The 144179-nt window shown below is 40.2% G+C and overlaps 2 protein-coding genes across 3 annotated transcripts; one reads left to right on the forward strand and one right to left on the reverse strand.

Moving 5' to 3' along the window:
* Positions 1-55849: 55849 nt before the first annotated feature.
* On the reverse strand, positions 55850-56959 carry LOC119144139 (proline-rich protein 2-like). The gene has a single exon (XM_037379074.1). It carries the CDS (start codon positions 56957-56959, stop codon positions 55850-55852), a length of 1110 nt encoding a protein of 369 aa, XP_037234971.1.
* TRIQK (triple QxxK/R motif containing) lies at positions 56312-117331 on the forward strand. 2 transcript variants are annotated; one of them, XM_037380686.1, is made up of 5 exons: positions 56312-56403; positions 73593-73696; positions 74177-74257; positions 105838-105923; positions 115591-117331. In XM_037380686.1, the coding sequence occupies exons 3-5, from the start codon at positions 74197-74199 to the stop codon at positions 115702-115704; spliced, it is 261 nt and encodes an 86-aa protein (XP_037236583.1). In that variant the 5' UTR covers positions 56312-56403; positions 73593-73696; positions 74177-74196; the 3' UTR covers positions 115705-117331. The 2 variants fall into 2 exon arrangements, with proteins under 2 accessions (XP_037236583.1, XP_037236584.1); XM_037380687.1 differs by lacking the exon at positions 73593-73696 and having other exon boundaries at positions 56324-56403.
* The last annotated feature ends 26848 nt before the right edge of the window (positions 117332-144179 follow it).

The raw sequence follows: 144179 nt of genomic DNA on the forward strand, positions 1-144179 counted from the left end.
TACAGGCATTACAGCTTGTTGGTACCACCTGTGCTATGGATTTTGCCCCAGTTTGAGTCTAACTTTGCCACCTAATCCACCTACCGTGAATGTAATCAAGCTCCTAAGGCCAGGCTGCGCACCCTGAAGTCCAAAGTGTGCAGCCTTTTGTGAAAGGAGAGTCTGAGGAGATGCGGTTCACCACCAAGCTGATTTGCTTGAATGGGATATCGAGTCACAACTGACTGATGCTTATGAGGTTTGTTGCAATTCCCTGTTGGCTACTTTTGCCTGTTCTAGAGAGCAGCCAAGGAAAGAGGAATGGGTGCCTCCCACCTCTCAGGAATAAAGGTAAGGCAGAGCACACAAGGCCACCTCCCAGTTTAGACCGGCACTGGCTGTGGAGAGCATTTCTTCCACTCTGCCTGTATCTGTTGTCAAAGAGGTTACCTTAGTGCCCTGGAAGAACTGAGCAATATCAGAGGAGCTCATCTTGCCCAGATCTGCCTGAACAAAGGCAGTCACTGCCTCTCACCTTTACTACATCTTGCCTGTGTGAATCATTCTCCATTTAAAGATAAACTGACTGATCGCAGCAGTTTTGGTGGAGATCTGGTGACTGCTAGAGCATGATGCCTCTCAGAGGAGACTAGTGGGGCGTATCAGGACTTCTCACACATAGAGATCTTGAGCTTGGTTGAGAAGCTGCCGTTTTGAGCAGCTCCTACTCTGGTGAGACCCATGTTTGAAAATTTGTAGAGTTTCAAATTTTTACAGACTGAGAACTGCGGTGCAGCATATGCAGAGGACATGAACTCCTCCTGCTGTGGCCATAAACTTGCAGAGCATGGCTTAAGTTTTGCCAGTCTCACACTTACAGACTCAAATTAAAGACTGATTCCTTCAGTCTTCTGTCAGTCCTGCTTCCTGACACAGCACATAGAATAAACTACCCCCATGCTCTGTGGCTTGTTCATGATCTCAGCCTTTCTCCCACCTGAGACGAGTTTCTGGAATCCCTTTCAGCAGTGTATCACATTATAATGGAATGGATTTTTTTTGTTCAAACTTTTTTTTTTTAATTGCACATACTGTGAAGTAGATTTGTATTTTTTTTTGAATCATGGATTTCTCAAGCCTAAATATATGAGAAATTAAAAAATTGCTTAACAAAAAAGGAATAATTTCAATGCAATGTAAATACTCTGAATTCATCTGCAACAGAATTGTGCAGCCAGAAAATTTGGGTAAGATTCTTTCAGGCCTATAACCCTGGCCATAGGCACAAGGTGACAGAAAAATTTACTTATCAGCTGCACAGTGAAGCAAGTCCTCTGCAGTGTTTCCATGTGCCTGCTAGCACATAGCTGGGCCAAATGAGATGGGTTACAGCAAGACTTACTGGATGCTCAGTGAGTCAGTGTACCTCTTGGGAATGCTCTCTTTGAGATACACAGGGCTGAAAAGCCATTTGCACTTGTGCAGTTGCCCTGGAGTGATAGGAGGATACACATGATAACTCAGTTTGCCAACTTGTTACTGGGCAAAGCTTCAAGCTGCTCTTGGTTCTTGCCTTCCCTTCAGTTTTGGTTACTCTGACATCTATGGGAAGTGTCACAGCTGACATCTGGAAGTGCTGAGTTAACAAATTGGGCAGAAGCAGCAGCAAAACGGGAGCAGCAGGAGGAGTCTCTGTGCTGAACCATTCTTCTAAGATCTTCCTTCAAGCTCATCAGGTGTACAGCCTGAAGGGGCATTAGATCATCTCACTGGATCTCCCATATAACCTGGTTGATTGACACTTACCCAGTTGCCTTTATACTGAGGGCTGAGTAACATTTATGAAAGGATGGCTAATCAGGCAACTTCCAGACATCGTGTTGACTAAGCTTCCAAGAGACAGAGGTTTTACCTTGATAGTTTGATCATTCACAGTGTTAAATGTTAGTTAACGTATATTATCAGTATGTGTGATTTCAGCCATTATTTTCTGTTAGATTAAATGGGGACTTTAAGGTTCTTTGGGATTCACCATCCAATCGTATCTCTACTCTTCCTGCCATTCCTCAGTCTATGTCTTATTGAAGGATCTGAATGAGTCACGTTTCTTTGTAAAACATCTCTAGCTTTCACATGAAGTTTAAGACTTTTCTCAAACTCTAAATTTCCAGTTTAAAAATGTGTGACCAGGACCTGAATACATTGTGCCTTCATTAATCTTTTCAGTGTGCTGAGAGATACTGCCTCTTTGGCCCATCTAGCTACAAAGCTGGAACGAGTTTCATGACATTGCATTGGAAGCTCTTGTTGGATTTCTTATCCTTTCCTACCACTGAGTCCTCTTCTTGAGTCCCCAGTTTCCAAGCTGTCGTCTCTTATCCTGTAGGTGTATCCTTCCTGCTTCTTAAATGTAAAGAGGCTGTAAAGCATTGGATCCAAGTAAGCAGTCCGGATCAATTTGAGTGACTTATTCTCATCATCAAATGAACAACATAAGAAATGCCTACTTTGGAGCATCAGAGAAGAGAAAAATTTTCATTGCATAAGTGCACGTGGGATAGAAACGGTGAAAGACAACTGTTTGTAGATATTTGTACAGGGACCACATCCTCAGCTGGCATCTTATCTCTGGATTTCCATAGAGATGTGGAGGTGGTCCATAGTATGTGAAACATTGCAAAGCCTGAATAATTAGAAATTGAAAGGACTCTTTGTCTAAAAGCATAACATCTTTTGTATTTATTGCATAGTTTATGGATGAAAAATAGATAAGATTTTGTTGATTTTCAAGCTATACATTTTCTTCCCACTTCTTCCCCTCTCTGATTTGATCAAATTTACTGAAGTGACACATGAACATTTCCCCATTGTGACAGACATGGTTGAAGCATGCAAATCCAAGGAGTTGTTGCAGAGAAAGAGAAATGGAACATTACTTTAAAAAAAATCCCAGACATCCCAGAAAGCAGTCAAATATTTATGCAAAATTAGTGTATCTTTATACACTGGCACTGAACAACACAATGCTCTGTCTCACACAATACTGTCATTCATGTGCGTGCATACTGCCACAGGCAAGTCCCACACAATGTATTTTTATACAATTGCTAGCATATTTCATTACAAGTTGTTTTTTTTTTAATTCCCTTATGCAGGGATTCTCTTGATAGAGACATTCTGTCTCCCCAGAGTTTCCTAAAAGGAAGAAGAGTTGCAATATAGAATCTAGAGAAAATTATGGAATAAAACATTAAATTTCAGTTGTAAATAGCACTAGCAAAGAATATTGTTATAGCAATAACAAAGGAGATGGAAGGAAACTTTTTCTTCCCTTAAGAGAATTCAGAGTACACTGAGTTACATTTTGTGTCCTCACAGCTATTGTGTAAGCAATTAGAAATACAATATAAAGTAGATAGAATTACTAGTATTAAATTTATGATACACAGCACATTAGGACCTTGAAATCTGTTGGTGTAAATAAGAACTGGAGTAAACCTGTGCAACTGAATCATGGAGCAGAATAACCATCAACCTCTCTACTTCAAGAAGCAAATAGCTGATATTGCCCCACTTACCCAAGTAGCAAGTGATAGGACGAGAGGAAACAGCCTCAAGCTGCACCAGGGAAGGTTTAGATTTGGTATTAGGAAGAAATTCTTCCCTCAAGGGATTTGCAAGCACTGGAACAGGCTGTCCAGGGAAGTAGTTGAGTCACAATCCCTGAAGGCATTTAAAAGACATGTAGACATGGTACTTAGGGACATGGTTTCATGGTGGACTTGGCAGTGCTTCATTAACAGTTGGACTTGATAATCTGAAGTGTCTTTTCCAACCTACATGATTTTATGATTCTACTTCAAAAGAATATCAAATACAAATTTCCAAAACCTGAAAATTTGGGGAAGGCTAAAGAAAGGAATATGAGATGCCTGACTTTAGTTATCTTGCATGTAGTTGTGATGCAGAAGCCATGGCTGAACACGTAGTAATATACAAGAGTTGAATCCTGGACTGTGGACCTTCTGTTAAACTGAAGCCCTGTGCACACCATGGGCAGCCTTTCCAGGGCAGTGGCAGTGCCTGGCCTCACTGCTCCTCACTCCAGCACTTGAGAGGCCTGTGAGTGAGGAAGGACTCAGACAGACCAGAAAATGATGTGGCTTTTACCATTCTGCTCTCCCAAACTGGACTGATCCTGTTCACTCAGCGCAGATAAGAAATGGCAAATATGGAAGCATTGCCTGGTTCTTTTCTGTACAAATAGGCTGGTCTTTTCCTGTGGGAAAAAAAGAAAAAAGAGGGGAAAAAAAGAAGAAAAAAACCCAAAACCTCCATGGAAGCATCTAGTGAGGACCCAGCTGTTTGTTCTTCTTTGAGATACCAGAGACAATGAAATTATGAAATCCACACACAAGACAGAATCTGTATCATAAATGAATAAAACATTTTTTAAATTCCTCTGTGGTGGCTTTTCTATGAAATCCAGGTGTCCTTTCCATTGAAAGTCTCAGAAGAGGAAAAAATTATACTATTCATTATCCCAGGCACAGCATTTGCATAGAACGCTCTTCACACAGTGGCTCCTGTCAAAATATCCATCACTGCAATGTCAGCTCTCTGGCCACCATGCACCACTCGTGACACTTTGACATGCGTTTCCTACGTCCAGTACACTGCAGCATGCTAAACATCCTATACCACGCATCCCATTCCCCTTTGCAGGACGGTTAAGATTTTCCTTCTTTCCTCTCCCCGGCAGAGTAGTCATCTCCTCCTGCTTAAACCCCATAAATCTTTATGAAAACTTCAGGCCCTTATTAGAAGGAACACTGAACGATTTGAAAGTGGGCTCACTTTATAGAGTGTTTCTGTCAGATCATTTTTCTGTGACATTTTTCCCAGTGGTTCACAGGAACTTGTTTTTTGGGAAGCCAGTTTGTTTTGTTAAATTACAGGGGTTTCACACAGATTTCTGTTTCATTATGAAGCATGGAGTAGGTAGTGTTTAAACAAGCCTGCTCCTGTGACTTCATGCCATTTAAATGCACTCCTCCACTTTAATATCCTCTTAAATCATTTATGTACACATCACTATTGAACATACCATACTTTACATTCCACATGTATCGACACAGGACAATTACAACAATGCAAGCTAATTAAAGCTACAGGGTAAAACCCTGACCCTGTTGAAGTCAAAGGGAGTTTTGCATCTTACTTCAATAGAGTAAGCATTTCACCCCGAGGCGCCTTCTGTCCCCCTAAGTTTCCCTGGCTGTTTGTGCAAAAAGTCCTGGAGAATATCAGGTCTCAGAGAGCCAATTAGCCAGAGGCAGCACTAGAACAAAGCTTTCCCCCCTCCCGCTGATGCGATGTGGAGTGGGCAGCCCTTTGCCTTCAGGAAACAGGTCCGAGCTGGGGTGGGGCTGTGGTTCCAAGTGGCAGCCCCCATGGGCATAAGGTAAAGGCGGAGGAGCTGGTCTGCGGATGCAGGGACCCAAAGGGGGCTAAGCTACATGAAAGTAATTGAAGCTGAGGGGAAAGGGCCTGAAGCTGTGTTGCAAGGGCAAGTGATCTGAGCGCTTGAAAGCCAAATGTTTCCCTAATTGCTATTTAAAATGACTGCTCCTGACTAGGGGTGCCCAACCTTCCCCACTGGGTGGGCCATACAGCTCCCTCCAGTTGCTGCCAAAGGGTGGTATGTGGTGGCACATCCCCTGGGAAGGACCAGATGTCTTGCACATGCAGAGCACGCGTGACCTTTTGCCTTTATATTCTACTTTCCCAGGGGTTCAGAGAGTAGGTTTTCAACTGGTGGAATTACTCCAGCAGTGGCAACCCATTCCTAGTCGCTCTGTGTCCCACGGGGTCCCTTGGCCTCTCCCATGACATTTGAACAGATGTGTACTTTCCACGTACCAGGAAAGAGGGTCCCAGGCAGGGCTGGAGCTCTGGGCTAACTTATCTCCACCCCTGCCTGCCAAAAATGAGACTCCACATGAGAACTCTAACCGCCAATGCCACTGGCACACAGTCCGTGAATTTTTAAAAAGTGACCTGAAGAGAGAGGTGATCATATGTTCAAAATGTCCAAGCTGATTGCTTTTCAGAGGATTGTGGAATAGTCTCAGTATCCCAGTGAGGCTAGTTTTTCCAAGTGTAAAATTAGTTTTTGAAGAATGGAAGTCCGTTCTTGACCTGAAATACTGAATGAAGATTAGATTTTTCCTTGACACATTCTGTTTCAGTGGAAAACAGATTTTGGCTTGATCTGGCCTTAATATTGGATAGTAGTTTACAGATCATAGAGACACTGACAAAATGGAAGGATCATAAGATAATGATAAGCTATTGAAAAGTACTTTCTGGGTGAAGGTATTTGCACTCATAGAATAGTACACCGTAACTACTGTTCTCGGACCAAGGTAACACTGTGAAACTGAACCTAGAGAAGAAAAAGGATCCTTGAGTCTGTATTAGATCAAGGCTTTTTGGAGGTTTTTGAGGTTCTTAAGCCTTATGGAAACCTGAATCAGACATTGTTCACCTTCCAAATGACAATGCCATTGCCTGAAGGCCTCCTTGGTGCCTGAAGTTTCTTGCTATGTTCATACTTCACTTTTCATTGTGGGAATTGAATGTGAACAAACAATGCTAATTTTAGGGTTCTTGTGTTGCACAAGGTCAGGTCCAATTCTATAATTCTATGTATTCATCTTTACAAAGAAGTGTTTTGTTTAATCTGGGCACAAAAAGATAATGAAAGCTCTTTAAACTGGTTAAAGGCAGACACTGATTCATTTATCCTGTCAGTTTTGGGTTTTTTTGAAGAATAGTGAAGCACTGCTTTTTTTAAATCTTTGCTGATTTGCCTTGAGGAATCTTAGTGAAATCAAACTCAATACACTTGTGAATACTGAAAAGAGCTGCCCATGCCATGGTTTTTTTGTCTCCATACTGCAGTCACTGAAGAGTATGACAGAGAAAAGGAACTCCACTGTATTCTTATCTAATGTCTTGGTTTTGTGGGTTTTTTTTTTCTGAAATGCTTTAGTGACATAGGTATATGTTAGTTAGAAAGAAGTTCAGATTCAGAAAAATAAATTTATCAAAATTAATGACCATAAGCTTATCTATCCCTGACAGTGTTATTGATGAAATGCCGGAGCGTGCAGGAGTGTTGGATAAACCAGAAAGAAAGAACTGTATTCTAATCCATACCAACTGTGGAACAGTGGTCTAATGATCCCCTTACAAGTACAGACCAAATCATGAGCTTACATAAACATAGCTTCTACTAATTTCCTTTCTACTGATTTACTAGCTAGAAACAGTAATATCTTTTCTTTTTTTTTTTTTTTTTTTTTCTTTTGGTGATCTGTTTTGGCACACAGTAACCAACTATGAGGAGTAAGAATTAGTTTTTCATCTAGACAAGCACAACTGGGACATCATCAGGAGACCGTGACAGATGGGCAGAGGTCTCTCCCAGGTATCATAACCACAGCCTTCACTCCTGGTTTGTACTGGGAATAAGGCTTTTTGAAAGGGATTTCAGGTGCCTGCTGGTGAAGAGATTTTTAGTCAATAAGGAGGAATATGTCATTGTTTTTCCTGTCAAAGTCACGATTTAGCTCTTGATGTTCTCAGGCATCTGAGGCGTAGGGCTCAGTGAACTTGCAATCATCATCAGCAGCCATGGATTCAACTGAGCATAACTGTAGGCAGAAACTGTTAGGCTAGACTCAGTCACCTTCCACAAAATATCAGGGCCATGTGATACACCTCATGGAATGGTCTTTTACAATAACAAAGCATGATGCATTGAACTGCATGATTCCTTGCCAATCTTAATTTCTGTTGTGTGGGTGCTCTGCTTTATGGGTGATAGAACCAAGCATCAAGAGACAGCAGTTTCCACAAGTCCACAAGTCCACGGACCTGCTGGGCACAGGCTTGGTCAAACTCAGTATCTTCTGAGCTGCTGAGACCACAGCAGTCAATAAAGCCCACACCATTCAGTGTAAATGTAGACCATGCTTTACAGCAGCTCCACCTAAGAAGAGTGTGGAGGTGTTCATGGATTCAGCACGGCCACCAACAAGAGGCATTTTGGAAGAGAACCTTTGACTGAAATGCTCATGCTGGGAGTGTGACTTTCCTAAAGCCCCTCCCTGTGGGGTATGTATCAGTTTTTTGTTCACTGTATTTTGGAGAGTTGAAAGAAAAAAATTGTGTTACTCCCCATGCTGTAAGCAGTATTGCCTCCACTCTCAGTGGCGTGGCAGGCATTTTCAATCTGGAGCTGTTCTGTGATCATCTATCTTGTGGCAAATAAGTGGAAATAGGTACAAGGAGGTGTACACACTAACCAGGAAGAGACGAGCTTGAGGACAGCAGCACGGACTGTGCCTAACAGGTACCCATTACTGTCTGCTGTACATTTGTAAGTCCTCAAGGTAGGATGGATGGATGTGCTGTATTATGGGGACTGATAAGGAAAATGTAGTGCGTTATGCAAAACCCAAGTCCTTTTATAGAGTCATTCGAAGTCAGTGAGTCAGTCCACTAGAAGCACATGGCAAATGTACAGTGCAAACATTCACTGTTCATAGCCTGTAATCACTCTGTCATCAGTTTCCATGTGCAATCTCACTACTATCACTTGTGTTCTACCCTTTCAAAAATTACCTTCAAAATAAGAGTTATTATACCACATTGCATTAAGGAATTCACTTGTTAAATGGAATGCCACATTTCTGTATTCCTTGACTGCTGTGAAGTATTGATCTCTTAAGTTTAATTATGACCACACTTCCTCATCTGTTCTGACATAAGCATGGAAACAACTGTTGTGGGAAGGTTGTAAAGTCTTCAAACGTGTGACTATGTTTCATCCTTGTAACATGACAGTTATACCACTATGTTTTTTTGATTAAGCAATGCTAGCAGCATCTGATTTGCACACTTTGTTGGTGGCTTTTTTATTGAAAGGCTGAAATATGACAGATAGAGGTATGTCCTTGGAAATGTAAAGCAGTATTTCCTTTCTCACATATTTTACTCTTTTCTGATGAACCACCCAAATGTTGGTCTCCTTGGCTGCTGAAAGCATTGATTTGCATCATTGGCTAAGGATGGTTCTGATGCCCAGACAGCCAACTCCAAAAGGCTTGTTCTTCCCACTCTTTCTAGGTATTACAATGAAGTGCTCTGGAGTAATTTAAATTATGTAAATACTTTTCCCTATCAACAATACTTCTCATATATCCCCTTAGAGCAAGATTAAAACAGTGTAGGAAGTGTGCTTGATATTCCCTCTAAAATGCTATCCACTTAAACCGTACTTTTTCATGGCTTTTCTGCTGGAATGAATTAGGCAAAGCAGAATTAACCTTGTCAGTCACCAAGCCAGCTTCCATGACACAGAGCGCTGTAACTAAGAATACAGATATAACAAGAGCCCCAGTGTAGTCACCCTCCACTGATTCTTGCATAGAGTATGTAAAGTGCTTTGGGGTGCCCTGAGAAGATAGACCCAATATAAATGTAAAGTAATAGTCAGTAAAGAAAAGCTTTTTTTTTGTCCTGGAAGTAAAGGGCAAAGGAAAGTGTTCTCAGGCAAACAAAAGGTTTTATGTCCAAAATCATGGATGGTGGGGGAAGCTCAGCACAGACCTCAGACATAGAAGCAAAGCACTGAGCTGCTAACTGAAGTGTGCAGCCTGAGGAGGAATCTGGGGGAAGGAAACAGGCTGCTTTAGCACAAGGCAGGGAAAAAGGTGATCAGAAAAAAGGAGTGAATTAGAAGACAGATAGCATGTGCAAAAAATGAAGCCATGTGGTGCTAAACCGGCATGAACCCCAGGGAACAGTCACCAGATCTTCCTATTCTGGCTAATTCGGTCTGGTAAAGGCAGATGATAAATGGGAGCAAGGCAGTCATGTGTTTCTGAAAATATGATGTCTGCCCTTCTGCTGATGTAAGGCCCTAGGAACATCCTCTGGGGTAGAAAAGAAAATAATTCTAATTTTATATGTACCTTACCTCTCTCTCCCAGATGTCCCAAAATCCTAAGCATTTACCCGCCTCCCAAGCCACAGTCATTATTCCAATGGACTGTTCCCAGGCAGAGGGCAGGATGGATGCAGAACATAGCACCTGGGCTGCTTCTGCTGATGCTCTTGGAGCAGGGGCAAGTGGGGGAGGTCTTACTTCTTCTCAGATTGAGGAAATTGGAAAAAGGGGGAAGAATAAGTACAAGCATCAGGTGTGAATTGCTGAAAATTACTGTTAGATATGAGCATGTCACAGAGTTCAAGGGACACTGTGTTAGAGACACCCTAGAAGCCTGGTCCATGCTGCTGTTAACCAGTCTGCACAAGATGCTGGCTGAGGTAACAAATCAGAAATGCCATCCCATGGCTGGCTGGGGCACACTGACATTGTGCCAGCCCTACCATTGCTTCTGGCACTAGTTCAGGAGCCTCTGCATCACAGCCTGTGGCATGGTGAAGACAGGACCATGGACCACTGGTTACCAGTAGCTCTACCAGAAGCTCCACCACTACTATTCCAGTTTCACACTTAAAAGCGAAGACAGATTTTTTCTGAAACAAGAGCTGAAGTTTTCACGTCTTTTAAAAGCAAGCAAACAACAGGGGGTTTTAAAACCATCAAACTTTCTTCTCAGCCCTACATTCTCTGTTTTCAATTGACTGTGCCTCTGCTTGGTAACTCTAAAAAAATGATGCCCCTTAGGCTTTGCAAAATTAATAGACTCTTGTCACCTACTATAGAGCTCTGTTGTGACAGGATGTTCCCCAAATTGGAGATAAAGTGAGACGTTATGTCCATTAAGTTATCATTAGTAACTAGCCATTTCAGTTTTGTGGTGTTGTTTCGTTGCCACATCTGGTTAATGGAGAAAGGAAGTCCAGAACACTTTAAATGGGAGCTATGGGGGCAATATCCTTTTTTTTTAGGAGCTTCTTCTTGTGAGCATTGCAGCGCAACTCAAACAAACACCTAATTGTGAATGCACAGAGCTTACTGGCATAAACAGCAGTGCCTATAGTCAGACGGAGAGTCCAACATGTGTAATTGCTTCCAAAGAAGTAACAGATGACCAGATGATCTGTCCTACAAAGTTTACAAATTTAGTAGATAAAATTTTCTATTAGAAACCAAGTACTCCCCATTAAAACGAAACACATGATGAATCCAAATGTTTCTGGCCAGCTTTTCTTAATTCTGTCTTTCTAATAATGACTAAAGCAATGAATGACTTGTTTGTGTGGCAGGAAAAGGGATAAACATGAGCAAAGAAGACGTTTCAAGAAAAACACGTAATTTCAAAAGGGCTTTGTCTACCTGAGCTTTAACAGAATAGTCTAATTTTCATGATACAATGTTGCTAAATAAGAAGAAAAACATATATTAAAATGCTCTTTGTTCTGTGAATACCTGTTTGTGTTAACAGCAGCAGCATTGTTATTCTGTGTCATCCCTTGTTGACAAGCCTGTTTGAGTTCCAATAATGGAAAACTATCATGTTGATTTGTTTCAGATTAACCTCATCTTCTTGTCATACTACAGGTATTTTCCATTAAAAGAAACAAATATATGGTGATAGGTAAATGATTTTGATAAAGTCTGACAAAGATTTCAAAACAGCTGCATAGCTGCTTATTTTACTTTAGAAAAAACAATAGCAACACAAAGATGGCATCTGTCAGATGTCTTTGGTAATTTTATCATTAGGTGTTGTCATGACTTTCTACATCTGTCTATAAGCAACAAACTTTTTTTACTGTGTTATAAATATTATTTTGAATAACTTAGAACTTCAAACCCAATCGGTAAGAAGAGCTGAAAATAATGAAATCACCAGCAAAATTAACATTAAGGACTGTAAATAATTGCTCTAACCAATTCTGATATGTTAGCTTCAGACTACAATAATTTTGTATCCCAAGCACAGAGTTGCTGATTGCTTCTTTTGTATTTTCCCCTTCAGCTGCAGGACTTGGGAAAAGTGAATTGTTCTGATCCTATAATGACAGCACTAGAGTCACAATGCAGAAAGCAGCAAAGCACACTGACGTATACACTTGTTCCTTGCTCAGTCCGGAGAATGGTGTTTACTTTGTAGTTAGCAATTGCCAGAAGTGACCCAGAGTCAGAACCATTTCTAGCTATAACAAGAATTACCACTTCAGTCCCTTCCAACACAACAATAACTTGTCAATTGAGACTTTAAAATTCTGTTCTGGTTCCAAAGGAAAGCTCTGTGCTTACTTAAAATGCATAGAAGTTGCAAACCTCTATTTAGCCATGTACAGGTACTGTGGTGTGCACAGTAACTGCCTGTTAGGCAAACAAAATGCAAACACACTTGCTTTAAAAACTGCCAACGCAGGACTGTGACATGTAGGCAGTTGCTGCTCTTTTTCTAAAAATTTAGCTTTTTAAGCCCTTTTGTTTATCAAAGGATGGAGAACGCTTGATTGGTAACAAACTCTTGCGCTTCCACCTCTTTGGACTGCAGTGTGTAGCAGAACGTTGCCCTGTGTTTGTCTATCTTGGAGTCAAGTCACTGAGGAAAGACCTTGGACAAAAATGGGACCATGTGTAAAGCCTTGAGATGGCCTCTACACTCTAAAATAATGCTGACTTCAGAGATGATTTTGGAATTACCAGGAAAACGTATCAGGGAACCTGAAGATCTTAGTCTGGTTTGAAAAAAAAGTGCCCAAATGACGAAGCACATCTCCATTACTGACTTAGAAGGAACTGGTGGTTCTGTATGGTGGTTTAATGCAGAGCCTTTTAGAGCTGAACTCCATTGCTATCCGATGCCTATTTGGTCCATGTGAAATCATTTGCCAGTTCCTCTTCAGCTATGATGAGAGAAAAGTTACAAACACCAGCATCATGATTAGCCCTAATGGGCCAACCTGAGAAGACAGAGCTGAGACCTCTGATGTGATACTTCTGAATTAGGATCTCCCTTCCTTGACAGCCCACAGGAAGGAAATTTACCCTGCCCCTACCTTCTCCATAGGTATCATCATCTAGCAGTACCAAATGACCATGAGTGCCTAGCTCACGGGATGTATGGCTCTGTCACAGACCTATCACAAATGACATGACTGTAGCTGAGATTGGGACTCCCTCTCTTGTTCTCACTATGTCTGCAAGCCCTGGGCACTGGACTGAGGAGATGAAGACATGGACTCCTGGATCTGACCAGAAGACCTTTGATTAGTCCAAAACCCACGCTTATAGATCCTCATTCGCTGTTCATGCACACCATACTAAAATATCATTGGTTAATCAATACTCTTCACACGCTTCTTGGCTACATATAATTGGTTAATTAGTAAGCTACAAACACGCTGAACTTCTTGCATTTTTTTTCTCTCTTCCTTCTTATCTCTGTGAGTTTCATGTTCTCAGCCAGCCGCCGACGTGGCATCGTGCATCTGCTCCAGCCTTGCTTCATATCCTGTTTTTCTTCCAGGTGTTCAGCCAACATTATCTTACCTTCTATCTTTCTTCTTTAGCCTTCAAGGTCCTTCACGGGCATCATGGCCTCCAGCACTTGCCATAAAACTCTCTACACTGGACCAAGCTTGCTCCTTCAGCTCATGAGTGTCCGTCCACTCACACATCCATGATCCCACTCTGCCACCCAGTTTCTTTGTCCTACCTGTGTGAGGGAAGCACTTGGAACCAAATGAGGGTTCCTATTATCTCCTCCTAGGGAGATTTAGTGCATTTTTAGTGGCATTATCTGACAGTCCAGGCATGAAAGTAAGGTCAGATCTATTCCTAAGGCCCTGTTGGCATCTATAACTGCCTGAGTTGTACTCTAACCGTATGTGACACCCACCGAGCGAATTTATTGTAGCAATCACTTTGAGCATATCTCAAGGATTTCATCATGATATTTTGCTGCTTGTAATGCCAGAGAGAGAACAACAGCATGAAATAAAATGCACAGAACTTCCCCTCTTATGAAAGAGAAATGGAAAAGCAGAAAACAGGCTGAATTTCTCCAGGGTAATTTTATGTAAAGGAAAGACCAGCAACATCCTTTAAGGCCTGAAATGTCAAGCTTGTAAAAATAGTATTCTTGGGAGTTGTATTTGATCATTTGTTAAATACTGTGATATAAAATGTAGAAATCCATGTGTAATGCTTCAAATCCCTAATCTGGTTTAAAAGGTCAGTTGAAGCCTAAAAGGACTTGACATTTTCCCTTTAAAAATCTGACTTTTTGACTCAGAGCTAACAACATTTGAGCCTGAATGACCTGAAGGATAAATACAAAAGCTGATTTCAATTGAACTATTTAGAAAGCAGGGGATCTTCTAATTTGTAAGATAGCATTCAGGGAGGTTTTTCCATTAAGAACTCAATCGACTGAAAAATGATTTCCTTGGGTATTCCACAATCTTTCAATGCTTGTGTAAATTTTACACAGGAGGGGGCAGCGAGTGAGGCTGAAGATGTATAACACAATGCCAGGAGAGCAGAAAGCCCTTTGTGGAACAGAGGTGACTGGTATTTGCCTCAAAAAAATGTACCCTTTCCACCTCCTCCTTCACTACCTTGGAAGACTGGGTCTGCTTCAGAATCATTACTGTCTGGTGCAGATGAGGCTTGCTGGCTAGTACTGACGTCTTGATAAGCATGATGATGGTCCCCTCCAGTGGCACCCCTTCCCACCACTCCGACCTCATTTGGCTGTCAGTGAGTACTGCGTGGGGATTTGACGGCTGCTTTTGTGGAGGTGTGCACTAACTACCCGCCTGGCCGTACAGCTGTGTTGCAGGGGTGTGCTTCCCTGCAGAGCCTCAGGCTCTTCTCCTGCCCGGCTCCAGCTCCACCAGAGGGTCACTGCGGTAACTGAAGGCACGGCCCCTTTTTGCTCCCCAAGCCTCCACTGCTCCTTCATTGCCTCCTTATCTTGTGACCTCCAGCGCCAGACCTCCTCCGGGTTACTATGCACCTTCCCATTATTTTTTCCCCAATGCAATGATGTAGAGACTGGGTCAGCCTCACCCCTCAGTCCTCTCATGTGCATCAGTGTTGGCCTTGCTATGCACGATCACAAAGGGGGAGGCTTGAGGTGAACATGGGTCCACACCATTAGTGAGACACTGACGTCCCCATCCAACGCCATCTTTTGGAGGGCTGTGCCAAGCCCTCATCCATGGGTGTCCCCAGGGCAGGGGTGGGAGGCAGACGTGCAGCCCCCCAAGCCCCTCCACCACTGGGGTAACCTGTACTTGGTCCCCCCTGCCAGCTCTGGCAGTCAGACAAGCAGCAAAGCTAGAGACCAGAGGAGGCCAGAGGAGCAAGGCCAGGAGTGACGGAGGGGTGACACCAGCACCACCTCACAGAGCCCCCATGGAAGCTCCCTCTGACTGGGCACCCTGTGGGGCACCTGCTCTCCCGGCCAATCTCCATGCGGCTCCTTGCGGTGTGGCAGCGGGACCGTTGGGTCATACCCGCCAGCCTGAGCAGCTGCACACCCATCCGCCACTCACGGGAGCAGAAATACCGCCGGTTTAAGTGTTGTCCCAGGATCGACGTCTCCCAGCTTCCTCCAGTGTTTATTTTTGATAAATGCTTTGGTTTCGACTCACATCCACCCAGCAGCTGGGGACTATTATACCGTGACAACCTTCTATTCCATTGTCACAGTGTCAGATGCCTGAAAAGGATAATAGGTAGATATTTCTGCTCTTTGGATGTTAAGAAATATGTGGCATTCCTATTCCTTATTTAGTTACTTCTTAATTTTAATGAATAGCTTTAGTGATAATTACCAGATTCCTATATTGATAAAACCTGGCACATTCTGCATGTTAATAATAGCACAAATTTGATATTTATGAACTGCTGTTCTTTTGCAAATATAGACATTTGGTAATCATCATTATGATGATAAAATTCATTAAAATTTGAGAAACAACCTATTATTCCTTCTGCCCATCATCTTTTAATTAAGTAACACAGAGATATTTTATAAGACTTTTCTAGTCACACTGCAGAGTATTGTTTCTGTAAGGGAGTGTCTATGTATCAAAAATCCCTCCATTGCAGTTTTGATAGACTTAATGCAAAAGACTGAAACAAGATTGACAGTAGATTTATTGCAAAATGTATTTCAGACATATTAAAAATTTTAGCCACACTTAGTTCAGCATATACTTGAATCTTGTGTGGGTGTAGACTGGAGTTGGGGTATAGATGGAGGCTATAAGAATGTTAGAGTCGATATTAGAATTTGGTGGTTTGCAATAGGAGAAAACTTCCATGATAATTTGTTCTTCAGAAATTTCTATCACTGTGAATGCTGGAAAATTTGTGAGGTCAGTCTCTTATATGAAAATTTCAGTCGTATCTAAAATTATGTCCCTTTTTTAATTTGGATTTGGCCAAGAATCAAAAATATGTGGGGACAGGATAGATTCAGACACATGCAAAAAGTTCAGGCATTTGAAAAGGTTCAGTCAGAGATTTCAGTCCTCCCTCATTCACTCCTGGTCTGCATTATAATTAAAAATTATAAGCTGTATTTTGAATGACAAAAATATAAGCAGTATTAAAATCAGTTTTTACTTTGGATTTCTGTAATTTCTAGTAATATCTGGACAGAATAGTTTTCTCTAAGTAATAGAAGTGTTTTGTTATTACAACCATAACCTTTAGGACTACATCCACAACAGGCACAGTTTGTATTATTTGATAATATCCTAAACTCAAATCTCATCTTGTTGACACACACCTGGTGTTGTTTCATTCTTAATGCATTTATTTACCTGACTTAACCAAACATGTATACTAATTTCCTTCAATGCTACCTTTGTACTCAGTGGAATTGTCAACAGTACTGCTGAGAAATTATTTTAGGAGTTCTAATGTATTTCCTTTTTATTCCTGATTACTTTGATGCTGGAGATTACTCACATGGGTAGCACCTACAGCACCAGGAAATGTTTCAGGGAAAGATACAGCCTGTGCATATCCTGTCTTTGCCTTTCAGTCTTAACTGGGGCCTAATATACTAACAAATCTGGGCAGATTCTCAGGCATGCTGTGATATATCATCACTGTGTTCAGCCAAGAGTGAAGGAAGCAATTTTGTGAGGTCACAGGATGGTCAATGCTCTTCTATTTGAGTTTTTCTTGGGTTCATCCAGACAGTTTTAATCTCAAAAGGTTGTTCCCCTTCTTTACATAGTTAATTCCTTCCTCTACAAATCTGACATAATTCATTTGAGGAAAGCTACATAGGAGTTTCTTCTTCCAGACGCTGTCTGGTGTCATGCAGAGGCTATGATGACATGAGTACAGGGAAACTCATGAAAAAAACATCATGGATCAGAGGAACAAAATATTTTCTCTTAGTATAAACTTCACTCTCACGTTTTATTTGGAAATTACTGGAACTAGCCGAGGGAGTAAAATTCCCATTTAAAAAGCAAACAAAAACAACCCTAACCAACAAACACACACCATTAATTTAATAAAAAATAAGTAAAAACTCAAGAACTGAAATACTTTGTCCTAAATGCAAAGATTTAGAGTTCAATATGATACTGCACTGTTGCATGGGATTTCCTTCCCTTCTTTTCCCACCATTGTCTGAGGGTTGATTTTCTCTGGCAAACTGGAGTCTCCAATGATGCATGAGAACAGCTTTTGTTCTTGAAAAGCGATGGTATTTCCTGGAAAATACTGCCCTGTCCACCCACACACCAGAATGAGACAACTGGTCTACAACATCCAAGATGTACTACAACTGTCCTGGAGAACTGGCGGGAAAAAACAACGCAAAATGGTTTGATACCCGATTTCAAATCTCTTCTGGAACGTTTTCTTTAAGAATAAACACATCGAAGCACAGTCAGAGATTTCTCAGCCTTTCCCTAAAAATCATGTAGAATCACAAATTTTTGATTAATTCTGTGATAATCTGCAAATCAATATGAACCTGCTGGGGAGGGGAGAAGTGGTGAAAATATCCCCCTTTCTAAATTTCAGAGTCTAAATTAAGTTACCTGCAATAATGTTGAATTTCCTAGCAAACATTTTACACTATTCTTGGTAAATATACCATTTTGTTGCTTTGAAATGACAGACAAACCAAGCTATTTTAGCACAGCAGACTGCCAATCCTCTGCTCAAGTACTGCCTTTTACTACTAATAATAAAAAAGTGATGGAAATATGATTTATATCTCCAGAAATTTCCAGGGGACTGCCAAATGTTTTCTTGAAGCAGCCTACTCTTAGGCAGCCTCTACAGTGAAAACATTCCCAACATCTTTCCAATGCAGCAAGCAGGAATAATGTAATACTCTTCCTCCAGATGCATTACATTGTTAAGCACTTAATCTCAAGGACCTTTTTGAAGTTCAGATAGTCCTACTTTATTCATCATCTAGTGTTTAGTTTAAAGTAACAAATGATTGAGCTGAAAGTCTTTCAGGAACAAAATTCCTTTTTTCCCCATACATAAACAGAGTTGCAGCCTTTGCATTTTTCGCCATCTGGCCCACAGTGTGAAATGACATTAGTAGCATGTCAGGTTTATTCCCTTTTCAAAAAAGAAAAAAAAAAAAGAGAGAAAAAGAAAAAGAAAGAAAAACCATAATCCTAATCTATAGTACGAAGAGTATTAAAATGAAACATCTGCCTACTGAAATGAGTGGATGAACTCTGAAGTCTACAAGCTGCTGGAGTTTGTCAAGTACATGTTTACATTGCTGACTGTTGTACATTTGCAGGATGATGACAAGAAGCCTACAAACTAAAATATCTTATTCAAATGTTTTTAAACATCTGTTTGAAACAGAAAAGGCCAGAACAATGAAGTGGCATGGTGATCACAGACAGACTGGGGACACAGTAATATTATAGCTTGGGTTACCTATCACAAGATGATGGCAGCAGAGGTTTGTAACGGCAGTTACCAGCTTGTGGTCTGAAGTCAATAGACTGGAGTGCTGAAAGGGTTGTGTCTGCTGTCTGACTATGTGAGTCCATCCAGAGTAAGGACAAAATATGGTCAAATGCCCCTTAAAAAGTTTGCTTTTGCTACAGCACCTGCTGATTACAAAGCCAAATAAATTCTGTGCACTGGAGAACAGCTTTGAACACCTCCAGGAATGAAAGATGGTAGATTTCTCAAGAGCTTTGTACAACCAAGAAGCACTTGAGCAATGAGACTGTACTGTTTTGCAAACAGAGTTTATCCTCACTATCAAAGGATTGTGCTTGGCAGGACTTCAGATTCAAGTCCTAGGATATAGATCTTTTTTTAATCACCAACGTGAACTTGAGGTGTTGCCATGTACTAAATAGAAATCTTTATTCTCACCTTAAAAACAGTCCAGAGATGATTAATAAAAAGGTGGTAGATTTTTTTGCCTCTCATTTTTTTGAGAGGCAGCCCTGAATGAAACATAAAAACACAGCCTTGGTCAGTACTTTTTTAAAAAACATTTTAATAAAAAAGGTTAATTTATTATTACTTCTAAATGGACTTTGTGATATGATGTAACTTTCTTCTGAAAATCACTAAACTCTTTTGGAGTCTGCTGGGACCTAAGCACTTTCGCTATAAGGCAGGGAGAATCCTGGGATTTATTTAAGTCCCTAGCTCAAGGAAAACTAAAATATTCCACTGTCTTCAAAATGCCTTTGAGCTGATGAAGCACAGTGCCAAGAAGCTAAGCAGGGTGACCGTGGCAAAAATATGGCAGTGGTATAACTATGGCCAGGGCTGTCCATACTAATTATTGTTAGCACACTCTCCAGTCCAGTTTCAGCACATGCCAGTCAGTAGCTAATATGCAGGTGTGCTGAGGGAGTCTGAACAGGACTAGGACTACTCCAAGCAGGTATTATGTTGGACAAACCCATAGAAGGAGACACAAATTAAATTTAACAATATGAATATGAGATGCGCCACTTGCTTTGAAAGTCCTTGGCCCATTTCATTTTCGAGTATCTGTATGATAATTTATTTCAGCTAGCATTATCACAAGCAATAGAATTTTACTGTGTATTTGATTAATCTGAATGATGCAATAATATATTTGCACCACTGCTTCACCATGTTATCTTGGGAGGATTAATTCCCAGTGGCTTAACTTCATGTTTATGTACCCAGGGTAACAACGCTTCCTTGTGTTTGCAAATGAATGACACTATTACTGACTGCCTTGGACTGGAGCAGGATGAACCGTCTACCTGTAAGAGAAGTGCCTGTCCCAGGAGTATCGTCTGGCCTGCCCCGCCAGGAACGTCTGGGGTAGGTGCTAACGCACAGACATACATGAATTTTCTCAGGGCAGCCACACAGCAGCACAACCTAAATGAATGTTGGACCTTCAAGGAGAGGAAGTAAGAGCATGAAAGAGAAGAAGGGTGATTTATAAGCTAATGATAAAGGAATGAATAAGGCCCACATCATCCATCGCCCACTATAGGGCAGTAAAGGTCTTTGTTCTGGAGACATAACTCAAGATACAATTTATACTAAAGAATTCAGTTGAACTTCATAGTTGTGTTCATATTAATCTTTAGCATAGTTATCTGATGGGTTTAAGATAGCTTTTAGTATCATCTTTTTGGTATTAGTGCCTGATATATCTTGCATGTTATCTCAGCCTTGCTAAACTTGTAGTTAGTACCACTGACTACAAGTCTTATTCTTTATTTTCGTGGTGGTTGCCCCAGAATTCCTTTCAAGGGGAGAATCCCAGTAGCAAGCCTTCATCAGCCATATCTATGTCAAAGACATGATTTTCTCAGAGATTTTCATGACTTAAACAAGAACTTGGCTATCCCTTTAAAGTACATCTTCAGCTTCTTTCTGCTTCCTCATAGTCAGATCCAAGACTTAGGATTTCACTTCATCTTTTAGGGTCCCTACACAAACCTGGCTTATACCACATAAAGATAGCATATTAAAATAACAGTCCATACGGGAAAGAATACAAGTCTTACCAGAGTGGTTTAGATAAGGTATATTTAAAATAATTTAAATGAAGAGGTTACTTACCCAAATAATTGCTTCTGTAAAGCACCTTTTTGTCTAGAAGGTTCTTAAAGTCTTCATAGACTTTATACCTTTATATGTTCCCGTACATATTTTTTACTTTGAGGTTGAACAGAGCGGTGGTGGTCCTGCATTTTAATGGGAATTTTGGTCAAAAGCAAGCTGAGCTATGATGGAGATACTGGAACGTGTTGTTTATAAAGGTGTCATGGTCCAGCAGACAGTTAGGCAACTGGCTTAAAAGAGTGTCCAGCAGCACTAAGAACCACTGGTAGTTACTGAAATAAAGGAGTAACATTTTCAACACTTTTGGTTAGCTGCCCCAGGCTCAGGTCTGTTTCTGTTGTAACGTCTGGTGAGATCATTGCTCTTGAGCACACAGTCCCAAGTTAATGTGTAAATAAATTTTCTCCATCAAGGTGAAATTTTCTTCATCTCTTTTTTTTATTAACGTTTTTAATTTCACTTGGACGTAATACCCTCTTTTATCTAGTTTTTCATTTATGAGGAAAAAGGTGGCTATCGCAAACTTATGTACTGGATTTTCCGACTCCTTGGTTGTCAGTGAGTAGTGTTCCTAATTTAGCCTAGGGTCCAGTTCAGCTAAAAGCTCTGGAGCGAAATCTTTCAGTCTGAAAATTTAAGAGCTTAAGGGGTATGTGGAGGCCTCACTCACTTAGTAAATCTATTCCTACCAAACCCACAAAGCTCACACAATTACCAAATGTGCAGGCATGCCTAGTGATAGAAGCGTGCCTCAAAATTAGAAACAAATAATCACACTGCCGTTAATGCTTTAAATGCTATTTAGACGGGAAATAGAAGCTAAATACCCACAAAGAATTTTAATTTTCTAACACCTTCTCGTAGCTAATGCAGTCATATAAATATAAAGCAGCCTTTACGTGTGGAGTACAACTTTCTTTAACGTCTCTTTTGGGTTGCCAGCTCATCAGATTGAAGTTCAAACAGAAGGGCAGAACAATTCAGAAAGAGTTGTAAGTGTACAATCACAGAAACATCTTCTGTGGCCATAATTCCAATCAGCGGTAATGTACTGCCTCATTCCATATAGGGATATAATATGTATATGTAAATACATCTTGTGGAGATATGTGAATATGTCATGTGCAGAACGGGCTTAAGAAAAGGTCATTTTTGGGCTGTATTTATACTGCTGGGCAGATCCACAGGGGAAGAACAAACAATCCACTAAAAATATGCTTCCAGCACACTGCCTAGGAGAGGGTAGGAGAAGCCCCCACAACGCTGGTACACAAAACCACATTTTGTGGAAGAGCTTTCTGCAGAGCTGCGGTGATGCTAACAAATGGAGCGCAGATTTGTCATTCTGAGCACTCAGGAGCTGTGTCAGCTCCACGCAAATGCAAGCGCAGCACAAAGTCCAGTGGATCCTCTGTTGAAGTCAGTGGAGTTATACAAATATATAATTTATTAAAATCTTTACCTAGACACATGGTTTCTGTCACAGTGAGGATGCCAGAAGCATTGTTGCCTTCTCTACTTCACTCTCAGATGAAGTAAAAGGACCAATCAAATATATCACATGCATGGGTTCACAGACTATATTGCATGGTTACAAAAGAAAGAAAAAAACCCCACTCACGAGAAGATAATGTTGTTGGGAGAATTTGTTCTTCTTCCGTGGACAGAAAATTATTCCTCATCAGTGCTAAAATAATTAAACTGATACTAACGTTAAAGCTGTATTTTGTGTATGCGTACAATAATCTTTAAACCAACGTGAATCAATAGCAGCAAATACAAAAAAACCACTAATGTTTTTTGCTACAAATGGAAAAGAAAACTTTTGCACATGAACAAATAGTGGAAGAAATTGTGAACATCAAGATGAATTAAATGGAGAGATCTTTTTTTCCTATTTGTTGTTTTGGTTGGGAACAGGGAAGGCTGAGGAAGGTGTCTATGAAAACCAGACTCCAGACTACAATTTAAAATCCACAGACTTTTCATCTACTGAATTTTGACTGAAAGAAAGCAAGCTGGCGATAGGGCAGCCTTTCAAAAGCATGAGTATTTGCAAAGAATTGGAAAAGTTCAGGGTTACTAAAGCTCCTGTTAATTATACTTTTCTGAATGAACCAGAATTTCATACAATGGAAAAAAATATAACAAAATATTTATAGTAGGGTCAAAAAATCATAATTGACTTAGAGCTAAATATTTTGGCAAAGACTTCATTCTATATAAAAATATGGCAAAAGTTGAATAAAATAGTGTACCTCATTACCTACAGTGGTGGTGTTAAGGAAAATACCTAATTTGCCAAGCATCTTTTACTGATCATAGAATCCTGCAGCTTGACTGTAACTTGATAAAACTCCCTGAGTTATCCTACAGAGTGCTTAATACTTCCCCGGTGGATTCCTGAAGTCTTCTCAAATGTAAAAGATTTCATGAAAGGACAGGCTTTTCTAATCAGGCAACTTCTGCTTTACAGTTTATCTAAAAGACACATTACTGAAAACTTTTTCCTTTTGCAGGAATTTTGGCTATTGTTTATATAGGTATCACAGAGAGATATGTTTGATACAAATTGTTTCAGTTGAAAGGAGCTCTGCCAAAGAAAACAGACAGGCAGCTGTTTGCATTGCATATAAAAATTTTGTTAAATATGGCTGCACCTGTGTAAACACAAATTTATTTCCAAGAAGTACCCCTGCAGCTGCAAAAGCTTTCAGACATTGCCAGACAAGTTATTTTTATTAAACCATGTAACATACTAAATAGCTCTTTCGATGGTTGTCATGCCTTAAGAACACATAACGTAAAAAATCTTGTCCATTTTTAGGGAAGATTTTTTTATTACTATTATTTTTCAAAAGCTAACAAAGCAATGGGCCCACTTTATAATTCAACATTATGCTATATTAGTATAAAAATTTTAAGCAATGCATGGATATATATACTGTGTGAACACTGTGTGTATGTGTGCACACATATGCAGAGTTTTACATTTTTGCTAGTGCCTCAGTATCTGCCTGATCTGCCTGATCCAGAGTCTATCAGAGGTGACAGAGAGACTGCAGCAGACTATGAATCAGCATTAACTTGAAATGCCTGGATCTGGCGTAGTATTGTATTTACCGTGCTTCACCTCCAGAAAGCATAAACAAACAAGACTATTTAAAGACCGGGAGATGCTGGGAAAACATCAAGGGCAGTGCACTGCTTCTTTGCAAAGCAGGAGCTCTTTGTTTCCTTCTGGCCTACACGGATGCAGGGCAGGCGCCGCAGTGCCATCGCCATCCTCTTTCTTAGGTGGGCAGGGATGGAAGCTGGGGAAGGCACAGGGTCCCTCCTCCCTGGTGTCTTGCCAACGTGCTTATGCTCACACTGCAGTGAGAAGAGAGCAGAGGGGCGAAAAGTCTTCTGGGTGCACTGGAAACCTCCTCGGATTGTTAGAAATCTGTAACCAAATTACATGGCCAAAGAAAACAGCATGTCCATGCAGTTGAAAAGCAGGATGGACCCAAGTCAGTGCTTTCTGGCTGTAAGGCAGAATTTCTTACCCCACTCTGGTCACCCTTGAAGACACAAAAACGCCTTACCAAGGCTAGTGCAAACGGGTCTCCAGGGACCACCTGTGTGACAAGGGGATGCAGTCTACACTTATGAGCATGCATTCTCCAACCTTTAGGAGCCTCTGGGGTAGGATTAATCGATACAGCGTGCCTGGGCTCCAGGTTTCCCTATGCAGATGCACATTATGTAATTTGTCTGGTGTATTTGCACTCACTCTGAGGTCCATTCTGCTGCTGTGCCAGATTTGGACTGAAAATACACATATCATTATTTAAATCTATATGCATAGACATTCAGTCTATGTGCAACAAATCAAGAGGTCTACCTCTTCTTAATAAGTTCATGGATCTCCCACTGGCATTTATTTTAGTTATTTATATTAAATCATTTTCAAGGAGAATAGAAGCTCTTTTATACACTGTGGGCTGTATGAATGGCTTCTCTAGAAAGCTGAAATCAATAGTGCTTAGTGATTCAATCAGTGTTAGGTGCAGCGCGGATTCAAGGGTTAGGGAGCCTCATTGGATGGGGTAATATGGTGCCAGCGAGCCTACCTGAGCTCTCCTTCCAGTCTCTCCACGAGGGCACAGAGCGCAGGGTGCTAGGGGCACTGCTTGAATTATAACTATAACCTGAAGTAATAGCCTCTGTTTTAATTTGGAAAGTGATCTAGAGATGCATATTTATTTTTTAAGGCATATTTCTGGTGATTAATGTGTAAATGCAAACACACACAGACACATATATATAAATATACTTTAAAAAGACATTTTTCAGCCATGTCTCCCCTTAGCAAAATCTTTGTGCTCTAAATTGAAGCACAAAGGAATGGACCTTTAGTAAATGCCACCGTACCTTTTCTCAGCAGTCTCAGTCTCACTTCCCTGTGAAGGTCTCAAAGGCAAAACTAATTGGTAGTAAGATATCATGGAGCTGCTACAGCATTTCAGTGAGAAAATGTAAGCATCAGAGCAGGTTCTTACTCACTTTAACACAAATGCAACCTGAATCAGCAGCATTATTCTTCATCTTTGCAGGAGGAACAAGCCTGATATACTGAGAGAAACAGTCTAGGTATAGTTGGCATGTACCTGCTTGACATAGACCAGTCAGATTTCACATGCTGCTCCAGTTCTGACCTGCAACTCTGAAATGGTGGAGATGATAGTAAGCCCAGTTGGAAGAGGGGAAAAAATGAAGCCTACATATGTAGGAAAGAGAAAAAAGCAAAGCAAGTGTGATAAAAAGTGTTCATCAATGTTTGCTTGAATTCCAAAGGGATGCTGTTTCTGTTCTTCATAAGCAAGTTGGCTTTGGCTCCCACAAACCTTTGGAGAATGATTGCTTTGAATGTGTCTGCAGTGACAAGCATGTGGATCTGCTGTGCTAGATCAGACAACCACTGACAAGCACATTACTTGCACCAGATACATGAGAAAAATGTACATGGAGCCTACAGGAGGCAAAGTTAGAAAATATTTGACCTTCAGAAGATCTCAAGCAAGTCAAAAAGTAGGGATTCCCGTAATTTTGTAGGCTGAACTTTCAGGTGCCTGCAAGAATGAAATATTGAAGTACTGTGATTCTGGAGAATCTTGCTATTAAAGTGAGTGGCACATAGGCATAACAAGTGAAATTTGTTGTTCATTACTGAGGAATTTTTTATTGCTGTTTCATAATTACAATAGTGGGTCAAAGAGAAGAAACTGTACGAAACAATAAAACCAATAATTTTCAAATAAATAATTTTTAAATATGTTTATTAATTCAGCCACAATTCAGATGAATATATAAAAATGATGAATCACACAAGCAAAAAAATCAAAACACAGTAGGGGAGCAGGGAAGAGAGAAACAAGCCTTTATCCAGAGAAACACCCTTCCACATTCACATTTCTGCTAGTGGGGGAAAAATATGAACCTCAGATTGTATGTGCAGCTCTCCTACCTTGTAACAGATGAGTTCATGCAGTAAACATCCATCCCAGAATCAGATTATAAAAAACAAGCACAAGACCGAATTATACTGTATCCAGATCCCGTGACCATGGTGAGTGAAGAGTAACTGCTTTCTGTCATTTGTGTATGAGTGAAACTTTGACCCATGTTCTGGAAGTGGTTTACTCCATACCCATGCTGATTGCTATAATTTGTGATGTGTGGACCTGGCTTTTGTGAACAGCATATTCTTTATTAGTCTGTATGAGAGCTGGCTAGTTGGAAAAAACCCAACCCAAACCAAAAAAAAAACAAGAGAAAACCAAAAAGACAAGATCAGTATGTCTCCAGTATTCTTAGTAAGTAAGACTTCCATATTCGTAAGGAGGGAGGACTGTGTCCACTCAATGCCAAAGTATTCTCCTTCAGCAATAAGGGTGCAGTTCCATGTCAGGAGGCATCAATAGGGTACAACGCAGGGCGTACAGTTTCTGCAGTGGGGGCATGCTGGCATTTGCAATGGAAAAGATGGCCATTGGTCTTCCTGCTGAATGGGTAAGGAAACCGATGACAGCAATCAATTTGTGTTTTTTCCATTCAGACAAGAAAGATCATTTTCCAAACTGTCTGCCGTGTCCAGAATGCACAAGAATAATTTTGGGTTCCTTATTCCTGGGAGAAAGTGTAGCATGACTGCACACTCAGCACTGCGCAGAGCAATCATGAAATGCATTGTCCATGCGGTAATTCATATTTCATTGAAGCAATCCATAAAATATAAAGTGTTGGTTGGTTATGGATAACCAAATCATGTTAGATGTCCATAAGTAATTATAATAAAATAATAAAAGTTTTATAGTCTAGCAAAAAAAAAAAAAGATAAAAATATAAAGCCGCATGCTTTTGATTTAGTTGCTTCAATTTCCCTTTTCGTACATTAAAAATGTGTATAGGAGCTGCCACTTCAGTTGTATAGGACATGAAGTTGCTTTATTTTTTGAGAAACACCAGCCTAGTACAGTTATTTGCCAAGTCACAAAGATTTGCCCCCACTAAGCTGCATGTAACTGAGTCATGCTCATGATCCCTCCTTAAATAATAAATTTAGAATACTTATTAGAAAAAGTGTTGCTGTCTAGCACTTGGAGATAAACTATGTTGTAGAAGTCTCTCGAAAAAGATAGAAATAAGTTGCTTAATAAAGTCTAAATCATTCCTTAGGTTAGCTAATAGAAGCACCCATGGTTATAAAATTAATCAGTCTCTGCTATTACAGCAAATTGGTGAAGATTGTATTGACACATCTTCATCTGCATGTCTCATCAGAGGTGTCCGTGCCATTTAGCTACAAAACCCTGGAGGCTTTACTCTGCACAGAATCTTATAATACTTCAATTAAGGGACACCAAGCTGCCAGCCAGACAGCAGAGCATTTATTTCTTGATGACTCCTTAAGTTGTGCCACAGGCCTATCATTAAGAGAATATTTTTCACAGCATGTTGCAAAGATCCTCATGCCATTAAAAGGAATTGAAAAAGCATCAATTTGTTGTTTCCACCTAACACAGATATTTTTCATTGCTGGAACAGCCATTAAAAACAATCTGTTTTATTGCATTCTGAAAAGATCACAGGAAGTACACATTGTGATTTATTTTAAGTATGACATTAGTATTAAAAGCATAGTGAATCTGAAGTATTTGAAATAAATACTTAAGAAAACAAAGTATTAAATATGTTTTCTTAAAAATTTTGCTGAAAAATCCTTTGCCACATTTTCATGTGAGACCTTCAAACAGGGATTCATAAATGCCCTAGAGGGGTTCTTTGCTTTTTGAGAGAGAATAAGGCCCTTTTTGGCCATGCAATACACAGAACTAATAACCAACCCCATGTAATGCATACAAAGCTGAAAGGGGAATTTTTGTCCTCATATTCCTCCTATGGCTGTGACCTTTCCTCCAGGTGGGTTAATACAGTCTCTAGGCCAGGGCATAGGAAATTTTAGATGGAATATAATATAGATATTGAGTAAATGACACTTTCTCTAACAATTTAGGACTGATCTGTGAAGGAACTCTGGCATTGCTCAGCCGATTGAATAAGTAAACTTCAGTAGCAGGAGAAACTGAGGTCCTCAGAAGCAACTAAGTTCCCAAATGCCTACATTTCCTTAGACACCAAGGAATTGCCAATACGCTGGCAATGTGACAGTCCAAGCTAACCTTACTGATCTGCTGTGTGCCTGACCTCTGGGTAATCTGGAGATCAGCAAGCCCACAGTGATCACTCCTGCAAGCCCTCACCTAGGGAATTCCCAGACCTGCCCCCTCACTGGACATGACTCAAGATGTAAGAGTCTAGCTGAGTGGGCATGTACTGCATCCAGCTCTGGGTCCCTGAACGTAAGAAGGACATGGACCTTTTGGCGCGAGCCTAGAGCAGGGCTGTGAAGATGGTCAGAGGGCTGGAGCCCCTCTGCTATGAGGACAGGCTGAGAGAGCTAGTGGCCTTCCAGTATCTAAAGGTGCCTAAGGGAAGCTGGGGAGGGACTTTTTACAAGGGCAGGTAGTGACAGGGCAAGGGGCAATGGCTTTGAACTGAAAGAGGGTAGATTTAGATTAGATATCAGGAAGAAATTTTTCACTATAACAGTGGTGAGCCCCTGGAACAGGTTTCCCAGAGCAGCTGTGGATGCCCCATCCCTGAAAGTGTTCCAGGCCAGGCTGGATGGGGCTTTGAGCAGCCTGGTCTGGTGGAAGGTGTCCCTGCCCATGGCAGAGGGTTGGGACTAGATGATCTTTAAGGTCCCTTCCAACCCAAACCATTCTATGATCCTATGATTCTATCATTCTATATGCTCAGTTTTATCAAATTGGTTGGTGAATGGGGCTCTCCTCTTTTTTTCTCATCATCACTTTGCCTGCTTTAGAACAAAAATGTAAGCCCTGGTCTCACACATCCACAGGGGAGTCCCCCATCTGCTAGGGCATGCTCTCCTCTGGGGTAGGTGTCTTGTAATGTTCCTGTGAGAGGTCTTCTGCTTTGTATTGCAGTGTGAAGGCAAATAAGAAAATCAAGAGGCTGGCTCCCTAAGCCATTGTGCAGGCACCTCATATGAATCAGAAAAATGGGGTCAATGCTCCAAATCAGGCACTATGGGGATCTGAAGGGAGGTTTCTCACATTCCCAGTGACTCTTTCAACCATTGTGCTATTGTGGTGATTTGATCCTGGGCACCGCATGCTCACCAAAGCCATTCTAACACTCACCTCCTCAACTGGACAGGGGAGAGAAAATGTAATGAAAGGCTTGTGGATCATGATAAGGACAGGGAGACCACTCAGCAATTACCATCATGGGCAAAAGAGACTGAACATAGGGAAAATTAATTTAATTTATTATATTATCTATCAAATCAGAGTAGGATAATGAGAAATAAACCCCTAAATCTTAAAACATCTTCCCTCAACCCTTCCCTTCTTCTCAGGCACAATTTCACTCCCAATTTCCTCTACTTTGTGCCACTGAGCAGCGGAGCGGGATGGGGAATGGGGGTTGTGGTCAGTTCACGTTGTCTCTGCTGCTCCTTCATCTGCAGGAGGATATCTCCTCACACTCTTCTCCTGTTCCAGCATGGGGTCCCTCACAAGGGAGACAGTCCTCCATGAACTTCTCCAAAGCAAGTTCCTTATGAACTGCTACAACGTGGGTCCCCCATGGAGTCATGAGTCCTGCCAGCGAGTCTGCTCCTGCTTGGGCTCCTCTCTCCACAGGTCCTGCCAGGAGCCTGCTCTGGTGTGGGATTCCCACAGGTCACAGCCTCCTTTGGGCATCCACTTGCTCTGGCGTGGGGTCCTCCACAGGCTGCAGGTGGATATCTGCTCCAGCATGGACCTCCATGGGCTGCAGGAGCCAGCCTGCCTTACCATGGCTTCACCATGGGCTGCAGGGGAACCTCTGCTCCGATGCCTGGAGCACCCCCTGCACTGACCTGGGTGCCTGCAGGGCTGTTGCTCTCACGTGTTCTCACTCCTCTCTGGCTGCAACGGCTGTTGGACAGCTTTCCCCCCCACCCCCCTTCCTAAATACATTATCCCAGAGGCACTACCACCGCTGCTGATGGGCTCAGCCTTGGCCAGTGGCAGGTCTGTCCTGGAGCCAGCTGGCATTGGCTCTGTCAGACACAGGGGAAGCTTCTGGCAGTTCCTCACAGAAGCCACCCCAGTAGCCCCCTCCTACCAAAACCTTGCCAAGCAAACCAAATACAGGTATCAAGAACCATGTTGCATTTCTTTTTTGATCTTCCCACTTCAACAGTCTCTTAAAATTCTTTTTTTAATCTTGATTGGCCTATGTACAGAAGGGTGGATAAGAGCCTCTTAGAACCCACACAACCCTTACATTGCTGTTTCCCCCTTAATATCACCACTGCTACTTCTGTGTGCTGAGATATCTTTCCTAGGCACCTATTTCTGTTTTTGCCTATAGAAAAGGCAACTGCCACTGAGTGTTAAGCCTTTCCAATGCTCAGGTCCCTGGTGACCTCAGCCCTTGCACACTAATTCTGTAGTTTCATGGGCAATTTTGAAGGAAGTGGTTCCACCATTTTATGGTTTAAGGGGAGCATCATACTCTCCCTCGTGCTGGCACAGCTATTTGTGCAGTCATGGAGTTCAGATGGGCAAATAGTAGAGGTTAAAGCTAAACTGGCCAGAAAATAATTGGTTAGTTTTCAGCCAGATCAGTCCTTGACATAATCAATGTATGGCTCCACAACTGCTTGCGTGGACATAGGCCAGGGTGGGCTGAGAAGGCGGGAACAAGCAATGTGGAGCACAGTAGAGCAAGGATCCTTTCACCAGGAATAGTGCCAAATTAAATTATTTTGTCATGGAATTTTACTCCTGCTATGTTGTTGAGTTAGAGCTGGCTAAGTAAAAAATAACATATCCAGAATCTTGCAAAATGTTTGCTTTCTGATCATCTCTAACACAGAGAAATGAAAAGTTGCACTGAAAAGTGTTGGTCACCCAAATCAGATTCCTCAAGTGGCTGTTTCAGTGTAAAATGCTTATTTAATATAGACCAACAAGCAATCAATTATATTAGCCACTGGTTTATCTGGCCTTAATCTTGATCCTGGAATCATAACTCATGCGAGTAATCCCACAGAATGAAATAAGATTCTTAGCATGATTAAAACCTGCTTCCTTAAGTAAAAATTTCTAGGGTTAAGCTCCTTATTTGTAGTAAGTTGTTCTGGGATGAGCTATTAACAAGGGATATCTTAATTTTAAATCAGCTCTAAACTATCATGTTAATAGCCGAGAGAGAAAATTATTTGGCCTCCTACTCTTATTCATAAATGTGAATTTCTGTAAATATATTGAAAGGAGCAGCATTTGCAATTTCATCTCCTCTCCAATTAATTTTTTTAAAACTAACATGTATGGAAAGTGTCAATTTTGTGGAGAAAAAATACACTATAGAATGAGGGCCAGGCTCTATAGCTCTAATTCATGTTAATAGTCTTGCTTGTGTGAATAGTCCAATTGGTTTCAATGGACTATTCACACCAGTTCAATGGGATTATTCACATACATAATACCCTATGGTATTTGGGATGAAAGGCGTTATATAAATGTAAACTATTATAAAAATATTAATAATATGCATTTTTAGTTACAGCAAAATATGTGTTTATCCTGGTAGTCATTATAGCCGATAAGGTAAATCATGCTTGAGCTAAGAAACTCCTACTACACATCCAAAACACTTATTTAACTGTGCTACTAATAAGTAGTTTTTTTGTAAAAATACAAATATACATTTACATGAACAGAAATGCGACATGTATTTATGAAAAAGCTTTTGAGAGCTTTCAGGTAAATAGTATGTATGTTTCCTTATTCCATAAAGGCAATTTATATTTTTTTTTCTTTTTTAGAATAAACAAAATACAAAGGTCCAAATTCATCTCTGCAGTAGTTCTATTGACTTCAGGTTTTACCAAAACCAAGAAGGCAATTTCACACAAAGTGTATCACAAAAAACTGTACTGCCAACCATTCAAAGGGCCAATTTGCAATGTGTTGGGTGCAAGCAGTCCCTGCAAACCAGCATGCAACCCTTCAGCAGCTTCAGAGGAGCTGAATTGCACCTTAGGCAATATTCACATTTCTAATGCCAAAACCTAGAAATCCATAGTTATCATAGATCCTTAGAAATTCGTAGATATCATTCACAGATTGCAGTAATAATAATAATTAGAGAAAAATTGACAGACAAGTTACATCTGAAGAACCTTTCCCCAGTAAAATAGTGTATTAAAAAAACTCTGTGGGGGCACATCCACAGCCACTGTGAGTCTGCGATCGCTGATTCAAAGTCAGCCAACTCCTAAAGAATAAAAAAGGGGAGAGAAAGTGTGCAAGTAACGTACAGTTTTGTGCCTCCCAAACCAATAGCTGTGCAGTGAATTAACATCACATAGTCTAGGAAATCAGTCACTGTCAGGGAAACAGTCTGCTAATTTATTAGTTTGTTATTCTATTTTCTTATTTATTTATTTCTTAATGATTCTTCAGGATGCCCAGTAATGCAGTGAGTATAACGCAGATCCCAGCGGTGTCCCTTTGGGTGGAGAGGCAGGCTTTTTTAGGTAACCAGCATGACAACCTGGCAGAATGAAACCCTATCTTTGTGCTAGATGGGGCAGCTTCTCTCTTGTTGTTCACTAAGCATAGGAGAGAAAATTGGTGTAGAGATGACAGGGGTGGAGGCTGGATCTTCAAACCTGTCCTCCAGGCAGACAGCTGTGCGCTAGTTCCATCAGTGACTGCTTGGGCTCCACTTTACTACTGGTGTATTTCCTTGGTGTGTTTTTTCTGTCCCTCTGTGTTGTGTTTTGATTTATGTGGATTTACAAAAACAGAGGTCAACAGTACCATACATCAGTATGGCACAAACAAGAAAGGACAGAAGCTGGATTTGCTGGGGCCTTGTATGGCTCCAGCGCTGTAAGTCCACATTACGACTTCAATGGCAAAGAGGTCTGGACAAGGTACCAGTCCCAGGCACACACCACCTGTGCACAGAGGACAAACTGGTGGAGGATCCTGCAGCCACATTGTAGGTGGACCACCCAGGTGGTGTCTTGTTGTGTTGTTTCCCTCTTGCTTCCAGTAAGAGGGAAACTTCAAGTGTAATGGTGTGTCCGAATGCATGCTGCTTTACTCCATGTACAGGCATGAGGCAAATTTGCACCCAAAAGAAGCCCTCCTACTCACTGTATCGACACACTCAATGGAGACTGGAACCTTCTCCCTTCTTTCTTCCTCACTCCCCATGCTGGTGCTGGTATAAAGACAGCACCAGATTATTTTCACATGTGCTGCTCTACTTCTTTCCTAAATCCTCCATCCCATGCATCAGACTTGAGAAGACAGAGAGAAGCAATGGAAAGGGTGAGATGAGAGAAGCAGAAGCTTCTCCCTGGCAGAAGCCCTGTCACGTAGCCCAGCTCCTGTCAGATACCTCGCTATATTTTTCAGTTATTAATTTTCCAAATTCTTTCAAACTATGCTGGGCTTTCCAAACTGGATAATAAATGTTGACTTGAATCAGAATTACACTGGATTGACTTCAGTCACAGCTGAACTTGAATCAGAAGCATGCTGATTCATATCCCTCAATGTATGTCCTTTTCTTGGCTTACCTTTGCTTTCTCCTTCCTCAGGTGAAGTTCTTCATCTCATCTCTACATGTTTTCTTTCGCTTTTCCATCCTGTCTCTTAATCTCAGAAAAAAAAACCCAAAGAAGTGCATTATTCTAATAAGCATTCCACAGCAAAATTTACTGGTCATTAGGACTCTTCTTTCTTCCCCTTCCTCATCTTCCAGTGTGTCCAAATGACTGATTCACTGAAAAGAACAAACTTAATGGGAGGGTCAAACATGAATGGAGATGACAACAAAGAACTGCACAGCCCAGAGAAGAGAAATCAGATCTAATCTAGTGATCTGGATCCTACAGTTTCAACCCTGGGCTTAGTGATTGGGGAAAGGCAGCTGGATGTCTGAGACCCATCAGGCCATGGGAAGATAGGAGAGGTTAAAAAGGAACCACGCTTTGTGCTATCTGACCCAACTTAAAGTCTGGGCAGGCTTCACTTTTTCAGAAAGATCAGGCAGACCCATTCCACAGGTTTCAAAAGGGCCCACGAAAGTCTAGTATTTTCATCAGCATCTTTTAAAGACTGGTATGCTCATCATCTTCAGTGACCCTTTTTGCACAGGACTTAAGAGTGCCTTGTATCTCAAAGCAAAGTAATAAGCAGGTGATACAGAAAGGAAAATAAAACCCACCATTGTTTAGCGGCTTCTTAAGCCACAGGTTCCTTTGCATCAGTCATGTTTAATAGGTAGTAATGAACTTATCTTACATAAAAGTCTAATCTATTTTTGAAACAAACTCCCCCCACACACACGTCTTGTAGCAATGAGTTCCACAGTTTAAATATGTATTTTAAGTCTGCTGCCTGAAATCCCCTGAGCTCCTTCAAGATAGTGACTTGAGTGTCATTCTTATTCTCTGCTTTTAATCTCATTTTGCTTCTTCCTCTCACTATAAAACCAGATATTTTTATAATCTTAAAAAATACTGCTGTTCAGCTGCCACCCTATTTCTTTCTTGTATCTTCCATTTAAAAAATCTAGAGGTTTTTTGTTCAAAAATTATTCTGCATCCTCTTCAACTTGACTTCCACACCACTAAGGCTGGCAAATTGCTCTTGAGTCTCCCATGAGGCTATTCTGACCACTGAGGCACTGCATAAAACAGAAGCAGTGGCAGTAATTCTTCTTCCAGATGTGTTTTCTCTGGGAACAGCAAATTTTCACAAAGCTGCACCTTATTATTCTCTGTACAGCCAGTGTAGAATTATCCTTTTCTGTGAAACCTACAGCAAACAATGCTGAGACTGCTGCTTGTTTTAATGCTCCCTTTAACTTCCTTACATCCATCTGCCATATCTTCTTTTATCCTCTGAAACTTACTGAAACATGTCTTTTTGTCCTGTGCTTGTGCCTCTCTGTGCAGCTGAGATTCCCAGATGCTACTAAGCTGCAAGCAGTACTAATAACTCCACATCCTGCACCCGTTTTTTTGAATGTGGAACATGTACAAATCTCCTTTTCATCTGCAATATGAGTCGAATTTTGTCACAGGTAGAATGGCACATTTAAAAAAAAAAACAGGTACCAACTGGTAGGATGCCAGATATAAATGTCAGCATTTTATCCCATTCAATCACTTGTTTTACAGTATTTTAGCACTCTGTTCATTAAATGAATGAAGCTGAGATCTTTTCCCCTTGTCTAATAACAGTTTTGGTGAGACCTAAACCCATTTTTCATTTTTGCTACAAGTTATGGGCATGGGCATGGTGACTACCTGACTGGGGTTATCACCAAACAACAGACTGAATTAACGCGTGTTGAGATGCTTGTCATTCAGTTGCTTGGTATCCCTCCATCACAGAATGGCTGTCCTTTACAATGTGCCATTTCTACTCTAGTGTGACTGAAGAAAAATAAGGCTGCTTAAGACAACAGTTGGTCTCCAGTCCTCTAGCAACTCTCTTCCCCTTTTCTGTGGACAAGTATCCTAGTCTTTAAAGCATTTTGGTTTCATTTTCTTGTCTGATGCCTGGTTTTGAGACAAAGGGATATCTGCCTGTCTATCCACATCAGTTGTGATTGTTACAGGCCTTTCTACTTACAATGCCCTTTTTAGTTTTCTATGAATTTTGGAAAGATCCAAACACAGCAGCAATGATCACCTTTGCCACCAAACATAGAAATAAATTTTATAAACTACTAAGTATTAGAACCGCATTATTTACATGCACAAAGTGAAATACATATCTTAATCTCCGAAGCTCAAATTCTACCTAAGCACAGAACAAGATGTAAATACAGGTCAGTATGTGGGAATTTTTGACACCAAAAGGAGAAAAAACTATGAAGACTGACCCTAATCCCGCAGACATCAGAGTAACTTAGGTCCTCTGTGCAAAGATTTGTTTCAGCATCTGAGGTTCTAAAACCGGAAACGTGAATTTTCAGCTGATTCTTTCGCTTTAAGAAGCTACCATAATTGAGTCATGAAAACTTTTTAATCTCTGCAAAAATGTGCTTGTAAGTAGAGTAATATCATAAACATAGATGAATGCTCATTCATGCTAGACCTTTAGTAATAAGCTTGCAAGTCACTGTCAGATGATTTGTTTCCATAAGATGCCTCATTTTTCTTACATAATTTAGGCAGCTCAAGGCATGAGCATTATCTTGACCTAAAAGAAAAAAAACCAAAAAGCCTCCATATACAGAGTTTTGTTGTATTCTGGCAAAACTCCCCCATGAAAGAACTGATGTGCTTCAAACACCCCACTAATGGTACAGTAAATTACATTTTCTCATTTGGAACATTGTAATAGATTTCTCTACAGAGTGATTTATCATGCAACAATTAGGAACCCTAGGGAATTAGATGACCATTTTAAATTTTATCAGCTTGTTTCAATAAACTGTTAATGTGACCCTAATGTTTGGGAAGCACTTTAATATAATCAGATTTCAGTTGTTCAATCTACTGACATTAATGGCTACCTCATTAATCATAGGATTCTCACTGAGACCTCAGAGGCTATGCTAAGTTCAGTGGACCAGTTCTTACAATAATAAAAACAACAGGCAATTTTCAACAGGGAAAAATTCTCACTTTCACTGCAAAACATTGGTTTTTGTTATCCTCCAGCAGTTGACAAGGTCATTTAATAATCCCCCCCAGCTTGGAAAAACAACATTTTTGTGTAGTTCAGCTTTATTCGTAAATTGGTCAATTAAAAATGATAGTCATAAGAACTGCAATTATGTTCTGTAAACAAACAGTGGCAGCCTAAGATGTAAAAGACGGGAGGAAGACCACGTAATAGACTATGTATGACTCGGTGTTATGGTTCAGAATATCTACCCCTTGTACACAGGGACATTGATGTTTCCTCCCTAAAACTGCATCTTGTATTCCACTTGTATTCCACAATGACGGTTCTCAGCTTGCTGAATACACTACTAATTACTAATAAAGCTTATCAATCTGTAGGGCACTACAGAATAGAGCAGTGACTTCCCTGCCATCACCATCAAAATATTGTGTTATCCTGAGGAGTTCAATGGACCATATGAATAATACCAAAAGCTTTGTAGCAGATAGGGTGTTAGGATTTGTGTGTCGCAAGGTCTAGGGAAATTTTTAAGGCCTTGACCTTAGGTGTCCTTATGGAATATCTTAGGAGACACACGGTCATATTTCAGTGCAAATCTTGAAGAGGTCTAGGCATGGTTTGAAGGAAAGTTGATCCCTTTGCATGAACAGATGAACAACCAACTATGTATTTATTTTCTTTCATTCAGAAAGTTCATAAGAAGAAAGGTGTGGGCACTGGGTGTAAGGAGGTATTAAAACAATTTCCGAGAAATTAAAAGAGCAGCAAAAATTACTAGTATCATAAAAAGCTGTAAACTGAGTACAGTAGAAGGAGCTTTTCCCTTCCAGTTGCACAAGTAGGTTCAGCAGCTGAAGACCTGCTTGTCAGCCTTTCATGGACAACAGAAAGGTGGAAACTTCCATTACCTCCAAGAAAAAGCACTTTTGCTAATAAAGTATCTCCTGGAAATGAAGGAGACAATAATGTTCATAGCTCTTACACACAGCCTGAGAATGCCAAACAGCAGTAAGCACCGAAACAGTTAATTCTAGAAGTTGATTTTAAGAGGTCTTTGTTTCTCTATTGCTAATGCAATCTAACTTAGGTATATAAAATTGATAGGTTATTCACCTGACAGTCAATATGGTTAATGTGTACTTAGCTTATTTGCTGAGTTAATCTGTCCCAAACAGGAAAATGGTAGCAAGCCAAAGAGGATATGTACAGTATTGACACATTTATCCAGTCGGTTCTTAAGGCTTCCACAGAATTAGGTTTACCAAGTTGGAGAGTTGGTTCTTTAAGACATCAGCATGGATCATGCATTTTGTTTCCTACTTTGTTTAGTAATGAAGATAACAGAGACAATTAAATTATGTCTGTTTTTTTAAAGATTTAAAATACAAAAAGATGACTTGGATCTCATCAGATAGATGTGTTCAGAGGAGGAAGTGTTAGCAGCATTTTGGATAGACTGGAAGGAAGCAACGTAAAGCCACAGAGCAGAGGTGATTGTTTATATAGCACCCAAAAAAGAGTCCCAGATATGTTTTCAAGGTCAGTGAAAAAAGTCAAGAAAGTGTAAAGACCCCTGGATCACTAAGTCTACATCCTGGCTATCACAAGCACCACACCAGGCACTCTCCTTAATGTCTATTTTAAAAAGGGTTAGATTTCTTGCTAGAAATACTTCCACTGAAATATACCCCGTCCTTCTGCTCTCAGATGTTTCAAAATCTTAATAAACAAATAAAAATCGTCCATGGTGAGCTTTGTCATTGTATTCCTCTTTTATAAATGTATTACCATGCTCTTTGTTATTTGACCAGCATTATCATCTAGCTCAAATATTTTTGTATCAGGCATTCCCATTGCCTTGGCATACAACCCACCAAACACCAAGTCTTCTACTTCACTGCCATATGAAATATTTCTTGTTTACCTGTGCATCCAAAGTTTTTAATTGTCTGTTCCAGATTGATCTAATTCATCTGGAATATGGCTGATGAGTCTTGCAGAAGTGGTCTTATCAGAAGTGAACCTAATATTGGGGTGAAGAGAGCTATGACAAACACATAATGGAAGGCAGAGTTATAATTAGTATAGAAAAGAGGATTCTCATATTAAAAGCCAGAGAGCTGCTGTTCTGAACTGGTCAGATGCACATACATGTAGCATGTATGACAGCAATTACAGAAAGTAAACTCACAAGGCCAAATTATTGTAAGACGAGTTCTCAAAAGCTTATCTTCTAGTTCTGTACAGTTTTTTTACTTATTAAAAAAAAAAATAATCCTAAGAACAAGCCTCTCTGATAGAATCTAAAAGGGCCAAAATGAAGGAGTCAGGATTAGCAAAAGGTCAGAAGTACTGCAGTGACAGCTATCATGAGAAGCTAAATAAAATGTTTGAAAAGTTCTGTAATACAGGATCTCTCTATGATATGCAAGTGCAGGAACAAAAGGGAGGAAAGAGCTTCATGGAGGTGACTGAGGTAGGAAAAAAGAACTAGCAGAGAGCAACTGGAGGCACAGGAGGTCAGAACGAAGACACAGGAAAATGAACTGCACTACAAGATTTGCAGTGACTGAGTCATTTTAATTTTTACTAAAATCCTTAAAAAACTTTCAAGCCATAATTTGTTAGTGATTATATATGGGGCCTTGGCTGACAGTCCAGTGCAGGAGTTGCCTGATGTATGGCTTTAGTGCGAAATGTGACATTTTTAGTACTTGTTATCGGCAGTGATCCATCACGGTGTTATATGTAAGATTACCCACCGGAACCCAGTCTTTTTGCTTCAGGTGATTTTATTTATAGTTTGTGCAGGCACAGATGAGGCAGTGAATCTAGGCTAGCATAGGAGGAGCCAAACAAATGAAGCACCTTCCTTCTGGATCGTGCTTTGAGACAGAGGGGGAACTGTGCGCTGAGCATCTCACATTTAAAAGCTGTGGCAGGCTTTAAAGGGACACTTAACTCCAGGACACAGGCTGGGCTCTTTGCTCTGGGTTTTGAGCAGTAAGGGTTGGTGTTTCAAGGGAGGATGGTGGTGTTTGAATTTCATTTATTTTGCTCTTTCTGATGGCTGTTTGGAAAGGAATGGCTTTGAACTCTTAATTGCATATTTTGTTTTTATCAGAGTACAGACCCGTCCTGTCCTTTCTCACTCCCCTCCCCACCCCCCCTTTTCTCCTGCAGCCCTCACTTTACTGCTTTCTTCCTTCTCTCTCTCCTTTCATCTTCCACTCTGACAATAAACAGTCTGGAGCTGAATACAGAGAGCAGAAATGGCTCTGATTCCCTCCCCATCCAATAAGGATCCCAATAAAATTTTAGAGTGGCATCCAGGTCTTAGCCATGTGGTATAGGGTCTGTCTCTACTGAAGAAGAAAGCAGCACAGCATGATTAGTCAAGGAGGAGGATTTTCCCTGAGCAATCTTCCACGCTAAAGGAGGTGCTCCTACATTAGCAAGAATATTTGTATATGAGGAAATGAGCACTAGGAATGGAAGAAGCACCAGCTTGGGAAGAGGTGGAGCCTGTGCAGAAAGTATGATGAAGATGCTAAGGATTAAGAGCCTGGTTGCCTCTTGATGCACCAGGTATTTATGTCAGTAATTCTCATTAGGTTTAATGTGAATAACAGTCACAAATCCCCTGGGGACTGAGAGAAGAACAGATTCCTTAATGTTTCCATGAGGAATACTTTGAAACCTTCATAAAACATTCATATTTGATGGAAAGGAAAACCTACTTTAATAAAACATGTTTACTACTGTTATACAATCAGCAGTTGGTATTTTATCTACTTGAGTATCATGTAAAACATACTTGCATTACCAGTATATATTATAAAGCTAAGATCACTTTACTTCGTATTATTGGTTTGCTTATCTAACATTAACAGTTCATTTTACTGTAACCTCAAAACGGAGTATTATGACTAAGTAAGCCAGAATGAACCCAAGTTTACAGAATGGTGTTTTTTTCTTCTTTCGCTATGACCCTATTTTTGTATGTGGCTTCAAAGGCAGACATCTGTACCGCGAAACTGCTGAGTTGTTATTTAAGGCTTATTTTACTGCCTTAAAGAAGGTCAGTTAGGTTGGGGTCCCTTGTTTTGGGCACTGCATAAATGCAGCAGGCTTTCAGAGGGATAGTTTGTTGACTACAAAAGGGGTGTCATGAGACACCTGATGTGCCCCAAGGTACTTCACCTGGCCGCTTCAGAAGGCCAAAATGTCCTGCAGGCTCTGTGCCTTACGTGTCAGTCCTGTGGGGAGGCTCTTAGTACACCACAGCACGCAAAATGGCATCAGATGCCTATGCTCAGGCAAATTATCCGATCTTTAAAATGTCTGCTGCTTCCACAATACATCCAGGGATGTTTTGCTTGTGACTGCACACCCTTAATGTCCTTTGACTATAGAACGGCACAGGATGTTCATAAAACAAGGCACACAGGTATTGAAAATACTCAGGGCTGCATATACATGGGCACTGAAATAGATACAAACAATTCAGAGGAGAGCAAGAAAAGCAGGCTCTGCTCCATAAAACCTTCCTCTGTCCTGGTGTAATTATCTTCATATAAGAATATTCCAAGTGAAACTGATGAGTATCTATTGTTGGTGAATTTTTACTTAACATAGGTTATTTTTAATTCATATGCATACATTTTAGAAACCAAGGATAAAATCCGTCCAAGTTCCAGTGCAGCTGTGTAAGTACAGGTGTGTGATCTCCAGTGTTTTATATACCTTTTAATGGTTGCTGGCATTTCAACCATTGTGAAACTTAGAGCAGTATACACTTAAAGATCACATATCACGAGTAAAATCTGCCACACTTCTCGAGGAAATGTTAAAATGTTCAACATCCATGTTCTCAACAAGTAAATAACACATTATAGGGCTACATTATGACCAGATTATATCTATTAGTTACTGCTGTGCACCATGTAAATCTCCAGATTCCCCTGGGAAATGAGAAAATCATTTCAGACTTCAATAACTAACAATCAGTTATTGCTCTGGGCAATAATAAAGCTGAATGCAATTACCTAAAGTGAAGTTAGCAGTGTAACAAATGAAATACAGATTTCTTTCTCTCCTAAAATAAATGTAGCATCTCCTCATCACACACTACTGCATGGTATAATAGGGTCTTCTAAACAGTGTATTGTCTGAACAGCCTATTTGAGATTTGAAATATATGTGATTAAAACTTATAAAAGTTACTTTTTATGATATCACTTGCATGATTAGTGCTGGAAAAAGACTAACGGCTATGAAACTGCAAAAGTAAAGCACTCATTCTAGGAAAACAGATTTCAAAACAAGATTCTCTGTTCCCAGTAGTACTCCTCTTCACACAGTAAAGACAATTTACCCCAAAAGGGAAATAGAAAATTTCTGTTTATAAAATGCCTTTGATCACATTTTTCTCAAAACGTTAGAGTTGTAAATGTAGCATTTCAGTCTTCATACTGATCCTGCCTCCTGTCACATTAATTTATTATTTATTCTGCTAACATGAAAATGTACAGCCTGTTAAGGAGGAAAAAATGTTTTATTTTAAGCTGATTTTTAAATTAAGTATTTGAGAACTGAAGTCCCTAGAAGCTAGAACTTTTCTTAACTTAGCACTGGATTGTATAATGTAAAGTATATACATAAATGTTTGCAGGATGAGGATTTTTGCATATAACTCTGGAAGGAATAATATTATCAGTAAAAACTAAGAGATTAGATACTGGATGAAAGAAAATATGTACAAAAATCTTCATAACTAAGAATAAAACTGCTACCTTTTGCCTTGTTATGTAGGGTAAGTTTTAATTCTCCATGATGAATTATTGCTAATTAATTATTTGCATGTACTTCCTCCTTGTCACTACAGAATTCAATTATTCTGGAACAGATTTCCCAGTAGAAAGTTAATCCTAATTCCTGATCTTTTGAGAAACCAGCTTTTTTATTTATAAATACAGGTTGGGCTTGAACAAAGAACATTCCAGTTATTTCTAGTTACTCAAGTCTTTTTTTACGCATGACGTTTATTATGTCATTAGGTATTTTTTAATGCCTTAAGATAAAATGGTGTTGACATTTTTTAACAGCTCCTTGGAAGCTAATGACTCTCCTTTCAAACTGTGCCCACTACTTTGTTGTTGGAGGGTAGCTCATTTTCAGAAATTTTCAGGCAAAGAATATCTTTTTGTCATATATTTATATGGTGCATAGTTCAACCTATCATTAGTATTACCAGTATTAATAATAATGTATTTACAAAATGTGTTGAAGCAACTACACTCAGATCTGGCTGCCCTTCATTTTGGTAAAAGTTTTATTAGAATAAAGATATTGAGTCAGTGGATGCTTTAAGCAGATGAAAATGAAAAGATGGATCACTTTGGCTATACTAACCCTGAAAATATACTTTTTAGCTTATATTTAGACCATTCTGATACAACTCTCATTTTTTTAAAAAAATATTAGAATCCATGTCACCATTAAAGCAAGGTAGCATCAAGAAGGGTAATGATGTGCAGCAACTAGGATAAAACACTACAGCATGAAGCTGCATCATTTTGGTTCAGTATTTTCTCAGTTAACTGGAGCAGTGCTTGGCAAGTTATTTGTAAGGTTTGAGGAGTTCCAGCTTGTTACTGCTCTACTCTTATTCCACCCCTGCAAAACAAGGAGAATGGGGATGCTTTCCATGAATGCTGCCCACCATTATGAACTTAAGTGTCCAGACTCTCTGGGTCTGATATTTAGATACAGTTTTCATAGGGGAGAATGAAACTCACAAAGCTGTATCACAGTAAAAGGGAATTAAGGAACTAATTACCTTACATCTGGACTTGTGGCCAGCCAGGAAACAGGGGTTATGTCTGTACTTAAGTGGTATGAAGTGCTGACAGAGAAAGCATCCACATTATCCTTGAATTCAGGCTGTGTAAAAAATCCCATCTGCTTTTCCTAGCAGGTGATGCCAGGATTTTTCTAGGAAGGATCCTTCTGCCTTGTGTCAATCATTACCAAAGGGAAAAGGTGTTGGGGGGGGCAGCCCTGCCAGGCACAGCATGCCAGCCGCACAGCAAGGGAGCTGGTGCCTGCACGGCTGCAGAGCCCTTGCCACCACTGATGCCCTCTTCCCTCCTGACAGCAAAAAAGTGCTGGCAGTAAATGTGGTCCAGAGGACAACCTTGAGGATGCTTCCACACTTCAGTGGCCTGTAGCCACGATGCATCCCATCAATTAGGCAAAGGCTGTCAAACTAAAAGACTTGCTTTCTAATTGTGAATTTGTTATTAAGCTAATTAAGAAATTTTGGCAGTCCGCTTGTGTTTGTGGGAAGAAATGGTAAAGCGTGACTTTGGTAATAACAAAACAATAGAGCATGCATTAAAGATATTAAGAAAGAGATGGTGAACCAAAAAAGTAGCTATTATTGAAGAATAATTCTGCTGAGGTTTTACAGTGAATGACAGCAGGCCATGCTTTTAAGATTTTTGACAAAACTCCAGCTAGAAATATAAATTCATTTTGATAAAAAATGAGGACAAAATGATGGCAGGTAGTAAATAACTTTGAGGATAGAATTAATACAGTGATAAGAGAACCTGTTGCTAATCTGGAACCATTAAACAATTTTTAAATGAAGGCAAAGAATTACAAATGATGCCTACAAAGGTGGGAGGCTTTAATGTAAAAAACAATGATTTGAAACTGTTATAGTCACTGATTCCAAATGATTCAATGCAGTTTGCCAAAACAAAGCTTTGACAAAGCACATACTCAGTTGTTGGATAAAAAATCATGTAATAGAGTAATGGTCAGGGTTAATGATGTACTGTAATTCTGAATTTGCCACTGTTGGGATAATTTTTTTAATAAGTCATGCAATAACTCATCTGTATTTTGAAAAGCATTTTGAAAAATTAGATAGACTGCAGCAGACAGCTGTAAAAATTATGTGAGAGCTGAAGGAAATGCCTAACAGTAAAAAAACTCAGTAAAACTTCCCAAACCTCATCAAGTATAGTTCATTGAAAAGAGGGTTAGACTGTGGTCTGATTACAGTGTATAAGCACCTTCACAGAGAAAAGATGCTGAAGACTTCTCTGACAAATAGAGACAGAACATGAGCCAACAGATGAAAGAGGGAATCAAATAGGTTCAAATGAGAAATTAGGAGCCACTTTCTTTGGCTGTTATTTTTTTGATCTTAAGTATGAAGGTGATTAATTGTGGGAACAAAGTGCAGCAGAAAAATGACTGATTCTCCATCCCTGGATTTCTGTAACTCCTTTGCAGATTGCACAAGGCATTTCATTCAGACTCACATCCCTTGGCTCAGCAAACCTCAGCACAACAGTAAGTGGACAAGTTTTAATAGCACAGGATATAAAGACTGTGAGATAAGATGATCTAACTTTCTGTACTGACTGTAAACTATGACTCTGGAGAATGTAGGCACCTTTGTACAGGTGTCTGTGATGAACTGTACTTTCTCTGAAATAGATGTAACCAGTCATGATGAGTGAGACAAAACTCTGCAGGAACCATACTTACTTCAGTTTGAATCATGTAATCATTTAATTGAACAATCTTGTTACCCATCCATAAAATATATGATATATATAAAAGTCTAACACTGCCCACATAAAACAAATATTAACGGAGAAGAAATATTACGAAGTAGCCTTAACCACTAACTGTAACTTAACCACTAAGTAGCCTTAACCACTACTCTGATGACATATAAGAGTAATTTTAAAATAATACAAAATTATTTTTTTAAAAAAAGATTAATGTCTTATTTATCCACTTGAGATGCAAATCTATACATATATGTAGTTTTACCATACAGTAAGGTATGGAATTTCTGGCTAAATTACAAATTTACTGTCAGGAAGGAGCAAAAGTAAGTCTCTTTCATAAAGCAGGTTGGCCAGGAGTTGCCAGCATTGCCTTCACCAGCTGGACCCAAGCCCACTGCATCTGCATGTGACAGGCAGAGCAGGGAAGAAAACTGGGTCCAATGAGCATCCCAGGTAAAGAAAAGCAAGTAAGCAGGTCCACGGTCCAGTAAGGATCTCTGTTTTAAATCTGCTGCCTGATGTTTGCATGTGGTGCCCTCTTTTTTTTTTATTTTTGGAAAGCAACAATTGCTTTTTATTTACACTTTCTGCAAGCAATGACTTTGTATCCCTTTCTCAAGTTATCTCTTTTCTGGGACAAAGAGCTCTAATCAGTTTAATCTTCTCTTTTACAGTAGCCAAATCTGATCATTCTTGTTACCCACCTCCACAATGTTTTCTGGTTTTATGTGACAAGATGTGGTATTCAAGATGCAAACATGTTGTTGCATACTGTGGTATAATGAGGACTTCAGTTTTGTTCTCTGTTCCTTTCTAAGCAACCGATTATTCCATTTTGATTTTTCAAGCTGTGCTAAGCACTGACCTGTATATTTCAGGTAACTATCTACTGTGACTTCAGGATCTTTCCTGAATGGTAATATAGACACAGCTAATATATATAGCAGTACAATAAACACTGCCAGATCCTGGCACTTGCATTTGATCACCTGTGCTACTAAACAGCTACAACAGTCACCAATATAGTATTGGCCTATGCCAGCTAGCTCTCTCCCAAACTATTCCCAGGCATGGTTCAAGCTTCCTGAAGCATGAGTCATTGTCTGCCAGCAATGGTTACTAACAGGTAGCCTGCACGTAGCCACACTGTTCTAGAGGGTCAGAGGGAATAATATGGGCATGTGCCAGGACCTCAGTGTCAAAGAACAGTCCTGGGTAAACTTAATGTACAAGTATGTTTTGGTGACAAAGGGAAGACTAGGAAAAATACAGGCCCATTGCTCAATGAGATGGAAGCCCTGGTTACACAGGACATGGTAACGGCTGAGGTACTGAAGGCCTTCTTCGCCTTAGTCTTTACTAGCAAACGGGCCTTCAGATTCCCAGGTCCCAGATCAGGAGGAAAGGCTGGAGCAAGGAATATGTACCCTTGGTGGAAGAGGTCTGGGAATACTTAAGCAAACTGGATGTACATGTGTCCATGGGCCCTGATGAGATGCACCCATGAGCACTGAGGTGGATGTCATTGCGAGGCTACTCAATAATCTTTGATCAATCATGGTGACTGGGAGAAGTGTCTGAAAACTGCAGGAATGCAGATGTCACACCTGTCTTCAAGAAGGGTAAGATGGACCCAAGGAACTATAGGCCAGTCAGCCTTACCTTGATCCCTGGGGACATGATGCAGCAGCTAATCCTGGAAACCATTTCTAGACACATTAACAACAACAAAATCAGGAGCAGTCAGCATGGCTTCACCAAGGGGAGTCTAACTTGATGAACTGCTACAATGAAATGGCTGGCATGGTAGACAAGGGTAGAGCAGTGGATATTGTCTACCTGGACTTCAGCAAGGCCTTTGACATGGTCTCCCAGAAGACAGAATCACAGAATCATAGAGTCATTTAAATTGGAAAAGACCTTTGGGACCATCAAGACTGACTATTAACCCAGGACTGCCAAGTCCATCACTAAATCATGTCCCTAAGCACCACACCTATGCATTGTTTAAATACCTCCAGGGATGGTGATTCCACCACCTCCCTGGGCAGCCTGTTCCAGTGCTTAACCACCCTTTCAGTGAAGAAATTTTTCCTAATATCCGATCTAAACCTTCCCTGGCACAACCTGAGGCCATTTCCCCTTGTTCTTTTGCTTGTTTCCTGAGAGAAGAGACCAACACACCCCCTGCCTACAACCTCTTCTCAGGTAGCTGTAGAGAGAGATCAGGCCTCCCCTGAGCCTCCTCCTCTCCAGACTAAACACCCCCAGCTCCCTCAGCTGCTCCTCATAAGACCTGTGCTCCAGACCCTTCACCAGCTCCGTTGCCCTTCTCTGGACACGCTCCAGCACCTCAATGTCCCTCCTGAAGCGAGGGGCCCAAACCTGAACCCAGGATTCGAGGGGCGGCCTCACCAGTGCCCAGTGCAGGGGGACGATCACTGCCCTGGTCCTGCTGGCCACACAGTTTCTGATACAGGCCAGGATGCTGTGGGCCCCCTTGCCCCCCCGGGCACACTGCTGGCTCATGCCCAGCCGGCCGTCAGCCAGCTCCCCCAGGCCCTTCTCCCCCAGGCAGCTTCCCAGCCGCTCTGCCCCAGCCTGCAGCGCTGCCTGGGGCTGCTGTGACCCAAGGGCAGGGCCCGGCACTGAGCCTGGTTGAACCTCCTACAACTGGGCTCGGCCCATCGGTCCAGCCTGCCCAGATCCCTCTGCAGAGCCTCCTGCCCTCCAGCAGAGCAACACTCCCCCCCAGCTTAGTGTCACCTGCAAACTCACTGAGGGTGCATTTGATCCCCTTGTCCAGATTGTCAATAAAGATATTAAACAGGACTGCGCCCAGAACTGAGCCCTGGGGAACAGCACTTGTGACCAGCCACCGACTGGATGTAACTCCATTTACTGCCACTCATCGGGCTCGACCATCCATCCAGCTTTAAAACTAGCATAAAGTATGCCTGTCGTGCAAGCCATGAGCAGCTGTTTTCTTCAGGAGATGCTGTGGGAGATGGTGTCAAAGGCTTGACTAAGGTCCATGTAGGCAACATCCACAGCCTTTCCTTCATCCACTAGGCGGGTCATCTTGTCATGGAAGGAGATTAGGATCATGAAGCAGGACCTGCCTTTCATAACCCCATGCTGGCTGGGTGTGATCCCTCGGTTGTCCCGCACGTGCCGTGTGACAGTGCTCGGGATGACCTGCTCCATAACCTTCCCCAGCAGCGAGGTCAGGCTGACAGGCCTGTAGCTCCCTGGATCCTCCTACCTGCCCTTCTTATACATGGGCATCATGTTGTCCAACCTCCTGTCTTCTGGGACGTCTCCAGTTTGCCAGGACTGTTGATAAATGATGGAGACCACCAGCTCCCTCTGTATCCTCTTGAAAGATCCTCATAGACAAACTGTTGATATATGAGCTGGATGGGCACCCAGCTGGGTTGTAAACTGGCTAAATGGCTGGGCCCAGATGGTGGTGATCAGTAGCGTAATTTCTAGTTGGAGGCCAGTAACTAGCAGATACCCCAGGGGTCAATACTGTGTCCAGTCCTGTTTAACACCTTCACTAACAATCTGGATGATGGGACACAGAGTAACCTTAGTGTGTTTGTAGATGATGGTGTTATTGTCCATCATTTGTACAGATATTTTTCCCGTGGTGTATGCACAGTTCTTATTTCTGGATTTCATCAGTCATTTTAAAATGTAATCCCTGAATATCATGGTATGTTTCTGCTTATCTTTGAAGCCAGTTTTACTTCTGATTGCTTTTCATTATTTTGTATAATCAGAAAATATTGTTGCTTTATTATTGAGTCACTTAGGACTGTATTGAACAGCATGGATCACAGACAGATCATTGTGAATACACTACTATCCCATTGGTACAAAACCAGAGCTATTATTTCTATTTATTTTTTCTAGGTTTTATACAAGAAAAGTAACTTGCCTTTTATCCTATAGCAACTTAGCTGTTTTGGCTTTCCAGTTCTAATATTTTGACCAGTCAACCTTAGCCACATTTTTAGGTGACTCTTTCAAAGGACTCTTAACAGATGCAGGAGGCATGACCCTCATCCTCAAAAATTATGGGGTATCCACCCCCATGTGTGGCATCCATCCAGTTCTATTTGCTATTGTAGTTTCAACTGTTTTCTCTGGTACCTAAGTCAAATGTCCTGGTCTGTAGTTTCCCAGCTCCTCCCAGCTGCTCTCTGTTCCTCACTTCCCCATTTGTAAAACTGTGATTCCACTATCCCTTTATCTTATAGACTTGCAATGAAGATTAATTAATTTTTATTTCTGAATCACTCAAATATGAGTGACATGAATGACTATAAGGCATTTAAACTATTGAGAGAAGTCTACTACGTAGCGAATAAAAAGAGTGTGCACACAATGAACAGCAATAAGAAATAAAACACTATCTACTTATTTGTAGCGTGCTGAGTAGAAGCATAGAGAGTGAAGTTGAGAGGGATGATTATTACCCCGTAGTTTGTTTTACAGCTTCTCGAAAGCCTTGAGACATCCTCACTGGAAAAGGTCTCCTCTTCTGAGTGGAAAAAACACCTATTCAGTAAAAAAATGGAGAATTCAGCATAATGCTTAGAAAAAGCATATGCTTTCTTTCTATTCTCATTTTGTTGAGCTTGAACTCCCAGCTATTAGCTCTTTATATATATTCTTTCTACAATATATGAAGGTTAAGGAAGCCGTTGTTACCAGATTTTGGTTGCTCAGATAGCTTTTCATAGATGGTGATCAGATCGTCCAGTAAATTTCTGTTGTTGCATTAAACAGACAGGTTCACAAGTCTGGGGTCTTACAGAGTCCCTCTGGCTGGATATGCAAAGGGACTTAGACATCTAACTGCTGCTTTAGGTGACATTCACATAAAAATTAAGTCCAACATTTAATTTTCCCTTAGACACTGGACTCTCAGAGAGTTGCTGCATCTTCATGCCAGTTTCACGGGCATGATAGCATTTGGTCAGTTGTCACTCCTCAGGTCACACCTTACACAAAGTTTTCCAAGGACAGGACTCTTCAGGAGAAGAATTTCCTGTTTTACCTTGCAGTCCAGAAGAAAGGGCATTCAGCTGGTGGGAATTGTTTTCAACCCCTCTTTCTGCTTCATTGGAAATAAAGACTAGATTTCAGGTCCCCACACTTCCCAGGAGAGGGCTCCAAGGATTCTGCTGTTGGGTAACTGAGTGTATCAGGAAAAGTTCTCTGTTTCTCCTACAAATGTGTTCAATTATGTATTAGCTAATGAGATAGTAGTGTAGAAAAGTGCATAACTCATTTAAGGCACACATCTGGGATGGGAGAGAAGTAAGTCCAACTCCATACTTAATGGAATATTTCATTATTCATACAAAATTGAGGAGATTTCCGAGGGAAACTGAAAACTGTATCAACCTGGCAATTTGGGCCACTATCCTGCAACATGGAGAACATGGCTCCCAAACTATATTACAAATAATTTATAAAATTGTAAACAGGTTTGTTTCCTGGATGACCACACTAATTGGAGGCAGCCCATTTCTTTGGTTAATTTTGGCATGGCAGAACCCACATTCATTCTTGGAAGCTGAGCTTTTCCTCTGATGCTATAACTATTCTATTGATAATTATTAGGTTAACTTTTTAAAAAGAATAAATAACAAAAATACCATCACAATGATATTGGAAATATGTGATTTTTCTCAATATGAAATGCATCATTGTAATTATGTAATTAAATCAGTAAATATGAAAATTGTCTCCCACAACACAGATGACAGGTGTTCAAGTGTAAGGACTCTATGTATTACATAGAAACATATTTCCAAGGACTGTATTAGAAAAAACATCATACATTGTTACTAATCTTCAGTTAGAATCAGGACATGCACTTATATATATATATATAAAATTATTATTGAGGTATGTGAGGATGTTAGAGTGCCCAAATTCAGTTTATAACAACAGACAATCTTTACCATACAGGAAATCTACTAATATTGTAGAATATAAATAAGGGTGTGCATGTGTGTGTGTTACTCTTCAAGGTCCCCAAACAAATCACAGCTTACCTCTGTCTTGTAATAGGGCCTGTTCCAAAGACCTTTGAAGTTTCCAATTGACTCAACAGGCTTTGGATCTGGCCCTAAAGTAGTAAAACCTTTGCTGAATGTTTATAGATAACCACTTAGTGCTGGCTTAAGAAAAGAAAAAGGAAATAAATTAAATGCATCTTCCAGTGACATAAGCCTCATGAAGAATTAACTAGGATAAGCACTTATTCTAGTTGGTGCACTGTCGATCTGAACAATGAAGACAAAAATAATAATTAAAACATAGCTTCATGCTGAGATGAAACTTTCAAGAGTGTCTACTGTGTTAAGCTTATGATTTTTCTGGTTTTGTATTTGCAAGCATAATTATGTCCCAGAGGCAACAGGAGCTAGTGCCTGTCAGTCCCCATTTCCCCCTCCGATAGGAGATTAATTTCTTTACACAGAAATCCAAAAGTTGATGCCAGAGCAATAATAATAATGTAAACAAGTCTTTTATTCTTTTAATCTGGAATGCATAATTTAATGGCATAGTTGTATAAATAATGAAAATACCACATCTACTTTAGACAATTAAGGGTAAACTGATGGTAACATTTAATGTAGTATTGATTGACTGTATCAACAATATGACGGCAGACATCTGTATGGATGATAGCAGTTAGGAAAACGCTACCAAGTCTATCAATACAGATTAAGTAGGGGTGGAATGGAGCAGTCTTGATGGCTCAGAGTACTGGTAATGGAATATGGAGCCTTTCACCCCCAGCACACTGATTCGAGCCAGCCTAGGTCAGTCTGTGACTGAAAGTCATTACCATCAGATGGTTCTTCAGTAAAATGTTTGTCCTAATGGCAGGCTGTCTACGTCACAAAATACACCATCTATCATGACTGACACCGTGTTGAGATTTTCAGCTGGAAGGCTGGAAGGAAGAGGATGGGGTCCACATCCCTTCTACCCTTGCAGGGAGCAGGGGTAAGGACAGCTGTCTGGGGCTGCTCTGCTACAGGCTATGCTGCAGAGGTTTTAGGGATGTCAGATTTTAGGGACAGTGGTGCTAAATACTTACCAAGCAAAAAGCAAGAGGAAAGTACTGAAATGTAAGACAAGAGATAGGAACTAACAGACAGAAGTAATAAAAATGAGAGAAGCACAATAGGAGCAGGCTCAGCATACTGGCAGCAGCATGTTACAGTAACTATCCTGCCATGCTTGTCTTTTGTATGGATTTGAGAGTAACAGTGTTACGTGGGGAAAGCAAAACAGGTTTGTTAAAAAGGAATCATGAATAAAAGCACAGTGGAAGCTAGTATCCTAGGTTAGTCAGAGGTGAGAAGCAACATATCAAAGATAAGTGAAACAAGTCAGGATAGGAATAAAGGATTTCAAAATGAAGGCAAAGTGCATACAAAGCTGGCACGGAGATGGGAAACACTGGAGTGAGGAATGACATGGACAAGGAGATGAACTAAGGAGATTCTTTCAGCAGCAGTTCTGGTTGGATACAAGCAGAGCAAGACTGTATTTATCAAAGCCACCAGAAACTACATTAGGAAGCAACGGAGCATAAAGAGTTTTAGTGTCATGGTTGGATGGGGAATATCGTACCTTTTGAGGTTCTGGAATAAGGTATTAATTGAAATATTTAATGATGGCCTGAAGAGTAGCCCAAATCAAACAGCTGTTTCAGTGGCAACATTCAGGCTACAGGTGCAGATTGGAAATGAGGCAAAACTCTTGACTCATAGTGATGGCAAAATGAATAGAACAAAAATAATTAAGAACATTCTTTCACAACTTTGAGCTTAACCTGGTGGCTAGCCATAAATGAGGAGACATCAGGTTACACAGTAGACAAGTTGTTGCATTTTTGATAGTTAGTGTTCTGTATGTGAATTTAATCTGTGTGGTCAACTTGGAACAAAGATGTTGAGCATTATTTTCCAATCTTTTATCTACTGAACTCCAAAAGCTCAGGGACTGCTTCTAGGAGCTCTGCAAAAGATAAATAAGAAAAGGAAGCCTATTTTCAGTAGGCTTAATTTAGCTTCTATTCAAAATTTTTTTAGAAATCATAAAGTTGAAAAGCACTGCATAGGAGATCAAAAATTCTTGTCAAGTTGCCAGAGTAAGTTTAAGATCTTGTGAAGTAATGAAAAATAGGAGGAAAACCAGGAAAAGACAGTCACTGAAAACAACAGCCAATACCTTTTCTTCAAAATTTTGTGAGATAAAATAAAACCATGTAAGTTTAAAAAGCACTTTTGGATTTTATAATTTGTCTGCTGAAGGGATATGGCACCAAATTGATGAGTGTGGCAACATCAATAAAATATTCCTCTCTGATTGATATACTTTTAATTTATAGTTACATATTTAGTAATTGTATCCTTTGTGTATTTATACCTGTAATAGGCAGATTATAAATATCCTGACATATATACTCCACCCAGGCTGCTTCTTATCCTACAGAACACATCAAGCCTGTCAGCTATACTTTCTATCATGTAAATGTCAACCGCCCTTCTGACCATTCCACCAGTATGCATGCCTTCTCTGCAGAAGAAACCTCACAATGGGAAATAAGCATTTTTCCCATAAAATGAGGATTAAGAAAGAAAAAAATATTGAAGACAGTGAAACTGAAAATGGTAAAAATTTCTCAGTGGTTGTACAGCTCCTTTTCATGAAGTCATAATTCCTTATGACTTCTTTATGGATTCAATATTGAGGCTGCTGGGCATATACAGGTTTATTACTTAGAAGAATATAACTTGGTGGTGAAATTAATATTGTCATTAGGTGAAATTAGGTGAAACTGAACTAGAACCATATGTATTTTCCTACACAGACTCATAAGGACAAACTCCTCAGCAGTGGTTCAGAAAACGCAAAATCTTGCAGCCGGGTATACGTATTCTGATATTCCTTCATGTTTGTTTATTTTGATTGTGATTACACAGTCAAAAATAATGTGTAAGAGCTATTTGAATGTGATTGAATGCTATTTTGCACGTAACACCATATTCAAATATCCATGAGCATAATCTTGTGTTTAACCACATCCTATTAAAAAAAAAATCAAAATAAAGCATTAAAATATTTTACATGTATATGGTTTCTGGCTTATCATTAGGAGTATAAATGAAATAAAACACTGTAAAATTCTGAACACGCCGAAGTTAGAAAAATCAAGAGGTGGTACCCACAGTGGGTGTGACACCCCCTGTCCCACAGGGGACAAGACACCCTGGGAAGAAATCAAAGGTTGCGTCCAGTGAGCTGCCATGTTCAAAGCAGCTAAATAACCTTAATGTGAGATTTCTTGGCAGAAAAGGTACAAAAAAAGCTTTGGGTCTCATCATTCAAAATCAGGACAGGCTGTATTTCTAAGAAAGCTGTTTCATTTTAGCCACTCATTAAGCTTGGTACAGAAATGACTGGAGAAAATTCTGTGGTTTGGTACAAATGCCAGACGGAAACTCTGATTAAATCAACTTTGTTGTAGGCTCATTCTCCACTCTGTATGCATGTCATCTAGAAAGATGGGAAAGTTCAGCTGGGTATGGCTTTCACTTCCTAAGTTGCAGAGGTAAACAAATGCAAATATTTTTATGTGTGTATCTTTCCTTACAGGGGAGTGTTACACTTGGTTATCAACTGCCATTTTGCAGGAAGCAAAGCATGCCCTTGCAATACTAAGCAGTGAGCTGTTCCAAGAGTCAGTAGCTTACTCCTTGCACCGAAGTAAATGAATTATCTGTTGCAAGCTATCATCACCTCAAGGTGGTGAAAAATTACCGGGCAAGGTTAATAACTTTGTTTTAGGACCTTAAATGTAAGTTCCCGCTGAAGCAGGCTTTTGATGGTGATGATGTAAAGGTGGCCACTTGCTTTTCATCCTGCCCATGCGGAGCAATAGCTCTGACACAGGTAGGACTAAAAACCGAGCGGGGGGTGCGAAGGGGGGATGCTGAACTGCTCCACGGCTGAACCTTCAGCCTCCCGCAACGCGTCTCCCCTGAGAAGCCCAGCCAGGCACCCGAGAGGGCAGGCCGGCGGGAGCGAGGCATACCGGCGGGCGGGCAGGCGCCGCGGGGCCGAGCCGGAGGCGAGAGCGGAGGCCGCCGCTGCCAGAGAGCCTCCCCCGGTCCACCTGCGGGCGCAGCTGCCGGGCTGTGGGTTGCGGGGCCCGGGCAGGTGCCGCAGGGCCGGGGCAGCAACCTCCCCGGTACAGGGCGCTGCCCGGCAGGGCGGGCGGGAGCGGGAGGCGGGGACGCTCGGGCGGGAGGCGGCGGCAGCCCCGCCAGCACAGGAAGTCGCCCCGCCAAGAGAGGAGGGAGGAGGCTGGAGGCGGAGCTCTGCCGCTCGGCCCGAGGTACCGCGCCGCTTCCCGGGGTGGGCGAGGGGCCGCGGGCGCCAGGGCCGGCCGGCACCGCCGGGCCTGTGGTTGTCACGGCAACCGCCCCCCCTCGGGGCGGCAGGGGCGCGCTGCCCCGCCGCTCCTCCGGCGCCGCCATTGGCCTGCGGGCAGGGAGCGTCCGCACTGGCGGCGCGCTCGGCCGGCCCGCTGTCCGCCGCGGGCCTCCGCTGCCATTGGCCGGGAGAAAGCGCTCGCCTCCGCGATTGGCCGGAGCGCGCTGCCAATCGGGGCGGTGCCGCGGGCGCCCGGGTGCCGCCCTAGGAACGTGGGCTGAGGGGCTGGCAAGGGTCAGCGGCCGCGGCCAGCGCGGCCATTTTGGGTGTGGGCGGGAAAGGCCGCCGCAGGCTTCTGCCCCCCGGCGGCGTGCGCGGTGCCCGGGAGGCGCGGGTGGGCGGCTGCCCCGGGGGCCGGGGTTGGCCGTGCAACCTGACGGTGTAACGAGGGCTCCTCGGCTGCCCGGTCTGTCAGCCCTGTGCCAGGCAGGGTCCCTCACCAGGCTGCGACTGGCCATTTTGGAGGGAAATAAACCCCTTGCCGTGGGGTCTCCTCAGCGAGGGCTCTGTTCGAGGCCTGGTCCGGCGGCTGTCAGGCTGGCAGAAGCCTGCAGTGCTTCAGTGTGAGGACACCCCACGGCTTTCCTTCGTGAGCCCAACTCCTGACGTGCTGCCCGCCAGCTCAGTGTGTTTGAGTATGTGTGTGTGAAACCCTGTCTGTGTGGGGTTTCCGGGTGTCTGGGAGCTGGACAAACAGCTGCTCTCGTGTGTGTGTGCATGCGTGCGCGTAGGCTGACCCCCCACACAGCAAGACCAGGACACAGGGCTGCTGCACGTGCGGTGTGTAACAGGGCTGTATCGGGCTGGCTGGCTGTGCGTGTGCAGTAAATCTGATACAACCTGGGCTTGTTGAGCTGGCTGTGTTTACCTTGCAGGTGTGGTGTGTTCTGGGTACATTGGACTCCTTTGTGTTTTCTGTAGAGTGTGCTGGTCATGCTTATGCTCTGAAAAGCCTGGACAGAAATATGGGAGCTGCAACATTTCAAAATGTGAAGTGTTGGCAGGGATTTCTGCCAGCATATTCGTGTGGCTCTCAAACTGCGCTGCCTTACATCAGCCTACATACTTAGGAGGATGGAGTGTAGTACCAGCAAGCTCCCTTCAAAAAGCTTATGCTATAACTGGGCTGTATGTACAGCACACACATTCACACGCAGTAATAGGGCTCAAGCTCTTTGCTGTTGGGGGCCAGGCTCATTCCTAAAGAGCTAATCAGAATGGAAGGGTACCTGTTACTGAACACATGTTGACTTTCTTCCAGCCTTTGCTGCTGATAGGTGACTTCCGTAGTGGAAAGCTGAAGAAAATTATGTGTAAGGGATACACGTAAACCTAACAACAAGTATGGGGAAAATTGAACCATTTCTTAAGTAGTGCTATTTGGCCTGTCTTCCTTGGCTGAATCACTTCACCTCTTGGTACAAAATGGGCTAGGGACAAACTTTGTTGTTCAGAAAATAGTTTGTCTGTTTACTAAGGAAAAAAATTGGGAGATGCTTTTGTTGGCATGATTATCTTTGATCATGAATTAGTAAGATTACCCTTCTAGGACTTTTTTTCTGTCTTGATGTAAGCCTACTTCAGTCAATACCGTAAGTGTAAGCATAGAGAAAACAAAGAAGAAGTGTTGACTTTGAAATAAATTAATCACATCAATACAAGCAGTTGACATATTTTTTTAGGAAAGAGCAATTGCTAACTTTTTTTCTGTTATTGTTGGTTCAACATGTAAATTCTTCTTGTAATTTATTTTGTAAGTTATAGTGATATAATTTATGTATTGTCTTCTAGCTGAACCTGTTTGAGCATGGGTAGATGAGCCCAGGTAGATAACTTCAAGAGGTCCCTTCCAGCATCAACATCCTGTAATTTTGTGAATTTGATTTATTAATTTGACCAAGTAGGGTTTACAGCAATATTCTACAATTGCCCTCTTAGCCTGTCTAAAATAGTATTTTGTATCTGCAGAAGCGATATAGAAAATACTCGGTTGTTTCAGCACAGATGTGGAAGTTCTTCATACATGTTGGGTTTGAAAGATTACTTCAAATCAAATGACTAAACCAGAGGTTCCTGTTAGCATTGGTGAAACTCGTTTTATAATTAATCTTGTGTTGATCTACACACAAGCACACATACGTGTTTCTGTTAAGTTCCATAAAACCAGGACTAACTCTTCCATTTCAGATGCAAGCAGCTGAGTTCCTGAATTCAATTACTGCATCATACTGAATGAGCAGGATTTTTCAATACATCATTCCTTAGAAACAGACTTTAGCAAAAGGTGATATGCAGCAAGATACTTACTTTTCTTTGTAAGATCAACAATAAAGGCAGTGCTTTTATTTCTCTTTTTTTTTTTTAAATAAATTTATGAACTTGAACTATACAGTGTAAGTTTATATGCATTGGAAGATTCTACATGCAGTTCTGCCAGTTCCCTATCTTAATAGCTCTTGCTGTTACACTCTGCAGTCTCTTCAGAAAAGGAAGCCAGTTTGTGTGCCAGTTTTATAGCATAGGTATGGGAAAATCTTCTAACTCACTGTTGGTCACAAATACAGAATGAATGCTAGTCATATCTAGGATTTACTTTGGTCAAGTATTTCAGCCAAATCCTGCAACCCAATCTTAACGGATGACTCAGGCTCAGTGTACTTTATGGCAGTAGTTCCAGGAAGCATCCAATTTTAGTAGACTACATAGAGAAGAAGATGAGGGTGGGATTTTTGCAGTGCAATGAAGACATTTTCCTTGGATTTTTCTGTTAAATTTGTTTCTTGAGACCATGAATTAGATTTGTTTCTTATATAGTTTTAAGTCTTTCAAAAGAAACCAGATATGATCAAGATTAGTTTTAGTTAATTGCAGTTGTAATTGTAGAGTTTCTGTGAGATTGTTGGTTTTGTTTTCCTTTGGTATATTTCCATATTAATCTGAATTTTTAATTAGGCAAGACAAGCTGTGAATTATCTGCTAGGGTAGGATACTTTGGAAGGTCTTTATACATTGCTAAAGCAGGCTGACATTACAAAATGGGGTTACATGTTAAAAAACCTAAACCTGTTTAATATCCCCTTGGCAGAGCCAAGTCACTCTTAATTCTTCATAAGTAAATTGTTACATTTACATGTTATGAGATACATAAAGAGAACGAAACATAGGTGACTGTAAGGCCTAGACAAAGAAGCTAATGATTTTCATTTATAGTAGAAGTCTCCCTCAATCCTCCAACTGTCTTATGATACTACTGTTGTAATACAGTTGCTCCCTGGAAACAGGACTGCAAAAGTATATGTTTTCTGACACAAACTCTGCGTCAAATTTTTCTGCTCTTGCAGATTTTTTTGATTTGCTTGCAGGTTTACTTTTTATTGAGGAAAAAATGTGAAGAGATTTACAGAATGCATACTAGCTGATCATTTTTTAAAATAAAAAATGAAGTGCTTTTCAGTGAATGGCTATCCTCATTTCAAATGAAGTCTGCAATGATTAAATATTAAAATGATCGATGGTTTAAATTAATATAAAAACTTTTCAGGAGATTATTACAAAGATTAACATTTTTAATGTTTTAATACTTCCATAGTTTATCAATCACAGGCACAGTGAAACTGTTTTTAGTTAGCAAGCTGATGATCTCATATATCATTGCAGTATTATGCACAACATAAACATCATGGTATCGTTGGTAGAGGAGATGAAACACAATTTGTGTTAAGGCTTTTTAATAATCAGTTTTAGTCTCAAAGTATTTTTTCACACACAGAAGAAGCAGGTAAGATATTAATATATTTTTTCCTCTTTGGAAAGAAGGTAAGAAGGAAAGATAGTTCCAGAAAAACTGTGGTGGTTGCCATTTAGGAAGCAACTCTGTTTCATATAATGGCAAACATAGATGGTCAATGGTAATGCTACAGAAGGGAGGAAAAAAAGCACTTGCATGTGTTTTTCCAAGTAGGACTTGCATAATGCAGCTTTAATATCCCAAAATTATCTGCAACAGTCTGTGATTCCTGATAGATTTTTACTCATTATAATTATGTTTTGAAGGTGAAGAGAAAATGTCAGTACAGTGCTTTTGTATCACTAGATACCCCTGTAATTCAGTGGGCTGAGTAAACAGTTCCTCCAGGCACTCTTAACATGGACCGTGCTAATCCCTTTGTTTCCCATTTCTTCTGCTTTTTTTTTTTTTAGCAGCAAGGCTAAAAATCAGCATTAGTGATTCTTAAGTTTGATTTTGCCCCTCTAACCACGTATTGCAATGATATAATAGAGCTTTATACAATACACTGTATTGTGTCCTAGGATTTTTTGCAGTTACATATGATAATTCATACATCAGCAAAATACTCTTTATTCATGTGTTGCCATTGTTCTTGGCGTTGTCCTTCATCCAGTATGTTTTACCGTCAAAAACAAGACAGAATTGGAAAGACATGGTGTGATGAATTAGCCAGTGTAAACCCAATAGCAGCTGTAAAGAAGGATGGGAGATAGTCAGGAGAGGAAGGGTGAAGTAGAACTCCAGGAATAGATGGTGAACTGGTGAAGTGAATAAATGGGCAAAGACTGTTCTGACAGCAGAAGCTTACAGTGGAGAAGTCACTTATACCAGAAAGGGCAGGTATGAGAGAGGGAAAGAGCAAAGGTTAGCACTGGGTTAATGTTGAGAATAGTATTGGGAAGTTAAAATCCAGAGGGCAGACGGAAGGACACCATTTTGTACAGAAGTCTGTTGTTGGCTACTAATGCTGTTATTTCTGTTATTAAGACAGACAACAAAATAAAAGATGGGGTTACATTGCCTCTAGTCAGAAAGCCAAATTTATCCTCATGTATTTCCATGGAAATAAAATAATGGAACAAAATAACCTTTTATGTTATGAACTGTTTTTTATAGTGAGGAAACAGATTGGGTTGGAAATGTGGTAGATTTCAAAGTTTCAGTTGTTTTCTTTCCGGTTGTGCTGTGTGGTGTAAATGCAGAAAAGGTTAAGTTTACCCATGATAATTCCCTCTCACATTTACATTATCAATCAGCCTTTGTAGCTTTTTGTGCTTTTATCTATTGTGTTTTCATTGTAATCTTTACATATGAAGTTCTCAATTCTACAAACTCTTATGCTCAAATTTATTCACGAATGGCTCTGACAGATGTGCTCTGGAAGCCTTAGATGCTGTGTTTTAAGATGCCGCCAGCTGGTTGCCTTCTCCCCACCCCTCAGGCTGCAGTCTGTGTGCAAGAGCCAGCAATATCTGCACCTCAGTTCACTTCCCTCACCTTAACGCACGTTTATTTTTGGGTGGCTTGCGCTGATGCATCGGCTGGGAACGGGGTCCTGGGGGCAGAACATACCCCCTGTTGTTGCCCTTTCTTACAGGCTTCTCACCCTGGCAGAGAGGTGATTAAACATCTGGGGTCAGCAACACCTTAAAGCCTCTCGGATACCCAAAGCTTGTTTATGAGACTCCCCTGTAGTTACAAGTCACAAGCTGAACAGGTTTTAAACTTTAAAATAAAAAGTACTATGTTTTTTCAACTTGTTACTGTACCCAGTCAGTGTGGAGAACATTTCACTACTTGACTTTGCTGTATCACCATCTCTACATAAACTGTCACTTCATGGTTTTGCCTACTCTTAAAAGTGATCATGACTAAAGGCTCACATTAAAAAACATAATCTTTCTTTCATTTAGTATGTATGCCATAGAAATTTTCCAGTATGCGGTTTTAGTATTGTAAGCATTGTGTGTGGAGCTGATTACACTGCCTGCAACTAAGATTACATCACTTACTTTATTGCTAGACCGGGTTTGTATGACTTACGTTCTTGCCAAAATGAAACAGTTAACCTGAAGCAGTGCATTACTTCTTTTGGTTTTGTGTCATGGTTGTCAAACTGAAAGTACACTATTTGTATAGCTAACATTTACATTTGATTAGGTCCTTGATTTACTGTTGCTCAACTAAAATTAATTTAAAAATTAGTACTGTACAGTACAATAAAACAGATAAAGAGCTGGTGAGCTGCCAGCGCTCAGAAGTAATGGCTGGAAGCCACTGTCAATGGAAGAGAGCTTGTGGGGACTTTGCCCAGTATTTATGTCAGGTGTGATGCTTTTCGCTGTTTTAGTCAACTGTGTGGAAATAGAAAAGCGATAGTGACAAACGATGGATGGTTCAGTGATTGCTGGATGATGAAGAAAGGATGGAATTTAAAGCGTGGCTGAGATCATAGTAACACGAGTCCGTTAAAAACTAGTTTGCATGTGTTGAGGAAGAATGAATGCTCTGTGTGTGCAGAATGGAAGATTTTTATTTTGTAAAGCTGTGAGTGCGGGAAGACACAGGGTTTGTGAGGAAGCTCCGGTAGCCAAAGGGAATTCAAGTGCACTGTAGTGTCAAGAAGGACTGGTGCTGCCTGGTAGAGGTGTGGAGGGGAGAGGTAGGAGGGTGATTTAAATCCCTTGAATAAGACCAGTGCTGGAATGTTGAATCTAGTTCTACATACATAATGTTGAGTGTCCTAGGTAGGGGTATGTTGAATCTGTGTGAATTTGTCGTTTCTTCCTATCGCAGAGGGCATGGAAAGCATTGTTTCTTTTTTGTTGTATATAAGCATCATGGAAAACTTCCTATAATATGTTTTCTTAAACTTTAGACTTTGGTGTGATTAAACTTAAATTTGGTTTTAATGGAACCACAAAGAATTGCAGCAGCTAATGATTTGGGGGTTGCTTTCGTTCTGCAGTCATAAAATAGTCAGAGCAAGGATGGATGTTGCTTTCTTTGGAATTTCTTATGCTAATTAATTTATGAATATATCGTTCTGTAATTTGCAGTGAAAAGGTTAACAAAGCATTCTTAGATTGCTGTTTACCTTTTTATTCTGAAAGACAGGGTAATTTGAAAGCCTGGATTATTTTGGTGTCTTTCTGGGTATACAAAGCAGCAGACCAACAAGCTAAGTAGGAAGAAGGTATTCTGGTGAAATGATTATTGTAGAGACAAAACCTATTTTAAAAAGCTTCAGACTGTTTTCATTTTAAGTACACCAGTGGGGTTAAATAATATTAGTAACTTCTGTTAGAGTAACAGATCATAATAATTTAAAACAAAAGGTCCCAGCGCACTTGCTAATATCCTTTACGGCTTCAGTAAAATACATCTGAAATGATTTACAAAGCAAAGCTTCTGGATGAATTCTTCTAGTTCTACATGGGAGGAGGGCCTGTTTTTCTTCATGCATGTTTATATAGACCCATGGAAATTGTGATCTAAATGTGGGTACCATACTAAAACATAGCCATATATGCAGAGCAAAGAATTCAAAGCCACTTGCATTTTGTCATTTATTGCACACAAGTAATGTATATTGTATAGGCTTGGTTCAATTCTGTATCCTGACCATAGAAGGACTCTATAGAATATGTACTGTACCTTGAGGAGACCTTCAAAGGGAGGGAATGGTGTGTATAGGAAAAAGCTCAGGGCGATGGCTCTCTGACCAAACTTGTCTCGTGTCTGGTTTTGAGCCTTTGTAGATGCTTAGTGCTGGAAATACTGAAAACCTGGAAAGATGTTTCCCCTGTGCTATGTTGGTATACATCTTCATTAACTCATCTCATAAAAAAATAAATATATCAGTATGAAAACAACTGGGATGGCTGTAAAGCTGAGTGCATGGGAGAGTGTATTTCAAAAGCTAAAAGCAGAAGCAACTTAGCTAAAGTCCTTATCAGAGTTGACCCAGCTCTCTTTAAACTTAGTAAGTTTGGTTACAGGGTTGTACAGTTTTGGTACAGTAGTGGCTGCACTGAGCAATTGTAGCAGGAAGAGAACCTGCACCTTCTTGTGATGTTGGTGTTGGATCTGTTCTTACAAAAAACAGGCTGACCTCATTTTACTGTATGCTCTAGCAGGGTTTTTTTTGTTGTTGTTTTCAGTCTACAAGACTAGATTTCGGGTGGTATGTCCCCCTCCTGCTGATAAAACTTTACGGCAGAGCCGAGGCACACATTCTCCTTTGACTCTAGCCATGGGCATGTGTAAACCCCTAGTGCTTAAGAGAGATGCATTCAGGAAATTAGAGTGAATGGGGTGGATTGGCATCTGCCATTTTATCTCAGGTTAGGGTTTCTGAAGAAATGCTTGCAAGCTTATACGTACTTAGTAAATGATCTCTTTTAGGAGTCTCATAACTTCCATTCCATTCCTAATTAGTTTGAATCTCTCATCAGAGGTATCTCTTAGGCCAGAGAAGGCCAGCCTTTCACATGTCAGAACCCAGGGTCTTAAAAATCTGCTATCTCCAAAAGCACCAACCCATGAAAAAGTGTTCTATTTTGTATTTCACTAATATTTATTAGTAAATACTAACCTCATTACTAATCTAATCAGTAAATAGAATTTCACATGTACTGTGTGACTTGAAACATCCGAAGGAGTACTTTTTTTCAGTGCGTTAACCTCCATTGGAATTTCCTCTTAGTGATGCAGGCACACTGTTCAGGAGCAGTGTGAATAGGTGGGGACACAATCTCTTTCCATCCTGTGATCTTATAGGGAAAGCTGTGAGAAGAGCCCAAGCACACATTTGCAGAAATGGGTGCATCCAGGACCTTCAGACATTCACATGACTGTTATTTCAACTGATAACTTTTCTGCTGGTTGACAGCTTTTCTTGCTGCCTGTTCTTCCCAGCTGCCCTCCACATTTGTCTCATCTGCCTTAAAATGAGGCAAGGAAACAGCTTGCCACATTTTCTGATAGCCATCGAAGTTTTTTTTTTCTTTTTTTTTTTCTTTTCATTTGGTGCATATGAAGGTTTTAGCCTGATTTTGATCCATTCCTTTAATTCAATTTTTGTTTAAGATTCAGATTTTTGATAGATACCAATGGTCTTGCATTCCCTTTTTGCCCAAATAGAACATAAAGCTCCTCAAGAGATGGTATCATGTACACAATTACTTTATTCTTTATCTTAAAAATCATTGCCTTTAATGGAATCTCTAGTTAGGTTTCAGGAGCCAAGGCCCGAGTAATTTAGATACAATCTGCAGAGAGTGTGCTTGGCCTATTGTTTTGAACTACTTTGGAAACTAGTGAGCCGATGCTGTTTAAGCCGTATTAAACTCTTCACCCAATTATGGCCTAATCCTTCAAAACCAATTGAGTAGGACTTGGTTTTGAAAATGCTGCTGCTAACATCTATGGGCCTGTTCACTAAGCCCTACTATTAAGCTAATTATTAAGTGCTGTAGGGCTGAACTTTACATTTGGTATGTTAACGCCAAGTTATCTACCAGTTTATCTACTGGTTTTTGCCTCAGACAATTTAAAAAAAATACAAAAAATTGATGTATTTCATTAAGGCTAAAGAAATGCATGTCAGCTTTATCTTCTTATCTTTATGGGAAGTATTAACAGGTCACTCTGTCTTTAAGCAGTTATTAAGAAATAGAGAAAACGTAAATGGCAAAACCACCAAATTAAAACTCTTTACATATATTTCTTTTGCCTGGTGACTAGTATAGATTTATTTTTTTTTTAAGCTGAGTTGCTTTCCTGAATGCCTAATACAGCATGTGAGACAACAAAAGTGGCATAAACCTATTTTTTTTTCATTCATACATCAGTCTATTTAATACTTATCGAGCTGCAGTAGTTTCAGAGAAAGGAAGAAAAAACCCACATTCATTCTGAACACTGGATGGAAAGATTACCTTTTAAGTCCTTTTGAACAGCAGGTTTAGTAATGGAACTAATAATTCAGTTTTGCTGAAGTGTTACGATTAGGTGTACATGTGCTGAAGTGTTATTTGCTGCTGTCATTTGTAGCCTGCTTTCAACTTTTGCATGCTTGCGCAAGGTAGAGAAATAAGGCAATCATTAGACTATCAATGTGGTGACCAGTTTTAGCAATTACTATGACCTGAAGTCATGTGGTAGGACATCGTATTATACTACAGTGAAATATCTAACAGAGGGGAACATTTGTCTGACTCCCAGCTTTGTGCCTGCGTGGCTTATTTGTGACTGTTTTCTCTTCTTCAGGTTTTAAGTTTTGTTGGTTGTCCAGCAGGAAGAGATTGTTTGCTGAGAGCTGCTTATCTTCTTGAATAATAGACATTTAAATGAAAATGGAGTCAAAATAGATTGGCTATCAATATTAGAATTAATGTGGGAAAAATCAAGCTGAAACCTAGCCTAACATACTTCAAAAAGGATTTTTTTTAAGTCGGGGTGAGACGAGAGAAAAAATTCTAGCAGTTTCAGATTTTCTTGTTTGATATATTACTTCAAAGAAACTGTTTCAATTTTTAAATCACTGACAAAAATTATATTTGTTATGGTCCAAGGTAATGCAAGCAAAAAAAAAAAAAAAAACCAACCCAAAAAAAGGCACAATAGAAACAAACAAAAAAAAAATGAATATGGAATTACTTACTGTTCCTAATTATTTTTTGTTGTTGTTTGAATAACTTCAAAAGTTACAAAATTTATTCTCACTGGGGGTTGTTATCCCATTTTACAATATTGATAATGTGAAACAGACCTTGTGTCCTCTGGATGGTGTTGGAACTGTAGTTTAAGATGGATATGCTAAAGGAAAGTATAATTACTCCCTAAATATTTCTTCTCACTTAGGGAAGAAATAAGAATTTAATATCTATCAAAAATGAGCCTAAGCTTAAAATCTACAGATGAGGAATTAGCAAGTGTATATAATTAAAGCACCCAGGCTTATAGCAAGCTATGTCTTGCAGCAGTCCCAGGAAAGGAGTAACATCTGGAAAAAACCCGAATTTTGGTCACTTCCCAAAACTAAAGAGAGGGGAGAGTAAAGGGGTTATTTTCTGATTGAAAGAAGGGAAAGAAGTCACTCTTCCTCAGCTGTAACACCTACCAAGGCAAAACAAAGTTTCTGAGGTTTTAGAGTAAGACCTGGGTGAAACCATGTGGCACTCTATTACAAGAATTGTAGCTTCATCTAGAGGTGAAGCGCTTAGGCAGACTAAGCTGATTTTGAAATTTAAGGTCTATGACCTCTAGCTTTATACCTGTTATTTAAATTATTCCCTACTTCATTAAAGGAAATAAGTGCTGAATGGGCATGTGGTGGGCATCAAAGACGGAATAAAACTGCCTGGATTTAACTGAACCGCAAAATGTTCACTGCTGATGCTCCAGTTACTGAAACAGAGCAAATAAGTGTTTCTTGTGGTTGCTCTTGACTCGATGAACTGTTAATTCATGAGGCAGAGAGTGTGTTTCTGTTTCTGTCTTGTGCAGTTGTCACCCTGGTGGAGGTGTCCTCCGTACAGGCCCTCAGAGGGCAGGGGCGGCTGGACAGCATCTGCCGTCACTCCTGTAGAAGCTGCACCCATCCTTCATGATGCACCTCCGGGCATCGGGTAGTCTGGATGCCCATTCTCTTCCCACCCTCTTTAGCTCTGATTTCTACCAAAGTGTTCCCCCCACCTAAAAAAAACCCCAAAGTTTAAACAGACTCTGTTATTTTGAAGAATGTTATCCTGAAATACTGCATATGGTGTCATTTATCGTGTAATTTTCCCTTTAGTGGCTATTACTCTTTCCTCTGGGAAATCCTACATTTTTAAGTGTCTGGCAAGGCAGAATCGAACCACATTTATGCTTTTCTCCTTCATTAACTTCTTTAAGGATATTTTCTTGACACACCAATGCTGTCATATATTCATAAAAATGAAAAAAAAAGTTCATCTTTGAACGTTTGGTATTTTAAATTTGTTCAGATGAAGATCTGTCTTCATATTAAAATGAATGTATGTTTCACAGATGGTATAGCTCTACTCAGCTCTGAAGTGAGTAGGGCATTTGGTTCTGAAGACAAATAACAAACCTTAATAATGAAAAGTAAATGTGAGGTGCCTATAATTGCTACATTTAGGAATATTCTGCAAAATGTCGTACTGTTTTTATAAGAAGTGTAACACCAATTGGTAAACAGCTATCTTCTGTGTAAGTAATGTTTTTATAAGTGAGTCTTCATGTAATACATTTTTATTCTTTTTGCCATAGAAGCTGTAACAAACTGTACTCTACTGGGAATAGATGGAACCTTTGATGTTTTTAATAGTCTCTTTTTGTTTAAAAACCCAAATTTACATAATACAAAGTTAAAAAAAGAAATCTTAGGTTTTGCAATCCTTGAAATTTTCACTTTTTTCCTGGCTGTCATGAATACACTTCATGATAATCTTTTCAGCTCTTCAGATATTTAAAAACATTTTACATCTAGTAAAAGTAAGTAGTCTTTTTGCTAGAGGAGTAAATGCAAATATTTTGGCATAAGTAATCCCATCAAAATTTAGGTACTTAGGGGAGGTTTAGGAGCATAGCGAGTAAGAGCAGAGGCGGCCTCCTGTATAACTTGGGTGTCTCACCTTCCTGAAATTAGGTGGAACTGATTGGGTGGGTGATGAAATTTATTTTTCATAATATATTGCCTCAGGATTTTGAAACATCCAAGAGAATATGCTGAGTATTCATATGGACTATTACCTGTGTACTACCTTTAAATAAATTTTGAGCTAATTTCATGGGTTTTGTAGGCACTATATAACTAACAAACAACAGTGCAGCTCCTTTCCCTAGAGTGTAAAGAGCACTTACTAGAAGTAACAATGTGCGTTTTATTCCTGGTACTTACATGAAGCTATGAAACAGCCTGATATTTGTCATTATAAAAGTTGTAATTCCTAGATGGTCTTGATGATGGGATATGGTGTAGTGTTTGTTGTCCTTACGTGGAAAGTTAAGGTTATTTTAGAAATACTTGTTCCAACTGGAGTTAGAAATCTGGTGTTTTGATTAATTTTCCCAAATTTAATTCAATTTGAATCACCCCTGATGTTTTCAAGGTTAAATCAAGTAAAGAAATTATAAAATCCTTTATTAAAAGAAAATGAAATAAATCCCCAAAGTAGACTAGATTCTGCAGGAAGTACCATGGGCAGGTACTTTTTCCTTTAAAGTAATAGTCTCATCCTTTGAAAGGGATTTTCCAGAATGGTAAAGACTACTGTAAGACATCAATAGAACATGAATGTATTTTTTTTCAAATTTTTTGTTTGTTTGTATGTTTTTTTTTAAAATAATAGTTGTAAAAGTTTTAAAATTCTTTCTCTTGGCTAAAGTATAGGTAAAGAATTCAGCTGCATTTTTCTTGCAATTTTGGCTGCAGGTTACTTCCACTGCATTTCTTAGTTACTGTACTTCAGCAGTACACTTCAGCCAATTAAACTAAGGAACAGCAATGATTTCCAAAATACTTACATGCAGACAGCTTCCCACTCTAAATGCAGTGGTAACACATTTTTTGCAGTAATGGGTAGTTCGCAGGGGATCTGATGTGTTCCTTGGGTTTTACCCGAGGAGGATAAAAGGCTGGTTTTGCTGCCTTGTATCTTGTAAGGGTTTTAGTTTCCATTATTTATTTAACTATGAGCTATGGAATTGACTGGTAAAAGAACAGCTCTGTCACTGCCATCAGTAAGCTTTTAATCATATTAAAAAATAATTTGGGTTATGAGTTCAAATTATCAACCTTCATTGCATCCAAAGAACAATTCCCCCTAACCCCTCAAAAAAAAAATTAGAGTTAGATATCCATTTGCAATTAAGGATAAGGTACTTCTGCATATATACAGACACTCACTGTGTATTCACCTGAGTTTTCCATTACAGCTGAAGACTTGGTCCAGTACTTCCCCATTCTGTAGTGGTTCTTTTCTATCCTGAAGTTTTACTTACTTTTCTCTCAACCAACTAGCTGTGTTTCAGGTACAAACCCAGAATTTTATTGATTATTTCTTTAACATGTCCTCTATTTAATATTTAGGCAGCTTATTGTTGAAGAATACAGACATACAATCGAATATCATTGCTAAGAAAGTTTGTACGTGTGCGCATATGCGTATCTTTTGAGTGTTCACTGGTTTACACTTCAAGCCTTTTCACTATTATTAACCATTTGTATTGCACCATCAATGCACAAAGTGCAGTCTTTGTGCTATGTAGTCCCTGTACTTATTTTTTATTAGTATTTCCAAAGTCATTCATGGTGTGTTTCCATTTCATTAAAGTGATTGCTTTGAATTGTTTTTTATTGATACAAGCTGCATATGCATCAAGAATAGTGAATTGGGATCTAAGCACTCCTGTCGCCAGACCTTGAATGGACATTCAGAACTGATTTATATTTCATAAAATACTATTGACAGTTGGAAGTGATAATAGGCAATTTATTGTGCATTTTAATTATTGTCAGTCACGGCTTATGAATAAAAGAGGAGGAAAAGAAAAATCATGTGTTCTTCTAAGGGTGCAAGCCTTCAAAAGTGAATTACTAGACGGGAAGAGAAAGAAAGTGAAAAAACCAGTAAAGAGGACCACAGAAACAAAGACTTATTTTGAGCTTGCAGTATCTCTGAAATAGCAATAAACAAAAAAAATTATTCCATTGGGCCTCTCTTTGTTTTCTTAAAATCTTCTTTTGTAAAAGCTTGAAAGTTGAAGAGGGCTTGTGTTGCCTTCAAGTGATCTGAAATTACTCTTGAAGAATTTTTAGTAGCTTGTAAAAAGAGCAGCGACAAACTCCATGTTTTTTAAATGGTCATTTAAACAGTCATTAAAATTCGAGGGACCTGAATGCTGCTCAGGGTGCATTTGGCAAAGAAATATAGGAAAAGCCAGATTGTCTACTTGCTGATGTTGGAGGCCATGGAGTGGCCAGAGACAGCTGGGAAAGACTTGAGTGCAAGTTTTGTTTACAGTAAAGATGACCGATGATTCTAGGACAACCACTGCTATTTTAAATGGGGAAAAGGCACTTTTCAAATTGTTTCATGATTCATAAAGGTTCCAGGCTTTTCCTTTATGGAAATGTGATCAGAAAGTTATGTTGGAAACCCCTCCTCAATAAGGTTCATAAATAATAAATATTATCTCTTATTAATCCATATTTTAGTTTAACTCTGGCTCATGGCAAGTTGCTTCCTCAGGGAATGCAGTATTCTTTATAAGAGAAGGTGATGAGCCACAGTCCCCGAGGAATTAAATTGTGAAAACAATCTCGGTTTCGTACATGCTAATATAGATCTGTTATTCCCTTTCCACATCTATCACAACACATTCTAAATTGTGGCTGATCTTTTATGCAAATAGCTGTCTTATTAGACATTGCGGCTGTATGTGCTAATGTCTCCATGGGTTTCTTGGGCGTTTGCTATCTAACCATCAAAGCGGTGGAAATGAATGATGATTACTGCATCCCTTTGAAGAACAAAGAGGAGTCGAGGTTCTAGATGCGGGAGTCAGTGATACCGAGCCACACAGGCAAACGTGAGCATCTCTTGTGGCTCATACGGAGTCGGGAAGTAATTTTTGCCTGTGTTTTCTTCTTGTGTTTTATTGGCACTGCTAAAACTGCAAGCATCTTTCACAGCTGACGTTTTGTTACAAAAGATTAGTAGGCTGTTGAAATTGAAAAAAGCAAGTCAAACAGTTTCTAGCAGTGGCATAAAAAAGCCAAGAACTAGTATTGTGGTGTAAAAATGTATCTGTTATTTCCTCAACTAGCTGAAAGTTCAAATGAGACTTTAATTTTTCACTCTTACGAAGTTATGTGAAAAACTCATGAAGTTATGTGAAAAATACAATTCAGTCAGGAGAATAGCTGGGAAGCATAATGGGCGGGGGTGGGGGGGTAGAGGAACCCCAGTGGGTTACAGTTCACTGCTTATGTGTTTTACATAAAATGGGAATATTCTCTGAATTAAACAAAAATATGTATGAAAGCATTAGAATACTATAACTGAGTTTTCAATTTGGGTTGAAAAATATTGGTAGTCTTCTATACCTTGTTATTATTCCTGAATACCTTTAAGAAAGGTTGAGTTTTGAGCACCTAAATTCATTTTATACCATATCCCACACTTTAAATTAGGGAGCCTGGATTTCTCACTTTACATTAAATGCCAATAATTCTTACATGACAGATAAATACAAAAGAAAGAAAAATTGTGGTTTTAAAATGCACAAATAACTGGTGGGATCATTCCTGCAGCTGTACCTTAAGCCTTGTTTGAAGGTAACAAAGCAAATAATGGTGGATGTTTAGGGCTGGGATGCTGATGTTAGCCCATGCAGCAGTGCCTTGGCATGCTTTTTGACCCGTGGTTTGGCACTGCAGTGCCTTTAAGGACTGCGCTTCCCAGACAGAGTGCCTTGGCAGAGCCTGGGGAAGTTCATCGTGCCGTAGCACAGCTGGTTATGGCTAACAGAAAAGTAAAACTCCTGCAGATACTCCAAGGCCATATGTGCACAATCTGCGGGTGGTTTGTGGCTACCCACAATGGTTCAGCCAAAGTTTGCCCTTGACACGGTGCTCACCAAGGCTGGCTGGAAAAAGGCAAGTGTTGGCTGTTGTGCGTCTTCTGTGCTCAAACGGTAAATCTGACACTTCTGGAAAATGTCAGTCCTCTTGTGAGTGCGGGGGTTGGTGTCGTAGAGGTGGTCAAATGGTGGGGCTTATCATCATTGTGATGGGTGATGCCTTCAGCCCAGCCAAAATGGTCAAAAACCAGTGTTTCGAGCAACAAGAGTGGCTATAAAAGTCGGGTGGTTTTTTACTGTGGAAAAAGAGATGAAATTAGCACATTTGTAGAATCTTAGTGTATCTTTTGAGTGGCAGCTTAGTGAGGGGATGAATAAAAGACCGTAACATTTTGCACATTAAATGGATACACTGAGAGTTTGCTAGAACACTACTCGGATTATGCTTGTTCAGTTACACAGGTAGTGTGGGAGCACCAAAGAACCAAAAAGAGCATCTTTGGATGAGTGATAGTGCAGTTCCCTTTGCACTCCTAGTGTCACCTGTTTGTGTTGTGCATTGTGAGAAGCCCATTCAAGAGGCAGGATGGTTGTTACCTAAATGCATTGAAGGTGGTTTAAAGTCTCAATACGTTGGCTGAGAGGTGTAAAATGGGCACAGCCCCAGCTCTCATTTTTATTTTCCGCTTCCTTTTCATTCGCAGATCTCTAGAGCCCATGGCAGGAAGGTAGAAGAGTGTGGGGTTGCTGTGTTTTAGGTATCTGTTTCTCTCTTTTGCTCAAGGTGGCTGCAAGGCTGCATCTGCAGGTGGTTTTTCTGAGCAGTTACACCTGTAGGTGCACACATGCCTAATCCTACCTCAGACTCCTGCATGTAAACATGTTTGCCAACAATAGAACCTGCTCACAATACTACATTCACTCCCTGGTTTACTAAAGAAAAAAATTATATAGGAATGTAATTCAGTGGTACCAAATGCTGAATTACAGTGCAATCAGTTTAAATACTTTTTTTTAAAAAAAATTATTCAAACTAACATGCATTCTGTAGTGTTAATAACCCATGCAATGGGGAAGAAGGTATGTTTAGAATTTATCTAATAGTCTTCAGAATAGTGATGATTAACTCCAGTGTCTCATTGTACTCTGGGAAAGCTTTATGTCTTTGTGTATAATCATGTAAATGTTGCTTGTTACAGTTTTTTCTGATGTTATAAGTCAGTGATTTCCTTAGTAACTTATATAGGAATAATGCATTTATTTATTTTTTTTTTTCTGATACTGACAGTGATTTTTGGATTGAAAACGATGGGTAGAAAAGATGCCTCTACAGCAAGGACTCCTGTTGATCAGTACAGGAAACAAATAGGTAAGAGATATGAAGAAAAGTTTGTGTGCTTAAAAAAAACCCTTTTTTTTCAGTGAGACCAGTTTGTGTAACAAAATGTATAATTCCTCTTCAAAAACTTTGTTTCGCTGGTGAGTGGTGCAAAATAATGAGCACTCCAACAAAACTTTTTTTTTTGTGTACTGTTGACTAATTCATTCAGCAAAACCTTTTATGAAGACGGTGTTTCAAGTAACTTGATAAATTCTGTGTTCTGTGTTTGGAAATACTAGTGGGATACTGCAGTGCAGCGGCTCCATGATGTTTCTGAACTGTTGGAAATTTCCTGATTTTCTTGTTTGTCTCCAGTTTAAAATATGGGCATTTCTGACAAAATACTCTTCCTGCTTGTAACAATTTTTTATACTGAACATTACAGACCTTTACACTGTATAACTGCATTTTTTCTCACAGTAATGCAATACTTTTAACATGTGTAATAATTTATTTTCCTAGGTCTTTTTCTGTTCTTACCCACTGTATATGTAGGTAACTTGTATACAAAGTCCACACATGCACACAGATGAATGCATACATGTACACATGCACACAGATGCCTACGTAGCAGACTCAAATCCCTATTTCTTTGCTTAAATGCAAAGGTAAGTGACTTATTTTTGGAATACATATGTGAGCATTCTGTCTCTCTAGGTGTTAAAATATTGTATTTTTTCTATTATTTAAAAGTTCGTATATAAGATGAAGTACCTTAATCTATACTCAGTTACTTAAGTAGATTACTTTGTTTTACAGTTGCTAAGCACCCACATCTGTGTTTAAATATGCAGAAAAATAGCAAGTGTCTGGGAAAAAAGGTTGTTTATAACGTACATCCTCATGGTGAAAGAGCTAGGGCTGTGTGAACAATCTTATTTTTATCATGTCTTAATTCTTTTAGTGCTGCCTTATTATTTTGATGTAACTGCTTTAATCATCTTTTCTGCATTTAAAGTTGGAAGTAAGGGACTACTTTGTCTTTTATTTGTTTGGGATAGCTGTGGAATGCTCTGTGTTTCCTAATCTTAGCCACTTGTGTGGCTGGCTTCCTCAGTTCATTCTCTGAGAATGTGGCTGAAAACTTCTGAGTTCCTTTGTGGATGAGGAGCAGATATGCTGAAAAACGTTTACATAGATGTGCTCTGTGCTTTTGTGAGATTTGGGTTTTGTGCAGAAAACATTGCAAGGAAACTATTATTGAGCAGAAGATGACACCACAAATATTTCACCATGGGACATTTGGGACAACTTGTTCCCTGTAACTGGATGTTTGGATAGAGGATGATTGCATCAGCTTTCTGGCATTTTCTCCCCATGTTTTTCATTGCGGTCACTTCTTTTTCAGCCACCTCCTTTAGGGTTGCTTTTCTTCCTTTTGTGAACACCTTCAGGTGGCCATGGTGGGAGTTGTTTTATGAAGTCCTCTGCAGGGTGAAAGAGACTGGTGATTTCTAGTGGAATCCCTGGAGAGGAGGCTGGGCTGCTGGAGGACCACAGGGGTATGAAGCTGCATCTGAGACTCACAAAATTACCTCCTGCTCTTCCACAGCTTGGGCTATTACTTGCACATTTGTACCGTGGGGCACCAGGGTTGCACATCTCATACCTGTGAGGTGCCAGGACTGATCAGCTGTGCCTTGAGCAGGGGAGAGGGCACTGTGCTGTAGCGAGGGGGCGAGAGTATTTGTACCACAGCCCAGCACTCAGGGGGATCCTGTTATATTGCTGACTCTCCAGTTTCGGGCTAGCCTGTAGTCTGAACAGTTTGACACCTTCCCTGTTGTTCAATGCAGCACTGTGATCCACTGAGTACTGCAAAATACAGTGTCTGAGGGGACTCATAATAAGGTCATTTTCCTTAGATGCAACGCATTGCTCTTAACTTGGCAAAAGCAAGCATTAAAAATTATTGTAGGGAAGAATGTCACACTGGCAGGCAAATGAACTATATAACCCGGGAGGTGTTTCTATGATTGTAGTATTCCTTTGAGGACAGAGCGCGAGGACTAAAATAGACTATCCACTGCCTTTTGCTCTGGTGATGGTTGTTTAAGCTCCCACTTTGGTCATTCACTGATATAGCCATAGAGTTTGCCAATGGAAATTAATTCTCTGAACTTAATGAATCTGAGGGGGTTGAAAATTTATGGATATGGTTTTATACTTTAATGTTGTGGGCGTGTTTGAGTTTTATGTATAAGCATTTGGGGCTAGCTTTAGGTCTGGTAGCTGAGCTTAGTGGAGCAATCCCTCTGGTCTCATTATGCCTTTAGGTGTATTATAGGACAAATAGGTGTATTACTGAGAAATATTGTCCATTAAAGAACTTTCCTTGTCATAGTGAATATGGAAATCTTTTTTTTTTTTTGCCATTACTTGATTTTTTCCTACTTAAATAGTTTTGCTGTAAGTGATAGTAAGTCACTTTATTACTTTATTACAGAATCACAAGATGGCTGAGGTTGGCAGGGACATCTGGAGGTCCTCTGGTCCAACCCCCCTGTTCAAGCAGGGCCACCTAGAGCCAGTTGCCCAGGACAGTGTCCAGATGGCTTTTTAATGTCTTCAAGGAGGGGGAACTTCACAACCTCTGTGGACAACTTGTTCCTGTGTTTGACTACCCTCAAAGTAAAACGTTTTTTCTTACGTGTTCCGGTGTGTGCCCGTTGCCTCTGGTCCTGTCACGGGGCACCACTGAGAAAAGCCTGGATCCATCCTCTTTGCACCCTCCCTTCAGGTATTTATATGCATTGATGAGGTCTCCCTTGAGCCTACTCCTGGGTAAACAGTCCAGGTCTCTCAGCCTTTCCTCACAGGAGAGATGCTCCAGATCCTTAATTTTAACTCCTCTTGATCTAGTTCTTCATAATCTGATTTCACTCAGATACTTATGCAGAAAGAATTCCAGGTTTTTTTTCTTAAAATCCATTCATCAAATAATCCCTGGATTTGGCAGTTTAGGTGCTTTTGCAGGGATACTTTTGTGTGAGGCTGTTCAGTAGAAGACCCCCCAGAATACAGAACACTGTCATGCTGCAGGCTCATCTGTTTTGGAGGTGAATGTTTGATCGCCCTTTCCCAGACAGGTTATATCTAGAAACAGTGGGCAAAGGGAGGATACTTGGGGCCTGTCTTTAAATACGTTTGATAAATACATGTTTTTAAAGTTCTAAATTCATGCTTGGAGTGATTGCGGTCCTTCCTTTCCAGGTGTTCAGTATTTATGGATTCTTGAAAATATTATGATGGATGCTGGTTGAAAAGCTCTCTCTTGCTGACTAATAGTGTGGTGTTATTCTTTAGCTTATGATTTAATGTTTTCTAGCCTTGCTGGATAGAAGGTAACCAGATTGAAACATTTTTAATACCTTTTTTTTTAATGGAAAATGGCAGTCTTCAAGGAATAACATGTCACAAAGTCATGTCAGCTTCAGCACAATTTTCGGTTAGATGTTTGGTGGAGTAATTTGAAATAAAAGCAGACTTTTAATTTAATTTTGTTCCAAGCTTTCTGTTTTGTTCCGAGTTTCCATACGGCATGCCACATGTTTGCCCTGTGCCACAGTTCAAGTTCATGTTGATCACTTCGCTTCAGCTGTTTGCCTTTTTCTCTCCTCCATGAGTGCAGGATCACTCATGTCTTGTTTGCCACTGTGCCGTTAGCGGTTGCTTTTCGCTTCAGTAGCATTTTCAGAGGATTCCCCCAGCACAGAGATTGATATTGCTCTTCTTTGTCAGTTGGCTTTCAGCCATCTCTCCAGCCACCAGCCAAAATTTCTCTGTAGTGCCTCTTGTTCAGCAAGTGCTCCAGTATCCGACAGTGGCAACTGCCTTTTCCGTGGGGAGCAGAGGCAGCCTTTTAGTTACCAGACCAAACTGGCACTAGCTTCGTGAAGACTGTCCCCAAGTGGGACAGGCAGCAACAGCAGAGACCTTTTCAAACTGTCTTAGACTGTGCCTGGAGGAGGGAGGATGGCACCAAGGGAATCTCTCCCTGTTCAGTTCCCCATGAGCCGCCGAGGCTGTGGAGGAGGCCTGAGGAAAAGTAATTTTTATGCTCTTTATTCAGCTCTCTCTCACATACCCAAACATATACCTGTAGTGCAACAGCAAACAGGGCAGCTCTTCTGCATAGCATTTCCTTCTCACTGCTGCTGTTTGTGCTGCTGTGCTTAATTTGCTGGGATCAGAGGAAAGGTGTGAGGCAGTTTGCATCTTTCTGCATTTATGCAGCTTTGCTCAGCAAATGCTGTGAAAATAGCAACAGGTTTTGCACCATATTTGCTTTGTTTACTGTTATGTGTGCTTTAAGTTCCCAGAACAATTCCACATGTATATTTTCCATCCGTCTTCATCTGGTGTGTCGCTTGCTCGGCATGGAAGCCGCAGGATTTGTGGGTAGTGTTCATGACTCGTGTGATTGCGGGATCCTAAGCAGGCATACTGAGAGGATTATAGCATAACTAAAACCTGGTCTACAAATCAGGAATAGACATACTTTTGGCTCCCGTTACTATTGTGTTGCTGTAGCATAATTTTTCATGAGGAGAGGTTGTTTGCCAATCATTCAACCTCCAATTTGTAGACTTAAAGGTCTGCTTATTGTCTGCTCTGTATCTTGACTTGCTAGCTTGATCCTGTAGGGGCTGGAGCTTGTATAGGCATAGCCCAGGGTATCTGTGGAGTAAACGAGGCTCCTCACATCCCCTAGGAAGGAGTAAAAGTTATGAATGAAAATAAATTCTCTTTTTGTTTTGGAAAGCACAAGGTGCTAGTCTGAGCACAAATGGCTGGTGGTGGAGGTGGAGCTTGCTGGCACAGCACACGCAGAGTGATGGGGGGTGGTGAGGGGGACTGGGTGGGAGTCCTGAGCCCCTGGCTGTAGCAGCGCAGGAGAAGAGAGAGAACTGCCCACCTGAACTAACAGATAAAACTGTGGGTAAAACTCACCCCTTTTAAAACTCCTCGGTGTGAGGAACTGGTGACTTGTTCAGAAGAACAACACCTCATCCTAGTGCCAAGGGTTACGGTCCCACTGTAGCCCTGATGAGAAGGAGAAGAGCTTGTCTCCCAGCGTGAGCATGGTGGCCAGAGCTGGGCTCCGTTGCCTCCCAGCTTCCTGCTCAGAGTAGCTCAGCTGGGTGATTGCAAAGGAAAGCAGTCCCAGTCGCCCAAACCAGGCATCGTTTGTGGTAGTACGGTTGCACTGGCAATATGAAGGAATAGACCTTGGATGGACGGATGGGTGGGTGGGTGGATGGATAGATGGGTGGACGGATGGGGACTAGCGGCAGCAAGAACATCTCTGGTGTTCCCACCTTCAGCTACAAGCTCAGGTGTGAGCATGGACCTGTTGGCTCCCTGTCTCCAGAGGGAAGCCCTTCTTGTGGCAGATTGCCACTTCCACTTGCCCTGCTGCTAAAAGAAGCATCTTTACTTTCTACCAGCTCACCTTTTTCTCTCTTTTCTGTTATTGCTTGTCTTCTCTTTTTACAGTTAATATCCCTCCTCCACCTTCCTTATCTTAAGCCATTATATACTCAAAGCAAACTGGCCACTAACAGTCTTCCTTTTTGGCTTAATAAAAGGAATAGTGTTACATTTTGATACTTTCTTCTGAAATATATTACATACTTTGAAGTGAAATGTGATTGTTTTACTTTGGATCAGGAAATGTTTATCAGCATGAAAATTTTAGATTTCATTGCTGAAACAACAGCAACAGCAGCAACAGCAAAAAAAGTTTCGACTGAGTTTTTGCTGAAAATTTCAAATTTGTACCATTTGTCACAAAATGGGAATTCCTCTATCTTTTGTCTTTTAAGAAAAGGCATAGGACCAGAAGGCAGCATTTATATCATCAAGATTGTTCTCCACTGCCACAGCCAAAGATGTAGCAGGACTGATGTTAATGGAATGAAAATTCTCCAAACTATTTTTTTAATTAGTCATCTCCACCCCCACCTCTGTTTGATGTCAGTCACCTATTTATTGGAGGAAAGGCAGAGAGAGGAAAAGTACAGAAACAAATACTTGTTATTCCAAGTTGAGACAAAAAGGGAAGAGTCCTCTCCTACTATTTAGTTAGAGTGTAAAAACAACCCAAGGAATAGGCAGTTCCAGTGCGCGGCGTGCCCTTTTTTTTTTTTTTTTTTTTTGCATGTGGAATATTACATTTAATCTCTTGAATTCTTCTAGTAAAAATGTACTATTAAGCACATAATAAAGAGAAGTAGGAAAAAACCCTCCTTTTGCTATTACGTGTGACTGTTGACAAGTTTTACAATCTTTTCCTATGCTGAACTTCATAGAATTTCAGAGTGGTGTGCTACAGATACCACGTGTAGTCCCTTTTCTTTTGTTTGGGAGGAGGTTTTATGAAGAATTAATTTCTTTGCCACAAAAATTGAACTAGGTATTTGGTCAGTGGTTGCTGTTTTGATTTCAGTTTTGTGCCAGTGGCATCACTTCTTGGAAACTAAAGCAGGAGCAGCTGAGGAAAACACTGCTATGAAGTGAAGCCTAGTCTGGCTGTACTAATTTAATCCACATTTTGTGATGATTGGGATGTCTTCAAATATGTTCTGTGAAGGCTGATGATGGATTTTAAGCACATACAGTATGTGATCACTTATTTTTTAAAGTTCAAAGCAGTAAAGCTGTATTTTATTGCCTTGGCTTGAAGCATAAAAGGTGGTGGTAGATCTGGATATGTACTACTGTTTGCGTGGGTATTATTTAGGTTTTGTTTGCTGGACAGATGCAGCCCCAGCCTGAGCAGGAACAGGAGGGGCAACTGTAGAGCCAGGGGGCTGTGGGAGCATGTGCACACACCATGCAGAGATGCTGAGGAGTAAGGCGTTGTATCTAACCCTTGGCTGCCATCTCTTCTCCACAGCAAAATCCTAATTTCTTTGAACTTGTTTGATTATACTACTTTTACTATATATTTATGCTACGCTTGTTTAGTACTTTTATACAGATGGAGGTTCATAATCTGCTCTTATTTTAATCTCATCAACAATATCACCATTTCACTCAGCGGAGTTGCTACAAACTCTTCATAGGTGTAAAAGAGTGAAATTCAACATGCTGTTTCCAACTGCTGAACTGCATTTCAGCATGGTGTTATTTCAAGCACCTGCAGTTCCTGTAAGGTATGTGGTATCTACAGGGCTCTTGCAATGATATATGTTTGTGCTTGTACTTTCAGGTTCTGATCGATTCTTCAATGGATTCATTTCTGCAGTCAAAAAAAATCAACCTAAACCAACTTTTTTGCATCCTCTCCAAAATACATAAAAAATTCATTATAGACACATCAGCATGTATAAATTACATTCAGAGGCAGAGCAGTTTAACATTTTTAGAAATTCATCAAGCTTTGAAAATCTTAGCTCGTATGTGTGAAGGGTGGACTTCAGAGTACTCGTATCTCAATGTGAATCTGTAAATCTAACTTTAGACACCCATTTCTAAAAAAATCTCAGACCTAATTCTTCTGTGTATACAGTGTTCATATATATGCATTCTCTGCATGTGGTGCATGTGCTTATATTTGTAGTTAATATTATGTCAATATAAATGCAAGGAGAATTGGGCAGTGAACTACAATCTGATTTCCTTGTATTTCATCATAAGCCAGCAGTGCAGAAGGCTAAGAGTGAAATGCCCAGTGCACATGCATCGATCAAGATGTGCTTGATAGATGTTTAAGGTGGACATAATGCATAGTTGTAACTGTATTTCTCCAGTTGCAATGCTATGAGATGTAGTGCTTTTTTTTTTCCCTTTTGGTGCAGTTCAGTTTTGTCCAGCCATTGTCCCCCAGCGGAGGGTGGCAGTCTGTTAGACCTGCGCTGCTCCTCTGCTGTCTGGACTAGCAGAAACGAAGACAGCAGGGAGTCTGGCGAGCACTGCAGGGGTCGCTGGTCTAAGAAGAAAGACATAGAATCCCATTGGCTCAATTCAAGAGATTCAACTGAAGGAACTTTTGTATTTTCAGGACATGACCATGTGCATTATGTAGTTCAACAGGTATTGCACCTATTTATGGCCTTAAAAAAATGCGTTGGATGTCTGTGTTCAGGGTAAGCATGATCATGGAACAGTCATCTGGCTTTTGTAATGAATTTGTTCACATTGGTGATTGCTATCGTGCGGTCCATTAACTGCACATTGTCAGGGATTTCTGTAACTGGTTTGTATTAAAAATATTTTTTCAGTGGAAGTTTTTGCTTCTATTATGCCTTATTTTGGAAGAAAGTTAGGAACTGGCTGCATTGTGGTTTTCGAGGTCTCGAGCTATTTATGGGATTGTCTGCTAGGCTCAACATATTACTTGCAGGCTTTAAGTGTTGGATGGGAAATGAAGTAACGGCAGCAGGAGGATGATCTCAGTAAGATCAAACTGCTAGAATGAAAATATAAAAAGGCGGTTGCTTAATCTGAATTAGAGTTACAGAAATCGCAAACATCATGTGACTAGCTTTTGCTTTTGCTTGATGGTAAAGGCTGATTAAAAATAAGCAGTATTGAAAGTATTCACACATTCAAAGTTAGAGATTTTTCATTTGTATAGCAGTTGGATCAGTACAGCAAAGTACCACAAAGTGAACAAAGAGCTCTACAATAAGAATTGGAATGTGGGAAGTCAAATACACTGCTCTGACTGAGCGCTCTGGTTGCAGTTAATTTACGGATAATATAAGGCAAGTAACTAATCTGTTGTTTAATCTCTGAAATGCTTTACTTGAAATCTGGTCCTTGTCATCATCCCAGCTACACGGATACCATATTTACCATGGGACCAATTGAGTTTTGTTCTGCTAAGCTACTGGTACTGTTCTAAAATTACTCATATATTAAATAATATTTTCAGAATTTTGACTGCCTGTTAAATAGAAAAGGTGGAAAAAGCCTGCCTTTTCCTTAGTTTATTTTCTGTGAATATCTTACCATTATTGCCATATCTGCATTGGTGCTGTAAGATTTGTAGCAATGGTGATACCCTTGATTGTGATATTTGATTTTTCATTAACAAAATAACAGTAATTTTAGAATGCATAGGTTTTTTGTTAGAAATAATTTTCTTATGGTATTTTAATCAAATACCGGTGAGCTTTCTCGTTCATAAAGATTGGGGTTTGGATGATCAAGGGTGTGATAGGTAAGAGGATGTGATGCAGCTCATCACTAAATCACTTGTTCAGGTTCAGCCTAGGTGATAGTCATGGGAAGATGGTAACTGCCTGGCAGATGTTGGGTGGCATTTATGATGCAATGTTTGTGCATTCAGTTCCTAGTGGAGAAGTGTTGAAAAACATCATTATTTGTTGGCAGTCAAAACAGAGAGGCGCTGAATAATGAACTAGCATATGGAGTGAAAGTGTCTCAGCGTTAGCCATGGTCCCTTCAGCTCAAGGTTACAGCACACTGGCGAGAGTGTGCCCCAGATTCACTGAAGCTGTTGTAAGTCTAAACTCAGAGGGTGCCTTAAATCCCTCAGCTTTGGACCTCCTGAGCATAGTGCTCGTGCTGACCTGCCTCTTAGCAGTGCTAATTAACTTTGCCACAATACTGTGTGTTATGGCAGTGCATCTCCTGCTTTGAAGCTGGTTGCTACCTAACCAGTTCACAGACAGAATGAGCGTGCAACTGTTTGTGTAGACATGACCTGAGGGATCTTCAGTCACTGTCACTGAAGAGCTGGAACAAGTTATAAATTGAAAGTAGAATGCAAGTGGGGCCTCCTAGGAGTTTCACAGGCATTGAGGGAGATGTGTAAGAATAATCTCTGCAGGCTTCTGTTCTAATGAGTGAAAGGTATGAGTTTAGGCTGGTGATTCACATCTTCACTTGTAGGTTAAACAAGGTTGGTACTGCTTTCTGGTACAGAGGCCAACTGGCATCAGTGACTCTGAGCATACTGTTAAATTCTTTTATCCTTAAAAGAGAGTGGCTGCTGGCAAACTGCTTGTTGAAAATTGTTCCAGGTGCATGTTAACTCTTGAGCCATGTGTAGGAGTTGCTTGGGAGAGGGTTGCTCTGGACACAGACTGTGCCAGGGACTGTTATAACAATTGCAATGTGCGTGCCATTGATTTCCAGTTCCTATTGGCATGGTAGAATACATTTGGACACCTACAACCAGATAGCCAGAGGGTACAGTTTGACATTACAAAGTAATCTCTAGCAACACTTACCTGTCTCTACTTGTTCCTGTTGCCATGTCACAGTGTATACTATACCATCCTCTGGGGTGGCACAGTGGAGCAAATATGCATTGGAGAGCAGGATGGTGCACTGTAGTGTGTGGTAAGACTCAAGTCAACAAGTGCCATAAGCCAGTATTGCTGTTGAACATATTGCAAAGCCAAGTGTGTCACACAACCTTGAGTGAGTCTAGGAAGAGTCTTTATTCCATGTAACATGCGTAACGAACAGATTACGAACTGTAAGAAGGGTTTGCTTCCTGTGCGGGTTTCCCCCGGCTTCTTAGAATCACTTTTGATTTCAGTCCAGTGGCCTCTGTAGGTCAAATCAGTACTACTGCCTGAATTACTTTATGAATAATAACTATGATAGTGTAAATCTGTCTATTTATAGAGGTATTTTACGCTGTCTGCAGTGAAAAATGATGTCTTCTATAGTTGAGGAAGGCACACCAAAACCTGAATGCAGTTCTTTTTTTGGCACAGCCTTTTCCATAACGTTCAGGTATAGGTACAGTGTCTTTTGCCTACTGAACATTAGAGAGAAATGGAGTGAAGTAAGTACTGGTATTATCTCTGAAGAAATAGTTTTCCAGAAAAGATAGGCTGCGGTCTGCTGTGTCTTTTCTGGAATAGACGGGGACTGTGCAAACTAGAATGCACTGCACAGGGAGAAACATTGAATAAATTGCAAATCAAATAGAACTGAAGGTACAATCCTTAACATACTTCATAGTGTGAAGTGTCTCAGAAAATCAACCTGCTAAGTACAATACCAGATGGAAACGATTGGTAGAGTTACAAGAAAATCAGACTCATGTCTGTAACACAGGAGGCTCCATGTATCTTGATAGGCAGCTTGGAAAACCACAGACTCCATAGCATATATTCCACGGAAGAGTTTCTGTCCTAATGGCTTCATGGAAAAAGTGAGTATGACCTGTTGTGTTTGTGCAGAAAAAAGTATCAAATTCTAATGAGGAATTGTCATGAAAAGGACAAAGAGGGAAGTACTTTCATGTACTCCTCAAAGAGAGAGAGATTAAAACATTCTGGTTGTGGGCAAAGCAGAAAGAATGTAGTCCACAGAGGATTGTCTTCCCTATCTTACTTCTGTCACTGATGCAAAAAGAGAAATTAAAAAGCATAGTTCATGGTTGACTTTTTTGCTTTATCCAACTACCTTTCAGGTAATTTTTTAGTCTGAAGAGAAACAAACACTTCCTACAGTCAGGAGGCCATGGTAGGAAGGTTGGATTTTATGGTGGTGGAGATTTGGACAGGTATCTGACACTACTGAATTTAGCAAACTTACTTCAGATGCTTATCCTTGTAACGGGGAGCAAAATCCAATCCGTAAGTATGAAGATAAAACAAATAACATTTAGGTACTGGAAAGGCTTATTGTGGTTCTTCACGATTTGTTTATTGACTATTGTCAAAATACTATCAGAGAACCATGCATGCTGCTAACTTATAAACATAATTAAAAATTATATATTAATAATTTTGGAAAAGTTTCACAATAAAGGAGGCTAAACACCAGTGCAGGTTGCCTAGAGAAGCTGCAGAATTTCCATCTCTTGAATTTTTTTGAAACTGAACTGTATGAAGATGTGAGTCATGGGATCTAGCTTTGAAGTTAGCCTGGCCTAGCTTCTGGTTAGAGTAGGTAACTTCCTGAGGTCCCTTCCATCCTGAATTATTCTGTTAATTTGTGCTATTGTTCTCATTTGTTTCTGAAATGCTGGGAATATTTGCTTAGAGTGGTACCGGCATAGAGTCCTACCACAGAAAAAGTTCTCAGAGGTGCTCAGTACACTCCTGTGCGTGGGCAGATGGAGAAACAGAAAACTAATGATATGGTACTTGTTATACGTCACTCTATGGGAATATCACGGTGGGTTGCATCAGCATCTTAAAATATGGCTTATATCTTTACTTTGATGACCAGATAGCTTCCTACCAATGCTGTCATTTCATCAGCTGGAAACCTTAGAGTAAATGTCCCCTTGTTTCCGATGATTACCTATGGTCATGAAAAAAATGGGTGTTTTGTCCTTGTATGTATTTGAAGTAGAGGTAAATATTAAAGCTATTAAATAGTGGACTGGAGACTGCATTTGAAGTACAGCTTTGCTCATCCACATTCAAGAAAGATGAATTGAAAGTGAAAGAGGTGCTGAAAGAACTGCTAGGGTGACCAAGAAGAGCCTTGTTTAGCACAGCTGAACACTAAGACAAATTTGGTTCCTGTCAGTGAGTGTTTTGGGAGTAAACACTTGGGAAGGACAACAGTCCATATATATCCAGTCTGTAACTGTGTATAACATGTCCATAAAGAAACATACCTGGAAATTAGAAGGCAGTTTCTTACCAATAGGATGTTGAGCTTCTTGAGTAATGTCCTACTGATAGGGCTGAAGATAAAAAGATTCCCAAAGCTTTAACTTGTTTTCCAACTGATCGTTTTCTATGATCAGTTTTGAACAAAACTGAATGATGTGGGTGCCTTCACTAACAGTGCTTGATTTCAGTTCACCAAGTCCTTTCTAGTCATATGTTCCATATGGACAAAGTTTCACTGTGAAGTGGAGCAGCTTTCAGAGATATTTAAAGCTAGAAAATGCATTTGGAAGGATTACCATAACTTTGACTGTAGTTTTACTTGTGGAAAAATTAATACTGAGTATTTTCACCAAAATCAAGATTTCAGGAGAACTGAAAACATAATCTTGAATTTCACAGGCTCTTCCCTTTTTTGTTGAAGAGAATATGAAATTCCTGCTGAAAGTCCAGGCTGAAAGGAGGGAGATGAGGGAAAAGAGGTACATTTCGATTGTAACATTAACCTTTGTTTTTCAGTGCCTGTGCTGTCAACCTTCAATGTGGTGAAACTATCAAAAAATTTCCACAGCATCATCTTCTCCTGTTTGTTTTGGGGATTTTTTAATAAACTACTGGGTGTACATTTGGTGTTGCTGCTCTTTTTGTTCTTTATATTAAAGAAGTGCAGTACTTAGGAGAATCTAGTAGTAAGTATAGTGTGCAGTTTCTCAGGGGATCCCTAGTTGTATATCATTGACAGGGTTCTCCTGTGTCATCCCTTGTCTCTAGCTGTTACAGGATGTCCTACTGGTACAAATAGGATGTGACTCAGGCATTCTTGTCATCAAAAATGTCAATGGAAAACTAAAAAATGGTTCATACCAAGTACTTCTAGCAATTGGCTCACCTCTAGGGGCAGGAGGGGGGGGACAGAAAAGAGAAACACATGGTATTTGTAGGTTGTCAAGGAACCTGGGGTTGTATTCAGTGTGTGCATAGGAAGAGTTTGGAAACAGTTTACAGCAGGTGCCAAAGGTGGTGGAATAAGGGCATAGTAATATGGGTTGTCTCCACTGCATACATCACTGACTGAAGGGCTTTCTAAGGGAGTTTTCCTTCTCCACCTATCTATTTATTTATTGAACAGCATATGCAAGATCAGTCATTTACCAAGAATTATTTTAACCTAGCATAGCACATTTTGGAAGACATTCACGTGGGTGTGCAGCACTAAGCATTACTGAAGTCTTCAGCACAAAATTACTTGGATCTTGGAAGTGCATGCCAGTACAGGGCATATTGGAAGAGCTTCATTCTCAGTAAATCTTGGAAGAAGTTGATATGTTGGCTAGAGTGGGTTATACTTGAGTAAACACTTGGACTAGAAAGTGGTCAAGGCACATGTATTTACGTGGACTGTTGGTCACTAAAATATCACAGGGACATATCAGCTAAGGCTGCCATTTGGTCATGGTGTGGGATGCTGGCCTTGGCGAAGAATGAGGTAAGACTGTTACCATGTTTTATCTCATCAAATCTCTGCAATTTTCCTAAGTCAGAAGAAGGAAGACTGTTATCTAGGACTGCTTGCACATTTGATGAATCAAAACTTGAATGTCTTGTCCAAGGTCATACTCAAAACATGTGATTGAGAGAGGAAAAGATATTCTGGTCCTCATCTATTATCCTAACCATAAATGCACTTGTCATCTTCCATTGGTCTCTTGGCTCATTTACTACACATCATAAACTTGGTCAATGAGTCTTATTGTCCATATTTACTTAGCTACTGAAAGAGGAAGGGGCTTCTGAACAACATACATTATCATAAAATAGCAATAATTCAAGAAATTCTGTATTCTGGTACACATGTTAGGACAAGAGAACTTTATATTTATTCCTTGACTTCAGTGCTTGCCTTTGAACTTGCTAGCACTATATTAAAAGTACAGGTGGATACCTAAATATTTTTCCTATCATATTTCTGTGGAGAAACACTGTAAAAATTAAATTACTAGAACACCATGGAGTGAACTATCAGTGAGACCTTTTGCCACACTCTATAGCCCTTTTATCATAAGAGAAAAGAATTACAGATTAAGACATGAGCATTAAATTAGCATTGTACTTATGCTACAACTTTGGGGGTTGTACCGAAAGAACTAAAGAAGTAACTTGATGTAAATCTTCATTACATGCACGTTTCACTCAAATGTTACTTGCAGTAATTTTTTTTTAATAATTTAGTGTCCTCTATTCTGCATATGCAAAACCCCTTTGCTAAGTTCTTAGAACTTGGCATAATCAGATCTACGGGCTTTTTCTTGATCTAGGAAAAGTGTGTCTGTCATAAAGGACTGGGTTGTTACTGAAAGTGAAGTCGTGTCTCTTTTCTTCTGAGGGACTGAACTGTTGAAAAACGGGCCTCAGGGAGGGTGCGTGGCTTTGCTTTGTTCTGTGTTTCCATACCTATCTATGAAATGAGACGTTCAGAAAAACAATTCACTCTCCGAATGTGAGACACACCTCTGGGTTGTGAGGAAATGAAAAATCACTCTGAAAATGGAGTAGATTGACTGTTTTTCACTCTGCATGCTATGTATAATAAATGTGGCCTTTCTGGTATGTTTAAAGAACAGAATCAATCAGAGCAAGAAACGCCAATAGAGGACTGTTCAGACAGTTTATAAATAACCTCTCTCATCTGTCCTGAGCAATGCTTGTCCTGTCTGCTGGGAGCCCATCGCCACGGGAGGCGGGGCGTTCTGTCTGCCGATGGCTGCACATCAGGACTCATCTGCAGGACATGCACTTGGACTAGGACCACTGGTCATCTAATGGTGCATGGCTGAAGTTCTGTGTCCTGTATCGCATGCTAGACCACACTAGGTGACCCTAGGCACAGGGACTTCTTCAGCAAGGGAGGGGGGTGTGGGGTTATCAGATCAGAGCAGTATCCATATAAACAGCTTGTGAGGAAACAAGCATAGCTAAAAGTTAGTTTTCTGTTGAATTCTGTTGAATTTTGTATGCTTTTAATTCCAGAAACTGAAATTGCTTTGTGCATGGGTTTATAAATATTTAACATGCATTTTTAATGAATAAGAAATTGACTTTAAGGGTCAGTAGAAGATCCGGTTACTTTTTCAGGTACTTTTTTTTAATTGTTTCTCATTATATTTGTAAATGTAATTTTAAAACCTTTAAAAAGAAATTAATATAGACCATCAGAGAATCATCTCTAATAGATAACACTCATGAGTGTTTTTCACTTCTATTATACTGTTAGACCAGGATCTCAGAGTTTTTGATGAATACCAAAGTCTTGCAAGGAAAAGAGATTTCCCAAGGTCATACAGTAATTTTGTGGAAGATTCAGGAATAGAAAACAGCTCCGTGCTTTATCTGCTCTATTCAAATAGTTTTCTAGATGGTAGACTATTTTCCTCAGCAGTCTCTCCAGCTTTTGTATGTTTCCTACAAGAGACAGGGTACTGAAAAGATCATCCTGTGGAATAAAGTTTCGGAAAAAGTGATGCTGGGAGCAATCTTTGTTTCTTTTAATAAATTGCCCTAATACATGCCTTTCACTATTTAAGTTGTTTATAATATACTCATGTTCAAAATAACTATTGCTGAAACCCACTGACTTTGATTTATTAAATTATCAGTAGAGCACTGATGCTGGCGCGAATGACAGAATAAAATCAAAAGGTCTCAGGTAAACTTGTTACCATCACTCTGAAGGAAGAGTGATTGGTACATACAGTATTTAAGTTACATGTCAAATTTGTATGCCTAAAAATAAGGTGAGAAGTAAAGCCTAGCTGTTCTTCATTATATATTGAAGATTGCAGTATTTATGAATTATACCAGACATTTGCCTGTGAGGCAGCAAGTCAGGAGTAAGATGCCATTATTTCACGTGTTTTAATGCATGCACACATGCATAGTTCCTTTTCTATGAGCCTTCAGAAAGGGAAAAGGATAGAGTAGTATTTCTGGAAAAATAAAAGATAAATTTAAAGTTAGTCAGGCTCCTCTATCCAAACACGAACCTCATGACTGGCTGTAGCTCAGTTTGACTTTTGAAGGTAAAATTGTGTCTCCTAATATGCCTTCAAGACAATATTGCACCTTTCATTCTGAGGTCCGTAAACCATTACTCTGGGTGCTTATAAATATGCATTTCCTTTACACTTTTAAGTAAGCTGCTACTGCTGTCATTCACTTTTAGTTAAGACCTGTCAGGTGGTGTTTCTGTTGAAGGAAAGCATTTTAAATTATGGGCTAACTGAAGATAGGTACTTCTTAGGAGTGCTAAAATTGCGAGTGAGTTGGAGAGATTATTCCTCACAAGTAATTTTAGGATCCTAAGGGATAATGGTGATGTGTGCAAGAGATGTTCCCTTCTCCGCTAATTCCATTAAAAGCCTCTGATTTCTGCATTGCTGGAGTGAGACTCCAAAAACCTGCTTTTCCTTCTTGCATAATCACTTTCACAGTATCTTGTAACATCCACCTCTGCTAAGACTGTCAGTGCATTGACTCCTGGAATGACAGTGATATGTAGGTCTGACAAAGCATCCTTCGCAATATGCTTCATTGAAGTGAGAACTGCAAATGCTGACAGTATTACTGGAAACCTTTTACTTAGGCAGAATTAAAAAATTACAACTTGTATTTTGGGATGGTCTTGTAATACACAGCTGGTCCAGAATGATACGACTTACTAGTAAGGAATTACTGCATCTTGGCAGACAGCATCCGATTTATTTTCAATTCTGAGAAAAGCATTAGCCACTGGATAAGACACTGGATCAGGGGTTAAGGCATTCATGATCACGGTTGTGCCATTTTTCTGGTGCCTGACCTCATGCAAGTCTCTTCACCCAGATGTCTTTTCTTCCTTCCCCTAGTCTTTCCCTTTTTAAACATGGCTGTGATCATTCATAGGCTGTCCCCATCTCTTGCAGCTTCTCCACTCGTAGGTGAATGCCATGAATCCCATACTTAGACTAAATCAGTAAATTTGGTCTGTTACCCACAAGTTATAGCTGTTTGGTTCAGACTTTGGAAGCTTTTCTTTAGCAAGTTGTGACCAGTGGCGAATTAATGGTGAGTCAGTCTGAAGCAGAGAATGTTTTTAATCCTGACAGCAAGGATGCAGGCTAATGTTAAAAGGGATTTCAGCTCATTAGAGAGAAGGGACTCCAGCTTCTCGTGAGCTGCAGTCTCTGAGGCTCTGTTCCTGGTTCATTGTGTGACTTTGTCAATGTTCTTTCTTTGAGCAAGGCTTTTTTTAGTTTGTCATAAAATCATTCCTAAAATGATTTAATGCTGGGTGATGTACTAATACTGTTCAAATACTGCTATCCTATTGTGTGTGAGAACAGAAAACTGTGAAGCTGCTAGAAATGGATGTGAAGTGGTATCTGCGATGGAAGTCCTGTGCTCTGTTTCATATGGCCCCATCTTTTCCCTGAGTTGCTCAGGTTTTGTGTGCTACCCCCAAGACCTCTCTGTTCCAGCTGGGGAAAAGGAACCTGTGGATAACAGGTTGCATCCTTCATCCTTCCCTTCCTGGAGTAGCTGTCACCATCCCTCCTCTATGCAAACTGCCACAGCGGGACAGCTGGTCAGCTTTGGTTGGGGAGGTCTGTGGCTCCTGGAAGGGTGCATGGAAGAAGGGGTGACTCCAGATCCATGTGGTGCCACAGTCCCACTGTGACATCCCCCAGGGGCAGACCCTGGTTACCTAATAAGGTTGGACACATCAGATAATGTGTGGTTGACTACAGCAGAGGGAGAGGGATCCTCCTCTCCTGAAACCCCACCGACCCGTTAGCCAGAAGGTTTGATATTTTTATTACAGTACTTGGTGATATTGTGGTGCTTATTCAGCTGCCGCTGCTGTGAATGATTCAGTGATGTTTTCTGGCAGTAGCATGATGTACACCAGAGTAATTGGGAATAAATTTCAAGTTACTGGTATTGAAAACATTTTTCAGGCTGAGGTTGGTTTGGTCCTGTTCTTGTGCTCAAGAGGTTAAACTTACTGCCCGAGATGTGATCTGGAAGAGTTTCTCGCTGGTTCAGACAGGCTCGGGCTGTTGAAGGGGTTTTCTTTAGCGGGGAAAGGGGAAGGGGGTAATTCTTTCCTTTTGATCATGGTCTTAGATTAATTTACACCTGTGTTGTATTTTTTCCTAAAAACATACCCCAGTAAAGTATCTTTGACTTCTGTAACCTCAGTTGCTCCTGTTCTTTAAAGCCAAAAGAAAGTAATTTGTGCAAGACAGTGGGAGAATCTGGCTATGTAGTGGTAGATGTAAGAAGAACAGAGAAGATGGTCTGTGGAACATCTGTTACATGGATATGCTTTATTGTGGGCAACTGAGTTGCATGACCTGGTCATCAGTCTCTATATTTTCCTTTATTGTCTTTAAGTGTTCGCTGCGGAGAACTGTTAGTAGTATTTTCCTACCTTCCTGCCTAAGCACAGGCTAGCTTTTATTGGAGCTAACCTCTAGTAATTTTAAAGGCAACATCACAATAACAAGCAAACAGATGGGACATATAATACTCATAAATTATTGAATGCAGCTTCCTCATCCTTCACAGTAAGCTCTTCAGGACAGGGACAGGCAGTGTCTTGTAAGCACCTACAGTAGAACAAGGAGGTAAGCAACAGCCAACGTGATTTGTCAAGTCAATTCAATTTTCTTCTCTGACAGAGTAGCAAACCTTGTCGATGGAGAAGAGGAAGAGGTGCCATATGCCTTGACCTTGTCAAGGCTTTTTGACAATGTATTCTGGTAAACAAACAAGAGACGCATGAACATGAAGCTACTGCAAGATGGGTACTAAACTGGTATGAAAGCTGTTCTTGGTAGTTACTAATGGTTTATTGTCTGTTTGTAAAGGTGTAATGAGGGATCAATAGCAGTCTGTCCTGGACCCAATATTCTAATTGCAAGTGGGATGATGAATTTAGTTTGCAAATTATACCAGTATGGGAGGCATAAAGAGTTAAGAGTTTAAGATTAGAATTAAAACTAAATCTGAGAAATTGATGAAATGACCTGGAAAAATAGAATATAATCCAGCAGGGAAAAGGGCAGCATTCTTAACTTTAGTATAAATAACCAACCTACAGACTGAATATGGGTAAGAAATGCTTAGGCAATAATTTTGGGGAGAGGGTTTGCAACAGTGAGTAGAATCACAGGCAGACTATGACTGAATGTGTAAGGAGAATATATACATAAAAGATACCAGTAAGCCCTCAGATGAAGCACTGTGTTCAATTTTGTGCAAAGATCAGAAAATAAGTCCAGAGGAGAACAAGAAGAGCCCAGAAAACAAAGGCTGAAGGGCTGGGTCTGAGGGCTGTTCCATCTGGAGAGCAGAAGGTTTGAGAGATGTCATGGCAGTCATTAAATAAGTAAAAGCCTTATGCAAAAAAAGAAGGGAATAAATCAAGTGTCCTCCAAGACTGTGGTGGATATGACAAAACATAATGTGCTAAGAGTTCAATACAGGAGATTTGAGTTAGATATTGGACATGAGGAAACTTTTCATTATAAGCCTAATGAAGCACTGGGGGAAAGCTAGTGAGTGTGTACCAACTTTATTTTTAAGGATTTGCTTTTCTGTGATTCTGTTGTCCCTGTGTGGAACATGGTTGCTGGATGTGTCCTCCAGGTTGGTATCTGCGACAGCAATGTAATCATCTCTCTTCCTCTTCTTGTCTTTGCTACTTAGCTTCTATCTGGCAGATCGTTTCCTGTTCAGCTTTTTCCCCTATTAAGTGAGCTGTGAGTACACCTCCAAATGGGATATATTAAAAAAAGTCTGAGGCCTCTAGGGACAGAGATGGCAAAGACCAGAAGAGCACGCTCAGGGCTGGCACAGCTCTGGAACAGTGGTGTTGCATGCCACTTCCGTCTTCCTAGAAAGCTCTGACCACAAGCCTGTTTCCACTTATTTCGAGGTATATCACATTTTTCTCTATTTGCGGCCAGCAAAGTTAATAAAACCAGCATAAACCAAATTGGAGCTGGGTGCAGTCTATTTCAGAAAGGCAGAAAGACTCTGTGCGCCGTGTCCCCCTCACCATGCCTTACACTGCCTTGTTCGCACCTCTCAGCATCAAAGAAATAGTACAATAGTTTCTGTTGTCTAAAAATCATCTAATCAAATGTTAGATAAAAATATGGCTTTTAATTGCATTAATGGTGGGTACTTCAATCATGATCAATAGTATTTTTATTTTGCTTTTCTCATTTTCAGAATTTATACTACAGCATGGTTGTATATATGAAAGTGCAACTGCTAGTAGTTGTTCCATAGCAAAGTAACAAAAATGTTTTTAAAACTACATATGCACATCAATGCATGTATATATTATGTAGGTGGAGAAGAAAGAAGTGAAGCACTCACCCAGTGATCTGTTTCAAATTAATTGTGTTAAATTGTTTTTAAGTAAGGTGTTTAATGTCTTCATAGTTGTCTGTTTGAGTAGGAAATGTTAAGGAGAGTATTGGAAAGGTTAATTGAAGAACGACATCCTGTGTGTTGAAGATACCCCTTTTACATGGAGCTGTTACTTTTTAATGGCTATAGACATGCACCTGTTGGGCTTGAGCAAAAGATTGTAAAAGGTGATTTAGCGTTAAAAGGCATGAAAGAGGACTACCCACCAAATAGCATCTAGTAAGCATCAATATTTTTAGTGCTGTTCTTCAGATCTTTTATTATGACCTTGCAGTTAATTGAGTATATTCTACAGGTATTGAGAACAATGAAATTACTCAGCTGAATAGCTGATTTAAAGTATTGATGTTTTTTGTTTTGTACATTATTGATAATCAGTTTTCTGATTTTTTTTCTTAAATGCTTATATAGACTTTTAAAATATTCCTTAAAAGAAGTATCAGAAAAGTTGCTAATTTAAATGTGTTCTTAATTCCTCATTAAAATCAACATATGTCTAATAGAAATTTTAAATGTAAAGTGTTTCTTTAATGAAATGTTGCTTTTCATGGCAACTCATATCAAACTCTGAGGGATTTTCTGAGGGATTCTGTTTCCAGTCAGTATATTATGTTTATATTACCAGACTTCTGTCTTGGAATCAGGAAAAGATAGCAATAATTAAATGGGTATATTTTGGTATACTTAAGAATTCTTTATATTTTGGGGTGGTTTTAATCTTACATGCAGCATAAAAGGAACTTATTCATTTTAATGCATCCTTTTTGTTGGCTTAAAGCTGAAATATAGTTGCTTGAAAATTAATTTACCCCTCTTGAATGACTCGCTGGATTATCTTTGTAGCATTAAATGTCAACCCTGAGCTCAGAGCACATTGTGTCTACGGTAAAAAGTTGTCCCTGAGCACTTAATGTTGTGTTAAATGATGATCTGTCCTTTGCAAATGTATTATTAGTGTCAAGCTGTTCCATTTCTCAAGATTGAAAAATGGTCAGTGATTTGAGCTGCTGTTAAACCTGAATAAAATAGAGAGGCTGTGGGGGGGTTTCATGCCTTTTCTGAGTACAGACATACTCTTGAGTAGGTATAAGACATATCAAAACGTTTCTGTTAACGTAAGACCCCGAAAACTCCCTTTGGAATCACACTAATTAAAAAGAAAAAAACTCACTTCTGCTTCTCGGGAAAAGAATGGTCATTGAGTACATCTGAATGACACTAAGAACACAAAACCCAATAATAAATACTTGAGAGCTTGTTTCTGTAATGTGAACTGGACTTCTGTTGCCAATTTTCAAACATAGATTATAACACTGTTATTGATGTGTGATTTGCTGTCTGATTTTAACTGAGGTTAGGCCTGAAATTGCTGTGGAATTTTGGTTTTCAGAGGTTCTGGTAACATCCTAAATAAATAGTTATTTCCAGTTTTAGAGTTACAGTGTAATGGATGAGGCATGCATGCTTACGATGTGTCACGTGAGAGCAGAGTTTCACAGAATTTCACTGGATTGAAATTCTGTTACTCAAGGAATACACAGTGACTGGTTTAAAAGTCTCTCAAAGATGTTTAATCATATACTTCTGTACAGCTTAGAAGATAGGTGCCTAGGTACCTTTATGGATCTAGGTGGTGTTACAAAGCACTTGAGAAAACACTTTCCTCGTGCCAGACACCTTAACTGCTGGCATTAATAAAGATACTTGAAGAAAAATTCTGCTACTGTGTGTGAAATGATAGAGCTCAGTTTTGAGGAGTCCCAGGACACGCAGAAAAAAACCAAACACATATTCTTTCCTGTTATAAAACAACTACCGTAAATTTATGGAATTGTTGAAAGTACAAACAGATTTGAACTTTTTAGTCCATTGACTTGCTGTTTACAGACCCTACGGAATTCTTTTGGTGCACTTTAATTACATTACTATAGTTACATTAAGGTATTTCAGACAATATGATTTTATGGCCAAATTCTTCCTGAGTTGTCAGCCATTTAGCTGATTCCAGGGAAGTGTTCCCTGATGACTGGAAAAAGGCAAACGCTATGCCCATCATCAAGAAAACTAGGAGGAGGACGTGGACACAATAGAGTGCATCCAGTGAAGGGCCAGGATGACCATCTGGAGCACAGGTTGTACAGAGAGAGGCTGAGCGAGCTGGTTTGTGCAGATCTAAGAAGAGGCTCAGCTGAGATGTTACTGCTGTGTACAGGTATTTCGTAGGAGGCTACAGACAGGGTGAAGCCTAACTTTCATCAGAGGTGCACAGTGGTAGGACAAGAAACAAGTTAGAACATGGAAATTCCCATTGGGTGGGAAGGCAGTGTTTTTGCCAGAAGGATGGTCAAAGGTTGCTTGGAGAGGTTGTGGAATCTTCACCTTTGGAAATACTCAAAACTCAGCTAGACAAGCTCAGCTAGACCAGCTCCCAGAACAACTGGATCTGATTTCAGGTTGGCTTCAGTTTAGAAGTTGACTCTGTTCTGAGTGAAAGGTTGGAGCAGATAACCTCCAAAAATCCCTTCTAACCTAAACCATTCTATGAGACTGTAGCTTAAAGCCCCAGGAGCCATAGCTGGTACACAGGAACGGTTCAGAAGAAGCAGTGTAATAAATATGGTACATCCTCACTGTAGAAGAATGAAGCTGGGTTAATTAGCATTGATAATATACAGCTGTGGTTGGCTTCAGGGGCGGAGGGTCGGCCGATGTAGATAAGGTGCAGCTGTGGCTGGTTCTGTTAAGGGGTTGAGAGCCAGTGAAGGGAGAGCAGCTGAAGAAGAAGCAAGAGAAGAGAGAGGGGGTCCTGGATGAGGTGAAGGCAAGGCAAGGCAGCGTAGCAGAGGGACTGCATGAAGAGTGTGCTGGTATGAGATGGTAAAAGGTCTTGTTGCAGCTTGATAGTTTGGAGAGTGCTGCAAGACCTCACAACAGTGGATCTGTAGTACAGGCATAGCTAAGTGGCTTGGGAATCACCATGTCATAGCTGAGCAAGGGTGGAAGTAAAACTGTCGTTTTTAGATGCATTTTACAGTCCCTTCGTGGTTCTGTGATATTCTCTCTATAGTACTAGTAATACTTAAGATAATTACTTCAAAGGTAATTTGACTATATCTGCAAATGTCCTGAGTCCAGACAAAAGCACGTAGGAAACTGATTCTCCTTCTCCACTTGTCCTTTAGATACAGTTCCTTGGCTCAGATTAATTCTGCTTAACCTTAGAGGCGAAACCAATGCACCTGACTTGGGTGCTGAATATCTAGGCTCTCTCTGTTGTTGATGACAATAAAATAGGCACTGATAGTGAATGCTTTAGATCAGGGGTCCTCAAACTACGACCTGCAGGCTGGATATGGCCCCCTAGGGTCCTCAATCCAGCCCCCGGTATTTACAGAACCCACCCCACCCCAGCCCCCTGGTCAGGGGGGGAAACCTAGCAGCCACAGATGACTGCATCTGCGTGCTGGCCCCCTGGTTAAAAAGTTTGAGGGCCCCTGATGTAGACTGTCCTAAACTGCTGTCACTCCCTCTTTGGAGAAGTTTCTTCTATGGGAAGAAGAGACCTAAACAAGCAGTCACCTAAAACTGAAGTCCGGTGCAATGACTGTGACCTTCTGTATCTTGCGTGTAAGGAGGTTGTGGATGATGGTGTGGCTGAATCTGTCTCCATCCTGGACGTGCACCTCTATCAGCAAGATCTAACTTTTCCCGTTCCCCTGTTACAGTGGGGAAAAGGAGGGGATGCTCAAAATCAAGACTTTGGAAACCCTAGAAAGACAGTAGAGCTTGCCACAGTCTCTGTAGTTTCTAATTAGCTATGTATACATTTTAGCATGGGTTTCAGCATCACTTACATTAGTGTACTTTGTTTATACGACTGGTAACTAAAATTTACCCAGTAGCTGTAGTTTTATTACACCTTAAACAATACTTTAACATATGAAACGGATTGCTACTGTATGGAAAATGTCTTACTAATGTTTTTATTATGACTATAATACCAGCACAGAAAGATTCAGGACAGCAGTTTGTTGGTTGTTATGAATTATAGTGAAAGTGTTGAAAGGAATTTTAAATCTGTAATGTTGATTAGCGAATTTTACTATCTGTCAGTTTTTTTGGCATGCTGTAAATAACTCATCTTCAAATAATTTGTCTGAGTAATTAAATTTAGATTGCATATTTCTCATTTCAAATATTTTGACTCTTATCTATTTGCTTTTCCATTGTGGCTTAATTGGTGTGGTCTATATAAACGGACAATAAATTTATATACCTTTGTTATAAAGATCAGTCAGTGAATAGAACTTGGTATTCATCCCAGGCAGAATTATGATTGAATGTATTTGCAACATTAAAGCACTGAATTTACTTTTTTCTAATTAAAGGCAATTAAAGATTTGCAGACACAAATAAAAGACAATGAATTGAGGAATAAGTGTAGGAGCAAGTCCATTTGCAGGTGAAAAGAAGTGCCTTTGAAGCAGAACCAGCTGTATTTTCATTGAAAGAATAACAGTTTAGGAAGCTTTTCTGCATGTGCTTGCTTGATAGCATAATGTACTCATAAGCAGCTTACGCAGTACAGTATTCAGAAAATAGCAGTGCATTAATTTTTAAAGTAGCAAATGCAGGCAAAGAGCAATGCTGCCACATGATGATAATGAAGGTGGATATTGTAAAGTCTGCTGAGAGAAAAGAAAGCGGGGAGCTCCTGAAATGTGAACATTTATAAAACAATAACTAGATATTCATATGATAATAAGCTTGGACAGGAGCATCAACAAAGGCCAAAGATGCAGTCCTGTTTCTGCTTAAGCCTGATGAATTGAAAAGCAGAGAGGTAGCCTAGGCTTTAGTCTCTTATTCAATTCCAGTAATGAGCTACTGTTAGAATGAGAGAGTAAATATCTAGAAGGGATTGGATGGGAATCAATTTTTTTTTTCTCATGAAGTTATTCTATAGATTTGTTTAGGTTGTATCTTAAATGGCAGCATCTTTAAACACAATCTTAAATGTAGTCAGTGTTCTTAAATACAGTTCTCAGTGTGTTGTATTCACATTTAATTGTACAACAGGGCTTGGTATGTATGTGAAGGTACAGTGTTATACATATTGCTTGGTAATGTCACAACATTTCTGTAGGCTAAAAAAAAATGGTCACCCAGAACTAATGAACTTGTCTAGCTCATATGTATTTAGTTTAAGTTTTGCATTAATCATGCTGTCACTGGAGGTTTAGTTAAAAAGAAAACTGAATATACAAGATCAGGTAATCTCTAATCTGTTATTAAGATTATTGAATAGAAGATATATGGGATCTCGTTTCCCTTGTGACTAGAGATAAATCACAAAAATTCTTGTGTAACCCATAGATTTTTAATCCTAGTTACATGAGGAGAAACCAACTTGTTTTGCATATAGTATGAATCCTTAATATTCACTCTGAGAGAGACACTGGCATTTCTTACAATACAGCTGTCTTTAGTAGCTCAAGAAGTCCCTGTATTTCACCCTTATCTTCACCCCTTCCTAATCCTGGAAGCTATTAGAATAGTCTTGATTTCTACCTGTGAAAAGTTTTCTAAGCAGATTTGTAAATAGGGCACAACTCAGTTCAGCTGCTACTGAGGTCACTTTTCCACTCCTTTGGAAAAAAATGTGCAAGAAAGTGAAAGGAAGGGGTGAGGTGAATGGTGACCTCTGGAGAGCTTCCAAAGGGCAAAGCAACTTCAAGCACTGAAATGGAAAGGTGGATGATCTTGGCACCTGGTCTTGGGAGGGACTGGCAGGAGGCAGGGCAAGCAGAGAGGTGATGGCTGTAGTCATTACGCAAAGTTGCCTTATCATGGACTAGTTCTTTGGCCTTAAAAAAGGAAAGTGATGGACTTGGAACAAGTTATAAAGAAAGAAGTGGCAAATTTGTTTAAAAAAAAAGTGGAAATTGGGGTAATTGTAAGGAAAAATTAAGGAAGCCTGACATGGGAGTTAGAGAGATGAGGTGACGAATTCATAAGAATAATGAGAAGTAGAAGAGGAAAAGATTTTGCTTAAGTAATATAAAAAGTAAGATTTGGTGTGGAAATTTTCCAATTCTGTCTTTTTGTCTTCATCTTCTTGCCTTTGTATATTCCCTCAGGAAAACTCAGTGCCTTGAATAGCCATTGGGTAAAGCAGACAAACGGGGCTTTGTCTGATGAATCTGTCTTGGCGGGCTTTGACGGTCACTTCCTGGGCAGAAGGAACAGCTTACGCTGATGACTCTGACAGATAAATGTACAAGAAATATTGCAGTATAGGTGAGATAAAACTAGAAGACATTGGGAGTGTGAATATACATATTCCAACTGGTTGAGTTTGCAGGTCCAAAAGAACGTAGGGAGCCTGTATTACTTATCTCTGCTTCTTTTCCAGGTGGTAATGATCAGTATTCACATGGTAGGGCCTTTGCATTTCATAGTTCTTTATAGTCCTGTAGTGCAGATGTCTTTCCCAAGGCCTCAGAAAGTTCAGATGTTTTCAGAGTCTGTCAGTACAATTGCTGAATCTGGTTTTCATTACAAACTGCTCCACAGATGCCCTTTTTAAACTTTTGCACTTGGTGGACTCAGACTGTTTCCCCACCATATTTTTTTTTTCCTTTTGGCTATCACATTTAGCAAAGAGAATGGTAAATTAATTGCAGGTGCATAGATTCAGAGAACTACCAGCTCTAGAGCCATTACTGAAATAGCCTATTTGTTATATACATGGGGTGGGGAGGGTGGGAGTGTTAGTCGTTCGTAACAGATTTGGTATAAATCTGGAAGTATTCTCTAGATAAGTAGAATCCGGTCTTAGCCATAGCCATGACACTGGAATAAACAGTAGCAGAGTTCCTGAAACGAAGGGAAAGAACACCGGTAAGTTTTTTTCTGGGAGTAGCCTTGGTCCTGCTGATAAATGGAGTTCACAGACTGGGTCTCCTGTGCAGTATCTACCCCTGCTCATGTCACCTTCGCAGCTGAGCCTTGGAGAGGAGGAGGGAAAATGGGCAGTGGAAGGAAGGGGAGGTGGGTTTCAGTAGCTGACTTGTTTCCCATTCCTAATGGGCCTTACAGAGCTTTCCAGTTTTCATTATCTACTGTTGTTGCATCACTGGAAGGGAAAGCTCTGGCTGTCCTGCTTTATTTACCCCAGATGAGAGAGCAGCAAACCTGAATTATGAGAACTGAAATTGAACTTAGTCCTTGTCAGTTATGTACTTTTAAACAAAGGTATTTTTAATGCTTAAAACATCTTGGATAAATTTCTGTAGTTTGTTCACAAGTAAGTAAGAACAGCTGCATCACTTTATTGAGAGTTGGCTCCCAACAAACAAACAAAAAAAATCAAGGCTGGGGTATATCTGTGCCAAATTTCAGCCTGGAGTGAATTTTTATAAGTTATAAACTCCTGTCATTAATAATGGAAATTCTGACAGCTCTTTAACTATTTCATAGCAAAAGTATGACTGCAGTACTTTAGGGAGAAGAAACACGTTCTCTTTCTGGCTGGCTTCATCTCATGACAGCCATTTTGGTGGTTCCTGCCATTCTTTCCCTAAGTATTCAAAAAAATCACTGTACTCAAGATGCATCCTATTATCAGATATCATTGACTTCTGAAGAATAACACTGCAGTGGTCCTGTCCTGCAAAGAAGATATATTGGACTGGCTGAATATGTTGGAGCATCTGACATAAATTGTCATTCTGTCATCTTTTCTTCTCTCCACCCTTTTAAGAAGGTTCCTTAGATATTATTTTTTTTTCCCCAATAGACATGGTTTCAGTTATTTTTCCTTTTATCATTGAGTATTTTCTAAGTTATTTCAAGTCTTTTATGAATAATATCTGACCAGAGGATAATATGGGGACCTTCACAATATATAATCTCTAGGATTGAGGAGAGATTATACAATAAAAGTAAATTGGTAATGTGAGTTCAGCATCCACAATATGCTACAGAGAAGAGCTCTGCATTGAATATGAGCAGAGTGATAGAGTAGACAAAGGTAGAGGCATGTTTCCATTAATCCAATATATCAGTGGAGAAGATCTTTCTTTCCCAGTTCATGTTGCAGAATTTCACCACTGCACTATAATATCCCAGTTTTGAAGGTGACCATAAAATGAGAAGATTGCATTTTTTATTATGAATGTAAGATCCCATCCAGTTGAGCATATGGGAGTGTTGCATACACAAAACTACTGGGCACAGGTTTATAGGAAAGGTTAAATTATTTGAATGTAACAATAATGAAAACTAATGTACAACTAGATAAAAATAGTTGTTTAAAAATCATAGAATAATAGAATAATTTAGGTTGGAAAAAAACTTTAAGAATATCAAGTCCAACCATTAACCCACGACTGCCAAGTCCACCACCAATCCATGTCCCTAAGCACCACATCTGCGTGTTTTTTGCACACTTCCAGGGATGGTGATATCACCAGCTCCCTGGGCAGCCTGTTCCAGTGCTTGACCACACTTTCACTGAAGTAATTTTTCCTACTATCCGATCTAAACCTCCTCTGGTGCAACTTGAGGCCATTTCCTCCTGTCCTTTTGCTTGTTATCTAGAAGAGACCTACTTCCCCCTGCCTACAGCCTCCTCTCAGGTAGCTGTAGAGAGAGGTAAGGTCCCCACAGGTCTCCTCTTATCCAGACTAAACACCCCCAGCTCCCTCAGCCGCTCCTCACAAGACCTGTGCTCCAGACCCTTCACCAGCTCCGTTGCCCTTCTCTGGACACACTCCAGCACCTCAATGTCCCTCTTGCAGCGAGGGGCCCAAACCTGAACCCAGGATTCGAGGGGGGGCGTCACCAGTGCCGAGTGCAGGGGGACGATCACCGCCCTGGTCCTGCTGGCCGCACTGTTTCTGATACAGGCCAGGATGCTGTGGGCCCCCTTGCCCCCCCGGGCACACTGCTGGCTGATGCCCAGCCGGCCGTCAGCCAGCTCCCCCAGGCCCTTTTCCCCCAGGCAGCTTCCCAGCCGCTCTGCCCCAGCCTGCAGCGCTGCCTGGGGCTGCTGTGACCCAAGGGCAGGGCCCGGCACTGAGCCTGGTTGAACCTCCTACAACTGGGCTCGGCCCATCGGTCCAGCCTGCCCAGATCCCTCTGCAGAGCCTCCTGCCCAACAGCAGAGCAACACTCCTGGCCAGCTTGGTGTCATCTGCCAAAGATATTAAACAGGACTGCGCCCAGAACTGAGCCCTGGGGAACAGCACTTGTGACCAGCCACCGACTGGATGTAACTCCATTTACTGCCACTCATCGGGCTCGGCCATCCATCCAGCTTTAAAACCAGCATAAAGTATGCCTGTCGTGCAAGCCACGAGCAGCTGTTTTCTTCAGGAGATGCTGTGGGAGATGGTGTCAAAGGCTTGACTAAGGTCCAGGTAGGCAACATCCACAGCCTTTCCTTCATCCACTAGGCAGGTCATCTTGTCACAGACGGAGATCAGGTTAGTGGCCAAATAGCCAAACATTTCTGCTTTAAGCATCGTAGCTCAGCTTTGGAAGTGGGCAATAAGGACAAAAAGGCTGGAAAAGCCAAAGTGGTTGTACTGAGGCTCTTAGCTCTCTGAGCAGTTTCTTCACAGATTCCTCTTTTCCTTCTCCTTCTTTTGTGACTGTGTCTGTACCTTGACTTCTGTTAACTTAAAGAAGCTATGCCTAATAGTACATAGCACAGCAGTAACAGGCCCTTCAGAGAGCAAAAATATTCCTGAGAGATATCAAGTGTTTTATGCTTTATTATTATTAAGTTGAGATAAATGATTTATGCCATTTCTAAGTATGTCCTCCTCTGAACTCAGTTCTTGTGGACTCACAGTAATCCAGTACTTTTCTGTGCTCTTTATGGCTGCAAGAGCTAGTCCCTCTAACTTTTAAAAAGTCTAAGACACTTCTACAAGATTGTGTGTGACATGTTTCTACAAGCAGATGGTGTGAAGCAGTCATTTTGTTAGTGCTTACTTGGACTGACCTGCATGTCTCTGAGTTCTGATGCTTGCAAATAACGTTCCGGTTCAAAATGATGAAACACTTACACTCACCATAATGTCCCATATTACACATTCATATATGCATTAGGGATGACTAAACAACAAAAATTATAATGAAAATTTTGTTATGATTGAAATGAGAGGGAAAAACGTCATCCACTTTTAATCTACTTATTTGCTGTCTGATGCTTACTGAACTATTTAATAAACATTGTACTAGTAGGTGGTTATCCGTATGTGTGTTTTGATGGCCCTCTGGAGTAATAGGCTCTAGGCTGCTCTGTCGGCTCTTGCTTGTTGTTATCATTGTCTCTGTTAATGACTCTTGTTCCACGGATTAAGCCCCTGTCTGACAGAGTTGCTCCTGTTTCAAGTGCTGGTCTGTGGGATGTTTTCAAAATGTTCGATCTGACTTGTCAACTGAAATAATTGCTGACATTCTTTATATTCTTTTTGCATCATTTTCATTAAATGTGCTTTTCTCCTCTAGGAAAACAAGATTATAAGAAAACCAGGCCTATGTTAAGAGCTACAAGATTAAAAGCAGAGGCCAAGAAAACTGCACTAGGCGTAAAGGTAGAGATCTATTTGAAAGCTTATACCACCTTTGTGTGTACTTTTCCCCATAGATGTACTGTGTGTGAATATTGATTTCTGAGAAATATTGTTTATGACACTTCAAAATCTAAGTGCAATGCCAGAATATGAAATATTTATGATGGATTGCTTTTACTTAACCCTAAAATAACTAGAATAGTTGAAATGCTAAAAGATTTTAAGTAGTCCATGTCCTTGTTATGATGCATACTTACTTTAAGGTCAATGAAGTACTATATGCTTAGAAAACTGATCTTTTCAGGGAGCCTTTCTGCACACAGAACAAATGCTTTAACGATTTCATATAGTTATAAAAATGTCAATAAATGTCTTCCTTCTTCCTCTTCCTATCCTATACCCAGGAGTAATTTAAAGACTTAAGTTTGTTAAGTATTGTAAATTCTCAGCATTATTATCTCAGTCTACATCCTTGTGTACTACCTCTGACCAGCAAAAAGAAGGCTTAACTAAACAGCAAAACACATGGAAAGGTACTGAACTTTATTTTGGAATCGTCCATTTTTCAGGCATGTATGCATTATAATAATGACTATTTGATCATGGCTGTGCATATGAGCAAGGAGGACAATTGGGAATATTTTGTGCTATTTGCTACCCCGTGTGTCATCAAAACGGGATTTATGTGAATGCACGTTGTTTATTTAAGTTGCATCTAGTATTTTTTCCTCAAACTTATATTTGAATCAAATTGATATACAATTAGCTTAGCAGCAAGAGTAAAAACCGAGCTATAAAAAAGTGGAACAAATACCTGGGTATTGTAGTGAAAGAAACTTCATAAATGTTAAAAGGAGAACATTTTCTTGTTTCTGGCAGATGAGAAATCAATTTTTTCAAGTTACAGCTTATAGCAAATGCCAAGGTATTACTACCAAGCTGTAACAGCTGTTGAGCTGCCAGATGATGTATTTGGTTGTCTTCCAGAATTTGCTATTATAATCACGAAACAGTGCTTTCTTTTTGCTCCTGATTGCTGATCTCGATCAAGCATTACCATGCGATGCAGTATGTTTTCACAACATAATCTCCTCCGTTAGTGCTGTGTGTCAAGTTTTAATGAGAAAAAGTAGATTGCCTTTTTTGTTTAAAGGATAGATTATTAACCTTTTGAGTTCAATGTTTTTTCCTTCCTTTCCTATTAAATTTTACTTTTTCTTTTCATTTTACTTTAAATGACATGACCTTTTAAAAGTGATGTTCTACTTGGAGACTTCTACTGTACAGCCTAGTTCTTTTAAAATCTGCATGTTTATTACATGTGTTTCACAAGTGAGAAAAATAGGAACCTTGGTCCTTCAAAACCTGTTCTGTTTCCTTATTTTCCTAAGTAATTGTTAGTTAAAAATGAGGGAGAATAGGAAAGCATATGTGTAATCATACGTATAATGAAGAATCAAGTATTAGTGAGTAAAGAAATTAAAAGCAGTTTATTTTGTAGACATCTGTCCCTGCATGTTATAGCAGAACACCAGCTGACTTCTAGGTAAGAATGAGTTTTACCATCAAGGTGCACACATGCTCTGCAGGTCATGGGATGTTGTGTTTCTGGGTTCTGCCAGTTTCAGTGTCCAGTGTCTGAGGTTTGCAATTCTGCCTGTGCCTTTAGAAGAAAAGGGGGAAAAAAAAGAAATTCTTTAAAACATTGTCTCCTGGCTGTAATATTTTTTGCACACCTGGACCTTAAAATGTGACTCTGGATGATCCCCAAACAGATTACAGTCATTTGCTTTGCTTCCCAATTGCTGAGAAAAGCTGACAGAGGTGAAGAAAAGGGAAGGTAAGTTGGGCACCTTTCCCTCCAGGGGTATATGCTTGTGGGGGACGGAAAGCAGGGCCTTTGTATGCATCCTTCTCAGGGAGCCTGCTTAATGCCAACAACCTCAGGCTTACTAAATGTTACAATACTTCTACCAGAGAACAGGCAGTCCCTGTAGAATAAAACTCTGCACTTCAGCTGACAGACCCTGAAGTGCTCACTGTGGAAGCATATTTAACGTCTTGGGGTAAACTTGCACCTCCTCCTGTCTTGCAGTGGCAACTCTTCACCTGCTCCATCCCGCCAGGTCAGCAGAGCTTCACCACGGGCAGTGGATGTTCCTGGTGTGCCTGCAGGGAAGTTGCCCTGCCTGCCCCAGGGGAGGCTGCTTAGTTGTGAAGCCCTGGAACCTCTTCCTCAGGCAGGGCTTGTTTTGCTCAGTCCATTGTTAAGTTCCAAGTTCCTCCAGCTGTCCTAGAGCAATCTTCTTATGTTCATTCTCCACACCTATCCCAGATACTCCTGTTGTCTTCTGGATAAATTTCGAAATACAAATTTCCTGAAGTCTCCTGCTTAGTGTGACAGCAGGGTATTAAACCACTCCTCATGTCTGTGGCTGTCAGAAGAGTCAACAGAGTTGAGGTCCCATCAGGTTATGTATATTCGTGAAATTATTTTGAGGCTTCAATGTGCATTCCTTTGATTGTTTCCCAATATTCAGAGCTTTTGAGTGTGCCCAGGTGCTTCCTTTGGGAAGGGATCGTCACAGTTGTCGCAGAGTTTTCTGATGGTGATGAGTGACATGATTCACCTTCCAAAGACTGAGATTTTAGTCTTTTTATATGATGTAGGCCCTGATTCTGTGCTGTGACAGTTGATTAACTTTGTTGAGGGGAAAAAAAGTGGTGTAACTACAGTGCAATGAAATAAATGGTCAGCACTTTAAATAGAAATGTCCAGAGTTCTTGTAAATCTTTGAGAAAACCCACACATATGTGTATTTACTATATATATTTTATTTGTTTATCCAGGTTTCAGTACATGACGCAGCAGGCAGCATTTCAAAATATATTAACATTTTCCTATAAAAAGCTAAGTTGCAGTTAAGACAAATACTGTAGAGGAAGGATATCCTTATCATACATGTAAAATTATAAGCTCTCTGAGAAAGAGGAATATTTTTATAATTCTGTGAAACACCTAACACAGTAAGTACCATACTGCCACTTAACATGACAGGATTTTTAGTGCTTATTGATACTCCAGAGTTGTTTTGCACTAGTGTCCTAAAGGGCTTATATTCCTGGCTGTAAACTAAGACTCAGTGTAGTATTTGGGGGGGAGAACTGGAAAATAGCGAAGGGATTTTAGTCCTTAATTTCTGTGAAGATAATGAAATTCAACTGTTGTGTATTTCACCATGAGAGTTGACAACATTTACTTTAAAAAAAAAGGCCCTACAAATGACATCAAACTTTTCAGAACCAATCCCCTGGAGATCCTTCACATTTCATCGCTGGCATACTAATTAGCTTGTCTTGTCAAATTTTGATTGCCTTGTCATTTTAATGCAAGGTTTAAAGTAACAAAGTTTCTTTCAGTTGCTGGCATTTAGTACTTTTTAATTTCCCCAATGAGAGATTTTATCCATGTTGATAATGTCAGAGAAGCAGCTAAGCACTAATAACTATCAAAAGTTAGTTCAAGCAGGGTGACCATGTTAGTATTGGGTGTCTAATATTTTCTCTTTAAACATGCTTAAAAATTAAGTACTGTAGCAGAGCTATTGTGCTGGCTGTGTATATGTGACATTAATGCAGACAGTGTCAAAATAGATGGTGCCTCTTGGAAAAGCAGAACCCCTGTCTCAAGAAACAACTCAGACAGAAAGCAGTATGCCGTATGTCTCCTGGTGTTTGGATAAGCCCAAATTCTTTGTAGCTGTAGTTAAAAAAGGGAGCCACTAACCTTTGTTATCCCCCCCAGTGGGAGCTCGTGCTGGTGGAAGCCCACCAGCTCGTCCTACCAGGTGAAGCAGCGATGGGTCTGCACCTTTGGTGCTAACTCTGCTCTCAGTGGGTGAGGAAGAGGTGCCAATAGGAGGGTGACAAGCAGAAAATGGTTTGAGGAATGTGGAAGCTCAGCTCCAGATAACTGGGGTTTGATATGTGGAGGCCAAAGGTAATGGGATTTCTTGGGGAGGGATTTTTTTCAGACACTGCAAGAATGAATCAGTGGTCCATGGGATGAATCTTGGAATTTTTCTCTCTTGTTGAAAGTTAGACACAAATCTGAACAGTAGTATTTTACACTCACTTGCAAAGACATAATCAGCTGCAGAATACCACTCCATAGAGAATTATTAGCAACATAGTACATCGATTGAGCTAAGGAAAAAATGTTTCCTAAAAAAGTAGGAGCTTAATGTCTGTCATTCTTTTGCATATCTACTGAATCTAATGTGTAGCTAGCTAGCTCACTATTAAGATTTTATCTCATCTGGAACAAGTTATGTATGAATAGATAAGAAGACATTCCTAGTGTATTTTGGCAAAGGGTATTCTCTGATTTCATGCTGTTCATAATCTGCTAAATTAGTGAACCACATTTGCCAAGTTAGAAATATAGTTTCATAGCTTTGCAGAAATTAAGGCCACAAGGGACTATTAGATCATTTGATCTGGCCTTCTATATGTTACAGATCATGAAATTTCATCCAAATACTTTCTAGGAAGTCCAAGCACTTTCTAATGACCAAAATACTGGGTCTTCAAACCAGCTTATGTGCCTCACATAAAGAGCAGGGCAGCTTAATGTGCCATCGGGGAACAAAGTGTGATATTCCCAGTGATCCCGGTAGTCAGGCTTTGATCCCTGACCTTGAAATGAAGGGAGGGGGGAAGAAAACATACAAAGAGAAAAACAAAATCAGATTGCTCCCATCTGACCCTGGCCTGACCTGTACACATAAGTACAGTAATCATGGTGGTTTGCGCATGTGAACAAGATGCACCAAGAAGGAGCTTAGGAGGATTTTCTGTACAATCTTGGAGCAGTAGTCTGTATTTCTCAGGCTTTGGTCTCTACTGATGACCAACATAACACTTCAAAGAATAGTTGACAACAACAAAACCTCAAATCCCATAAATCAGACCAGTACAGTTGCAGAAAAATTTCCTGAAAAATAAAGAAACTTTTTTTGTTCCTATGTAGAAAAGGCTGGAGCACTGAAGTATGAGGTGCCATTACTTTTTAACACTCAGGTACTTCAGAGGCTCATAATATAGCACTGACCATGTAAGTAATCCCAGTCTTCCCAGCACCCTGGAGGAGGAGTTCATTCTGGAGGGCTGGGTTTGCCAGCTCCAAGGCTGGCAGTTAGGATCTCCTTTCCACACAAGCCCAAGCTGAAGTTTTCTTCCCAATAGCTAAATAAAAATGTACTTTTTTGACAGATCTGACCATAAAAAGCACACAGCCATGGAAGTCCATATTTTCCCCAAGAGGTAACTGGAATTGTCAATCATTCTTGCTCCTAGGAAATGGCATCTTGTTTCAAGACTGAGCTTATCTAACAGCAGCTGGACCTTGGGAGGTTCTTGTAAACAAGATAAAAGGACCCCACACTGTGAAGCGCCTTACTTAAATACAGGTGTATGGCACATATAGTTATATGTTGTAACCAAACTACATCTTATTCTTCTCTATGATAAAACAAATACCAGTCATCTCTCTGCCTTTGCACATCCAGAGATCACACTGAGGGAGTGGTTACCCCTTAAATCCAAAGATCTTTTTAGAGTCACAGTCTTTCAAGAAGAGTCCTCCACTTCCTAAGTACTATCTACATCTTTGATACCTGTATATATTATCTTGCATTTAGCTGTATTAAAATGACTCCTGTTGCTTTGTGATCATATAGCCAGGCCTCTTAGATGACTGTGTAGTAGTACCTTGTTCTCATTATTTGAGACAATAACAATCTTTCCTCCATCTGAAATTTTTACAATAAAAAATTGATAATATAAAAATTGCTGATAAAAGTTAATAAATTATTTTTGTTACCTTGTATTAAGTGTAGGTGTCCTGCAGTAAGGAAGTAAACATCCATTTTTGTATATGATTTTGTTGAAACTAGAAACATATCACAGTGAATGTCCAGATAAAGTCTTCCAGTTAGAAATTATATGGGATAAAAAGGTTGATGGCCAAGTCTACGTGTGTTTGTTTCATTTTGACAGGTATCTTTAGTCAGCGTGATTTTCTTTTCATCTCTTTTCAGAAATAGCTAGGGGTGGTTTAGCATTTCAAAGACAGCAATTGTGGTACTTTTTCACCTAGTTTTAAGCTGGTTTCATATTAAAAATGTACAGTTCTCTTTGCAGGAACATAGAAAATATGTAAAAAATCAGAAATTTCCTGAAAGTGTGATATTTCTCTGTACATGTAGGATAGGATGCTACCCTACACAGCGTCCAAATTTGTGCTATTATAGCCACCATTTTTTCCTCACCCCTATTTTTTCATGTCCTAATTAATCTTGTTTAGATCACAACTCTGCAACTTGCTCCACCAGGGTGAATCTGAGGACGTTATCCCTGTATTTTGGCATGAGACACATAAAACTGACAAAAAATAAATCGGTAGGGTTCTGCAGACATTATTCTAAATATAAGAGAATATAATAGAAAATTCTGTTCCTTTTAAAGGCTCCTTTGACTGTAATTTGGGATTTGAGAGCAGGGATGCTATTTCCTAGCATTCTGTATCATGTTATAAAAGAAAAAAAAGGAGAAAAAGCCCTGTGATCATTTTAAGTTTATTTCTATAGGACTTTTTCTATATTGGTTAATTATTCATGGTGAAATCCTCAGAGTAAATGGATTTTGCAGAGGGATGATGGGGATGAAGTGCAAGAGAAAGGGAGCTATATATGCCAAGCGAAGAGTATTTTAACATTTCATTTCTATGCATGGCTTAAAATACAAATAGCTAAGCCTGATAACTATAAAACAAATTAAAATGACAATATATACTGTTGTTACAAAGACAGTATAGTGGTGTAGCATCTCATTTGCTATTTACTTTGCAAAATTTATGTGTATAAAAGTTCATAAACTGGATGCAATTCTTAAGAGACTCTCTAGCTGAGAGCCAGGTGCCCTTTGTTAGGCCATTTATTTTAGGTTTTTGTTACTCTGCCTTCTTCAGTAACTCAGAGTTAAGGTTCTTGCATAATTTTCAAACCTGGAATTTCAATAAGTGTTTTCATTCCCAGAGTTAATAAATACTGATCCAGCCACCCGGTTCCTGATGCCTGTGTAAGGGAAGTAGCATTGTTGTATATCAGTGTTATTCACTGTAAAACTTAAGAGGAATTAAATAACTAGGCCCCTCAAAGCAGTTACTAGGCAGCCTGAGAATAAAAATCAAGATTTTCCCAGTTCTGTTTCCTGGAAAACAAATCTTTAATGCAAACATTCTTCAAACTTTCACTGCTGCTACCACAGAATTTCATAAGAGAGACTGGGCAGAAGGGGGAGGAAAGGTGAACCTTGTGTAAAGCAGAAAGTGTGGCAAGCGTGGCACCCAAACAAGGGGGAAAACTTTTTAATACTGGAATGAATTTGCTCTCTGTGTCAAGTGTGAACGGTGCCTGCATTGTACGGTTTTGTTGTCCACTCTCCTGAGCAGATGGAGCTTGCAGTTGTATGTCACTTGTTTATTACATCCTCTTAAGATTAGTAGCTGTGTGGCCAGATGGGTCTGGGAGCACAGCTGTGGATACAAGGAAATAAATGAAACCTGTCTGATGCTGCCATGCCCTTTTGTGAGATACTGACGTGTTGCAACTGCAACAAAGCGAAAATCACTTTCCTTTAATATATTAGTGAATTAGATGTACTTTCTTTTTTTTTAATCAAATCATATGAAATCAGGAGGATGAGGTTTGGAGGATAATATAATTCTAAATTTACAGCAAATTTACAGCAGTGATTTTAATATGGTAAAATAAATTTAAAGCACATCTCTATTAATCATCCATATAAAATGTAAAGCAAAGGTTTCTGTAGAACAAAGACTCCTATAGAGCATATGCCAACTCGGCAGTAGTATTTCAAAGTTTATTAGATGGCATATGTTGAATTATTGATCCAACATTCTGATAAACTATATAATGCATTCATGTAAATGCAAATGAAATGCTGTTCTATAGAAGAATGCCAGAGTATGGGCTAGACTTTAAAAAATAAAGCTAACTCAACTTTAACTCTTTCATGGCAGCAGACACACAGAGGTGGTCACAAAGCCACCACCGGTCTAGAGATACTGGATAGAATTCATCCTGCAGTGCAGGTCTCCATGCCAGAGGTATCATCTCCACTCCCCTTCTAGTCTAAGAGGACAAACAGACATTTTAGGAAGAACTCACCTGACCTACGTGACTTCTTTTAGAGGACACAATGAATCTTACACCAAAGAGGGCCAGATTCTCTCCTTGAACTGTAAAGGGGGACTGATTGTCTGGGTGTGGTGTAGGCATCTTCATTCAGTCCCACTGGCAGAGTAGGTCTTCTGTACCAGTTCAGATTAGTTACAGTGTCAGCAAACTCTTTTTCTTCTCTTCTTTTAAGTGTACAGTGGATTGTTCTGATGTAGATGGTTTGTAGGTTAATATGAAGCTGAGATTTGGAAGGGATGTTGTTGCTTCTTTTTGTAGTGGGAAGATGGTTTGGGGAGTGCTAACTAACCAGTGCCTTTTGAGCACCTCAGTGCATAATTTGAAAAATACATCATGATGATAAGGAATGAACCAGTGCATGTCGTTAGCTGTGGAAGTTGCACTTTCTGTGAGCTGAAGGAGCATAAGGATTTTTCTCAAATTTATATTTCTTCTTTCTTTGTCTACCAAAATGAGAGTCAACACTATAGGAATTTTGCTGTGCTTTTTAGGAAAATAAAAACCTAAAAATGGGAAATACTGTGACTTTGAAAGAAGTAGTGTTATAAAGTGGATGATCGTACTATGATTTATTATATCTGAGATCCAAAGTTGGAGCTTAACAGAGTCCAGCCTCAAGACAGAATATGATGATAGGCAGTCACATAATGAGTATGACGTGTAGTACAAAAACATTTTTCTGCTTCTGAAAGCTGCTATAAATCATGTATACTTTGGAAGACTCTTTTATGTTAATTAAGGAAGATGCAGCAAGTTGCAATATTTTATGGGAAGAGAGGCAAGCGCAAGTGCAAATTGTTGTGCTTTTTGCCTTATTGCAGAGGGGAAGGAAGAAAAGTTTCGTCCAATTCTGAAGGATTTTGTAGTTCCATATTGTAATGCATGCCAGGAGGTTGGGAGGTAGAGGTAGCAATTTTCATTGACTTCCACCATACTGTGTTTGCTTCATTAAAAAATTACAAATTTGTTGGCAAAAAGCAGTACCATATTGCTAGAAAACATCAAAATTCACAGTGTAAATTCATAACTGAAATTTGTGTTCAAAACTGTGGTTTGTGAATTCTGTCTTTCCTTTCCAAAAAGAAGGAATACCATAATAAAAGGATATAAAGCTCCTATTTCTAGGTCAGAACAAAGATCTTTAAGCCAAATATCCTCTTTCTGGCAAAATCTTTATTATATGAATGGATTTCGTAACATTCTGAAATGGTAATCACAAAGAAGAAAACATTAATGTGTCAATGCCTTATGCAGTTATAGATGTCTGATGTTATTTTGATGTGCATTATAGAAAGGAAATAATATTTATTCCTGATTAATCTGAAAATATGGTAATGTTTCTAACAGGTTTTGTTTCTTTTTTTTTTTTTTTTTTTTTTTTTTTTTTTCCCCTCTTACTTCTACAGGAAGTTGCCCTTGTCCTTGCAGCTATACTGGTATTTTTGTTGGCTTTCTATGCTTTCTTTTATCTTAATATTTCCGATGAAGTTGACCTTGATCTGGATCCAGATGAAAACTAGCAGATGCAATGAATCTATCATCAAGATTTCTTCAGCTTCAACAAGACTACATAGGAACACACAGTCCCTTCACTGTGAGACAGTAAATGATGCCATTTCTTGCAGTCCAAGTTCATAGGAAAGTTTTGCAATACGTCAGTCACTTTTACATTCCAGATCTCCAAAATAAGAGAAGAACACTCATGCCCGGCAAGCATATTTGGTTAACACCAAAGCCAGGAGCATCAGTATATGAAGTTTATTGTTTACACTATTTTTTTCTCAGGCAGAGAACTTTGATGTCAAAAGACAGGTGCTATTATTATCATGGGTATTGATGCTGACTTCACAGGAGGAGAGTCTGCCTTGACTAAATTTAGGAATCAAAGCTTCCTAATAGCCAAATTAGTTTCCTTTTCCTTTCTCAAAAGAAAGCAGAAATACCAGATAAAAAGTCTTTTATTAATTTGTATTTAAAATATATCAAAAAACCCTCATCCTTTCTCTCTCTTTTAATCTTTCTTGTGCATGTGTCACACGCGCATGCACTAAGATGGAAGAAATTGTAGGAAAAAAATATCTTTTTAGAAGCAGTCTGTCACCTCCTATATGGACTTAATTTTATGTCATCCCAGATTCTGTGTGCCCATATATCTGCAGTAATCTTTTTCATTCTTTGCCAACTGTTCAGCACACATGTGTTCTGTCAGAAATGGCACCTGGATGACAGAAGCTCTAACATTCGCATATGCCTCTGAAACACAGTTCTTTGCCTCCTGTGCTGTCTGAACTAGTGTAAATAGAAAGTTCAGTCGATGTTGGCTTTAATTAGTGTATTGCTCTATTATTAATATAAAGTCAAAATTGTATTTTAATTATACTCTTCCTGCTGGTTGTGGTATCAACTTGCTCTACCTATTAGGGGGATATTGTAAAAAAAAAAAAAAAAAAGAAAAAAAAAAAAAAGAAAAAAAATGCTTTCCAGTTATACAATCATTTTAATCATCAAACTAATGTGAGAATTTTTAAGTATTACAAAACCATTTTTTTAATGTGTACTAATATTTGGGAAAATCTTGGCTCCGTGACATCCTTCAGTTCTTGCAAAGTACCTTTCAGAATAAGCACTGTAGATAACATTTCTGATCCCTTTGATAACCATAAGCCACTTGATGAAGTCGGTATGTCAAAGCAGCTGCAGGGAGCTGTAAAATTCTGGCTTTATCCTGTTCTGCTTCAAGTTTGGCATATAACTGAACTTGTGGTTGTAAAGGTTCAGTTCTGACCCTTTTAAAAATGTGGTCAATCTTTCTTTAGTTCGGATTCACTTTGATACCAAGAAAAGCATAGAGCCATTGGTGCAGAATGTGGCAAGAAGCGTAGGCAGATTGACTTCCAGAAAAGTTATCATAAAGTTGTCATTCTATTAGCAAACTAGCTTGGCTTTATCATTGATACCAGTTTCAGGGCTGAATGTTAAGTTTAGTTGCAACTGAGATCTTTACTGACTTGTTCCAGAAATGCCTGACTAAGATTTTGAAGACAAAGGGATACAAATTATAGCAAATATTATAATGGAAAATATATTTATTTTAAATTGACACAGTCCCATTATCACCACTTAAGGAACTTAGATCAATACAGTTTATTTTTAAACCGTACGGTAATTATGACCATATACATTATGAGTCTCTAAGGATCCACTTCTTATCTGTCATACTCCTCATTCACTTTATGCAATGCAAAACAACTCCTCTAGAAATTCAGAGTACAACAGTCTTCCTAGAAGAATGTGAGAGTGGCGTAAACATATATGTGCAAATATTTCTCATTTTCTAAGTATGACTGTTACAGACACAAAATCCTACCATTTATGCATTCGTATGACTTATAGTCCGCTAATACATAAATGACCAAAAGCTTAGCAACGTGTTGCATTTATGGTGAAGCATTATCTGACACATGGCCCGACTTTCAGTGGAGTCAAAAGCATATCACAAGCTGTCTCCTTGGATGTGACTTCACCAGTGCTGCACCACATGTCACAGAAGCTGCAGACCTCTTCTTTGTTACTTTGCATGAGCAATTTTCTTGTTCCATAAAATGCTGGAAGGATTGCTTTCTTAACGTCTGCACGTAGCAATCTGGGTGATGTGTAGCCTGAGAAAGATGTGTAGTTATCCCTTTCATGCAGGTTGTCTTGTAACCTGCTTTCTGAATCAGTTACATTAAAAAGAAAGCTATTCCATTGTCAAATTTATGAACATCAAGTTCCTAGAACAGGAGGATTGCATTTCCCGTAATTATGACTCACAGACAAAATCCAAAGCGTGTATGACTGAAACAGCTTCCCCTGATTTGTGGCTTATGAGTCCATATTGCCCACAAGTGCCATAGTTTGCAGTTTCTCTGTTGGGCCTTCTCATTTACATGAAAGATACTCTCATGTAACAAGAAAATTTCCTTTTGCTTAGATAAACTGGGTAGACTTCTGTTCAGTGTACATAGAAATACATGGTAGATATTGCCGCAAATAAACTTCTTCTCTTATCACTACAATAATTTCTAGGAGTCATATGTCTATATTCTTTAAAGCTAAAAGCCCCCACTTTTCATCAAATTGCTCATCCTTGGTTTTCTAAAAGGCACAAGCACAACAATATTATCAGTGAGGTCTGATTCTCATTTTACTAACTTGTGATTCCCCTCAATTCACTGAGTTTACAACAGATTTACTCCAGGGGGAAATCAGAATCTGACGTGAAGTTATTTCTTCTTTCTGGAGCACTACATTGTCCATGCCTGCTATTTTAAAGTAGAGACTAATTTTAATCTTGCAAACATGTGGCTTTTTTTGCCCTTATCATATCTGAGATTGAAATATACCTCTTGGGTTTTGGACCACCTATATTTGTATGAGTTGCTCAGTGTCTGTTTTATTAATAAATATATTTTGAGTACTTTGGTGCTTTTATTAATTTTGGACACACTGAATTATATATACATTTGAAAGGACATTAAAGCAATCTAACCTGCACAATGTTCAAATGTGAGCAGTGATACTCACCAGTTTTAGAATATCTGGATTATTCTAGGCAGTTCTAGCCCCTAAAGCCCCTAAGCTCATATTAAAACGAAGTGTAGCCTATGAATACTTAAAAGATAATAAAGAGAAGGTCCCTTGGCATCCTACCCAATACCAATAGAGCAGATCTCTTTCTGCAGACAAAGTTGTTCCATGTAGCTCCATCAACTTCAGACAGATTGACTTTGCTATAAAAGTAGTACTTTTATACACTTGTTTCAAAGAAAGATTGCTGATCAAACCATTTCCACAGCAAACCTGGCTTAATGGGGCAGGTTTTTTAAAGGATATTCACATCTGGGGAAAGGGTAGACATGGGTATTGCTGTTGCCCTGTGCTTGTGGAGTAAACAGAATTTTTTTCCAGCAGAGGTTGTGAAGGAGATACCCGTACTGGGTCCTTGTGCTGTGGGTGGGAGCAGATGTCCTGTCTGGAAGAGTCTCTGGCTAGGAAGGCCTAACAGTCTTCCAGCAGTGACTTTGGTCGGTAAATCTTTCCTCAGCAGTTTTCTTTTTCTCTTTGATCTTACAAAAGCAGAACCAGCAGGTAGACTATCTCAGGACAGAAGCCTCAGTATAGTAGTTTTACTAGTGCTGCTGCCAAGGAAAGACTTTAACTCTACTTCCTAGAGTCCATAAATATATTTTACTGGAAGCTTAGGACGCATGTTAAGCATTTCCCTAATAGACCCTAGAGATATATTTAAACTTTTCTTGAAGAACGCTTTATTTAAAGTTCACTGTTGCATATCATATAGACATCATGTGATTCAGGATCTGCCATAGCTCCTTCCATGTATCAGACCAGCTGTAGCAGAGACAACAGGTAGACTGCAAGATTATGCTGCAACATGTAACTGCAAACATCCCCAACATGAGCAAAGTAATGTTTGCTTAGGTGTCATCTAGGGCAGTTGACCTAAACGTTGTGTTTGAAAACAAACAGTTTTTAAACAACCCTACTAAATGAGGCACAGTAAAAGCCATACAAAACCACTCATCCCATTTCCATGAAAATTGCTACCATAGAAGAGGCTTATCTGCTGACTCTAGGGCCAAGTTTTGAATGCTGCTCTTTCAGGGAGGAAAATGTTATTAGCAGCTCCCAGTAGAGAGATGATTCATTTTGCTCTGATACAGGATTGTGCCTGTAAGGCACAACTGAGCCAGTTAGTGAAGGTCAGATGCATTCAGGACAATCCTCAGTAAAGGACTGTACTTGAAATGCAGACTAGGCAAGTTAGAGTGCCAACAAACAGGATACTACAGATCTTGAACGCATTTCAAGTTTTACTTACAGTAGCATAATAATTAGTGGTGCTTATGACTAAGAAAATAACAATATGGCACATCAATAAGACGGCAGAAATGTGATGTTGGAACTGCTTCTTAAAAAGACTTTGTAGTGGTTTATGCCTGCACTTTGGGAAATGAAGCCATGAGATGAATAAACCAGCAAAGATTGTCTGTGATCTTACGCTTACAATATTTTTCCCTGAAAGAGCCAACAGAGATATTTTGCAACAGTTTTCCCCATCATCCTCTTAGTTTGCTGTAATGCATTCTTTTGTAGATGTATTTCTACACTTTTCCAAGAGTAGAAAAATATTTTTTGTAGTTCATCAATGCATTTAATTGACAGAATCCTGTACTCTTCCTTTTATCCCCCCTTAATCACAACCAAGTCGGTGGGGAGACAGCCAAAATGTTAGGTACCAATGTCTCTCAAGCAGATGTCACACCAGTATTTTTTAGCTCGTTTAAATGAATAAACATGTTAAACTGTGAAGTATTACATTTTAGATTTTTTTTTTCATTAAAAAAAATGGGACAATCTGTTTACTGTCCTTAATTGAGACAACAATCCTGGTGGTTGCCAGTTTTGGCAGTTGTAATGATGAACTATAAATATTGGGACAAATCAACTAACTGGTGATTGTGGAGGATAGTTCAAGTCGAAGCCTCATTCTGCATGAATACTTTTTTCAGTGCTATATTTTTTCTAACTTCTCTAATTGTTATACTGGTTTTGCATGTTAAAACCACAAATAAATACATGACTAGTCAAATAGGCTTGATTCTGTTGTCTTATTCTGAATCACTAAAAAAGCAGATAAAAGCTGACAGCCATGCAGCACAGTTCGTGCCTTGCCCAGTTTCTTCCTAAAAGGCATCTGCTCAGGTCAGTTATAAATGTGAGCTATGAAGAGCTGCTTTTTGCTGAACTCGCAAAGAGGTTGTAGGAATTTTAAAGAGTGAAGCCACAGGAGGTGAGTATGGAGTTTGGTGACAATCTGGTGTCATTCTCCTATCACAGTTCTTCTGGAAATGAGAGTGGAAGAAAACTGAAGTAAAATGGCCCATTCTGCCAGGAGACAGCCACCTCATAGCTCACTCTGTTGCTCAAGAAGAAGAGGGTAGAAGAAAAGAAAATTCTGATACCTCAACTTGAATTTTTCATAGGGCAAAAAAAGGGCCAGGAGGAGATAAAGATGTCTGAAACAAAGCAGCTTCTCGTTGGATCAATGGTTCATTTATTTACGTAAGGAATAAACAGGGTTTGGGGGGTTTAGAGAAAGCATAAGTCAAGGCTGATTGCTGGTGCCTTCATGTATAAAACAAGTCACATTATGCCACTCTAGAGTAGCTTTGTCTGTTACTGAGTTAATTGTAAATGTACTGATACTGGCAATGTTCCTATTTCTCTGGAGACACCTTCTTCTCCTGTGATACTATCAGCAGAGAGAAGGGACGGGGAGGGAAATGGCAGGGGAGTCCTTTTGCTGACTCTGCACTCCTAAGGCATCACCCCTGCTCGGTGGGGAGCTGCTGGTGTTTAGAGTAGAGCTGCGCTCCTGGATTGCTTTGGACAGGCTACAAAAAAGAACAGAGCAGAGCTTAACCTACAGGGTGAGCCTCCTACCATCACTGGTGCCTGATTTGTTACCACAAATAAATAGAAGCTGAGATGCTCAGGCTTTTTACTTTTATTTATTAGGTTCTCAGGGAGGTGCCATCAAAATTGTGTTTTGTTGTCCTTTTGGGACTTGTTTCTGCATTGTTGTTTCCCTTAGTGTCTGTGGGACTGCTTTCCAGTCAAAGAATGTCATGCTCATGCCTACTGCCTTTGATAGGAAAGTTGTAGGCATCATTCTTTTGCAAGGAGGGGCTGGGCAGTGACCTGCCATCTCCCCTGCTCTCGCCTGGCTGAAGCTGAAGAGGCCTCAAGTAACTATTACTGTGTAATATAGCAAGACTTGCTCTGGTTTGGGAAGGACAGAAAATTACAAATTCAGGGCAACTTTAGCTCTTCCTGCTTGAGGAGCCTTCAGAGCAGCCTGCACGGTGAAAGTCAGGTTTTGCTTTCTTCCCTTTTGATGGCTTCCTTCAGCTTCTCACTTGAAAGATGAGCTGTGGTTGTCTACTTAAAGCAGGGCTGTTTTGACAAGTGTCCTGGGTTCTCACTGTCCTAATGAGCTTGTAACTGTTCCTTCTTGAAAGGCAAACAATCATATTGGTGGTATCTGTTCATTAACTGTAGCCAGTCTTGAGCTGCTCTTCTCAGGCAGAACTTTCCCTTTGTACCGCTGTGTCTCTGCTGCTCCAGTAATAACGGGATGTGCTGAGCAAAGAAGAGAGTAGAACGGCTTCTTCAGATCATTACCAAAGCCACAAATTCATTTAAAGTTAGGCAATGTATGTGGGGAAAATTTTCCCAGTACGCTATATAGATTTTTATTTTAAAGAGCAGCCTGTTAAAATCTGCTCTGTTTTTGTGAATGCCATTTGACAGTCCTTGTCCTTATACGTGAAGGCTTGTGAGTTCACATTAAAATAAGACAAGTTATAAACATGATTGTGTTATTCATGAGAATATGTCCACTTTTTTTTTTCTCATAAGCCAGTCATTAGCAGTTTTAATTAATAGGAAAGTGATTTTGTTTGTGGATGATACAGCCGGGTCAAATGTAGCTTCTCATCTGAAATGTTACAGAATGATAATTACCTCCCTTTGGTAAAGGATTGCCTCAAAATACGAATTCCTTGTAATATGTATGACTTTTTCCAAAGACTGAGAGGCTGAAATTTGGTAAATTCTCCACAGAAATATCAGATGTATGACTCTTAACAAGAGCAATGGTTTTGAATTTTTTCCTTGTCAACAAGTTTTACCTTCCGTAATAGGAAATTTTCAAGTTGATGTCATGATGGAGTAGGTAATGCCTGAAGGACAACTGAAAAGAACAAAATAAATGCTTAAGAGACTCTTCACATGCATTATTCAACCTCCTGTATACACACTGCTGTGACTGGACTATGTCAGCGTTACAGGGTGATGGAGAGGCAATGCATCTGAGACAATCTACCCTCAAATTCACAGGCACAAGTGTTTCTGCTGCACTATGTTATGCTCTTATACACAGAAGAGTTGTCTCTTACTGAATGAATTCCTACCTACAGAACAAGAAAAGTTCTACTTTGTACATCTTAATGTAATATATACGGATGGAAGAAAGAAAAAGTGCCCCCTGTGAGCACGGGCATTTGGAAACAGCAATCATTCCTACAGCACAGGGGTTGTGCATAGGCACAAAACATGTTAAATTTAAAAGATAATACAAATACAGAAACGAAGCTTTCATTGCACTGCATATTTATAAAGGATAAAAGTATGCCTCACTCCTCTGTCCTATATTCATCATTCCTTATGGTACAGATCTCTACAGATCTACTCTACAGAGTAGTTTCCACTTTAAAGCCCTTATTCCTCCTATTCCACTACTAGCTGGGGGACCGTCATTGCCATCTCAGAATGAAAAATGATCTGATATTTCCCAGAACTTAAGAAAATTAAAGTATCCTGGTTAAGCACTGAGTTATTCAGTTGCTTTGAAAGGGTCTACCAGAGGGTGTGTGTACAATGATTTATAACACCAAATGGTGTAGAATAACAGAAAAACATTAGAACTTTCAACTGATCACCTTAACTATGGAGCTGTCCTGGGGGCCTTTAGTGCTTCCTTGCTGCTTCCTTGCAAAGCTTTGAGGAACAGAACTGTCACATCCACTCATCAACATTTATCTGTTACCATTTTAGTTTTCACGTCCTTTGTAAAGAATTGAAACTGCAGGGTCGTTGGTCTGGAGTAGGCTGGGTTTGATCTTTTCACCTAAATTAGGCCTTCCATCCTGCTCACGTCAAGGGTCTTTAGCTGACCCCTTCCAGATTGCAGTGAGCAGTTTGAAAAGAGACCGCATACTCTTCCATCAGGTTAGCAATGAGGTAACACAAGGTGAAGGCACTGGAAAAGTGGCTCAGCGTCCTTTTGAGAGAGAAGTATTTGCTGAGCTTGTCTGGCAGTGTGGTACCAGATATGTCACGCTCCAAGCAAAGGGAGCAGTGAGCCTGGGCAGATGGATCTCAGGATGTCAGCAGGGACTGGATGCAGATGTATTGCCAGATGCTGCTTCTTATGCACTCCCTCCTCCAATGGCACAAACCCAAGAAAACTTATGAGAGGACCCAAGTGCAATCTTGCTGTTCAGGAGTAAGAGTTGAGATCATGAGAAGTATCTCTCGTGCTAAGGGTGATGAAAAGTTAGTCAATTCATTAACAACTCAGGATTTTAGGAACTGCAAGTGCTAAAATAAACCTTTCCTAACCTAACAGTAGGGATTCATTTGTAAATGAACCTTTGCAAAATCTAGGCACATTACGGATAACCAAACAGTTTAATACTTGTAATGGGGAAATCTCTGCAGCTGAATATGAGAGGAAAAGCATTTCAATGAGAAATATGTTAATTCTGTTCCAGAGGAACTACAGAGGCCCTAGTTCTGATAGGGTCTGAGGAAGGAGTCTTGTACGCTAATGATATCTGCCTCCTTTCATCATGTGCTAGTAACAGGGTAATACATCTCTCCACCCATCCAACAGGAATACTTCAATTAAGTAAAACAGGATTACAAAACACCAGGCTACCTAACTGCCCCAGTTTAGAGAGCTGCAGAAATAAAGCTCTCGGTTCATTAAATTATAGCTTATATAGATACCCCACTATTGCATGCCTCACAACCAAATATCAAACCCACATCCACTAGCAACATGTTCACGCACTGTCAAGTTCTCGTGTGTCTCAGAAGTCTTGAGGAATGCAGGGGCTGTCACGTGTGAGAGATTTTATCTTGTGTTGCCCCTCTCGCAAAGTGTTCCTTGACCTTAGCATAGGCTGAGAGCTGAAGTTGGCAAGCTAATGAGGAGGAAAAAGAGGATATTCTGTAAAACCTCTGCTATATGCTAGTCTTAACCATTTAGAAGCAGACATCATAGCCATCCTTGGAGGTAGAACTGGGATAAAGTACTCCAGGAAAGACACTGTTGTTCCTCTTTGGAAAGAACAGTGGAGAAATCTTTGGGCCATCTATGTCCCAATGGAGGAAAAATCAGTGATGTGGCAGGCTGAATAAATGGTCCTGAAATGAGGACAGCAACCAGCAACCAGAGCAGCCCATTCTTCCAGAGCCTGAAATCCACAGCAGTGCCATGGCCCAAAGGAGCAGCATTGCCGGTCCATCTGAAGCCCAAGCCTTCAGTGAGTTCATTCTGCCTTGGAGCTTAGGAGAAACAAACTTTGTGTGACCCTTCAACAGCAATTACACAGGGTATCTCTCCAAGAATGAAAATTTGCTCACACAGGAGAAAAGAGCCTGAAAACCTCTGCGTAATACTGCTGCCCACCAACACCCACTGTTTGTGAATTGTATCGCTGGCTTTCATCCCTCTGAAAAACAAAGTTGGTTTGATTAATATTGTAATGCTCCTAATGACTTGTTTTTTGGATATATGGCAGCTGCATATTTTTTAAAAAAAAGCCCACGCAGATAGCAGCTTGATTCACTGAGGCTGGCACAGATTGCCCTTGCTCACAGAGATGGGTGCAGCACCTTCAGCAAGGCAGGTTGTTTTGGAGAAGGCAGGAGTCTATTCATGGTTGCGCCCTCACTACACACTTCTCCCAGTGGTATTCCCTGCTCTGGGAGTCCTGAGTCCCTGCAGGGCCAGGGGGGCTGAAGGTGCTCCCTGCTGCTGCATCAGCCTTTCCAGCACTTTAAGTATTGACAGGGCTTATCTGTGCGGTAGACCTAAGCAGGTAATACCCTGGAGGCAAAACCAAGGCAGGAATGCACGTGGGAGGATGAGCAGGAGCCCCACGGGACACAGACCCTAGAAGCTAAATTGTCAGGAAGACCACGTCTGAATCCAGCTCCAGTCAGAAATGAAGGGGGGGTAGAGGTTGGCTTGGATTAGGGTTGATTCTCAGCTGATCCTGAATGTACAGTGAGCAAGTGCCCACACCAGAAGTCTCTGGAGAGCAGAAGGCAGTCTGGAGTTGCAGATGCATGAACATGCCTCCGAAGGGCTGCTGCCCTCCGGGCTGTCTGCTCCCTCTCCACAGTGAGACCACAGGTGACTTTTGCAACAGCCTGCCTCATAACACACTGACCCACTGCATGCCGTGGCAATATTGAATTTACTTCTGGGTGTGCTTGTGTTTGGTTTTGTTGGACATCTTTTCAGACCCGTGATGTCTGAAAGGCTGTCCCCAGCTGCCCCCAGATAGCCCGTGTTTGTTGCTGGTATGAAGGGTGCATATGCACAAATATGTGTGAATATTGCATTGAGAAAGACTGGGGGCACATGGAACGTAATTCAACTTTTAGCGTAAAGGTTCTAAATTTGCTCTGGCATAATTATACCCTTTCTGTTTATGACTTGTGACTTGTTTTATTCTGATGTTTTTCACACAGCTCTATCTCTAACCACCGCTGAGATTTTAGCATAACTTTAGGAGACAGCATCGCTTTCTGTCTCCCACATACATGTGTGTTTTCTTGGGCTGCATTAAATAAGATATTTTGCAGGAAGCCAGTGTGGCAGAGTTGCAACTTCTGAATAGCTCTGAATTGAAAATACAGGCAAAGGAATACACCTAGACTCTTACTTCCAAAAAAAAGAAAAAATTGAATGGTTGTATACATTATTCAGTCATGGATTAAAATACTTATTTCTAATTATTAAATACTTAATAATTTAAATGCTTTTAATATTTTAATTAAATCCATCATGCTGAATAATACCAAATTCATTAAGATAAAAGTGATAGGTTGGGATGAAAATAGGCATCTTAAAATGTGGTTCATTTCGCTCACCGCATGGGGCTTGCAGGCTTCATCCTGCATTTCACAGCCATTGGGAAGCTGCAGTGCTGGTCCAACACAGACAGGATTTTCTTTCCTCCAGTATGGTGTTGGGATAGCTGTACAGTTTAGGATTTTGCTGTTAGGATGAGGCAAATCTCAAAAACCTAATAATTACTAAACATCCCCATAGGACTTTTCTCCAAAGGGGTTTTAGCTGTGGTTTTCCTACAAACCTCAACTCAATTTCCCTTTCATTGTTACTTAGTTATAGTACTTCTCCCTTCTAGTGATCCTAATCTATCACACAGCATTGACGTTATCCGTGTTTAAGCAGATGTTGTGATTCACTCCAGAGGTGGCTGCATTTCAGTAGCTGGGTAGAGTGGTCCCACTGCATCACTTTGCAGAGTTCGTAGAATGATTTGAAAGGAAACATTGTATTTAAATGTAAATTATTTTACTAGTAGTGTTATTAACATTATTTTCAACTATTAGGAGTGAATAATAAGAATTTATTTATCCACATTTGGAGTAGAAAGAAGAACACAGAGGAATACAGCAAAGGTATTTGTCTACCTATTGCTTAATGTGAATAGGCTCATAGTTTATTATCAGCTGTGTATGCTTTTGCCTTGACTCAGATAGCACTAAATGTAATGAAAACAGTTTGGAGGTATTTGTCTGAATTCAGTGAACAAATTGTTTTAAACAGTTTTGAACATGAATTTCACATTATGGCTTCATTTTCCTGGCAGGCTTTATCGTTCCTTTGTAGGACATCATTACACTGACTGTGTGAAGCACTTGGAGAAATAGTTTACAAGTGCATCTCACCTGTTGCTCATTCCGACAAGATTCGTACCATTAAGAGAATGGCTGTAAAAATTTCTACATGGAAATCTGCTTACCTGATTATCTAAACATGGTGCATACGATTAATTGCTAATAAAATCTGGATCAGTCTTTGTTAATGTAGCCTGTTCTCCAACAATGGAGAAAAATCTGTCCTTTGTACCTCTGAAGCATGCTGGCTGATGGCAGAAAAATATTTGGAGCTTCCCAAATCCAAACCCCAGGGTTTAAGAGGATTCAAGACCAATAAAGGTTTTACCCATCACAACACTCCACCATTGCAGTATGCGATTTTTCAGTCCCTGATTACTGGAGGTGCCCAAGGGTGGAGCATGCTGCCTTACCTTGATCACAGGACATGGAGATTTGGAAGTCAGGAACCTGTCTGAAATCCCATGCCCCTCCCTACTTTTTAATGCCTTTTTGATAAGTTTTTGGATTTCTGTGCCATCACGAAGAATTGTCCCTTTCCCCATCATCTGAATGCTCTCTTAATGGTAGGTGCCTATACCATCTCTGTCAAAGGTGGAGCAGCTGTCACGTTTCTAAATCACAGTCCTGATGGAAATTACCACCCCTTTTCTGTGAGAAGGGGTGAAAAAATCTCATACTGACTTCCAGGGAGATGAAGTCTTGTGACTAGAGTGCTTCACGGGAGGAATGAGCTCTGACTGGACAGAGTGAGGCATTGAACTGTATCTTTCATATCCCATTCAAATAATGCAATAGCTTAGAAAAGGAGAGGACTCCAGTGACCATGTTTCAAAAGAAATTGATAGCTGCCACTGTGTTTTATGAAAAATCCAATTTCAGAGCTGTTTGGTAGGAATTTTCAGAGTGCTCAAACCAGCTCTGGGGGAAGATAAACAGAGGAACTTATTTTTTTAAGTCACAACTAATCTGGTGCCTGAACTGGATGTTGGGCAGCTTGACATTCTTGAGACTGAGGAGCTCTTTGGTACGACCAGAATTCAAGTTGTCTGGGGAGCTTTTGTGCTGGCAGCTGAAGTCAGAGGGAGTTTTGAAATCTCCCGAATTAGACAGCAGAATCTCTGTTTTGGATGTAAGCACATAAATTCCACCTCTGCCAGGTTTTAAGCACCTAAGTCCTCTTCTGAGCATGAAGATGTGACGGACATATGGCCACCCTTCATTCTGAAAGTCAAGTGGCATTGTCATTCTTATTGCACAACTCAGAAAACTTTTATACCTTAATTTATTCTCAATGTGTATTGAACAGCACTTTTATCCTGAGTTTTCCTTCCACCATGTGCTGAGGTAGAGTTAATTTTCTTCATAGTAGCTAGTGTGGGACTATGTTTTGGATTCATGCTGGAAACAGTCTTGATAACACAGGGATGTGTTTTTGTTATTGCATAGCAGTGTTTACACAGTATCAAGGCTTTTTCTGCTCCTCACCCCACCCCACCAGCGAGCAGGCTGGGGGTGCACAAGAAGCTGGGAGGGGGCACAGCTGGGACATCTGACCCCAACTGACCAAAAGGATATTCCATGCCGCATGACATCATGCTGAGCATATAAAGCTGGAAGGAGGGACATTTGAAGTGATGGCGTTTGTCTTCCCGAGTAACCATTATGTGTGATGGAGCCCAGCTTTCCTGGAGATGGCTGAACACCTGCCGGTCCATGGGAGGGGGTGAATGAATTCCTTGGTTTGCTTTGCTGGCATACACGGCTTTTGCTTTACTTATTAAACTGTCTTTAGCTCATCCCATGAGTTTTCTTACTTTTACCCTTCTGATTCTGTCCCCCATCCCACTGTGGAGGAGTGAGTGAGTGGCTGTGTGGGGCTTAGTTGCTGGCTGGGGTTAAGCCATGACACACCATTTCTTGCTGAACTACCATGCAGTGGTCATGAAAACACATGAGGGGTTTCTATAACAACACTGTGAAATAATAAATAACACAAAGCAACTCTGCAATCTCCAAATAATGTAAATGCTTTTTTTATTTAATTACTATTCACATTTCTGTCCAGCTTCAGAATAATACAGCTGCAAAAGTAATTAATTAATATAGGAATGCAGTTTAATAACAGCACAAGGGTTCTGTGTTCACCCATTGGCTATGGGCACTAGCTAGCATGCTGATAACAGGTTGTTGCCATTGTTGTCACCTCATTAGAAAATTAGCATTTAATTAACTTCGGGAGATATGGAACAATTTTGATATGGGAAATATTTGTACACATTGTCTATTGGAATTAAAAGCTCCCATCCAGCAAAAAGCACAGCAGTCTCTACAGCTGGTGGCTGTTGGCCCACAGAAACTAAACAGACTCGCTGGTCTGTGCAGCTGCAGTTGCTGCCTTTGATTTGGAGGGGAAAGGGAAGCTGCGAGATGCACTCATATCTGAGGCATCAGATGAAAGGAGTGATCCAGCAGTGGCGTCAGCACTCACCTTGCAGGCACTGTAGCAAGTCCCCAAAAGTCTTAATGCATGGCCGCTGCCAACCTATGAACTGTCAAGTAAAAATTTTGAAGGAAAGGTGGATGTGCTTCAACCTGAGCCTGATGCAGCCTCCTCCAAAGCCAGTGGGAGTCTTTCCACTGACGTCAGTGGGCTTTGGATGGCCCCGCTGGGGTTTCTTGGTGAGAGCCCCAGTGCTGCCATGAGCCAGATGCAGGGAGAGGGAGGTCAAGCTCTGCAGAGGTTAACCACTGCTCATCTGGGGTGGGGGCAGGGGGCAGAGGGTGGGGAGGAGAAGGAGACAGCAAGAAAGGGAAGGCGCTGCTGAAAGGCAACGATTTTCTTGCAGTTGCTTTCTCGCTGTTGACACTGGCTGAATGGTCTGAAGTATGATTTAGATGCTTTTGTGGATGAAAAGATCCTCTTTAAACTACAATGTTGAAAAACAGTCTTAAATCTCCTGCTAGGAAACACAAAATAAAAAAAAAATCCCTGGTTCCTAGGGTGATTTGTTATTCTGACCGGATACTTTTATTTAGGTTGGTGCAAAACCAGACGAACAGTCAGACAACGTTGAGCCTTGCTCCTGCAGGGTAAGGAATTCACACCTACACGTGCCAGCACCACCATGCACATCCATGGGGGATTCCGCTAAGCAGGGGGTAAATGGTTGTATCACCTCTGTCATCCCTCAGGCTCAGGAGAAGACACTGCAAACCCTCTGCACGTGTTTAATGTTGCACATGCAAAGCCGTGGAGCCATGCCAGCATCCCACAAGTTTCTCCCACTGATGTTCCTACAAGCTGCAGCTGCAGCAGCAGGATCCGTTCTAACCTCGGGCTGAACCAGACCTCTGCAGCAGCCGGCCCGCCTCAGCTGCTCTCGCAGCCCTGCTCTGGAGTCTCCAGGTACTTCTGAGAGAGATGTCACTGCCCTTGCCAGCAAAAACAGAGCTCCCAGCTCTTTGCTTGCCCTTCCCCAGCCCCGCCAAGCAGATTACCACCTGACAGGAGCACTGCAGCAAGACATTAGGGTCTCACCGAACAGGATGGGTGGGCTGTATTTTGTAAGGCTGTCTCCCCTGGGGGGATCTCTCTCCTGTCAGTGCGATGGACTGACAGGTAGGGACCGACAGCACCCATCAATCACACCTTTAACATCCTGAAATGCTGCCATTTCTCTTGTGGAGAGCAGCAGCCAAGCCGACAGGCTGCGCGGGGCTGTCAATGAGGAAAACGTCCGCTGTGACAGAGCTGCTCCTGAGGGGATCTCCCACGGTTGTTCGTGTTTACCCCGAGCAACTGCCCCCTATTCTTCCTCCTGGCATGAGGTGAACAAATACCAGAGCTGGAGGGATTAAGAATAATTGTGTTGTGATCGGCACAGATGCTTTTTGAGGCAGACGCCGAAGTGCGTGACACTACTGTATGCTGTGTGTCAGGGCGCAAGGCAAGCAGATAAAATGCAATGGTATTCCTTCAGCGAAGGACAGCCAGACCCAGTACTGCAGGGCCGAGGCATGTATGCCTGCGTTACATGCCTTTAATGGGCTGCAGCAATTAAAAACTCTGTGCATGTGAAGCAAGCAATCTAGATGAACATAAGCACCAAGGCTTCGCTGTTTCTTGAGAGGGAAATGATCCCAGCCTTGAATAATGCAGCAGCATTTTATCATCCAAAATTCACCCAGTGTGTTCAGGGTAAGATCAGTGCTGAAGGTCAAAGGTGGAAGTAACAGCTCAAAGTCCTTTCAGTGCCCAGCAGCAACAGTTAAATACCTCAAAGGAGAGACAAATAAATGAGGAAGCAAAGTAAAAAGCAGCAAACCAACAAAACATCTCATTAAAATCTCACTCTTTATCAGCATTACATTTTCTCGCCGCTGGTTCAGAAGAACAGGCTGCTTCCAGCTCCCAAATCATGCCACAAGCCTGTTGCAAGGCACACAGGTTGGGCCCTCACTGACAAGTGACGGCTGCTGTGCGAGTGGCTCCTCCGTAGGGAGGACGTAAGGACAGACATCTGTCCCCTGGGGCCTGATGACCCACAGTGTCATGCAGGCTGACTCAGGCCAGGGCCTTCAGAAGAAAATGCTAAATAGTCATGTGGTTTTACATTGGCCTTTCCATTTACATTTTCTTGTGTTTATGCATTGCTCTCAATGCCAATAATTTATCTTCTGTGAGATTTAGACCACCTACTTTGGTGCTAAAATCCAATAATATGATTTAAAAACCTACAGGCCACCGCAGTTTAACCTTAGAGGCACCTACATCCATTTTAGACCCCATAGCTCCTGGGAGCAAACACCTCTTGGTCTCAGAAACATTTGGGCATCTAAAGTAACTGGACTCAGAGCACTAAGCTTGTGCATAGCAGCCAAGAGGCAACCCAAAATCCCATGGCTGAGATCTCTGACCCATGAGCCTGTTCTGGCTTACGGCCCAGTGCCAGTGGCAGGGTGGTTGCATCCCTGCTCTGCACGCTTTGCTCCCCACAGGTTAATCCCATACTCGGGAGGAGACTTGTGGGAAACATCTGTACTAGCACGTCACACCAGGCCAGAACACGGCTGTATCTCCCACAGTTGCCTGAACTGTTTTCTTGGCAGGTGTCTTCCCAGCAAGATTTGGGCCCGAGTCCATCTTTTATGGCCATTCAAGGTCTGGTCAAAATCCGGGATGCTATGTCCATGTCTGCCCATCCTTTACCTAGCAGCCACTTCTGTCATCTCTGGGCACAGATGTGCAGCAGTGGAATCCTTACAGCCCCTCCAGTCCCTGCTCTCAGAAAATGTAAGGAGAGTTACACAGCTGAACACTGAAGAAATTTCAGGTAGCACTAAGTTCTCCCCCCTCCATGCTACCTACATTCTGGCATTTCACTAATTTGAATTGCTGATCTATTTAAAATGTAAATTGCTGATCTATTTAAAAGGCTACAGCAGGAGCACAGTTTACATGGAGATCCAGCTGGGATGGAGGGTCAACATTCAAGTTCAGTGTTTTCTTTCTAAATAACTTGGCTGCTAGAACAACACCTCAAGGATTTGAATTTAGTAGATCAAATTTTCTTCTCAGTACATCCCCACTGACACCACTTAGGTCAATGGACCAGCTTGTGATCTCAGTTAAATCAGCATGTATTGGGAGTAACATTACAGAGACTAGTGGAACTATTCCAGATTTATATTGGTGCTAATGAGACCAAAATCTGGTCCAATGTACTTGCAGAGACAGAACAGAGAGCAAAGCATTCATTTCAATCCTCAAGTAAAATGTACTGCACTGCAGACTTTTTAAAATCTTTGAACACAAGTCTGCATGTAACAAGGAGAATAGAGTGAAAACTAAAAGAAAAACAAATTAAAATTTATCCACTAACCTATACCAAAACTAGTAAAACCTAGGATTATTCTTGGGTAGATGCAAAAAAAATATTGATCATATCAGATAAGCTATATGAATGCTCAAGTTATGAATTAGCAATTATTTTAAAAAGCTTCTAGTTTAACACAATATTTTGAGATAAGAAGAATAATTCAAGGGTCCAGCCTTGCAGAGACTGGGGTACATTACTTTTGTTAGTGGCACCAACATCCCATTTACTTTATTCGTGTTTTAGTAATCACCCATATGATTTGTTGTACTACTATTCCCAAATACCTACCAATTCCTCTCTTTTTATTCTTTCCACCTTAGCTTCTTTGTAATTTATCAGCTTGTTCAGAGAAGATTTCAGAAAGCAAACTTTTTTTTCAATATGTGCATGGAGAACATTATGAAAATGTGATATGAGAATGATTCCCAAAATCAGAAAAGATTGGTTCAAGTTCTTCTTTAATGCCTATTACAATAGAAGAGCCCTCCCCCTAGACAGCTTATTGGGAACATCTGAATTCTTCCTGTTTGGATGATGAAAAGTGATAACTAGCGCTCTGACAGTCAAGCTCCCAGTGTTAATACATGTGCAATGCAGTTGTAGAAACCAATATGCCATCAAAAATAGAAGTATGAACTGGAGAGCAACCAGAACAGCTCCAGCTCCTCCAGCATTAGTGAAGCTCAGGAGGTCCTGCCCATTTGATGAGGGGAGCAGAAACTCTATAAATTGTGACCCACCAAATTGTCTCCTTTTTCCCAGGTGTGCAGAATGATTGTCTGGAAGTGTGAGTGAAAAAAACAGCGGGAAAGATTTTTTGTAAAATAGCAGAGAGATAGAAAAGATATTTCTCAGCTGTTCTGTCCCTTTCTTTTCAAATCAGGTGAGAACAGGAGAAGGGGCAGGGGGTGGGGAGGGAAACAGGGAGATTAGGGTAGGGCAATAGGGAGAAGCTAAAGAAAGATCAGGGGTCCCCCTGAAGGACGATGTTTCCTGTCTCCCTGCTCTGGGAGTCCCATTTCTTGCGTTTTGCTCTTTTTTTCTTCCTTTTGTTCTTCCTTTTGTTCTTCCTTCCTCTCTTCCTTCCTCTCTTTCTTTCTTTCTCTCAGTTATATCTACATGGACTGGGATCCAGCATAGAAAAATGTATATACACACACTGGAGGCTCAGCTGTGTAAACCACAACAGTTTTTATGGGAATCAGTGGTGCTGTGCTGATTTACATGACAAGAGGATCGCACCTTTCTACCTGCTATTTAAACTGAGGTAGCAAACTACTGCTGTCATAATTTGTGCAAAGTTTGTATTTCTGTTTTAACCAGTTTCTGATATGGACTAGGGAAAAAAAGCACACGGAGATCTTATCATCTCTAGTAAGAATCCAAGCTCCAAACTTGATAGTATGTGACTGTGCATAAAATTAGCTAGATGTGTCAGTTAGCAGATCTGGCTGAAGTTGTGTGTGATTATATTCTGCATGCATATTTGTTTTCAGTCATATTTACAGGGGTGCCTCTATCCTGATGCTTCAGTTAACTGTTACTTTAAGGAAATAAACAGAGGTGAGGGTCCAGTCACCTTCAGCTGTTGGAAGTTAATAAGGTGTTAATGAAACATTGGCAAATAGCAGCAGTTTAGCACTTGGTTGACACTTGATTTTTAAAAGAGGCAGAGTGTAAATAAGCTGTGTTTGCAGTGAAAATTAAAAAAGTGGGAGGTGGGGGAACAAATAACACTCTCACAGCTTATTGGTTTTAAGCAGGAAACACTTGATAGACCACATCAGGGAGAGTAACTCAGATCCTGCAGTCACTGGCAGCAAACAACGTATGATTGCAAAGGGCTCTGTTTTCATATCTGCCCTTTTAAAAAACTCTTCTAATGTAAGGCTGGCTGTTGCACACACAGAACTACTGTAAGAGGACACTTGGAAGAGGACTCCAACCCTTGGAAGTGTTCTGTGTGAACATCTGGCCTGTTTCAGACCACAAATCCTATGAATCCTGTGGCTGTTCATGAGGGATGGCCTTTACACAGGGCACCTAAAGCCGTCAAGGAGCATGAGCTCTGTTCTCCTGCTGCATTAAGGACAACACAATATGCCTTGAGAAATGGTAGCACTCTGAAGATATATTAACTTCTGTGTCCTGTAGCAGGGCCATGGAAGTGATCTCTGGCATGCAAGAAGCAAGTAATTTGGGCTTGACATGCGTCAGGCAGTTCTACATAAGGTAGTACAGCATCATCCTGATTTTTCACCACTCACAGTATAGAAGTGGGTCCTGGAGATGGTATAACCAAGCTATACCTGGTGTCCTGTTTCTGGCTCTGAAGGAAGAGGAGGATGGTGATGGAGCAGGAGCTTCCTTGGTGTGGGAGTCAAACTAAACAAAGGTAGCTTAATAAACTAGCATTTCAGAGAGATCTGGGAAGAGTATTAGCAGCTTTGTTCCAGAGTGGTTTCTTAGAATAGGGATCATTGACATTGACACCCAGAATCTAGGCTTAATAGGAAGATGCACATTTGTGACTAATGCACTGAGGATTTTATGTTTATGCGATATATCCAGAAAGATTCCTTGATAAAATGTTCTACAACAGAAAAGCTAATGCCAAGGCAATTAAAAAAGGGAGATATCCTGGGAGCATCACTTTTTCTGCATAGTTACAAAGACATTGTTTGTTTTGCAGGTGAGTATTGTGCAAGTGATGTTTCCTTGCCAGGCTGGAGAGATTGGTGGGTTCCAGCAGATTATCAGCCATGTCTGAAATTACTTTAGCAGCATGGAGTTGTTATATTCAGTAACCTGAGTTACTTGATTTATTTTTTTTCCCCGTTCTCATGTGTCACATTCATTCACAGCAGCCCTTACTACAGTGTACCTTACCAGCATAAGGCAGCTCCTTTGGCACACATACTGTATAATAATCTCTTACAGTATATTACAATTGCAAATTAGAGTTAGCTCTAATTTAAAATGTAAAAATTTCATTTTCCTGAGGTAAGGATTGTCAGAGGAATAAACCTGTGGGTGTAATATACCCATGGGTATTAGCAATTCTGAAGTGTTGAATAAATGAAAGAGACAAAGCCTATATTTTTTGTGTAGGGTAAATAATGCCACACATAAATATTGAAGTATTGAACATAAAACACTCTACGCAAAAATATAGACTTTGTTTGCTTGATTCTCCCTGATGTGTTAGAAAAGCTTTAACCCAAGGGGGACTGTAAGTGCAGTCTTTAAAATGAATTCAAGTGTTGCATGTTGTCTATAAATTTCTCTATTGAATTACTGTCTTATTTTCAGTTTGAGGCAATATATTGTTTTGTTTATGAAGACTACAGCCTAGTGGGTATCTTTTTTGTATCAGCATACTGTGAGATAAACACCTTCCAATATATTTAAAAGAATCTGCAAATTCATGCTTCCCAAATGAGACAGAATCCACATTCTTGAATGTCCTTCCCAGTAGCACTGGAGTTTGGCGACAGTCAGTCGGGATGTTGGGCAGGGCACGGGGGGTGTCCCAAGTTGACTGTGAAGCAGATTGGGTACCCAGCTGCTCACACACGGAGAACTTGGGGTCAGGATTTCCCCTGGTCAAGCTGGCAAAGAACATTGAGAGCCCTTTTCTGCCTTTGTAGTATATGGTCCATTTCCTAGGATAATCCATTTTTTTCACTAGCTGCTATTATGAGCACATAAGACACCAAGCAGTACACTTTGACCTCTCCTGTTCTCTTCTGTCATACACAGACTATTTGAAGCTTTTGGCCTTTTGTACTAAAGGTCTAGTTTTGTTGTAGGATGTCAAGGCTCCTTTTGTAAGGGGCACAGAGCATAATTCCTATGATGCTTTAGTCACAACAGTGTATTTGTTTTAATGACAACTAAGGCACCTTTAGCAAAAGCGATTGACCCTTGGTGATGGACTGACTTTCTTGCCATCAGAGCATGGAACATTTGTTTTGACATTAATGCAATAATACCAGTACTGCTGTTTTCTCTAAGTGTTGTGCTCTATGTATCCGAAATTTGTGAATGCAAAACATGCATGTTCAGTAGTTAGAATATAGATAACCAAGTGAAGAATCTTTTGCAAATAGAATTTTCATCTTTTTTTCTCCTTGTTTCACATTTAAGATAAGAATACAAGGTCTGCTTTCTTCAGATCCAGGTCAGTGCCGCAGAAGATTGTGTAATCACTTATAAAAGGAGTCATCCGAGGCTGTAAAACAAGGAGAGAGAGAAGATAAAGCAAAAATGCTATCATCTGTGGTATAGCAGAGAGGACTGATATGAATAGAAAGAATGAAGGAAAGAGCACTAATATTTCTAGAAAGAAATTATTTCCTCTAGGATATTTTAGAGGAATAACAAAAAGTAGTAAGGGTTTAACACCTGAGGAAGAACTGCTCTGTGATTGTGCTGAGAGTTGGTCTTTGTTCATAAAGGTTAAAAATCTGAAATTTTCGAATTTGAATTAGTCAGAAGCTAAAAAATCTCTGCACATATTTCTGCTTGATTGCAGATCTTGGGGAAGATTATTCCAGTTGTAGCTTCTCCTCAACCCATGTAACCAGTATTTTCCTAGGCTGGGCTAGAAGTTCAGGGCAGGATTCAGTCTGAGATTAAGACATGCATATTTGTGTACCTAAATATGTCTTTAATTTAAAACAAGTCTAAGCAGTCTGACACTCCATGGCTCTTCTGGACTAATGTTTAATTTCCATTTATGTTCATTGAACAGGAATAGCCCTTTCCAGAGGAACTGACATCCCAGCCTGTGGTCAGGACACCTAAGTAAATTTGATTATTTCTACCTCTAGCCTTTAAAATCCACGTTTCATCTATTCCAGATTCCTGTTAGCCCATCTTTTAAAAACAAGTTGTCCTCTGTTAGCATACGTTTTTCGTACCACAAGGGCACTGGTGGTTTACAGAAGCAGATGATGGGCAGGATGCCACACTACATTGGGCACAGTTTTCCACTTGTGAACAATAGCGTGCTGGACATGCCAGAATTTGAGCTTCTGGTCTGGGCAACTCTGGAGGAATTTATGGCCTCACCTTGCTGAATTGCCACTAGCTGGCCTGCAGTGTGCATTGGAGAGTGGTTGTTTTCCATGCTCTGATGAAGATATTTTTTGGACCAGTATCTAGAATGTACTGCTTATTTTGCTGCCCTTCTATGCTTTCTGTGGAATTAGCTTTAGAGTACTCTTGAAGGTGGGATGTTTGTAGATCAGGGTCCCTGTTAGCTGTGGCACATGGATTGCAAATATAGCTTGCATTCAGGTTGAAAAGTGCCAAGGGTTGATTATAGGCCACTAGCCTCTTTGGGTAGCTTGTTTTGGGCTTATAAATGTCTTGCGCAGGCCCAGGATGCCCATGCATAAATTGTCATCTCAAATGAGGAGAGGAAGAAAGGCAGATCTGGACAAATGGGCCAAGTTCCTAAACTGGCAGTGAGGCAAACAATGTTGAGACCTTTCTCCCCTATGTAATAATATGTTGTGATTTTTCTAACTGTGGCCAGTTTGACATTTACACAGGTGATTTTCTGATGGATAGCTGTTAGGGTACTCTGATCCCAAGCAGCTGAACCACTAAAGTTGGAAACTCTATTTAACTGCATTCTCCCTGTCCAGATCAATAGTCATTCTATGACGAAGCAACAAGCATGACCACACACAAAGGGCTGAGTCCTTTTTAATTAGGTGCTCCCATGATGATTATTTTCCTGACATACAAAAAAGGAAAATTAACCTATGCATAGTTCGCCTCTAAGCACTCTTCAAGGGTTTCATTTAATTTGTCAGTGATACAGAACGAGGAGTAATTTCTTGGTAGATATTTATCTGCAGGGAAGAAGGTGGTAGATAGTTACCCAGGCCTGTGAAGTGCAGGTGTTCATTAAGTGTACCCTGACATAAATCTCTTCCTTTTTTCTTTTGTGTCTTCTGTTTGTTTGTTCTCTCCTCTTTTATTCAGGAGCAGCTGAGTGTTACCCAGCAGGGATATCCACCTGTGGTGACTGGGGTAGATATGTCATAAATGTTCCTGGAAGTTCATTAAAATAAATCTAGCTCCCAAGCAACTTTTGTTTGCTTTTGAGCATTATCTTAGAAAACTCTGCAGCCAAATGTTTACTACATCAAGATATGACTTTTTTTTCATGGGCTTGTCTTTTCTATCACTTTAAAAAGAACTGGTTGCGCCCTTTATTAGAAGTGACAGAATTTAATCTGAAATTACAGCAAGACCATACTTCCTTAATAGGTTACAACTAGGGCCTAACACCTCCCCCCCACCCCCAAGCAAACAAAAAAACCCAAAAAAACAAAAACCAAAAAACCCAAAAATCAAATCCCAGAACTTCAGAAAGCTTGAAACTGCTCTTCAGTTTGCATTACTAACTTATTGGTCATTCAAAACACTGTCCGTATAAAACACCTCTTTTATTCTTTCACTTTTTTCTCAGTCTGACTGTCTGGCTGTGTTTTTCTGGGTCAAATTTTTTACACTTTTACCTTTTAAATCATTGGGAAACATTACTGCAAAAGCACGTTCACATCAAAAAGGCCTTGACTACAGAGTCATATTCTGAAAATAGTTGCACTTTGCATTTTTCTGCCCTGTTTCTAGGAGTTGGTTTCACAGCTTCCTCCACTTCAAATATTTTACTTCAAAATTTCAAAAGCCTTCTTTATGGTCACAACCATTTATAGTAAGCTTTAGCACACAGAGGTGCAGCTACCTTGGTAGTTTCTGAGTTGAAAGCAGTTATTAGTATGACAATGATGTTACCTGTTGTCTTCTGTGGATGTTACAATCAAGGCACTGACCTCATGCAGTTAGATTGGGAATTAGATATGAGTTTGGAGCACACAGAAACCCCAGCTTTTTATTGTCTGTCTCTTGGTTAAAACTATAATTCCTGTATTTCTATGCAATTTGAAGAATATTTTAGGATTCCTGATACATGAAGATTTACAAAAAATGATTTGATTTGTTAAATAATTATAAAAAATTATAGAAAATATAAAAATATTAAAAAATAATTTGTTAAAGATCAAAGATATTATGTAGTAAAAAAATTGTTGTTGTGTTTTATTAAGATTGTTGCCATGTGCAATACAGTAATAAAATCTAAACAGGTCAAACTGAAAGCTCAAAATGTTTCTTTGCCATGTTCAATTTTGGAGAAAGGTGTTGTCCAGGGACTGAATGCCATTAATTTTAAAGCTTTTTGGTCAGAAGAGAATAATCGTGATTTTGTTTAAATATAGATGGTTGTGTCTATATTTCACTGGAAAATAATACCAAAGAGAAGAATAGAAGCAGCTGTGACCAACTGTGAGAGAAATTGTTCAAGGTGGCTCTCAAAGGCAAGCAAAGAAGACCACAGAGACCAAGAGAGCAGCAGCAGATAAGGACTGGGCAGACAGACTTTATCAAACCCATCTTTGAGATAGGATTCTGCAAGGCCTGGAGCCCAAATGAGGTCTGGTGGTGGACCTGGAGAACCTAGGCAATGTTGTCAAGTGGAACTCATCTGGTGATGCAGATGTGCAGTCTGGAGAGTTTCTGTACTCAAGCCATGACATAGCATGCAACTTGTAGTGCAGATCTGGCAGCATGACCAGTCCGTACTGTAAATTAGCCTTTGTCTTTATTATGTCATTGCTCTTTTCTTCCTATAATAGGCAACTTCTATAGCCATGCTTAATTCATAATGGAAAGTTTGGTCAGCAAACAGATACTGGAAAAGAATATTTGTCATTTGGATATTCAAATAATTAGTTTTCAGCATATGTTATATTCCAGTGGGGCATAACAGGCTGGTGTGTTTGGGGATGAATGCATAAACCATTCAGGAACTGTTTGAAAACAATTAAGGAAATAATATGCCTAGTGTATATAAAGTGGGCTTTTAATTATAATAGAAAAGAATTCTTGAGAAATCATTTTTAAGATAACTTATTTCTCAAGTGTGTTTTGGCAGGGTTTCAAATAATGTATCAGGTAGTGATCACATGTTGTGTGACAGGATTACAACTAACCCAACACATTATACAGGCTCAGCTGCTGCAGCTCCATCCAAAGTTAGTGATGTCCTGAGAAGGTATTGGAAGAGTTCAATCTGTGTTCAGGTACTTTTGTGTGCAAGATGTTCTGATATTGCATCAGAGGTGGAGAAGCATACTGTTACACTGAACCAAAACATGCCAACCAAGGCGGGTTGATAGGGTGGCCTGCACCGAGAAGGTGAGAAGCACTTATTCCCCTTTGCAGGACAGTGGTGGCTGCATGGTATAGGATCTGACCTGTTAAGTCCAGATTTGATCTGGATCAAAAATGAATATGTGAACATTTCTGTTGAATCAGCCAGAGCATGCATTACACAGTTTAGACTTCATGCTTTCATGCTGGCTTTACTCTTACTCTGGCAGAAGAAAGAATATGGCATTAAGGCTGTCAGAAAGTTTTGTCAGAACTTTTGAATTAATTTGGACTGGAAAAGTGAAGTAAACAGCTGGATTAGCTCTTTTTATTGTATGGCTACTGCAGGTTTTTTGTCCCATCAGGATTTACAGGAAGAGATTTGTCCATGTTCTGTTTACCGAGCTCTGATCTAGTAGAAAAGTTCATGCTGTCACCAACGCTCATACCTGTGGGGAGAGCTGGTGCTGCTGTCTTCTTTACTCAGGGTGTCAGCAACTGGAGTATAACCCTAAGGGAAGAGGGCCTTGGATTTTTCCTCCTTGTTCATTTTCAGGGATATGACACTCTATCAACAGGCTCCCTGTGGGATTGGGAGGTGAGATGTTGGCAGTTACTGGGACAAAGAACAAGGAGTCTCAGTGGTCCTGGCATTATCCAGGGAAGAAAAACTAAATCCCCAAGTTCCAAACCATTTTGCAACACATATTTTTGTGTTTCATATGATATCATAATTGTAGCAAAGGCTAATGTTTGTGTGTCTGGGCTTTCTACCAAGCACAGGAGGCCCACGCTCTGTCTCTTCTCTTACCATGAATATTGCATTAACGCTTACAAAGAAGATAGGAATTCAGAACATATCACCCTACATTACAAGATGTTGATTAAGATGTTTTCACAGGAAGATGAAGGTGAAAAGGAAGATACCTTGGCTGTGGTATATGAGCTACCACTTGTGACTGTGAGAAGGCACAAGGCTGTGTACCATAACTGGGCGTATGTCATAATTGCATGACCACCACTGAGAAGGTTAAGCTTACTTATTAGAGAATCACAGAACAGCTGAGGTTGGAAGGTGTCTCTGGAGATCATCCAGTTCACCCTGCCCCCAACTCCAATTCTGGAAATGTTTTTATAGAGCAGGGAGTGAGTCCCAACATAAAGACTTTATGCTTTTGAAAGCATCACTCTAAACCTGTGATACTCTTGACAGTACAAACTTTGCATATAATACATTGAAAGTAATTACACCAAAATTTCCCTCTTGAAATATAAGTGTTTTTTTTAAAAAAAATCTCTGTCTGGCTTTGAAACTAGTGTAATGTTTGTGGTTTCTGTAAACTGCCCTTTGCAAACAGCTTCTTTTCTTCAACTGTGAATCCCAAGCTGTATAAAAAGCCAAGGGTATAGCCCACAGTTTGCATTAAGTAGCATTTGATTAGGTGGTAATAACATTAATTGACACCCAGAATCAGTCGGCTGTAGGTGATCTGAAGCGATAATGCACTAGAGCTTCTAACATTCCGTTTTAAGTCAAAATGCTCCCTCAGCCTGGGGAAAGATGCAGGTGTTTGGGATAAAAGAGTGTTTTGTAAATGAAGGACTTGAACACACTGTGGTTCCACTTCATTACTCTTCTGCTGTTGCTTAATGTAAAACGATTGCTCTATTACCACTTTCCTTTTGTGTTTTAAAAGTATTAGAAAATTAAGCAGAAACCCTTAAGAATAAAATCTAACCCAAATATTTTTTTTGGAAAAAAAATATTTCAAAGCAAAGAAGGAAAGAGGTATTGAATAACTACAAAATAATTTAGAAACATTCCTGATTCAAGCCAGCGTGTCTATTACTAAAAGCTCTGATTATAAATGACTAGTTCTTTATCTTGCTTGCCTTTGTAATGATGAACCTTCAAAACATTGGCCTTCCCTGAAAGATTGTTTCAGCTTTGTGGATTAGAGTCTTCATGGAGATAGAATACATGTATGCAGCTGGCAAAGCAAGTGTTTTAGTGAATTGTGATTGTTCCCCAGTTCCCACAAATCCTTTCATAAACTATAGGCTCCATTCTTTTTTTAAGGATCTTTCTTACTTTCATTAACAAGTGAGACATTGCTGAACTATATTTGATATACTCAGGAGTTAGGCTTTAGCAAAGAGTGTACTCAGCAAGACTGAGACTCACTAAGACTGGGCGAGTCTTAGCGCTCTAGTAATTTTGCACCCTTGGGGAAAGGAAAAAAACATGAGCAAAAAATGCTGAAAGCCTTTAAAATTGGCATACACTACATGTGGCTGTGTAGAGTATAGGC

The sequence above is a fragment of the Falco rusticolus genome, chromosome 3 (genome assembly GCF_015220075.1).
Source record: "Falco rusticolus isolate bFalRus1 chromosome 3, bFalRus1.pri, whole genome shotgun sequence".
In the NCBI taxonomy this organism is placed as follows: domain Eukaryota; kingdom Metazoa; phylum Chordata; class Aves; order Falconiformes; family Falconidae; genus Falco; species Falco rusticolus.

Bases quoted from the DNA above. Each gene is read 5' to 3' on its own strand.
- TRIQK (XM_037380686.1), top strand. From the start codon at position 74,197: ATGGGTAGAAAAGATGCCTCTACAGCAAGGACTCCTGTTGATCAGTAC. The intron at 74,258-105,837 runs GTAAGAGATATG...TTTCTCCTCTAG, and splicing joins TCAGTACAGGAAACAAATAG to GAAAACAAGATTATAAGAAA. The intron at 105,924-115,590 runs GTAGAGATCTAT...TTACTTCTACAG, and splicing joins AAACTGCACTAGGCGTAAAG to GAAGTTGCCCTTGTCCTTGC.
- LOC119144139 (XM_037379074.1), bottom strand. From the start codon at position 56,959: ATGGCCAGTCGCAGCCTGGTGAGGGACCCTGCCTGGCACAGGGCTGAC.